The 142524-nt window shown below is 42.3% G+C and overlaps 8 protein-coding genes across 18 annotated transcripts; 7 read left to right on the top strand and 1 right to left on the bottom strand.

Moving 5' to 3' along the window:
- Positions 1 to 6853: 6853 nt before the first annotated feature.
- Positions 6854 to 15228, top strand: notum1a (notum, palmitoleoyl-protein carboxylesterase a). The gene is made up of 11 exons (XM_061700490.1): positions 6854 to 7270; positions 9963 to 10015; positions 10106 to 10201; positions 11551 to 11611; positions 11709 to 11767; positions 11853 to 11955; positions 12031 to 12222; positions 12858 to 12955; positions 13051 to 13198; positions 13290 to 13337; positions 13416 to 15228. Exons 1-11 carry the CDS (start codon positions 6918 to 6920, stop codon positions 13717 to 13719), a joined length of 1515 nt encoding a protein of 504 aa, XP_061556474.1. The 5' UTR covers positions 6854 to 6917; the 3' UTR covers positions 13720 to 15228.
- A 1814-nt stretch (positions 15229 to 17042) lies between these two features.
- LOC133415233 (myeloid-associated differentiation marker-like protein 2) lies at positions 17043 to 17954 on the top strand. The gene has a single exon (XM_061701141.1). It carries the CDS (start codon positions 17043 to 17045, stop codon positions 17952 to 17954), a length of 912 nt encoding a protein of 303 aa, XP_061557125.1.
- A 3505-nt stretch (positions 17955 to 21459) lies between these two features.
- On the top strand, positions 21460 to 24710 carry LOC133415088 (pyrroline-5-carboxylate reductase 1, mitochondrial-like). The gene is made up of 6 exons (XM_061700909.1): positions 21460 to 21526; positions 21647 to 21699; positions 21773 to 21942; positions 22077 to 22302; positions 23643 to 23806; positions 24433 to 24710. The coding sequence occupies exons 1-6, from the start codon at positions 21460 to 21462 to the stop codon at positions 24602 to 24604; spliced, it is 852 nt and encodes a 283-aa protein (XP_061556893.1). The 3' UTR covers positions 24605 to 24710.
- A 1142-nt stretch (positions 24711 to 25852) lies between these two features.
- On the top strand, positions 25853 to 47266 carry LOC133415169 (transcription factor MafG). Of its 3 annotated transcripts, XM_061701009.1 has the most exons (4): positions 26519 to 26541; positions 36232 to 36534; positions 39004 to 39076; positions 39423 to 47266. In XM_061701009.1, the coding sequence occupies exons 2-4, from the start codon at positions 36527 to 36529 to the stop codon at positions 39873 to 39875; spliced, it is 534 nt and encodes a 177-aa protein (XP_061556993.1). In that variant the 5' UTR covers positions 26519 to 26541; positions 36232 to 36526; the 3' UTR covers positions 39876 to 47266. The 3 variants fall into 3 exon arrangements, with proteins under 3 accessions (XP_061556994.1, XP_061556995.1, XP_061556993.1); XM_061701010.1 differs by lacking the exons at positions 26519 to 26541; positions 36232 to 36534 and adding an exon at positions 25853 to 25942; XM_061701011.1 differs by lacking the exon at positions 36232 to 36534 and having other exon boundaries at positions 26368 to 26541.
- Positions 47267 to 47588: 322 nt separating this feature from the next.
- Positions 47589 to 59709, top strand: LOC133415280 (ethanolamine-phosphate cytidylyltransferase-like). 6 transcript variants are annotated; one of them, XR_009770111.1, is made up of 14 exons: positions 50318 to 51222; positions 53570 to 53658; positions 54506 to 54667; positions 54745 to 54811; positions 54922 to 55006; positions 55078 to 55118; positions 56103 to 56251; positions 56328 to 56410; positions 56678 to 56755; positions 56830 to 56895; positions 56966 to 57031; positions 57839 to 57927; positions 58001 to 58190; positions 58290 to 59709. XR_009770111.1 is itself a non-coding variant. In XM_061701222.1 (13 exons), the coding sequence occupies exons 2-13, from the start codon at positions 53577 to 53579 to the stop codon at positions 58089 to 58091; spliced, it is 1059 nt and encodes a 352-aa protein (XP_061557206.1). In that variant the 5' UTR covers positions 47589 to 47861; positions 53570 to 53576; the 3' UTR covers positions 58092 to 59709. The 6 variants fall into 6 exon arrangements, 5 of the variants coding, with proteins under 5 accessions (XP_061557206.1, XP_061557205.1, XP_061557203.1 ...); XM_061701222.1 differs by lacking the exon at positions 50318 to 51222 and adding an exon at positions 47589 to 47861 and having other exon boundaries at positions 58001 to 59709; XM_061701221.1 differs by lacking the exon at positions 50318 to 51222 and adding an exon at positions 47868 to 47965 and having other exon boundaries at positions 58001 to 59709.
- A 684-nt stretch (positions 59710 to 60393) lies between these two features.
- Positions 60394 to 70119, top strand: LOC133415017 (guanine nucleotide-binding protein G(o) subunit alpha-like). Its single transcript, XM_061700800.1, has 11 exons — positions 60394 to 60432; positions 60920 to 61055; positions 61136 to 61227; positions 62022 to 62114; positions 62362 to 62522; positions 63470 to 63598; positions 65655 to 65784; positions 65851 to 65922; positions 67047 to 67134; positions 68209 to 68404; positions 70037 to 70119. The coding sequence occupies exons 1-10, from the start codon at positions 60394 to 60396 to the stop codon at positions 68394 to 68396; spliced, it is 1128 nt and encodes a 375-aa protein (XP_061556784.1). The 3' UTR covers positions 68397 to 68404; positions 70037 to 70119.
- Positions 68743 to 73231, bottom strand: LOC133415018 (neuropeptide B-like). 3 transcript variants are annotated; one of them, XM_061700803.1, is made up of 3 exons: positions 73146 to 73231; positions 69999 to 70234; positions 68743 to 69082 (listed from the first exon to the last, which is right to left on the bottom strand). In XM_061700803.1, the coding sequence occupies exons 2-3, from the start codon at positions 70230 to 70232 to the stop codon at positions 68954 to 68956; spliced, it is 363 nt and encodes a 120-aa protein (XP_061556787.1). In that variant the 5' UTR covers positions 70233 to 70234; positions 73146 to 73231; the 3' UTR covers positions 68743 to 68953. The 3 variants fall into 3 exon arrangements, with proteins under 3 accessions (XP_061556787.1, XP_061556786.1, XP_061556785.1); XM_061700802.1 differs by lacking the exon at positions 73146 to 73231 and adding an exon at positions 71953 to 72378; XM_061700801.1 differs by lacking the exon at positions 73146 to 73231 and adding an exon at positions 71512 to 71767.
- On the top strand, positions 72077 to 108503 carry rnf213a (ring finger protein 213a). 2 transcript variants are annotated; one of them, XM_061700798.1, is made up of 66 exons: positions 72077 to 72170; positions 73484 to 73590; positions 74048 to 74322; positions 74400 to 74521; positions 74614 to 74775; positions 75788 to 75990; positions 76071 to 76357; positions 76434 to 76693; positions 76917 to 77099; positions 77185 to 77377; positions 78150 to 78205; positions 78313 to 78475; positions 78565 to 78711; positions 78896 to 78994; positions 79081 to 79203; positions 79350 to 79533; positions 80739 to 80912; positions 80996 to 81148; positions 81223 to 81842; positions 82402 to 82561; positions 82639 to 82856; positions 82959 to 83096; positions 83550 to 83720; positions 83969 to 85157; positions 85745 to 85926; positions 86001 to 86156; positions 86231 to 89818; positions 89901 to 90025; positions 90369 to 90485; positions 90556 to 90680; positions 90762 to 90884; positions 90963 to 91030; positions 91555 to 91711; positions 91785 to 91920; positions 91998 to 92183; positions 93669 to 93799; positions 93876 to 94033; positions 94117 to 94323; positions 95444 to 95631; positions 95699 to 95807; positions 95883 to 95983; positions 96077 to 96265; positions 96795 to 96961; positions 97640 to 97742; positions 98191 to 98305; positions 99249 to 99450; positions 99519 to 99718; positions 100061 to 100183; positions 100256 to 100366; positions 100451 to 100693; positions 100787 to 100868; positions 100985 to 101019; positions 101106 to 101206; positions 102407 to 102563; positions 102651 to 102825; positions 103028 to 103110; positions 103202 to 103453; positions 103992 to 104121; positions 104812 to 104895; positions 104968 to 105148; positions 105470 to 105671; positions 106244 to 106321; positions 106399 to 106596; positions 106706 to 106795; positions 107289 to 107467; positions 107849 to 108503. In XM_061700798.1, the coding sequence occupies exons 2-66, from the start codon at positions 73491 to 73493 to the stop codon at positions 107985 to 107987; spliced, it is 14856 nt and encodes a 4951-aa protein (XP_061556782.1). In that variant the 5' UTR covers positions 72077 to 72170; positions 73484 to 73490; the 3' UTR covers positions 107988 to 108503. The 2 variants fall into 2 exon arrangements, with proteins under 2 accessions (XP_061556782.1, XP_061556783.1); XM_061700799.1 differs by having other exon boundaries at positions 74617 to 74775.
- The last annotated feature ends 34021 nt before the right edge of the window (positions 108504 to 142524 follow it).

The following is a 142524-nucleotide window of genomic DNA, read 5'->3' on the forward strand; positions in this document are numbered from 1 at the left end:
CCCACGGGTGGGGGCTTTTGTCTGATTTTGTAATTTCCAACTTCAGCTTTTTAAATATATCAATATATTGTTTACATCAAATTGTACCTTTCGGTGCTATCACGGCCACGTTCGTCCAATTGAAAACAATGAAAACTACATTTGGAAATTCCTTGTTATTAACTGGATTGATGTTTGTGAATGTTTTACCCGTACCTACACAAGCACGGGTAAAACATACACAGAGCGAAGATTCAAACCGTGGACCTCAGAACTAGGAGGCAGACGAACGAACCACTAGGCAACTGTGCTGCCCCAGAAGTTAACCAATCTAATATTATTTCCTTAAAACCAATAAAACACTGACAAACTGTCACGCAAGTAAAATTACATCAACCACTCATGTAATGTAAAATGTTAAAGCGCAACACAAACATTCTAACTTTTGATCCAAACTGACAAGCATATGGCAGCCAGCCAGTTGGCAGCTAGCCAGTTAGCGTCAGAAGCTAACATACTCGTCAATTATTACAAACAGATGGACTCAAATGCACGACAGCAATCACAGATGATTTGAACTAAAGTCCTTTGTGATAAATGTGAAAAATGTATCAATACCAACTCTGGGTGGGAGTCCTATCAAGCTAATGGCATTGGAACAACAAACAGGATGTAGAAACCTACCCAAAAACACACTTTTGATTGTCTGCTCAATCATCCGCATGCCATAATCGCCGATGCACTTTTCAGCCATTTATTGAATGCTGGAAGGACAGTAACACACAAACACGGCGAGCACACTCAAAACAGGAGCGGCTGTCGACCACAACTCACGCCCAAGCACTCACACGCAGAATAGCTGATGTAACGCGCTACCCCATTAGGCCCCGCCTACTAAAGGCACATAACTAACACATATACTCTACAATAAGTACGGTAATTTATTTGCGTGTTCAAATATTTTTACAATGTGTTTAATAAGTGTTTTAATAGGTTTAAATGTGTTTCGAGCATGTGGGAGTTAGTTAAAATGTTTGTTCTTTTTTTTATGGTCTCTCTGTATCACATATTTTCCCCCTTTGCTGATGGGAGGGTTTACTGTAACCATTCATACTTTTGTACATCAGAATAACCGCTTTGTTTTCAATTCAATAGGCAGATTAGTAAATTTGTGAATAAATGGCGTGACACGGTGATATTTTTGCGATGAGATTTTTCGAATGTAAAATGTGCTCAATAAAGGTTGGGGAACGCTGCACTGATTCCAAAAGTGAATTTACCCTGAGAAATGCATCGTTCACGGGCCGGCAAATCCTAACATCGCGCGCAGCTCATTCACCGACTGTGACTGTAAATATTGTGTGTATTCAAAACATGCTAATGTGTTTGTCAGATGGTGAGGCGACGGCAGCGATGCTGATTTACGATTCCTGTGGCGAAAAAAAGAAAGAATAGAAAGAAATCAGAGGCCTGGAAGAGCCTGTGGAAAGTAATCAAGTAGCAGAGTGATGTCATGTTGATGAAAAGCCGCCTGTCAGACATTTGGCGACGACGGTTGCTCTTTGGCAAACGACGTCAGCTGCTGCGCACCCCCGCCCGAAAGAAATGACATCAAAGCAGGTAGGACGAAAGCTGGCACTGATCTTTGTCTTCTTTGATTACAGTAGCTTCATCCTTCGGCTGTCGGGATAAAAGAAAACGGCTGCTCCGTGTTAAGAAAGTGTCCAGGATAATGAGGCACAGCATGCAGTAATGGCGGCCACCGGGCCAGCTCAGTGCGTACAGCGATGACCTATTCTGACCAAAACTGTCACCAAATATTTCAATCCTGACTCTGCTTCCGTGGAGTCTTCCCAAGGCAACGCGTCAGACCATTAAACCGGAATTGCACTCGGCCTGCACGTAGCGACCCCGCAAAATTGCCGGAACGGAGCCGTAACAGAAGACAATTACGGGCATTTGAAAACTTTATTTGTAAGCGCTTTGCGTACAAATTCTTATCCCCTTTACCTTTTTACATGGAACCCAGCAAACTTTGTGCTTAACAACGTACGTACACTCTACTTAAGAAATACAGATACTTGCGTGGAAAAACAATCTGTGCCCCCCCCGGCAACGCCACCTCTGGTTCTGCTCGACATGTTTCTTTTCACAAAAGAGAAAATGTTTTTTGGTCAAAAACATTTTGGGCGGCGTGAAAGAAACCCATGTCTTACTGCTGATTACAAATGACGAGAAAAAGTTAGAAACAAATGTTTTTTTTCTGGTGAAAGAAAAGCGTATCTCTTTCTTTTAGGGGGTTCATTATTATAATATGGTGGGGGTCTTGAAAGATCATTCAAAATGCTCTAAAACAGCTGGCAGTACGGGTAACTCAGCTTTGAAAATGGCTGGCAGTGAGTGAAGTGATGATCCTTGAACACTGCTTGTGTTTCTAACTATTTAACAGAAAGCTGTGGCATCGCAGTTTTTCAAAATAACTAATTGCTTGATGGATTGATGTTGGTGAGTTTAATCAATTCAAGTTGAAGAATTTCAAAGTGGTCCTTGCATCCTTGCATTTTTCTGCATGCAGCCCTCGGAGGAAAACTCTGTTAAGAGGCAACAGCAGCTATTCGTCGTCCATGAACAACAAACAGCTGACCCTAATGCAAGCTGTCCGGTCTTGAAAGAGTTGGTTCCTATCAAGCGGAGGAGCCGGGGTGGGGTGGGGGGGGGTTGTGTGCATCATCTGCAACAAATAGATGGATCTTACGAAATGAGAGGCTGCTCGACAGATGTCTCCTGCCTCACTTATTCTCTCGTACTCCCCATTTGCATGCACATCTTAGATGGCACCTCTTGATTTAATATCGGGATCAAGGTCATCCAGAGACTCTCTGGCGAATGTCAGGGACATGTGGCGAGGGCACATGAAAGGGGTTCTACGGTGCGTTAACACCGGGAATCTCTGTACTTGTTTGTTTTGGGTGGCTTTTGACAACAGCTTCAACGTGAAATTAAGGGGACCCGCATCCGGAGTTCAGCCCCCAGGTGACGTCGAACAGAAGCTCAAAGTGTTCCCAAGAGCGGATGGCTTTTAAGTGCTGGAGCATTAGCAATAGATCAATGTCTTCCTAAAGGACAATATTAAGAAAACAAGCTCAGCGTTTCCAAAGCTGTGGGTGAGGGCCCAAAATGCTGTAAGCCATTTAATTTTATTATCAAGCTGGACTCATACTTTCTTGGCAAAGGGCTTTTTCCATTCATGTTTGTTGTAGTAAATTAATTTATTCTGTATTCTAAAAGGGGACACATTATGGAAAATGACTTTTTAATTGTTTGTATACAAATAGTTACATCTCCAGATGGCCTCCCTACCCATCAAATGTGAAATAAGACAACTCAGGAAATCTTTTCTGCCTATTTCTGAAAACGTGTCTGGTAATGAGCTGTTCTGAATTTGGACGACTTGTGATGCAACAGTGAGGCACATTGACGTAATCCCGTCGACGCAGAGTTCCTGCACCCGTGACTTGGCAGCTTTGCCGTGCGACAAGCTGCCATTTTCAAGCACCGGTCAGAGTCCAGTCGCTGGACTACAGCGAACCCGAGCATAGTCCCAGTTTGGCATTTGCAAATTCCTCTTTTCGCGACATGCACTGATCCGCACACTAACCGGCATGTACTAATTCACAGGAAGAAAAGATGACACCGCGGAAATGTCTGGTTTTCTTTTTTATCAGGGGCTCGCGTGCGTGTCACGGTTTGCACTCACTTTTTTTCGACTCGGGGCTCAGCTATCAACCACCCCATAGCACAGGTCCTGGTCGTACGTACATGTTCTTTAGATATATGATTGATGCGCTGCGGGGAAGGATTAATGTATTTATTTACTGCAAATAATATATCTTTGTTCACCTATTTATACCAGCAACATATAGTGACAGGCAGAACAATGAAATGCTCTTCCACTCGATGGGAGAAGGTACAGTGAACCCGTGTGTGCACCTGTTGCCATTCATACAACAGAATAATAGCCAGTGTTCAACTAAAGAGGCTCGGATTTGACGCAAACTACATTTGGGAATGAACTGAGATCGGATCATCATCATTATTTCAGTGTATGTCGTTTTTGTGACATTTTGTGTTTGGTGTTGCACTGTGAGATTTTTCTAATGCAAGATGTCCTTTAGCTCAATAAAGGTCGGGAAGCGCTGAAGAATCATCAGTTCAAACTTCCGAGACAATTTTTTGAATGACCGATGACATGAACTGATGATTTCTGAAGGACCTTCCAAGGACAATATTCATCATGCACTTATCATAACTACTTGCTTTCTACGGGCGTGATATTTTAGATCTCGGACTGAATAATTGTCTTGCATTGGGATTCTTCATTGCAGTTTCAGTGGTCAGCAATCCATGCAGAATCAACAGTTGAAATCTTGATGGTTTTTTTTGATTGACGGACTTCAGAAGTTATCGACTGAACCTTTTAAAGCTCAAATTCACCATGTGTCATATTTGCTTTTTATGACGTTATATCTTCCATCTTGGACTGAAAAATTGTTTTGCTTTGGGATGAACCAAAATGGCAGATTACCAGAATCCCCAAGCCGCTTTGTTCCATTCTTATTTTGCGTCGTTTGCGCTCTCAATTGAAACTCCTCCATGAACCATACATGCTTTATGGATGGTGATCTCCGTCCGCTTTGTTCTCCAATTGAGGACCTCCACCTGTTTCTGATGATTTGAGCCAGAGGCTGTCCCTTTCAAGAGGCTGATCCCTCCTGATCTCTTTGATGTAACCTGACCTAACAGTTCCAACTCGCCGCACTCGACGGCCCGCGCTGGACGGACCCTCGATGACAACAGCATGTGCGCATCAACGCTAACAGGCGTGCCGAGACGGATGATGGAGGTGTGCGAGCGGAACCGGCGGGCTACGGTGCGTCGGGGGCGGTGGGGGGTGGAGGCAACAGGCATTGGTCGCATGATCACCGCTGCCAGCGCGGTCTTAAGAAGTAAAACCTGCGGATCTGCGAGGGGCACATGCAACTGATCGGAGATGAAAGAGTCGTGGCTTTGATTTTCACAGGAGGCCTGGCGTTGGAGCCGGGGGCTCAGCGGGGGGGGGTTGGGCGGCGGTGGGAGAGGGCACGGGGGCACTTCTAAGGCACTGCAATCAGAACAGCTGGGTCATTTTCAAATGACCTAATTCCAGGATTAATCCCTGCCGACTTGTATGGTTACATTTGTGTCTGCGGTACAACCAGAAAACGGCGGGGGGGGGGGGGGGACTAAAAAGGAACAAGAGAATTACGGGAGCCAGAGAGGCCAAACGCAAGGACTTCCAATTAGGTGCACAGTCAAGAATTTTCTCAAGAATTGCAAATGTTCGTGTTTCAGCAGACAGCGTTTTGTTTTAGCCCGAAATCGGCAAATTTTCAAAACTGTTCCCCAAATGGCTACAGTGCATCTCCATGTAGACACCCAATATGCTAATTTGGGGAAACCGTGATATCATGCACCCACCTCTCTGTTCTCTGTAGTTGGGGTTTACTTGCCAACAAACACGGACGGTGGACTACAGGCGGGGGGGTTCTTCATATCGGAAACAGGGGCAGTCATCCAGGGTGGCGTTCACGTTTATGGACCTTTGTAGATTGCCGAAAATGACCATCAGCTGCTTCGGCAAGTTCTGCCTGAAAGGGACTTTTGAATAAATCCTGCTTCCACTGTTCTGACTGACTTTTTTCCCATCTCCATATCCATCATCACCAAAATATCAGCGCTAGCAATGCTAAACTAGCTTTAGGACTGTAAACAAGTCCCTGGGGCGGCCAGGGCTGGAAAAAGAGGTGGCCTCCCCCACCCCCACCCCAAAGTTTGTCAGGGATAATCATACAAAAAAACGTTGGGTCAAATTTCCATCAGTTTGCAAACGTTTGCATCCCGGTCGAAAAGTGTCCTCAAAACGAAAGGTCGCCTGGAGGTGCGCGACAACACATTCCCGCGTTTTCCTGCACTCGGGATGCTCTGGAATATACGTCACCCGGCGAGGTTTGGAGGGAGACAGAGCGGGAGAGACTGATGTGGGAGGGAGGAGGGGGAGAAAGAGTGATGGCTGCTTTGATCTTCGGAGGCCCTGTCTGGATCAAAAAAAGAAACAAACAAGTATCCAAGTCACTACCATCACAGTTCACCCCCTCTTTAAATTAGCAAATGAATCTTACTTTTATGTTGCTATGAATCTGCATTTGGCCAACAAGAGGAGAATTGTTGCTTCATAAATTCATGTTGTAAGGGGCACTTTGTCCGATTAAATAAATCCCAAAAAAGTATCCAAGATAGTTACCTCGCCCTTTAAATGACTAATCTTACTTTTTATGTGATACGAATGTGCTAAGACCAAGACGTGCATTTACTATTGTCACTTAAATAAATCGATGTTGCAACAGGGAAATCGTCATTTCTGTCTAGGTTAAAAGTCACAAACCATGAGATGGTGTGTGTGTGTGTGTGTGTCCGCGTCAAAATTAATCTTACTTCAGCGTAACGTGAATGTGCATATGACAAACAAGAAGTTTATTGTCACGTCATAATAAATTGGTGTTGCAATGGGGAAATGGACATTTCAAGACCAATAAAAGCCACCACATCAAATGAGAACATCGTGGATCAAAAGAAGCATGTGTTTCAAAAAAAAAAAAAAAAGACAGAGAGAAGGGTTGTGGTGGTATGGGTGGGTAGGTGGGTAGGTGGGTGGGTGTTGTTCTGCCACGCTTGATCGTGCCCCGAGTCCTGCCCCGCCGCTGCTGATTGGCTGGACGCGCACCCGAGGGGGGAAAGTTTGAATAAAATACAAGAGGATGGCACCAGTGTGGAGTGGAGCGTCTGTGATCGAACAGGACTTCAAAGTCAAATTGCCCAAAACTCGCGGTAACTCTCCGAGGATGAAGATGACAGCCTCATCGTTGCTGCCGCTGTTGGTTCCGCTCCTCCTGGTAGTGATGCAGTCCGGAGCCGGCCTGGGCGCGCGGAGGTTCCGCGGCGGCCGCAACCCGCAACCGCGACGCGCGCCGCCGCCTCCCACATACCGGGCGGCGAGCGGCAACCGGGGTGACGCCACCGAGAGCTTCCCACTGGATTTCACCGCCGTGGAGGAGAACATGGATAACTTCATGACGCAGGTGAAGAACCTGGCGCAGTCGCTGTACCCGTGCTCGGCGCAGAAGCTCGACCACGACATGAGGCTGCACTTTCTGGAGAACGCCTCGGTCACCTGCAACGACGGGAGCCACGCCGGGTACGTAAAAGTTCAAGTTTGCAAAACGCGCGTGTGGTCACTGCTCAAACCGCCGACAGAAGCTGCAGGCAACGACCCCCGCTTACAGGACAGGATTTCCAGACTGCGGCTCCCAAAATGGCCTTTTTTTCTTAGAAATGATGTTACGTGGTTTTTGTCACTCAGCATGATTTTTCCAGTGTTTTGCGCCTTATACCCTACTATAGAACAAGCCTTTCCCAAACTGTGGACTGCGGCCAAAAATGGGTCCTGTTTCACTTTATCGAGTCACATTGTCAAAGTCAAATGTATTTGAGTGATTGGCAACTGCCTTCTTTTACATTTGATGTCTGCTATTATAAATTCGGAAACACCTTTTGTGTTGCCTCGCGTTACGTTTATGACCCTTAAATACCAAAATTGGGCCGCTTCAATTTTTATTCGGTTGCATTGTAAAATGTTGCAAGCTAGTTTAGTCATTGGCAAAGATCTTTTCTTTATCCACGTCTGTTATACATTCTGTAACATCCTGTATGTTGCTCACCATTAGGCTTGTTTATTGACTGGCAAAGGCCTTTTTGAGCAACATCTGTTGTTCTTCATTCTGGATGTAATGTCTGCCGTGTTCTTTATCATTAGTGCGTGTAAATTCTAGTGTCGGGAACGATAAACCGATGCGACCGGACATCCGTCCGTAAAGGCGAGAGATACGACTGTATCGGTAGCGGACTCCATAATCGATACAAAATCCGCCAGGAATCCTTCGATACTTTGGTTGTAGGCCTGTGGACCAGATATCGCGAGTCTCGGGATCGGTTGCCTGTGGCTTTAGAGTTTTCATCTCTTAAAACAAGCGCGAGAGCTCTCGCACGGTGTGCCGCTGACGTAATGTTATGCTTACAACCCAAACGTGGTGGGCACTACCGACACGACTGGTTTAACGGCATTTCTCTTTAGCGTCACTATTTCAACATCAAATAGCTTTTTCATTAGGGGTAGTTAGTGGTCACAGCGATAGCAAAATAGCGTTTCACAGGCGCTACATTTCCCCCCCGGCAGTTGTAAACATTGAATGCGACTTAACGTTACGCAGTGGCGCTCTCGCTCGCATGGTTTTCGCGGTGCTGGACCACCCCCGTCTCCTTGTTTATGCAGACTATTTTCTTCACAAAATACATTGTTGGGATCTATTGAAATAATTCATTTGATGTTTGAAAATTGAGATATATATTTTGTTGTTTATTCATTTAACAGTGCCATACAGCAACAATTCTCAGAAACAAGTTGTATTTTACATGTTTGAAAAAAGGGTCAGACAAATGTGATTTTATACAATTGGGTTAAGTCAAGTCAAATCAAAGTCCTTTATGATTAACGTCAACATCAGCAAATGTTAACTATCGCATTGTTTCCGCACCAAATCGAATCATATCGAATCATCGTATCGCTCCCATACTGAACCGTATTGTATCGTTCCGCCCTTTTTGAAACCTTTGTGTCGAGATATGTATCGAATCAGGCTCATGCCAGAGATTCACGACTTGTCTGTTTCATGCTGCTTTTGCACAGAAATGCATGCGGCAATAGTAAATCCAGGAAATAGTCCATTTCAATGCTAAAAACGGTTAAGCCACAGAACTCAATGCACGATGATGTCACACGTAAAAAGCTTTTTAAAGTTATTGCGTTCTGTCTTGAGCAAGAGTGGGGAACCTTTTGTCCTATCAGGGGCCACTTGGTTTTTATAAAACATTTGAAGTGCCATACAAAATGTAGGAAAATGATTATATACGATGAGCATTGGTGGGTTAAATGTCTTTAGAGACACAGCGGGAGTAACAGTGCAGGGAGACAGTTCACTGGCAGATGGTCTTTTTTTGCATTCAGCACTGCGGTGGTTCTCAGTTAAGATGCTAAATCCATCAGCTCACATTTGCTGACAAATAAAATCATTTAGTATGTGTGAGAATGTAGGATTCGACTTAAGTTTGATCTTCCACTTGTTTAGTGGCATAAAGTGCTTGGAAGTCAACAGCGCTGACTGCGGCTTACTATAATAGTGTAAAGTCATTAAACACAGCCAAAGTATGACTCAGCATCCGAGCAAACAGATTTGTATGCAGTCACTGAAACGTGTTTGGCTGTCGCTGGAGTTTAGTCACGAGTGGTTGCCTGCCGCTGCCTCATTGACACACCCGTGATTATCCGTCTGCTTGGCCCTGGAATTTGTCGCGACGTGCAATGTGAGCTATCGTGCGATTAACGCAATCTAAAATACCAATCGATTTGGTCATTGGCGTTGTCGTGAGATCACTACCGAAGAATGATGAGCTCAAAGAAACATCCCAGTTCGCGGACTGCTATTTGTACTCTAAGCAGCATAGGGGAGCTTGAGATAAGCAACATCAGTGATCTTCCAATGCAGTTACCTTTTTGCCATTGCTGCAGCCTGTTGTCACCTTTTTTGGGAAGATCGCAATCAACAAAGCAGCAGGATGCTAACATTCGGGATAAGAGTCTGACTGCCTGACAACAGAAACGGTGAAGGTATTACCGCAGTTAGTTATCTCCCCCGAAGATTTGGAAAGTCCACCATATCAACCTTGGAATGTGTCTGTTTAAAATATATTGTCACGCTGGTCGAAAACTAAAAGGTATCGTGTAAACTGGAGATTGTACATGACGCAATGGCGTATTCTTGGATGTCCCTTAGGTATTACCTGAAAGAATCCAGAGGAAGCAGACGCTGGTTGATATTCCTGGAAGGTAAGTACAAAGAATGTACAGTATATCGCTCTTCCAAATGTTTTTCATTTGAATAACTCTAAACGGACTCTTTGTGCGCGCTCTGTGCAGGCGGCTGGTACTGCTTCAACAAAGAGAACTGCGACAGCCGATACGAGACCATGAGGAGGCTGATGAGCTCGTCCAAGTGGCCTCAAACAAAAACAGGTCGGCGTCACCTCACATGTCTGCTGTGTATAAGATCATCGGCCTGGAATCACTGCGAAACTAATACCACTTGATCTCAAAGTCTCACAAAATGAACAACACTTCATCTCGATGGCCGCAATGGTTTCTACAAGAGCTCGTCCGATCCTGAATCCCTCGGGTTCAAGACTCAAATGCTCGCAATGACTCAGGAATCACAAGTCCAAGGTCTCCGGCGTCTATAAGTCCTCTGGCTGGCTGCTGCCAAGTAGCTACATAAGGCGAGTTAGCAAACTGACAGAAACACGGAAGACTCGCTGGAAACACTGCAGACTCCGAAGAGTCGCTTGTATTGGTTCACTGATTTGAGGTGGCAGACCCATCTGAAACATGGCTGACTTAAGTCTATCAGTTCATGGACTCGAGTTGGCAAACTCACCAGAAGCACAGTGGATTCAGATGATTCGGTCGTATCGGGCCATTGACTCCAGTTACAGGCCAACAACACTAACCCAAGTGACCTGGATCCCTTTGGTCACGCAAGCGTAGTCCACTTTTACCACCACTAGTTCCCAGATGGTATGCCCCAAAGGAACGACAAAACAATACGGATCCAGCCCAAATTAAACTGTCTGTTGAACGGCGTTAAATCTATGCTGAAGACAGAGATATAAATTTGTCGGGCCCGTGTTGCCATCTCAAGTGCTCCTACGACAAATGTGACCCAAGAGTACCATGAGCTGTGCTCTGCGCACAAAAAAGAATCAGACCATGAATCCTATGTATCCCCTGAAAGCCCCATTGGCATACAAGAGCCTTCACATACAGCCCTAACTGCAATAACCAGAATTATACCAGAATTAAGATTCAGGCATTATTTATGTAGAATTTGGCGAAGAAAGCGCTATGATGCGGATCTGCCTCTTTAACTTCACTTTCCTTTTGGTATAGTTAGGGTATGGTTTGAGTATTTATTTATTTTTTGCATGACCATTCGTCTCCCAGACCAACGTCCAGGTCAAATAGGTTTTGTGTAAACCTGCTCACTGTCGATGTAAACATTGGCCTCGCTCTGCTGTCGTGACTGCGAGCCAATCGCTTGCGTCTGCGGCGTAAGTCGACCTGGCGCCCGCTGCTCCAAGAACATGGATGTTTCCGTCTTTCGTTGCGGTGTAATAACTATAATCCATGTGGTAATGATGATGAGGAGGAAGAGGATGTGTCTGGGAGTGCCGGAATGGCTAATGATACATGAAGAAGAAGAAGAATCACCTTTTATTGTCATGAACATGCATGCATGCACACGAAATTTGTTCTCTGCATTTAACCCATCACAGTGAACACATACACACGGTGATCTGTCTGCACAGGCACTGGGATTCTGTCTCCGCTGCCGGAGGAAAACCCTCACTGGTGGAATGCCAACATGGTGTAGGTTGACTCGTGTTTGTTGTTTTGTTTTGTACAATTCTTTCTAATGACAGTGTTTGACTTGAACATCCAATGACTTGAATATTGTTCGTAACAGGTACGTCCCGTACTGTTCCAGTGATGCTTGGAGCGGCGCCACCGCCAAAACAGAGCACAGTAAGTCATTGCTGGATCGTCGAAATCATAGCATGGAAGGGAAGCAAACTCCAAATTCCACGTGTTCCCTCTGTGTGGTGAGCAGATGGCTATGCATTTATGGGCTCGCTGATCATTCAAGAGGTTGCGAAAGCCTTGCTTAAAAAGGGTCTGGACAACGCCAAGGTTCTGCTGCTGGCTGGGAGCAGGTATGTTCACAAGTAAAAAAAAAAAACATTCAAATCGGTGCTGCAATTGCCAATCTATGTCACATTTGCGTGCAGTGCTGGTGGGACGGGGGTGCTGCTGAATGTGGACCGTGTGTCAGAGCTGCTGGAGGGTCTGGGACACACTGGGATACAAGTGCGCGGCCTGGCGGACTCCGGTTGGTTCCTGGACAACAAGCAATATGATTTTACAGACTGCTTGGACGCGGTCAGCTGTGCCCCCACCGAGACCATCAAGAGAGGCATCAAGTAGGCAACTTGGCACTCAGAATCCAGAGGCTATACACGGCTGTCATCTTACAGCAACTAGATCCGATACAAAGTGGCACGCAGCAGTGCTCATTTGAGTCATCAATTTTCTGGAACGTAACAGTATCCCTCACAATATACGTGTAGTTGCACTTGAAGTGCTCATGTTTTGGCCTTATCCGTTCTCCAGCTATTGTGAACCGAGCAGGAAGCCACCCGGATACTAATTTGCCAATCACTGGCGAGATTGCAAGCGCTTGCTTCTGGGGCTTGGCGCATGTGCTCCATAGCCAGGGGCTAAACCAAAGTGAGGGAAAAGGCTGTTTCCTGGTCACGTCACACATTAGGAGCCAGGCTTCCAAAGGGACAATCATTGACACCCCAAAGCAAGATTGACATGATCAATGTAGTTAAAAAAAAACTTGTCAACATCAATATGTAGCTTCCTTGACAACCGCATAACTTAGCAGAAAATACTGAAGGACCTGGTAGCTATACTGTCCCTGTTCAGGGTGTAAACTTGTCACCAGCTTTTTTTCTTATGCTAGTCCGCCACCTGCTGGGTCAAGTGGGGCACTGCCACACTTGGCCCCCGTAAAATGGCACTGATCATTTGATTTGACCTTATCAAACAGGTACTGGGGAGGAGTGGTACCAGAGAAATGCAAACAAGCCCATGAAGGAGAGGAGTGGAATTGTTTCTTTGGCTACCGAGTCTTCCCCTCCATAAAAAGTATGCTTTGGCACCACAGAAACCGCATTCTCTTACCGACAGAAGCATAAATGATCCGTTTGGTTTAAATCTGCCCCTATTATACCGACTCGTAGGCCCAGTCTTTGTCGTCCAGTGGCTGTTCGACGAGGCCCAGTTGACAGTGGACAATATTCAGTTGACAGGCCAGCCAGTGCAGGAAGGCCAGTGGCGTTACATCCAAAATCTGGGCATTGAGCTAAGGAACACCCTAAAAGATGTACCGTAAGTTAACCTCATGTATTTACGAGGGAAAGGAGAACAAAGTGGTTGGATTTTTAACACGGCGCCTGACTGAAAATGCCTTCCATTTTAGGGCTATGTTCGCCCCAGCATGCCTCTCTCATGAAGTCATCACAAGAAAGTGAGTTTGAAGCGCCGCTGTCTATCATTTGGTGGGCATACTTTTGAGTTAACAGCGCCCTCTTGTGTCCTCTTACAGCTACTGGACGGACGTGCAGGTCAAAGGTACTTCCTTGCCCCGGGCACTGCACTGCTGGGACCGCAGTCTCAACGACAACAGGAACAACAAAGCCCCGCCCAAAGGCTGCCCCGTGCATTTGATCGACAGCTGCCCGTGGCCGCACTGCAACCCCACCTGCCCCACCATCCGAGACCAGTTTACGGGCCAAGAGATGAACGTCATCCAGTTCCTCATGCACATGGGCTTCGACGTGCAGAAGATGGCTCAGCAGCAGGGAATGGACCCCAGCAAGCTACTGGGCATGCTTAGCAGTGGCAGCTAAGGGGACTCGTACAAACAAACAAACCAAAAAAAAAACCACACTTAACAGTATCTTCAAGCTAAAGCCCAAGTAGGGTTGTGGCTGGTCTCTCTGGCCAGTGTCAATACCTGATACCTCCAACCAATCTCTCCACGTTACTCTCCCCCCTTGTGACACCCTGCTTAATGTTGCACCTCAAAACAAAAAACAAAACAAAAAACAACAACAACAAAACGCTCACCGTATTTCCGCATATAGTGGCGGGGGAGGTTTATTTACTCAAACGCTATTATGCATTTATTTGTACAAATGCATTTTTGGAATAATATTAAACCATATTATTTGTATATTGCGCTTAAAAACAAAAGGACTATTATCGAGAAATGCAGCGAAAGGCAAATAACCAAGGCAGGAGGTAATAAGTCGAGTAGCTCCCCAGATGGACGCACATAATATTGTGGAGCAACCACATGTCAGAGTTTCCTGGAGTCAACTGCTAATCAATGTCTCCAGATAACGGAAGATAATCATTAATACTGCGCGGGGGAACTCATTTAAATGTGATAATGTTCTCTGTGCTTCAGTGCTGCTATTTTGGTGAACTCCTGCATTAGTTGAGTTTAAAGCATTTATGAACTGGGAATCTTCACTGGCGTCTTATTGGACTTTATTTGAGGTGGATAATGCCATCTAAGTGGGGTGAGGCGTCAATTACAGGGATGGCCACTAGTTGAGGAAATACAGTATACTTACTTGTCCCATAGTCCCTCCCGAACGACTCACTACTGCTCACAACTGATGGGGGCCACATGCTGTAAAGACAACTACTCAAAACTGGTAATCCAGTCACTGATGGTTTGTTTCACATCAGCAGCCTTCCTCATAGATTGAATTGAAATCGAAGCTCTGCTAGTTAGTGGACCCGGAGGCGTTTTACAGTCATTATGTTGAGCCGCATACACACACACACACACACACACACACACACACACACACACACCATAGTGCCATTGAATCTAAAGTGGACCTCTTGCAAGTGGATCATTCAAGATCCAAAGAACATACTGTAAATTAGGCTCCTCGCTAGTTTTCCCAATCCTCAGATCAATGCAATGAGCATCTAAAAGGAGACAAATATTGTCTATTGTATATGTTTAGAGTATTTGTATAGGTTCTTTCAAGTGTTCACAATGTCAACTCCATGCTTATATTTCATATTCGAGATCACCTTTTAATCTAATGGCAATGCTGTATGGACTGGTGTCTTTCTAAGGACCTCTTTCCTCACACCAACCACAGAAGGAACTGTATTACTAATTGTAATTTTATTCTGTAACATATTTTTAACAGGAGAAACTCGAACTACATCGGTTATTTACATATTTATTTTGTTATGTAAATCATATTTATAAGTGCTGTTTTTTTCGCAGAGAAGTGATTCTTTGAAAAATTGTAAATACATGGATGTTTTTTTTCCCTCTTTGTGTTGACTGCATGTCTTTGTATCAGACCTGAAAGAAAAGACACATTACATACGTACAAAGGGAAAAAGAAAATGTTCTCTTCGTTATTTTTTGGATGATCACCCTCACCTTCCACTTCATTACATGCATTATAGCATTTTTTTTTACAGGTCTGACAAACTTAAAATAAGTAAATGACAAGGTAGGTAGGTGCATCTGATTGACATGAAATCCAGCATGGATTTTTCACCTATTGCTTTAAGCTATAATCCACAACAAGACCTACATCAAGACCGGGCGAACGGAAATCACCAAAGGACCGCCACTCTAAATGCAGTTGGTGAGTCATTTTGGTTTGAAGGTTCCATTTTTTGTCGGGATTTGGCCCATGTTCTAAGGTCCTAATTGAATAAGCTACTTTCGAGTTCCCAATTTTTGAGCTGTTAGCTTATTAGCCTGAATGTTTTGAGGATCATATATTAGTTTCTGCAGTTGCTAATGAGCTGTTAGAGATATAGTGCTGGTATGCTAGCTTGTACCAAATTGTTTCTTTTAAACTGTTAGCGTAGCCCAAGTGTGAAGCCGTTGGTGTGTGTGTTTTTTTTTTTTTTTAAAGAATGGCTATCAGGTAGCACACTAGCTAACAAGCTGTTAGTGATATAGTGCTGGTGCCGTGTGTTAGCAGTTAACATGCTAGTAAAACACATATTAAGTTAATTCCAAAATATAAAGTGTTTTCTCAGAACTAGAGAGAGGTACGTTAATAAATGAAATGTATTCTCTTAAGTGCACGTTTGGAACTTTGTTTTATTAACACATTTCTGTCAATATTTTCTATGCAGGGAAATACAGTATGCACATCTCCAAGTTTCTCATCCTCACATATTTACAAAAGCCGTAGCTAGGCCAAAATATCATCATCAGGAATCTCAGGTACAATATCTATTCAACATCCTAGCATACAAGTATCAGTACGGTAAGTATTTTCGGTAACTACTAATTCATGTTCACTTCCTAGCTCAAATCTACCATTGCTTCTGTATAATTTTCCTGTTGGATCGTGTATAATTGCTGTCTCTAATGGGCGTGTCAGCATTCCGCCCTGTCATTACACGGTGTATAAATGCCGGTTTCTTATGGCAGGAGCTCTGACTCAGCCTCCCAAGAAAGACGACTCCTCTACTGCCCACCACATGTAGCCTCCCACACTGCTGTGGAATATAGAGACCCTATTTATAGCGCTAGCCAGGGGCCTGTAACCCTGTGCATGGCAAACTTTCATTTAAACAGCCGTCTCGAACAATCCACCACGACACCCGGTCAGACACAAGAGACACGGGGACAAGGGAGGACGACCAAATTTTGACAGTTTTTTCGATGGAGGGCTACAATGAAGACGCCAAAGAACTTGACTGACAGGAGCACAAACAAGCGCACCGGTTGGCCACTGAGGGCTATTGTTGGATGACCGATCCCTGGATATGACCTGAGGAAGGCCTATGGAACAGGACCGACCTTGTAATACACTGGAGAACTTTTTAAGAGCACAAGCAAAGAAAGATTTCATTGACAGGCTGCCACGATTCTCAACGGTATTTGACTGCTTTTTTGTAACAGGACTGATACGTCTATTTTATTGCTTACAGACATGTACAGCAAAGACTAATACTAATCGAGAGTAACTTATTGTCATGTCTTACTCTGCTTGCTTTAAGTAGTAGAATCTACTGTAAAGGGTTTATAAGAGAGAAGCTGTAATGCCAGCTCTGGAGGAAACGAAGTACAGACCCTTGTAATTAAGGACTCCCTTTAAAAAGCAACCAAGAAAGAATTTCGATAAGAATTTCAACAGTTGTTACGAGTGGTTAACATTTATACATGATGGATGCTCGCGGTGGACACTACCTCAACAAGGAAGCCGTGTTGTCACCTTTAGGTGCAGCCCGAATGTGCCAGCTGCTCTTCGGCTCCACCATCATCGCCTTAGTGTCGCACAGTGCAGGCTACAGCGCCACCTATGGGTACTTCTGCATGTTCACGTGGTGTTTCTGCTTTGCTGTGACGCTGGTGGTGTTCAGCCTGGACATAACACGACTCCACGTCTGCATACCCATCTCGTGGGACAACCTAACGGTGGCTTTCGCCATGCTGGCGACACTCATGTACATCACCGCCTCCGTGGTGTACCCCGTCTACTTCCTGGAAATGGACTGCCCCAACGAGGGCTGCGATGAGCAAGCCTACCGCATCGCTGTGACTGTGATCTCCAGTGTCTGCGTCTTCCCTTACGCCACCGAAGTGTTCATAACTCGGGCCAAACCGGGCGCTGTGGTTGGGTACATGGCAACCGTGTCTGGTCTACTCAAGGTGGTCCAAGGATTTGTGGCCTGCATTATTTTTGGAGCTCTGGACAATTACAGCGAGTATGACAACTACATAGCCACTGAGTACTGCGTGGTAGTGTACAGCCTTTGCTTCACTATCACTGTGCTGGTGGTCATACTGACAATATCTGGGAGGACATCTTCCCTGGGCTTCCCTTTTGACCGGTTCGTGGTCATCTACACCTTTATGTCTGTGATCCTCTACCTCAGCACCGCACTGGTGTGGCCCATCTTCAGCTTTGACAAGAAGTACAGCTCGACGACTCGGCCGGAGAACTGTCCACGCGGAGAATGCCCGTGGGAAAGCAAGCTGGTGGTGGCCGTGTTCACCAACGTCAACCTGATTCTTTACTTTGTTGACCTGATCTACTCACAGAGGATTCGCTTTGTCACAAATGCTGCTGTCTGAATTTCCATGTTAGACCTTTGCTAGGATCATTCTTTGAATAAAGACTGGGCTCCGCAGAACTAAGCATTACATCAACCTCAAAAACTTCAGCTAAAACTGCAAGAGATTTACAAGACTGAGTCATCGGCTGACTATAGCCAGCACCAAAGACAGGGACGTGACTAAAGCCGGGCAAATACATACTGACAATTGGACCTAATTTGAAAAAATGTTCCGCCCTCGCTAGCAAAGGCCAGATTCTCAGATGTCTCTGAAAAATGATCCTGAGTTATTATCCAGTGGTGCGGGGTGTGTTAAGAGTGATTTTTCCTCCCCGATATGCTCAGAAAACAGTGAGGGCCGATCATTGTCAATGATAAACCTGTTTAATATTTAGGGTGGCAAATCCTCGTGTGTGGTCAACACGGAGTTGGGGCGAGGCAAAGACTCTCCGATTGTGACATGAAACAGAATGCTGTACTCAAATGGAGGGGCAACTGGTTATGTTGAGTGTTTGTAAAATGTCTCACACGTCACAGTTAGCCTAGCTTTTTTCTACTTTAACTTGGTGTTGGCCATCTTGTGTACACCACACACTATAGGAGCGGTAAGCACACACCAGGTGGCCACTTGGGGTCTCTACCATTCTAAAAATTGGTTAATATTAAAAATCAGTCCGTGTGTACCCCACTTATTTTTTTCTTGGTAATGATTACAATATCAGTATTATGCCATATCCTAAACAAATTGATCTATGCACTATGTATCTAACTGTTGAGCGCATATGTCATACGGATACACATATATTAAATTGACAGTTTGCACTGAGCATAGCCTTTGACTTTTAGCTCCCCGGTTATTTTTCTGTTGTCCTCCTGCCAAATGTTCATATTAGCATAATTGTTCTATTATCCACTGAATGTTATGTATTTTTGAATGCAATAGTTTGTCTCCAGTATTAATTTGTTTACTTATATAACCATATTTATATAACAATTTCCTTCTCTGTTGGACATTTTCAATACCGATAAATTACTAAAGTAGATTTTCACACTTTTTAGAGGGCAGGTCGGCAACATTGATAAACAGCCTAAATATATCTGATTTTGAAGAAGTTGTCAGAGTCTGTCTTAAAACCTATATGAACTCTGCTGTGTGTGAAAGGAAGTTACCTGCTGTAAAAGTAAACACAACCAAAAAAAAAAGTAAAACTACTCACTTTTTGAAGAGGCCATACAAAACATGGAGAGGTGTTTGTAAATAAAGATGGTTCTCTAAGTATTTCTGGAATCACTCATTGTTTGGTTAGTGTATATTAAGTGTATTTATATTATTTAAACTAATACGTTGGTGCAATTTATAATTCTCAGATTGTACTAACAAGCCAGACCCTGTATTATGTTGCAATAAATTCTACTTTGGGTTCTATAGTTATTAACATAACATCAGGAAGCCACTTCAGAAGGGACAGACTGGGAACCAAACCTCCATAATCGGGTTTGTGGAAAACATTTTCTCTCAGGCGTGTATAAAATGTTTTGTTGAAGTGTCTTTGAGTAATTTAGTCACACATAATGGCTAGCCTGCAAGCTAAGGTCAGCCTTAAAGCATGCTACATACATGTGTGCCATTAATCCAACCAACAGAAAAGTAAACTCATTGGCCAGTCACTCAGTGATCATGTTAACTTTGTCTAAATTTCCACCACGTCTATTTTTAAATCAACTTACCTGTTGAAATGTAAATTACAGCCGGCATTCCGTCGTCCTTTCAAGCAGCTGACCTCATGTAACATCTTTACCAACTGACGCTTCACACATTTAAACTACGGCGGCAGGGAAGAAGGCTAAAATAATAATTCAAGCCAGTTAAAGTGTTTTCTCAATCACTCCGCCTTGGTCAAATGACGGAATGATTTGTTTACTAATCGTGCCATCACAGTTTTTGCCACCAGGAAGTATGTGAGGTCAGGTGAAAAGGTCAATGGTCAGACCCAAAACAATTGAAAAACAAAACGTCGATCAGAGCGTGTTCAGATCATGTCAGGGGTGATTCAAAAGCATAAAACGACAAAAATGCCAAATTTGGATACTTTCTGGACATTTTGAATAGTTCCTTGCCATTAAAATACAACAATAAGCACTTAATAAGAGGATTGTTAGCGACACTGAACTTTGCTAACACTAATTATCGCCCAATTTGTTAGCCCATTCTGACGTGCCTATAACGAATTCAATATAGGCTCATAATTATTACTTCATTTAAAATTATTACTATTTATTAACTTTAATATTTGCTTTGTAGAGCAGAATTTCCACAATACAGCTGCCTTTTACACAAACTTGCACATTTGCACAAACTGATGCAATCGGTTGTGCCTTCAAAATAGCCCGCCCTCAAGTTGTCATTTGCGACGACGTCGTTGGTCGTTTACGTTTACGTTAAAGAAGCGTGCGCGGGCATTGGCTCTCGTACCCGTTCGTCAAAAGTTTCGCCCTCGGGTACATTTCACAAGGCGAGAACGACGTTGAAACTAGTATTTCGTGAAACATTTCGTCTTTATATCGGTACGTTTCTGTCTCTTTTATGAGTGTCTTTCGGTATTCGGTAATATGGCTGCTACAGACATGTTTAAGAAAGATTAGCTTAGATAACATTGTTATTATTTAGAAAAAAGCTAACCAGTACAGTATTAAGTATTATTATGTATACTTATAACTGATAAGAGATCTATAATTCTATATGATACTTATGTAGTTTATGGCCTACTTGGAACTTTTTTTTTTTTTAAATACTTTTTAATATTTTGTGTATGACTATTTATTGCCTTTAATATAGAAATATCATATACTTTCCATTATATTTGTAAAATACGATCATATTTACATCTATGTTCTTGTAAGTTTACTTTTATAAACTATAATTGAGCCAATTGTTGTTTGGAGAGGCATTAGAATATTATACTGACAAGGACGTGACATTTAGTACAATTTAAAAAAAAACAAAAAACATTTCCCTCAATTTGAACACCACTTGCCCACTCCACCTGTAAAGCTGCTCAGAATTCAACGATGCGGGTGGCCGAGACACGTCAAGTGGAACGCTACAATGCACACGGTTGGTCTGCATTCATTCAGTTTAGCTGCAGTGGATAAAATAAGCATACATTAATACCGTATTGGATAGCAAGTGTTGGTGAATATAATCTAATAATAGATTGAATTTTGATCTTTCGAAAAATGCAGTGCCAGGACGCCGTTGTACAGTATATGTCATTGCTTCGTAACCTGTAAAATGGCTGATTACTACTTTCCTATTTGCCATTTTAAATACATGTATTGCAAACGACTCTTTGTTTACTTTGGCACTCGGTGCTTTACGTTGAGCAGCGAGCCAGGTGATAAGCCTTTAACTTCCACCACTCCCAATAGGGGTCCACTGTAGTGGTTCATTTGCAATCGTTGGCCACATTTTTCACATCTCAAGTGGACTTGCTAATTTCAAATGGTGTCCATTGGCAGGTAGGATGACCCTGGGCTTCATAGGAGCGGGCCAGGTGGCTCACGCACTGGTGCGAGGCTTCACGGCGGCGGGTATGTGTGGCTTCCGACGCTCACTCATTCGTGTTGTTGATCGCACCGTGAACGTGGCTTCCGACGCGCACTCATTCGTGTTGTTGATCGCACCGTGAACTGATCTGTGTACATGTCCAGGTGTAATTGCAGCTCAAAGAATCACAGCCAGCTCCCCAGACACAGATCTCAAGGTACAAGTTTGAAAAAGATGCATTTTTTTGTGTGTGCGGCTTGTGAGCTAATGACAATATACTGTATGTCCAGAAATTAAGGGTTTCACGACGAGCAACAGAGACAGTGAACAAGAGTGACGTCCTCTTCCTAGCTGTTAAGCCCCACATCATTGCCTTTGTGCTGGACGAGATTGGACCGAACATCGAAGAGCGCCATCTTATCGTGTCCTGTGCTGCAGGTGTCACCGTCAGCTCCAATAGACAAGGCGAGCCATCCATTTTCTATCACGCTTGTCCTCATTAGGGTCACGGGTGAGCTGCAGCCTATCTCGGCTGACTTAGGGTGACAGCCAATTGCACAACACATAATGAAATCGTAACCAGTCTCTGCCTTTGCAGAATCTGCTCCAGTATCGCGCTGCCCCCAAGGTAATACGTTGCATGACCAACACTCCCGTGGTTGTGCGTGAAGGGGCTACTGTGTACGTCACGGGCACCCATGCCGAGGTGGAGGACGGAAAGCTACTGGAGCAGCTGATAGCCAGCGTGGCATACTGCACTGAGGTGGAGGAGGACCTCATTGATGCCGTTACAGGCCTGTGTGGAAGCGGACCTGCTTACGTGAGTCACTTTACTCGTGCTGAAGACTGATGTTTACATTGTGTGTGTGTGTGTGTGTGTGTGTGTGTGTGTGTGTGTGTGTGTGTGTGTGTGGGCTGACAGATGTTCGCATTATGTGCAGGGTCATTTTCATGTAATTTGATCAATAATGGTAAAGAATTGAATTTCCATGTGAAAATCATTTGATTTTACTGACATGAGTATTTGAATTATTAGCATGTTTTCATTCAAACTGTAATAATTGTTTCGAATGAAAACTAAATATTTTAAACTAATATTTTTAAAACTCTTAATGCCAAAATGTCCGTACCGTTCTGTGTGCCAAATCAAGTTTCATGATTAGCAACATGTTTTCTGAAGATGCTCATGACATTTTGGGATATAGAGGATTTTTCACCTATCGCTTTAAGCTATAATCCACAACAATTTTTTGTTAAAATAAGTCATTTTCACCCAAGCCACTACAAGAGCAGATGACAGAATGCTGATTAAGCCTATCAGCTTCTGACACATCGTGCTATATTTTTCAATATTTATTTTTTAATATTCAGTGACTATCCTATACATTCCCACGCTGGATCACTTGGTGGTGCGCTAAAATGGCGTAGCGGAAATGACGAATTTTACCTACAAACGGGCAGGCCCAGAAATGGACAGCGCGCAGCTCGACTGAGCCATATAGAAAGGAGAAAGCATGAGGGCTTGGAAGGAGGAGGAGGAGGAGGAGGAGGCCGGACAAGCATTTAGCCTACTTCATGTCGAAGCGATGAAGGCTTTGTTGTAATGTTGAATTTTGCAGCATTCGTGGGCGCCAGAAATCGCGGATTATAGCTTTAATATGCCTTTTTCTTCCAAACGAACGCAAATGCGTCATTGTAGTACTTTTTGGGGTTCTTTTACAAAGTCTGTCTTTGTGACTCAAGCTGTCTTTCCAGTTAATTTCACTGGTGAGAGCCTCATTATGTTGTTGCAATACACCCGAGGGATCTGTGAGCTGAACTCCCAGGATGAGGGAGTGATTTTGCATTCACACAATAGCAGACAGCAAAATTAATGGCCTTACATCTGAGATACGAATGCGTCTGTGAACGGGAAACAATTACTGCGTTTACTCTATCCTTTCATAATGTGGCTTGTGGGCAGACATGTTTACGTTAGCTATACACCGTGACACCGTGCCTCACTTTGTCATCTTCCACTTGAACAAATAGACATCTTTCCTTGAATAGATACTTCTTTGTCCGGGCGCTGTCCCGGAATCCAGCAGAGAAGAGTCAGCGGTCATCAATGACACAATTAGCGCTTGGCCGATAACATCTTAATCTTCTTGTTCTTGAAAGGACGCCGCTCGGATGGTATTAGACTCGGAGCAACACCCCGGGCAGCTCAAGGACAACCTTTGCTGGCCGGTGGGCGCCATCATCCATGCCTTCCACGTCATGAAGCGCGGCGGCTTCCGCAGCCTCCTCATCAACGCCTTCGAGGCCTCTTGCGTTTGGACAAGGTAACCGCGACAAAATGGCTGTACGTTGTCAATACAGGACATCCATCTGATTGTGACGTTCGACAAGAAGACGTTAGCGTAACGTGATCGCTGCTAGCTTGCCTAATCAATGTCATTATTTAAAGTCATGTTTAGCGCAGTTATGGGGTAATTTTCCAGTTTTTGTTCCCATTCCTGTTGGCTTAGTCACTCTCTCGGGTAGCTTTTTGTGAACCAAGGACTTTGATTTGCTAAGTTAGTGTGTCACACTAGGCACTAGCTTCCCTATTGTTTCAGTGTCATGGTAGTTGAGCAGAAGCATTGCTTCTGTTCAGCCATGTTTAGCGCAGTTTTAGATTGGTAGGTTTCTACTTCTGTTTTTTCCCCCCTCACTATTCCCGTTAGCTTGGCCGGATTCTCAGACAGATTTTTGTGAACAAAGGTATTTGATTTAGAACTGTGTTGTCCACTTGTTTATGTTGTTTGACAAGGAGGAGCACTGAGTAAAACTGAAGAATGCTACATAAGCTTCTCACACTAGTTGCTAGCTTCCATATTCTTCATTGTAGTTGAGCATAAGTGTTTAGCGCTGTTATTATGCTCGATAGTTAGCAGCCATATGTCTATAACTTTTTTTTTTTTTTAAGGGAACTTCAATCGTTGGCAGGCCAGGAGAGGATCTCCCCGGCTGCCATCAAGAAGACGACCCTGGACAAAGTGACGCAGCAGCCATGGGGGACCGTGAAGGCCGTGGGCGTACGATCACACGGGATCAGCATCTTCAACAACTGCAACAATCGGAAAACAAAGAATAATTGATCAAGAACTAAGACACTATTATTTAGCTAACCAATTACAATACCTCATCAAATGGTTACACCACAGTGAGGAGTGTGATTCTTGGCTAGAATAGGAACAAACAGACTGCAACAACATCAAACTACCAAGACTCCCATTTATTTCTACAAGTCTTAAACGCCAAAAATGTTTCAAGAATCCAATAATCGCATCCACCTTAACGCCTTGGTGGCCAAGTTCAGTATCGACAGGATCACAATTAGCTCCCAGTATGCTCTCCCCAATCTGGCATAATTCAGATTTCGAAATTAATAATATACCCTTTCATTTTAGTACATGGGAACAACATGTAATTAACCACCTACAACAACTATTTAACAATAATGTTTTTAGGACACGCGATGAACTGTTCCAATAATTCCCAATAACAGCCTGAAACTTTCTTCAATACAATAAATTAAAAGCAGCAATACCAACAATACCAAAAAGAATACCAACACTCCAAAGCACCCTCGAACTGCCGGAGTTTGTCAAGCAAATAATGAAGCTTCTTCCGCAAAGTAAATGAAATCTCTCAAAAGTTTATAAATTAATTTCATGTACTAAATCAATGCACTTACCAATCACCAAATGGGAAGAAGATCTCTCCATGTCTGCTGACCGTAGCGACTGGATACATATTTGTAACAATAGGTTTAGAATGACAAAAAACACAAATCTACAGTTTATACAATATAAAGGGAGGGAGGCGTGGTTGGTGCTGTGGGTCTGGGCGGGATGGCCCTCTTCTTCAGTGGTTGTCCGGCCTAAATGGCCCGACCTGCAGGAGCCATGCCTCTTAATCACTCACTTAGCACACACTCGCCCCCCCATATTTTGATGGGTTTATTCATTTTCATCTCACTAAATAATTAGTTAATTTATCGTGTCTTGTGATTTATTGTAAAAAAAAAACATTTAAAATTGTTTTAAATAGTTTAATAATTTCATTTATTAAATAATTGGTTAGTTATAAATTAATTTGAAATAATACAATTACGATGCCTGAATTATTTACACAGATTGAATTTGTTTACATATGACAATCAAATGTGACCGTTGAGCACAAACGTTGGACTACTCTATGTATTATTTTTTATTAATAGAAGAGCGTTTCTTTTTGGGGGCAGGCTCCATGAATGAAGTCACGTGACAAAACACGATGACGTCCACCCGGGTACAACAAGCAATCAACAAGCGTGTCTTTTTTTTTTCCCCTTCCAAACACGAACGACGGACCTCTCAAATGTGAAGTCTACCCGCTTCGAGAAGAAGCTACTGACGGCTTACATCTCGAAGGAAACGTCTCTCGCAAGTCAAGTGGGTGTGCCGTTGTTTGTGCTGAGTGTGCGTGTGTTATTTATTTATTTATTTGGGGGGCGGGCAGCCTGCAATCGGTTCGCCTCGCGCATTAGCCACCTAGCTCAGCAACATCAAGGTAACACTGCGATTATACAGCGGGGGTTGACTTTCAAAGTAAAAGCGTCAGTTTCCCTGGGCAGGAGGCACACGTTTCCCCTGACCTGTTTTATTATATTATAAAGCGGAAGTGTTTTGTGTTGTGCCTTGTGAAAGCGCAAAAAGGAGCGCAAATTTCATGTAGAAAAATGTCAGATTATTTATTTATTTTTTTAAGGTTGAGGCTCGTCGGCACCGGGAGGGACGCGACAGTGGGAAGCGTTGGTTACCTTCCGAATGTAAGCCGGGGGGGGGGGGGGGGGGGGGGGGGGTCTCCTTCTCTCGTGCCCCGCTTGTTTATTTGAAGGCAAGGGAGTTGTTTGACACTTTGACGCGCGGCGGGGGTCGTGGAATGTCCAAAGTGTTCGGCTAGCATCAACTCATGCGAACCTGCTGCTGCTTCATCACCTCACCGTCAAAGGGGGAGCAGCCGAAGCAGAACAGTCACAAAGCGAAGCCAGGTTGGTCGACTTTATCCCTCTCCTCCACAACGCTGTGTTACATCTAAACCGTTATCACGTCTTACTGTAATTTGATTTTATTTTGTTTCTAATCATCTTTTTTGTGTGTGCGTGTGACGAATCTGCCGTCGCGTACCGCCAAATTGGAACGACGGCGAAGCAAAAAGCAAACGTCTTTTGTTTTGTGTGGAACATCGTTATTGTTATTTCAATATGTCGAATCATCACAAAGGAGCGTTTGGAGACAGGATAAAGGGGGTCTTTCGGCCGAGGTGGGTCGAGATGAGCACCAAGGGATGAGCATCCTATGGGAATGTGTCTTTGTCTTGAAAGGCTTCAGACTGCAAGTGCCAAATAGGTGTCAAGCTGTCACATCCATTTAGAAAACGCATGCGAAGCAATTTACACGCTGGGCCAAAAGTGGGTATACACTTTTTTAAAATTTTATTTTATTTTATTACATTTCCAGGTTTTTCTGCCGGGCATGTTTTCTTTCCTGACCTCCTTCCTTTCCTTGGAGTTGCTTTTCATTTTTGCATCCTTACTTTTATCCGTCCTTTACAGAAACCTACCTTCCTGTTTTCCTACCTTCCTTCCTACCAAACTGTTTTCATCCATGTCTCCTTACGTCCTTCCTTCCTTCAGCGAAATCCGCTTTTCTCCCTTCATTCCTTTGTTCCTAACTAACCTCCTTCCCTCATTCCTATATGAACTCCTCCTTCCTTTCTTACCTCTTTCCTTCCTGACCTCCTTGCTTCCATCAGTTGCTTTTTATTCTTGCATTCTTACCTCCATCATTCCTCCATTGAAACACCTTTCTGCATTCCTTCCTTCATTCCTACTTCCCTCCTGCCTTCCTTTTACCCTTCCATCCTTCCTTCCTTCCTAGCTACCATCACACTTGTTTTTATTTATTCATCCTTACATGCTTTCTTCTTTTGCATAAACCTACTTTTCTGACTGCCTTCATGTCACACCTGTTTTTTTTGTTGCACTGCAAAAAAGTGCCATCCGTCCATCCATCCATTTTCCGTACCGCTTCTCGCCACTAGGGTTGCGGGCGTGCTGGAGCCTATCCCAGCTATCTTCGGGCGAGAGGCGGGGTACACCCCGAACCGGTCGCCAGCCAATCGCAGGGCACAGAGAAACAAACGAACATTCGCACTCACATTCACCCCTACGGGCAATTTAGAGTATTCAATCATCCGAGCATGCATGTTTTTGGGATGTGGGAGGAAACCGGAGAACCCGGAGAAAAGCCACCCAGGCACGGGGAGAACATGCAAACTGCACACAGGCGGGGCCGGGATTTGAACCCGGGTCCTCAGAACTATGAGGCAGATGTGCTAACCAGTCGTCAGCCTTGTAAAAAGCAAAACAAATATTAATAAAAAAATAAATTAAAAAGGTGTGTCTTGTAATACTAGTTTACTGTGATAAATCTTGGGGTTAAATGCTTTACTCATATAGTATTATACCTTTCTTAATATAGCAATTTTCTCCTTGCAACATGAATATTTGTTTTAAAACTTGGAATAGTATTACAACTTAATTACCCCTTTTATTTTTATTTTTTAACCCACTAACGTTCCTTTGTGTGTTGCATTATTTTGTTTGTATTCCGATCCAGGTAAGCGCTAGCTCTCTGGTGACAGCATTTGACACAATTTAACTGTTCATTTCTCTTATTTTGATGGGGCAGATGCTCTTGTTTCCCCCTCGCGAGTGGCGGGATGACATTTTCAGCCCATTAGCCTGCATGGAGGCTCGGTAATGAATTATCTGCCGCTGTTTCTCTTAAAGTCACCTTGGAAACTGTTGAGCATTTATGGGCAGATTGAAGTTTCCCTCCTCGTTCTTGCTCGCCAAGCCGACTTATTTCATCATCGTGTGTGTTTGTGTGTGCGTGTGTGCGTGTGTGTGTGTGTGTGTGTGTGTGTGTGTCCACGCGTGTGCGATGCATTTAAATGCGTTTTAGAAGGCAGGTGTTCGGCTTTGCAATAAAGGTCCCAGTCGCCGCCTTCCAGGTAACGAGAATAAATGAGGGCCCGTGTAGGAGCCTGGTGGTTCCGAAACGATGTGGAGATCGGCTCAGAAATATGTTAGCTCTTAAACTGAGTAAATCAAGTAAGGTTTTGATATTATCATTTAATTCAAATTTATTCATCAGCATATTTTATTTTTTTAATTATTTTTTTTTAAGCGCCTTGTGTAGTTCAAAGCAGGTCTTCGCTAATGTGCAGATTTTTGTGATTTTTCGTTCTTCCCTCAAGAGTTTAATTTGTAGGCCATATTGCTCAGCCCCTGGTGGAGTCTTTTATTTTTGGATGACAGTGGTTAACTTATTTTTACACTGACATTCTAGAAAGTTAAGAACACTTCTAAAGTCGTAGAAAACTTTGAATTTCGAGCCACCCTTCACTTTTGCATTTAGCGCTAGACCTCAGTTTCGCGAGTGTCGAGCTTTTTAGGCTTATTTTTTGTTGTTGTTGTTGTTGTTGTAAATTGTCAAGAGAAGAAGAATACGGTTAGCCTAACAGCATAATTGCTGAAGTAATTTTTCCAAGTGTTCAAAAACTAGAAAGAACCCAACAAATTAAAAAAGAGTCCTTTTTTTTTTATATATTGTGACAGTAAGTTAAAGTCACTTGGAGAATAACTGGCTAGGCAAACAATAAGCAGGAAGATTTGTCACTAACTTATGTGTTTTCACATAATATATGATTACCGTATTTTTAGTTTCCATGCTTGTTGGTTATCAGGAGGACTAAAGCAAATCCTACAAAGGAAATAAATTCAAAAAGCGATCTTGCATTGTCATTCGCATTTTCTGTAAGCAAAGAGAATAAAAATCGATTAGGATTGTATTTTTGTTAACATATCTTTTGTTTATTTTAAGGCCAAACTGCCCTGCCCTGCTGTATACTTGCTGAAGGAGAGAATTGGATGGAAGATTTGATGAAACCCCGAACAAGACTTGGCACCATAATGCCTCTTGTATGGCCGACACGCAGCTGTGCCTCGGGAGCGGTTACGCCTATTCAGGACAATTAATAGCCTCTAGGAAGGAACACAAACGTGGGATTTATCCACAAAAGTGCTGCTTAAGCTGCAGAGGGAAAATGGGAACGCATGGAAACACGATCAATACATTATTATATATATATATATATATATATATATATATATATATTTTATTTTTTTTCCATCCCTTGCAAAGGGGCGGTGATGCAACCTCTTGCAAGGGTGATTGCTAAGCGTTGCGATATGCCCGCCGCAGATTCTCTCAACTGCAGCGTCTTTGACGACTTTGCGCGAACGAGACTGCGTGCTCTTCAGTGTCGGGGCACGTAGAACTTGCGACGATGGTTTGACCGCAGACGAGTATGTGTATAATATCTATATAATTTATCAATTTGGGGTTCAGGGTCTTGCCCAAGGACACTTCGACAGCAGACAGTCGGGTCCGGGATTCGAACCGTCGACCCTTCAGTCACTAGACGACCGGCTCTACGAACTGAACCACATCTGTATTGTCATAACGATGTGACTTTTTTTTTTTTCTAGAAAAATGCGACTGTTCATGTAAAATAAAAAAAATGACAAAAATACTACTTTATCATAAAATCACAACTGTTTTCTCGTAATATTATGAATTTTGCCTCGTAGCTTTATATTCTTATTTAATTTCCCCCCCCCCAAAAATTTGACTTTATACTCTCAACATTACAACTTTTTTCTCGTAACCTTACAACTTGATTGTCGTCTCATTCACGTTTTCAACTACTGCTAATGTGTATAACCCAAGTGGAAAAGGAGTTCAATTTTTTTGCCTCTCGATTTAAAATATGCAGAAAATGATCAGTTGAGATACATGAAAGAAAAGCGCAGCGTGACAAAAATAAGTGGCAACCTTTTTTTACATTTTATTTGTAGTTTACTTTTGCATTTTAGACTGCAGGGGGCTTCTGTGTCTCGCTGCGGAAAAGAATCATGACGAGTCCTCTGTGGGGGGGGGGAATGGCTCCTGTGGGACACCCTTTACACCGCCTCTTTGAGATTATATACGCTTTTGTCATTTACTTCTTTTTGTATTTATTCAGCGGGTTGTCACAAAGAGTAATCTCCCGTAGCCTGTAGGCAGACCTTATCCCTCGTGGTTGCAATAATATATTTGAAGTTTTTAACACTTCGTGAAAAAAAATAGGCACTGTGATTGGATGCTTTGATAATACATGAGCGTTTGAAGTCCACGATCTTGCCTTTGATATGTCTTTGCGCTCCAATAATATAGGAGCTGCACACACAGTCCGAAGTTTAGGGGAATAAATACCCCCCAAAAAGCCAATACATACAAGCTCAATGCATCTTATTAAGAAAAATATTTGCTTTAGCGCACAATAGCAATGGATGCTTTTGGTTGGTTAGTACATATCCAATTAATTCACTTTGATTGACATGAAAACGGCTGTAAACAGCTGTAGTGGGGCTTTAGGTCACCACACCTGGCGCTGCTTCATACGTACGCAAGCACCACTACTGTGGAGCTTGTGGCTGTTTTTTTTTTTTTTTTTTGTTTTTTTTTTTGGGCCAGTGACCCCCTTTCCTCTGGCAGTGCAAAGGCCCAGAGTATCCCGAGCATTACTCTTGTTGTTTAATCGAGTCCTCCAGGCCCGTACGGAGGTGGGCCGATGAAGTCTCTCCGCCTGCTTACACTAACAGAGCATCTCCGGCTGGCAAACAGAAACAGCAGCTGCTGAGCTACAGGGCGAAGAACATCATCATTTTGCGGCGAAACATCAGCGGATGCGAATCTGTCGTACCTGAGTCCCTTTAAATAAGACTCACATTATCACTGACTGGTGTCGTCTCTCGAGGGCGATGAGTCACTTTTTTTTTTTTTTAGTTCAAAAACCAAATGAACCTGATACATATTCCAGACATAAATGTTCCACATGAGCAGTCACATGCTTGCAGGAATACTGAATCGGCAATCCGCTACTTAAAACCAGCAATATGTCGGTATAAGATTATATTTCCACGGCCGGTCCAAGTGGCCAATTTGGATTTAATGCTTATTTTGGAAATGTATTTTCTTTTTTTTGTCTAATTCCAGTGACATACAGTACAGTCGATACGACTGTGTTTACATTGAGGCAACCTGTGAAGAAATTCAAATTCCACGTAAATAACTCCGTAAGTGTCAATGCTGGGCAGCAACAACATGGAAGTGAACCTTCATACATAAATAGTACGAATAGTGATTGAATTTTCTTTTTTCTTTTTGTACCGAAGTCTAAATGACTTGATTTTGGAGTATCTGCTGATACTGAGTCCTGATCCAATACCTCAACAATAAACTCACTCTTTTTTACGCTTACCATTAAGCGTGGGTTGATTGGTCCCGCTTGACGAGTGAGTCACAAGAACGAGGTCTTAGAAAAGTGACTGCTGTCATCTTACTCTCTCGGACGCTATGTTAGTGTAGCACTAGAGCTAACAATATCCCACATATCAAACTAATGATATGAATGTAAATAGCAATTATTTGGCAGAGGCTGACTCTTCCCCTCCTGTTTATTTAAATGATGGCATTGTTGTCATGAGAGTATTTGACTTATTTGGTGATCCACAAACCTCTAATTTAGCATATTTAGACTCTATTTACCTTTGCTTTCGCTTTAGTTTAGATTTATATAGGTGTTTTAATCTGTTTATTTGTATTGGCTGGGCAGACGCAGCAGGTGTGTATGCGTCACCAATCGGCGTACTGTATTTTGATGACGTCAAGCTGGCATTGACGGGGTATATCTGATGTACGTAGTTACCCTGTATTGGCGCATACCCAACTCGTAACTGTTATTTTTAATCCATGTTTGGAAGAGGCCTGCTGATTCCTCTCTGAAGATACCTGATAATTCCATGTTTTGAATAAGTGCCACCGTTAACCGGTGTCATGTCCGTTCTCTTTTGGTAGCAAACTACAGAATTCTCAAAGGAAGTTCCATTTCTCAAACCAAAAAAAACTTTACACCTTACCCTTCACCCTTATCAGAAGCCAGTCTGTGCATCCAACAAGACTCAATGCAGCACTGCTTAGCTTTGACATGATTGTGTTACAGAAAGGGTACTTTGACGGTTGCTTGACAATGGCAAATCGTCCCCAGACTAGCTTCGAAGTCACGGCCTTGGAAACTCTGTTGTGTTGGCAGTATTGCATTACGTAAATTAGCCCCACTGTTATGTCACAAATCGGCAAAATCTGAACGGCTTGCCCACAGACTTTTTTTTTTTTCAGAAATAGGCAGATGGCAAAAGCTTTTCTTGGGTGTTTTAATTTCACACTTGAAGGGGTGGGCAGGCACTCCAGAGAGCCAACTATTTGAATACACACAAATTAAAAAAATATTTCCGTAATCTGTCCCCGTTAAGAAACTACTGTATCTCTGCAGACTATGGTCTCTAGAAATCGAAACCCTGTGACACAGGTAACACTACAATTAATAGAGTAATCTGCTACGGAGAGTTTAGTTGCAGCCCTCTTTGGCAAACCAAATGTAGGCTACAGATGCCAGTGGCCCAGTCTCAGCACTGATAAATGAGTCTAATCACAAGTGTTTCCCCCTGTGTGACATTATGCAGCATGTGGCAATAACTCCCCGATTCCAGCTTTCATTTCGGAGGATAAATGGCACACATCAAGAGTCACTGAGGAGCAGATTGCTCATTGCTTGTTTCTGAAGAGTCCAGTCGATGGAGTTGTAATCAAAATTGCTCTGAAAAATACGTATGAATATGAATCACACAAGCTGTCTGAGCACATCACTACATCTCATGTCAGCGAGCATAAAAGAGTTAACACGATCTTCTGTGACTGGTGTCGCCCATTCGAGTCCCTCTGTTTGACTCGAAGGAACACTGAGTGACTGTTGACTGCTACGTTAGCTTCTCACGCTGGCTGGCGGTTGGTTAACTGCCATATGCTTGTCGCTAGTGACAAGCCACTTTTATTTTATTTGGTTTCTATTTCGTATTTTTTGTTCCATTCCTGTTGGCCTGATAGCACTCTCAGCTTTTCACTTAGATTCTTTGACTGATGTGTTGCAAGCCCTTTTTTGCACTTAACTGCTTTTATTTTGGTGAGTTTTGACTTGGTTTTTGTTCCATTCATTTTGGCTTAATTGAACTCTCAGACGGCGCAGGTATCGATCAGCTTTTTGTGAGCTGAGGACTTTAATCGGGAGCTTCTTTGGTGGGCGTCATGTGTTCGAGTGTGTGAGCGAGCACCGTTTGTGCTTTTTGACATTATAGAGCACTGAGTGAAAATGTAGACTGTATAATTTAGCTTCTCACGCAAGCCGCCAACAGGGTAGCTGGCTAACTGCCTTATCGTCGTTACTTGTGATCAAAAGTTCGAGTCTTACTTGAGTGTGTTATGTTTGTACATTTCATATTACGTAACTGGTAGATGTTATAAATACAGGTTTTGTGTTGGCGACAGTTTGGACTCCGGATCGAACCATTTCGTATTTCCAGTCCAATACAATTTGGGCCGGTCAAAGGTGTTTCCCATGCTGAAAGTTGAATGATTTCCCCTTTGCCTCTTTCTGTCACCCTTATTTCACGCTCTGAATAGTTAGTAGTTAATAGCTTCCCTCCCCCTTTGCAAAGCCCTTCTCTCTCTCGTTTTGCTCTCCCGCTCTGTTGTCTGCAACTTTATCCCAGTCCTTCCTCTTCCGGAGCTATCGTAGGCATCTCGTTTTTAATTTGCTGCTAAACGCCCTGCGACATGCCTGATAATTGACTGCACTCTGCGGAAACGATGGATGATAAGGATCTGAATAGCCAGATCTGTTATTTTAGACCGCATATGAAGAGAAGTAGTATTTGTGAGGTACTGTCTAGTTATGATATTTAAGGCATAAAACAATATTCTACAGTAAATACCTTAACCTTTATCCATAAACCTAGCCCTAAATCTAATCCTTAACCTAACACCTTACCCTTAAGCCGCAAACTTAACCCTCCCTACGAATCCACGTCCAATCCAATTCCACGTTTCAATTGCTTTATCATAGTGTGCTTTTTGGCCAGAGCTGGCATGTGGCAGTTTTGTAGCTGTCAGGCCGAGCGGCTGTCCAAACACGTTTTTGATCAGCGTGCCCTGCTGTTGTTTGCTATTCATTCGCGCCGTTAGCCGGCCGAGCGAGCGCTCGGGACTCGTGCTTTTCAGGGATCGTTGGCGACGTGCCCAATTCCTTAACGTGCGAGGTCCGCTCGCCTCTGCTCCGAATTATGATGATATGCAAGCCCCCTTTGCATCTCACGCTGAGCATTCAGAAGAGGGCTGCGTCGTAATCTAGATGTGAGATGTAGTTTTTTTGTTTTGTTTTGTTCTTTTGGCCCCGAATAATCCTGTTAAGACGGCTGTCAAAGTGGTGATAGCTCCCCCTGCAGCCCCCTGAGTGGCCATGCGTGACACCTTCAGAAATCCACCGCCACCCTCTCACAACATCCCACCACTACTGCCATTTTGAGACAGCTGTTGATGGAAGATTCCCCTTGCTTGTATCCTTGAAGAATCACCTCCTGAGCGTTTCTACCACCCCCCCCCCCCCCCCCCCCCCCCACACACACACTTGAAGAAAGAATTGAAGGTGATAAATATTCATCATGCGGTGCGACTCGTGGCAACAAAGTGTCCCTCAGCTAATGGCGGCCATCCTTGGAGAGGTCCCGCGGCTGGGGTGAGATCATTAAAGCATGACATAGGGCTCAAGACCGGACTTGGCATTTGCCATCAGAGCCCCTCCTGCCCCCATTGAGCTTCAACCTTCCTCCATGAGCTCTCCATGCATTTCGAAGGTTGTCTCGTCCCGTCACTTCAAAACAATTTCCTAATTGGCACTTCTGATTTTAGGGTTAGGGCTTTTTTGATTTAAAAAATAAAAAAATTGTGTGTGTGATCATTGCTGAGATCAGTGCTTTTTCTTCCTTCTGCCCGTTCCTCCCAAGTTCCTCCAAAATGTGTTGAGTGTGCGCTTTCCCCTCCGCCATGCACGCCTTCTTCTCCATCACATCCCCTTCTTCCTTTTTTACCTGGGTGGCCACACTCAGCATTTTTTCATCTCCTGTGGGTGTGATACGTCTCTCCCCTACCAGCAATCAGCGCTGATTTGTCAGCATTCTTCCGGGCGATTCATAAAAATTCAGCAAGTGCCTACAAAAAAAAAGCCTTCCGCGTCCCTTTCGCCACAACCCCTGGGCTCTACGGTGGGCTCCGTGTCCTCAATTATGAATGTACTAGTTGCATTCTTTCTGTCTTCAGTCTTTGTCAACCTTGCAGTTTTCTGATTTGGAGGTAGTCTCAGAGCAGTATCAGAGGCGGGAGAGCAGAAGTACTCACTCTGTACTCTATACAGTCAGGTCCATAAATATTGGGACATTGACACAGTTCTCGTCTTTTTGGCTCTAAACACCACCACAATGGGGTTTGAAATGAAATGAACAAGATGTACTTTAACTGCATACTTTCAGCTTTAATTTGAGAGTATTTACAACCGCATCAGGTGAACGGTGTAGGAACTGTATGCCTCCCACTTTTAAGGTGCCAAAAGTAATCAGACAAAATAACGATCCTAAATCAAACTTTCGCTTTTTAATACTTTGTTAAAAATGGATTTTTTTCAGGCAATTAGAGCCCGAAGTCTGGAATGCATCAGTGACATCAGCAGATGCTGGATTTCATCGCTGGTGATGCTCTGCCAGGCCTCTACTGCAACTGCTGTCAGAACCTGCTTGTTCTTGGGGGATTTTCCATTCAGTTGTGTCTTCAGCGAGTGAAATGCATGCTCATTTGGATTCGGGTCAGGTGATTCCCTTGGCCGTTGCCTAACATTCCACTTCTTCGGCTTACAAAACTCTGGTCATTATCCAGCTATACTGTGAAGCGCCGTCCGATGACTTCTCAAGCCTTTGGCTGAATATGAGCAGGTAACATTGCCCGAAACACTTCAGAATACATCCTGATGCTTTTGTCAGCAGTCACATCCTCAATAAATACAAGGGAACCAGTTCCATTGGCAGCCATAAATGCCCACGCCGTGACACTTAACCACCACACCCTGCTTCACTCAAAAGCGGCAAGGCCAGATCACACTTTGCCAGACAACATCTAAAAAAGCCTTTCGAGTTCTGGAACAGCAGGACAGATCTAGAATTGGGATCGATTTGTGCCAGAGTTTTGGAAAGAGAAGAGTATGGAGAATGAAAGGCGCTGCTCATGATCCAAAACATATTGCCTCATCAGTGAAGCATGGTGGAGACTTTGATGTGCCTGGCGCTGGTGATGTGGCATTGTAATAAATGTATGCTTTTTTCGTGTATTGAATTAGCGATCCCGCGACCCCAGTCAGGATAAGCGGGACGGAAGATGAATGAATGAATTCACGATTGAACAGGATTTTGGGGTGATGTCGTGTTGATGTTAGTGCACAACGGTATATAATAGCAACATATAAGGTATGCAATGCCAACTTGAACTATGCGGCGTTTGGTAGCTCGAGCCTGATTTTTGTTATTTTAGAGACGTGAGGCTTCCGCCCGACGATATCCGAATGAGACCCCGCTTGTCTGCCGGTGGAAGGGAGCAGCTGGGCTTGGGCTGTGCTGCCACACTCTTGTCATCGTGCTGGAGGCTCGCAGCCTGGCTGGCCGCTATCCTTGTATACACGGACGGTCACTTTGCCTTCCCACCCTCAGTGTTGTGCTGCACAGTTGCTCTAATACAAAACTCCTCCCTGGCACGGCATTCCAAGAACGGGACCGATTTTGTTCCCCGTTGTTTCCAATGGGGATTAGCGGAGTACTTTTCAATCTATTGTTCCGTTATCTGTGCCTCATCAGGCAGCCCATTATCCCATTGTATTTTGCGTCTGCGGTCCAAATGCTTACTGGAAATGAGTCACCGCAAGACCACTGAGAGATAGGTGCAGCTAACCCCCTGCAGAATGTGAAAGGCTTTTTATACGGGCAACATTGCACTTTTATGAGGCAAAGCCAGAGGACTTTTTTTCCCTCAGTAGACGGCATCAGGAATGCAAGTCACAACGCGACCTCCTGTTATGTCCCCAGCCTGTGTGATGGTGTCGTATTCGGGTCAGTTTTAACAAGCGTCTGTCTCTCTCTGTGTTTGGCTCATCCGAGCAGCCCACCTGTAGCACCCTTTCTTTTGTTGCCATGGAAATAGGCAGGCAGTCTTTTCTCTGTGTGTCCTTCACTTGTTGAGGTGCATGTCTGCGCATGACTAATCCACCAGCACGTGCCTCCTGTCTTTGGGGGTTCCTTTTGTTGTTTTTAGATTCTTAAATAAAACATCGAGACCCGCCCCCCAACATGCATTTGTTCGTGTGCTTAGTTGCAAACATGCCACCAGGCGTAAATCAGCTTACTGAGGCAATGTGCTAGCTGGGCTCACAGCGATAGGCGTCCGTGTCGCTGACGCAGCATTTAGCGGGGTGCAGTGGAGCACCTACGGCCACACGGCTGTAAATGTGTGCGCGTGTGGATCAGCGCGAACACACCCAGCTTCCTATCTGTCTTAAATTTGTTATCCTGAGCCCCACTGACGACCTGGCAATTTCCCATCTTCGGCACTCACCTTTCCCGCCCTGTTATTGGAAGCTATTGTCGCAACATGGAATTTGGACGGAATCGACCCGGCAATTTTCCACCTTCTGAGGTTGTTTCAAAGCCGTAAAGGAGACAGCATAACGTCAGTATGGGGTGTTAAGTTTAATATCTGACACTTCTCCCACCCTGTTGTGTTGAAAGCAACTGATGTGACACAGAATGGGGCAGGTGGTGAAAATTGACCCAGCATTTTCCCACCTTTTGAGGTAGTAACAAAGCTGTAACTTTGACAAGGACAATGCCAGTTTGAAAGAATTCTGCAATTTCACAAATGGGGGTGTGACGTTGAATACCTGACGCTTGCTTCTCCTGTCCTGTTGTGTTGAAAGCAATTGTCACAACATGGAATGAGGCGAGGGGTCGAACCTGACGCAGCATTTTTTTTGAGGTAGTATGAAAGGAGGCAGGACAACGCCAGGACGGGAGAATTAGGCAATGTCAGAAATGGGGCGTGAAGTTTAATACCTGACGCTCAATTGAGCCAGCGTTTTCCCGTCCAGTTTTGCTGCTTTGTATAAACCATCACGGATTGGAGTGGGCAGGAAGCCAAATCGACCCAGACGTTTTCCACCTTTCGAGGAAGTGTCCGAGCCGTAACAGAGGCAAGACTAGTCCTGTGTGTGAGAATTCCGCAAAAAAAGCTTGAACACGATTAACTATTCCTTCTCCACAACCATTTGCATTCATCTGTATGTTGTGCGTAATCATCACATTTTGATTTGAGCTTTTCTGACACAGTTTTAATCACTTGGGTTTGATATCTTTGCACAGACGAGCCAGCAGCACAGGTGGACGTGATTCTCGGGGCATGACGACTCCAAACAAGGGAAACAAGGCCTTAAAGGTAACAGGCAGCGTTTTAACAAGCGACATTTACAATCCTCTTCTCCTGGACCCAGCAGGTTCTTGAGGTGCTTCCACTGTTATGAAGTAACTTTTGTTTGCGTGTATGCCAACTCTGGGCGTGGTGAAGTACAGGGAACCTCCCCTATTCGCAGGGGATAGGGACCGGGCCGGATCGCGAATAGTGAAAATCGGTGGATAATTGATGCGCATTATAATTGCATTGAGGAAAAAAAACAAACAAACACCATTTTCCAAAGCGACAAACCTGTTTTTAGCCAGTTGTCGCCGTTGCACAAGAACTCCCCACTCACTCCTCCTGCACTGACAAATCTCCTATCCCCCAGGTGAAGCGGGAGCCGGGAGAAAATGGCACCAGCCTGACTGACGACGAGCTGGTGAGCATGTCGGTGCGCGAGCTGAACCAGCACCTACGCGGCCTGACCAAGGAGGAGATCCTGCAGCTGAAGCAGCGGCGGCGCACGCTAAAGAACCGGGGCTACGCCGCCAGCTGCCGGGTGAAGCGTGTCACTCAGAAGGAGGAGCTGGAGAAGCAGAAGGCTCAGCTGCAGCAGGAAGTGGACAAGCTGGCCACGGAGAACGCCAGCATGAAGGTAGAGCTGGACGCGCTGCGCTCCAAGTACGAGGCGCTGCAGAGCTTCGCCAGGACTGTGGCGCGCAATCCTGTCGCCTCGGCCCGCGGGCCCGTGGCCTCGGTCATCGGGCCCTTCATCCCCGGTAAAGTGGCCGCCACCAGCGTCATCACCATCGTCAAATCCAAAACGGAGGCTAGGTCGTAGTAGCGGAAAGACCCAAAAATAGTCAGTGCATTGTAACACGGCATTCCAATGGCAATATTGTTTTTCGACAACTGGTGCAGCTATCGTTGTTTGCGAAGACCTGATCGCTCTTTTTGTCTCTCAACACTTCACAGCCAGTACAATCCTATCCTGATCATGGTGAAAGGTTGATTTACATCTAGACATGAAGCATTCAAAGCCCTGCGATTGTTATCATGCACTGACTGACTCGAGTAGATTAAGAGAGACATATTATGCATTTCTTTTCACAATTTCAAACATTTCCCAGGTGTCTTAATAACATGTCTGTGACATGCTTTAGTCGAAATACCCCAAGGATCAAGAATCGTAGCACACTTTACACTGCACACACTATTTCCGAAAATAGCCTGTTGTGAGGGGGGGGAGACTGTAAACCCGGCCCCATTTACTGCTGGACCAATGGCAAGTCCGAAAGGGGGTGGAGGTAGGGCGTTGCGACTAAGTGAGCAACTTGTGCTTGCCCAAGATGAGAGCCCAGAGTGTGAGGAACTCATAAAGACAACGAAGCATTTACACTCATCCGCTTATCAATTCGTGTGCGGATCCGACTGACCAATCGAGTAGGTGCCGCTTATCGGAGGCTTACTCAATCAAGTTCGGAAACCCGTGGATGCGTAGGTGGTTATGTAAATTATCCGCTATTACATAACTGGGGTGGAAATTTAGAACAGCTTGCTCAGAGACACATTTTCCGAAATAGGCAGTTAACAAAAACACACTCGGTTAAATTGTACCTTTTGATGGATGGGGTAAGCACTCTCTTTGTATACAATCAAAAAGTCAATTTTCCGTAATATGTACGTTCCCTTTTAAAGAAACAACTAAAAAATCACAAGCATGAATTATCGCACCTCAAATTTTAGCATTCTTTTCCGCTCCTCGCCCTGCGACAGCATTTCACAGAACTTGTCATGGCCGATACGACCGGTAGATGCAATAATACGTGTATGCACTGAAAATACAAAGAAAAAAAAGAGGGGGGAAAAATATGAGAGGCAACCTTTGAATGTTCTTAACGTTTAATCTACTAGGAGAATATATGGTGGAGTTTTGGTTGTTTTTGTTCACACGGCCATCAGATGTTTTTTTTTTTTTTAAAACAAAACAGAAATCTCACACAAGCTTTACTGTTTTAATAGTTGTGTCATTATTTTGTCTTAATGTGACTTACAGCACGGGTGGGGGAACCTAAAACCCCCAAAACACCAAAAGCATTGAACCCATGAATCATTAGCCTAATAGCTTGGTTGCCTAAGTCGGAAAAACAAAAAAGCACGACAAATTCAACAGAGTCTCCTCGATTTAACATTTGTGGATTCCCGTGACCTGGGTGACTGAGAATCTACACATCCATAAAGAAAAAACACTATTTTTAGCAAGTGTATTAGTGTTTTTGTATTGATATTGTGACATTAAGTTAAAAAAGTAAAAAAACAAAACAAAACAAAAAAACAAGCAATTATGGTATTAGGTTAACAAAATGCTGTTAATGTATAATAATAGCTTTTGGAAGCTCCCCCACTGTCTTAATGTGTTTTTTTTATTACCAGGTAAAATACCTTATGTTGTTTATAGAAATACAAGGTGGGGGGAAAAAATAATGCGTAGGAGAAAAAAAATCTGTGACTTGACTTTTTTCATTTTCTTTTGCAATCGTACCAAAAGTGGCTTACTATTGAAGTCTGATAGCTTTGTTTTCTAGTGACTCTAGGCGCGTACTGTGAGGTAGCGCGTGACGTGACGTGTTCTTTAAGTGACAAGTTTTTGGCAGTGTCGTTCACTGTATAGATGTCAATGCCGTGCTATTTTTGAAGCCAGTCTGTAGAGCTAAACTTAGGTGGTGTAAACAAGGTCAGCTTGTCGTCGTGGCATCTGTGCTATCCTCCTCTTGCTTCTTCTTCTTCTTCTTCTTCCTCCTCCTCTGTGGTGTTTAGTTCCAAAGCCGGGTCATGATTTTTGCTCCCAGAAGTTCAGAGCGATGCTTCTGTTTGTCGCTGTCCAATGAAAAATGTATGGGATTTAAAAAAAAAAAAAAAAAAGAAAAGATAATTACTTCTGAACACAATCAAGTTTAGCCAAATGCCAATCCCGCTTTTCACCGGACAGCACAGATTAAGGGCACCTATTGTTTTCTTTTTGAATAACCGCACTTCTTGATTGGAGACTTACTACTATTCCGGACTCGGGTTGCAAAGGGACGGACGATTTCCGTATCAGTTCTGGAACTTTTCCATGGGACTTAATGCGACTGAATTGGAAAGACCTAGAAATAGTAGTTTTCACCTACAAGCATATTCATTGAAATATGAAATGACTAAAATATGCAAACTGTTTCCAACATTGGCTCCAGTGTTACTTTGTGTCTGTAATCCGCTATTGAAATAAATTTGCTTTGCTTTGCTTTGCAATGATCATAAGCACTGTAGAAAATGGATGGATGGATGGATAGTCGCAATCTTGCGATAGAAATATAATAATATACTACTTCTTCTATTACACTCCTTTCTCCCAAAAATGACCAGACTAATCTGCAATATCATATTTTCTAACAATATTTTAGTCACATTTACTAAACTACAAATTTCATTCCTCTCAATATCCAGCTTCCGATTCACAGGAAGCCGCATTATTTATGGTACTCATCTGGCGTATCCAATAAAAGGTCTCGTAATCATAATACAGAATTTTTTTTTTCTTCTTCCGAAAATGATCTGATTTTTATGCAGTATTTTACTTTCAACCATGATTTGAAAAAGCCCTGTCAGAGATTCCTTTTAATATACAATTTCCCCCAAAATTGCATAATTTTTAATTTCCTAATTTGACCATAGACCATTATACAACTTATTGCTCCTAAAAATGGCATTATTTTGCAATATCAAATTTTCGACCAATTTGTTTTGGGAAAAAAAAAAAAAAAAAAAGATATTGACTAACCCAGTGTTTCTCTAACTTTTTACACCAAGTACCACCTCAAAGAAATACTTGCCACTCTAAGTACCACCATCATGACCAAAATTAAAATACGGTAGCATATCAAAATGGTCAAAAACGAGGCAGAGGTTTTACAGTGAACCCTCGCTACTTCGCGGTTCGACTATCGCGGATTCACGACTTTGCGGATTTTTTTTACAGTACAATTCTGCATGCTGTTTTTTACAGCGTGCAAACCCGCATTGTATTCTGCGTCCTGATTGGCTACGGTACCGTCGGCCAATTTGAATCAATCTCCTCCGTGCCATGTCTCCTGTACAGCACAGAATGCGTTCGGCTTGCTAAATTGAAATTAGTGTTCGATTGCTAGCAGTGTGACTCTGAAGTGCCTCCTGTCTGCGAGTTTTCTCCCAGACATAACCAACAATGTCGACGAAACGTGCCAAAGGGCACCTGCGGTCGCACCCAAAAGGCAAAGGAAGGTGCTAACTATCGAAGGTGGCACGTCTGCTTATAAGAATCTTCTCGCCCTGAAGAATAAAAAGCGGCAACAACTACCTATAACTATGTTCTTCTCTCGGGAAAGACAGCGGAGCGGCGTCAGAGGAAGCGTGAAATACGCGCGAGTCACAATTAATAATTTCTTATGTTTCCAACCTCATACGTTGTTCATTAAAATTCTATTCGTTATTTCTACAAAATTGGTGGTGGCATTTTTAATAATATTGTAAGCCACTGTAACGTAATGCACAGTTTGAACATTTAATTCAGTCATTCTTTTCTGTACCTCTAGAGGGAGCCGGGGTACCACACTAATAACCACTGGACCCAACCTGCAAATTTACAGTTTGGGAAACTTTCTGTAATTTTGCAACCCTACTCCAGACACGTGAGGGGCCTACATTAAGGAGCGATAGACCTTCCGAATAGCGTTTTATTACGACACAACGAAGACTGTAGCCAGTCAATTAAAAAAAGGGTGTATATAAACTTTTCAGGGTTTATTTTATTTTATTTATTTATTTATTCATTCATTCAGGGCTAACTGTTTGTGTGCACTACGCTTGTTTTGCTCAGGACAAAACAGATCACGATAAAGTAGAACACAGGAAAATCTGGAGAGAAGCAACGAGGCAGCTCTTGTTCCCTATTTTATTGAGTATTTATTTTTCATAAGAATAATCTTATCATAAAGGGCTCCAATCCACAGCGTGACCACGTCTTTACAATCGGTTCCTCTTAATAATTTGCACGCCTCGTCTCATGCTGGTCAAGCGAGGTGTTGCTTGGCGTATGTTGAGTGGGGAAACTAACAATAACGATACACACGTGTGTATTGGATGTAGCCCGCTGTTGTTGTTGATGCGTCTGTATTACTGTGGCTGTGTTGTGGAGTCTGCATCTTTTGATTTGTGTGTACGCGTGTGTGTCAAGTGTCTTCAAACTGTGTTCACAATCTTCGCAATCTTCTATACAGACGTTGCCTCGCTTTATCACTCTCACACAAACGTGTGTGTGTGTGTGTGTGTGTGTATATGTGTATATATGTAGAGATAAATATATTGTGTATGTATACTCACCAGACACAACATAAGGTACACCTGCACAAGCAAAACGAGCTGTATGATGGGAAATATCTATAACATATTTGCAGCTACCACCTGGAGGATGGAGTCGTAATTATGATTGGAATTGATACAAATTTACCGGTTCCGATTCCTTTATCGATGCTGCTTATCGACCCGATATGTGATGATTCTCTCAAATAAGGGGGACAAGTTTATTCTTGTAATGTTACGGCTTTTGCCCGGTTATTTGATGGCTTTTCTTGAGCCAGTACCACCGCCTAACGTCCACAAAGGGATAAATCGGCAGTCTCCCCCATCTTTCGGGATTATTCAACTGTGTAGGTGTACCTAATGAAGCGACTGTGTGGGTGTACACAGGTGAACAGTATGTAGCTACAGTAGGCGTTGATAATGTGGAGTGAGGGGGAGGGGGGGGAAAAAAAGTGACCCTTAATCAGCAACTCAGTGGAAATGTGTGAATGGTGTAGTAAGTCAATGTTGTTGGTGTGACCACATTGTGGTGGTGTGTTGTCTTTTGGTGTGTCTTTTTAGTTTGCATAATTTGCTGTTATTCACATGGTTGCCGTAAGATTTGGCAAGTGTACTAAAGTGACACCAAAGTCCAAAAGCTACCAAAACATCAGTACTGTAGTGGCTTTTTGTTATCAGTACAGTGATGCCTTGACATACAAGTTGAATTTGTTGTCGTTGTGACCACATATCGTATCTTAAAAACACTCTGTTTAAATTAGTGGACGTGCAATTAATCTGTTACAGCCCGCCTTAAAAAAAAAAATGTTAAAAAATGTTTTTAACGTGTTCTTAATATTTATATAAAAATTGATTTTCAGGTCAAATAAAATATTGACAAAAAATATGTATTGCTATAATAACTTAAAAATATATAATTTATGTGAAAAAGTACAAAATATATATATATATATATATTTTTTTTTTTAAATTTTTTTTTTATACAATATCTTTGTAAGGTCATGGGGAAGGAATTTTGCAGGAAGAAAAACAATTGTAATATTATGGGAAAAAATGCTGAAAAACTAATTTACCAAGAAAACGTTTCTGAAATTCTATATTCCAAGAAAAATGTTTTTAACTTTGAGGAAAACAATTCTATCGCTCTGATAAAGGCAAGAATTATGTTTCATGTGGAAAATTTCATTTTTTGTTGCTTTTTCCCCCCATAATGCTGCATCAGCGCCACCAACTCATTTTGTCCTTTCACTGCAGGCAAACCAATGTGAATTGATGATGTGAAATTTGCTGGCGCTATCTTGTGGTGGGGGCCTGAAGCGCACTTGTATCTCAAATGTTTGCTCCTATTTCAAGACAAAAAAAGAATCGGCCAAGCTTCGTATCTCAAAACACCCGTATCTCAAGGCACCACTGTATTTGTATTATTTCATGTCTCGGGGACTTTGATATGAAAGAGTATTACGGACACATTGGAGGGGAAAAAAATTTTGAGGAAAAAAGGTCGTACAAATTTTACTCCTAAAATTACACCTTTATCTTGTATTACCACTTTATTTCTGTGGTATTACAAATTCGATTATATAAAAAAAAAAAAAAAAAAAAAAAACTTAATTCTCATAACATTACAAATTGGCCCCCTAATATTGCAACTCTATCTCATAAATATGACTTTTTATTCAAAAAATTCAACTTCATTCTCATGATATTAAGACTTAATGATGTTTTTTTTCCCCTCAAAATACAACTTTCTTCATTACAATGCTCGTCTTTTGTTTTTTTGTTAGTTTTTTTTTTTTTGTTTCCCTTGTGCTCCTATTCCTCTGGCATACAGTAAAGTAGTTGTTGTCAAACGTTTTTACACCAAGTACCACCTGAAAAAATGACTTGGGTCAAAGAACCGGTACCACCATAATGACAACATGAAAATACTCTACAGTCGTGTTGTATACCCAAAACGGATGTTTTATTCCTCATAAAAAGTACATTTAATATTATTGTAAGCCACTGTAACCTTATGCACAGGTTGAACATTAACACTGCACTTGAATATAGTGAAATAAAACACAGTACTTAATGATTCAATTAAAATGTATGGCATTTAAAGGTTAAGGAAATACCTAAATGTTTAAAATCAAACCATTTTTAAAGATTGAATGCCAATGTTTTGAACATTAAAGTTAAATACAACTGAACTGTGCTTAGGCAATGATTCTTTTGCACACCACTAGAGGGAGTAGCCACAATTGGGAATCTCTGTTACAGTATGCCTAAAATATCTCACGGGCCACTTGCAATATTTTGTTGTTGTGCATTTATGTGTTGTGTGATTTTGTATGAGCAAGGTTCCATTGCTGCGACACCGCGTCGGTAAGACCCGCCACAATATTTTCTACTTTTGTTTTTATGTTGCAGCATGTTTTAACACTGTCTGATGAGCTTTTATTTTGATTTTGCAGTTTCAAAAAATATTAATCATCATCAGAGAGCATATATAGAAGCACTTGTGCAACTTTTTTTTTTGTAAACTTTTCACACAATCGACTGCAATTATTTATTTTTTACTTCATGCAACCCGTCTGTGTTTTAAAGCTTCACGAAAGCAAGTAATACAAAGGTAATAAATCCTTTTTTTTCTGTATGGGTTGTAATAAAATGCCGCAGTACTTTGTATGAGAACAGTGAATTGTAACTATTTATAAATTAAATTATTATTGTACGTTTTTGCAATCTGTAGATAAGTCCTGTATGTACTGATATATACAGTGTGGATTAAAATGTGAGGTGTCTTAAGTTATTGATGTATATATTGTATGTTTGTTGATACAGCTTCCTTTATTTTCTATAAGATCAATAAAATGTTTAAGGAAAAAGAAAATAGCTTCTCATGCAGCTTTTGTCATACTCGGTGACCCACTTGGATTGCGGTTGGGGAGATTTTTAGGATGGCGCCATCATTTTCCATGGCATCATTTTAAATGTGTGTGTTTTTTTTTTTTTTTTTTTTTTTTTTTTAATTCCGTGATCCAAAAAAAGCCACCGGGCGACCCACTTCAGCTAACCTCCGCGGACGTGTTTCTGGCGACGAAAACGCGAGTCATGAAGGATGTCTAGGTGTGCTTGCCCTAGATTAGGTGTGCTGGTGAGTTAGTCATTCCTGCGTGTGCCCCCTTGAGGCTCGTACAAGCGTGCACCCGCGTGGACGTCGTGTCCTCCGGGCGGGTACGTGTGTGTGTGTGTGTGTGTATATATATATATATATATATATATATATATATATATATATATATGAATAAAATAAAAAAAAAAAGAGTTAAAGGCAAAATACTGCAGGAAAGAAATGGTCCTGGCTGATCTGACCTGCGTCGCGAAAAGAGGCCTGGGGGGCACCCCCGCGAAGAGGTTGGGCAGATGGCCTGCGACGAGTTGATCGATGCGTTCACGCTGAGTCAAGGTGACAGCTGCGGGCCACATAGGAGCGCATTGTTCATCTTCACCCGCTTTCTGCCGCCAGGTGTCTGGCTGCCTGGCCCGCTTCTCTGAAAAATACGACATCGGGTAGGACGCGCTTGCTTTTTGTTCGTCGTTCGGGTCGCTTCTTGACTGGCTAAATCCCGTTTCGCGTCATAATTCACAAAGTCATCACTCTGGAGGAATCTGTTTGCCCCACACGTGAAGATTATTGGTCAAGTTCAATATTTAAGATTGTTGGCCCTGACCTGTTTCTGACCCTCAACGCAGCTCAGACCACAGAATAATCTTATTGGATAATCTTATTAAACACAGTTGGGAAGGGGGCAAAAACAGCCTGAGTACACTGGGGAACAATTTAAAAAAAAAAATTCTGTTGTTCGATTTTTATGCTGATTAAAACTAAAATTGGATCGCTGATTCCAATATTAGTTTTTTTTCTAGCACGTTAAGTTTTTTTCTCCACGGTTTACCCTCCGCATAAGCAGAATGCCAGCTGATTACTATTGGACTCATCTCCAGCTACGTGGCAACTTGTTTGTGCAGTCACAATTGAGACCGCAGCTCCTAATAGGTCAGTACTATCAATATCGGCAAACAGAAAGCTAGCATAGTAGGCATTAAGAGGATTTGTGCCATATCCTTTGTAAAACATAATTGTGTTAAATAAACATTGCAGTCATGCCTGTTTTTTTTTTTTTATATTTCATTGTATGTCAATATTTGAAAAGTTTTATAAAACAAGCACATATCTATTAAGTGCATTATTTTTCAAATTTTTTTTTAAGAAACTGGGATCTATTGTTAAAAAACGTGACGTGATAGAGGAAAAAGTGAGATCAGTTTTGGATTGTGTACCCAAAAATAAGTTATAAACAGCTGTAAGACCTAACTCAATAAAAATTGTGTTCCCCAGTTGTATCTTTGTGTGTACTGGGCCTAATAATAAATGGATAGATTTTGAAGGCCAGAAGCTGCTGGTTTTTAGGCTGTCATGATAATTTAGCAAACCCCCCAAAAATAAAATGGTCCTAAATAAGTCCATGAATGGGCCACTGGTTAGCACGTCTGCCTCACAGTTCTGGGGACCGGGGTTCAAATCCCGGCCCCGCCTGTGTGGAGTTTGCATGTTCTCGCCGTGCCTGGGTGGTTTTTCTCCAGGCACTCCGGTTTCCTCCCACATCCCAAAAACACTCTGGAGACTCTAAATTGCCCGTAGGTGTGAATGTGAGTGCAAATGGTTGTTTGTTTCTATGTGCCCTGCGATTGGCTGGAGACCGATTCAGGGTGTACCCCGCCCCGCATTGTAGTGTTAATACTTAGATTTACTTATAATGGGAACAGTGTTGTTTTGTTGATCACCTTTTTTTTTTTGCCAGTGTATCAAAGTCTGGTGTTGCTTGTAGTTTTGTTGTGGCAATTCTCAGAACACATTTGATGTGTTCTGGGATCTGTAGGATGTTTTGTTGGTGACTAAAAGTCTGTTCACACACACATGTAGAGCCCAACACCACCAGCGTCCTTCTGTGCCATCTTCTGGATTTTTGTAAATGTGTCTGCGCTTAATGAAGCATAAAACCAAAAACCAGTTTGAGAGTTGAACTTCTCTTTTAAGACAGTATCACATTGGAGATCAATCAGTTCCATCTGCAGCTCCCGTGGCGCTGTTTCAGAGTCTTGTGTGACTGAATCTTGGATGGCAGTTTGTCAGATAAAGGTGTTTGGCTGAGCCGTAGCTATCAGTTCCTGCGTTGATTGGCTGTTAACATAATTAGCATGCTTGGTAGAGAAGTGACGGCTGATGTTATATTCTTCTAAAACCGCAACGGTTTCTTTACAAATTAGACATACAGCCTTTGACCGGACTTCAGTGTAAAAGTATTAAGTCATCCATTCTATATTAAACACTCGGCACTCACTGTCCAATTTTCTTTTCTTTGGCCCACTCATGGTTGAAGAAGGGTTCAGAGCAATAGCAGAGTAAAAACAGAATAGCCAGTCAAGTTAATGTATCACTGTACCTACAGCTCAACCTGGTGGAACCACTCAGCATTACAGGACAATGTCAAATGAATGTAGTCATGAATTTGATGTGATTTGGGCGATTCTGTAGCAATCTTTGGATTGAAATGATCAACGGGCCGGATGTGGCCCGCGAGGCCGTAGTTTTGTCCACCCCTAGACACTGGTTCATTTGCGATAGACTGAGATTAGCTTTAACACCAGTGCTGTAGCTAGCTAGCTAGCTGCCAACAAATCTGGAAAAAAAACAAGCAAACAAAATTATGGCTGCTACAACCACATTATAATACAGTATAATAAAAAGCATAGCACGTTTAATGAATATCCAACTCAATGCAAAAATGTTCGTCTGTGTAGGTAATGTCATAAAAATTGTTTGTTTTTTAATTGATTTGTTAATAAGGGTTCAGTGATTCAATTCAAACTGCTCGCTGAAAGACGGCATTATGAGTCTTTTCTGCCATCTGCTGGCAATAAAGTGCAAATACTACGTTATAAGTTTTTTCGTTTACAGACCTTAAAGCAGTTTCAAATGCTTATATTGTATCCGTTCTATTTTTGGTAGACCTGCGAGGTCCCTATCGTTTCTGTAGAAATTATTATTATCATTTTAGTCAACACAATCGAAGCCATTTTTGAGGGACTCATTATTGTCTTGTTATTATCCCACATATGACTCATTACTTACGGTATCGAATGCAGCTCCTCTATTATCTCATTTTCAAAATTATAAATATAAATATTCATACCGTTAATATCACGGTATAATGTTTAATTAGTTTTCAATTTTGTTTAAAACGAAGGTTGTGTCACGTGACCGGCGCAAAGCACGCGTCATTACGTAACGCGTACTCGTCGCGTGATTCCGACCGACGTCAAGTTGACTGCTTAAAACCTTGCACCTCCGGTCAACGCGCTTTCAAAACAAAAGCACCGACGTAGGAGAACCCAGATGCGATCTTTATTGCCAGTGCGCTATTTCCTGTCCATTGTCGGACGCCAATTGACCCAAAGCGGGCGCAGCTATCGGGGTGGTGGTTGGAAGGAGGCGGTGTTGACGCAGCGGAACCTCTCGCCAGTCCACCGTCACGACCACCCCCCCCCGCTTCGGCCGAACTGGAGGTAGCAGTCGCGGGTAACGTGGAAAACACTCCCCGCCCGGGGCATTCAAACATGCTCAAAAACGGACACCACCACCACCATCACCACCGGCTCCCCCCACACCAGGTGGGCAAGGACGCGGGCCCCGACTCGATACCCGGAGCTCCGACGGGCAGCCCCGAGAAGAGGAGGCGAAGGGTCCGCGTATGGTGCGATGGATGGTAAGTATTGTGCGGGTGGGGGGGTCTCGGGTCTTGCTGCAGTCTACTAATTGGGCCACTCCATTAGGTACACCTGCAGAGTTCAGTACGAGAGTCGTATCAATAATCAGCCAAACTTATTTGAGTACAAATGTGTGTGTGTTGTGCTTGTGTGGGATGGCTGTTCCTAATGTTCTGTCCCTGCCCTGGAGCTAAAAGTCAGGCGGACAGAATATTAGGGACACCTCTCAGTCTTGCCAATGCAAACTACAGGACAGTGCCCGACACCCCCGCCCGTTTGCGGTTCGATAATCGCGAATTCACCTATTTTAACCGCACTAATTTGGAAAAACTCACCAATTTTATGGTCTTCTGAAATGCCTTAAAATTCCGCAAAATGGTTGCCAAATCCCTGTGTAAGAGAAAGGTAGTACGAAAAAATAATAATACAGTAATTCCTCGTTTATTGTGCAGGGGTTAAGTTCCATACCACCCCTCGGTGAAATCCACAAAGTCGCAACCACATATTTTTAGGATTATTTAAATATATTTTAAAGATGTATGAACCTCTGCTGAGATTAATCTTATCCACACTCCTATAAGTATATCTTATAAGCACTTTATAGACACTTAAATACATTTTAAACTCTGCAATATAAAGTAATGCGCAGTAGTACTGTATAATTCCTTTTAATGTGTCTTTAAATGAATTTTTCTTTTGGTGTTTTTTTTTTTAAACACTTGTATTGGTTTAGGCTGAGAAGCGTTTTATTTTAACACACACACAAAAATTACAGCCTAGGCTGAAAATCTCGCAATATGGCGAATTGTACACAATATGAATATGGAAAAAATATCTGCAATGTACCGAATCCGCAATAGGTGAACCGTGATATAGCGAGGGAAAACTGTAATACGTTTAAAGAGACATTAACTGCTGGGAAGGGGGGGGGGGAAATACAGAAAAATCTGACTGACGTAATGTAAATTGTGCTTGTCCTCATTAGGGTGGTAGGTGACTTGGAGCCTAGCTCAGCTGGCTTTGGGCGACGACAACCTAGACTGTTGGCCAGTCAATTGCGGGGCACATTTAGACAAACAAGCATCCACACTGACATTCACACCGATGGAGAATTTCTTCAATGAGCCTGGGATGGGTTCCAGCTCACCTGCAACTCTGTGGATCTCGTCACACTCGTCCTGACTTTTCCTGCGCTGTGGTGCAGCAACAAAAAGGATGGTTTTCATGTTCGGGCCCCGGATTACGCCGCCTTTCTCCCCGTAGAATTCGGGTTATGCGCACGCGGCTTTGGACTGTGTGCTCGCCTCCCCCAGGAATGTTTCCGAATGTTTGGGATGCCATAACTGTTACAACCGGCGGACTGAGAGCGCTAAAGAGTGCCAACGTCAACACGAGCTCTCGGCCCACGCGCAGTCGGCGAGCCACGTTGCGGGAATCTCCGGTGCAGTCGGGAGCGTTCCGAGGAGAGCGCAGCACAATCGTGTGTCATGTGTTGTCGGCGTTGCGGACGCTGGACCCTCGACTCGCTCCGCTCTCATTGGTCGGCTGTGTCACCGAAGCATCGGCAAGGACGACTAAATTCCGCCTCCACGTTGTCATCTGCAGAGGCGGACAGAAAGTCATGAATTGCTTGCTATTGCGCTAATTAAATCTACTGTTTCCAATCCATGTTGATATAGTGGATATAAACGTCGACACACCCCTGTTCAAATACTAGGTAGAAAAAAAAAAAAAAAAACCGAGATAGATCATTTCAAAACTTTTTCCACCAGCAGCGTTTCCTATCCAGTTTGATATACACGAGTGGATATAAAAAGTCTACACACTCCTGTTCAAACGGCAGGTTTAAAAAAAACAACAACGAAGGTGAATCATTTCATACCTTTTCCCACCGACAATGTGACATAAACTACAAAACTCAATTGGAAAAATAAAAAAATTAAAGAGGGGAATGAAAAGTAAAGTTCTGATGTTCTCGTCGGCTTTTCCTGACATCTTTATAGTCACATCTCACAGCACAAGCCTTGGTCCGCACGCAGTGAGGTTCCACAAGCATCAGAGGGATTTCATTGTTCGACGGTATCGGTCAGGAGGAGGGTTGTTTGTTTATTTGTTTACTTTATTTATTTGTTGTTAAGCAGAGGCACTTTAAATGGTGGCAGCCTGGCAGGTGTGTGTGCTGACTCCCATTTGACATGCTTGAATGTGATTGGTTCATGCTAAACATAGCCACGTCACTGGTTCCAGGTTAGATTAAATTAAATTGAACATAAACTGATACGAAGGTATCAAAGCACAATCCACACGAGGAAAACCCACTTATGTTTCTCTTCTGTTGTCTTTCAGCTACGACATGGTCCACTACGGCCACTCCAACCAGCTGCGGCAGGCCAAGGCCATGGGCGACTACCTCATTGTGGGCGTGCACACGGACAGTAAGGCTCAGTCGTCGCTTGGTTTCGCACACTCATTGAATCGTAACCCGATTTCTGCCATTCACCAGATCATTTTGTTAGCTTGGCTGAAAACAGCCATTTGTTAGTTTGCAGGTTTATAAAAAAGAAAACAAAAAAAAAAAGGTATAAAATGGAAGAACTGCACAGATGCCGCTGTCTAATGAAAGCTAACATTGTTAAGGAGACCTCCCACCCCTTTACTTCCTCTTTGAACCTGATATAGGGCCATTAAAACTCGGGCAAATAGCTTAAACACTGGAAAAAAGCCTTACTGTTAACGGCTGCTATTGCACCATACTACTTTAAGGCTCCATGGAATTTCATTACAGACAAATGTATGGTTTTGTGCCTTTTGGGTTCTTTAGGCACTATTTGTTCTTTGTTTTTGTTTAGTTTAGCCTTTTTATGCTCTCTTTTTCACAGACGGGTGGGCACTTTAAATTTGGTATAATAATATATATAATATATATATATATATATAATAAATCAAAATCATGCTCCCAGCAAACAGTGAGTTGAAGCCGGAGTTGTCCTCATAAAAACTATGTACATTGCACAAGTTTTCACACCCTCATAGCTGAAGATGTGGCTGTGTTCAGAATGAACCAATCACATTCAGGTTCATGTTAAATTGGAGTCAGCACACATCCGACAACATTGAAAGTGCCTCTGATTGACCCCATTTAAAATTCAGATGTTCTAGTAGGCTTTTCCCATCATCTTTGTAGTCACATCGTATAGCACAAGCCTATTATCCACAGAGCGCATCGGAGGAATCTCTTTGTTCGGAGGTTATTTTTTTTCCCCTCTTGTTTAATATTTCCAGGCGAGATCTCAAAGCACAAGGGCCCGCCGGTTTTCACTCAGGAAGAGCGCTATAAGATGGTGCGGGCCATCAAATGGGTGGACGAGGTGGTGGAGGGCGCACCTTACGTCACCGCCCTGGAGACCCTCGACAAGTACAACTGCGACTTCTGCGTGCACGGCGGTACGCGTCCCTCTCATTTGGTATCTCTAAACAAAACTAAAACATTCCGGAGCGTCATTTGCCGTTTGTTTTTACAGACGACTTAACGCTGACGGTCGACGGCAAGGACACGTACGAGGAAGTGAAGAAGTCGGGACGCTACAGGTATGACTCGCCCCTCTCGACTGTTATTAATGATAACCGCCACCCTTTCGAAACAGAAACATGAATAAACATTCTATTTCCATCTGAATTGGTCCCTTGGCTTCTTCCAGAGAATGTAAGAGAACGCAGGGAGTTTCAACCACCGACCTGGTTGGTAGAATGCTTCTCATGACCAAAGCGCATCACAGCAACATAGTGAGTCCATTTCTCATTGACTCCGTTCAAGCCGGAGTACGGATGTGACTATCTCCTCTTACCTCTCACAGGACGCTTCAGACTACCAGCAGCACACGGACAACTTTGGAAAGGTCGGTACCGAATCGCGGTGTTGATGTTAGCTAGAAGATGTTTTCTTCAAAAGATAACTTCTCCTTAACTTGATTTTATAACCAAGGCCTTTTTCCAGCAAACACTAAATACCCCTTCTGTTCCTGTGCCTGTAGCAACTGTTTGTTGATTTGTGCGCAATTAGTTTTTGACGCCCAAAAAGGGTTAAGAAGAATCTCAGCATTTTGGGGTGACTAGACAGCAATTTGTTAGCATTTTAGTTTACTTGGTTAGTTAGCGTCACATTAACCAACTTCCATAACATTTAGGTACACGTTTGGATCATTTTGTTAGCATTGCCAGCTAGGGCACTTGTTTGTTAGCTACTTAATTAGCGAGTTAGCAGGTTTACACACACACACACACACACACACACACACACACAAAGAAACCGATATCCGCCAAACTTAGTAAAGTGTAAAAAAGAACCTCTTCCATTTTGTGGTGGACAAGGATCATGTTATTATTATTACAAGCTAGGGTGTTTGTTTGTTAGCCGGTTAGTTAGCATATTTACACAAAAAAAGTAAAGATTTTTATGAAACTGTTTTCTCAACTGCTCTGAATACGTTTGGTGGCATTGCGATGTAGGGCATTTGTTTGTTAGCCAGTTTATGAAAAAAAAAAACATGAACCATTTCTGCAAATTTTCCAAATCCGGGTGCATTACGGCGTTAACCAGTTAGCAGCTTTATTCTTAAAAAAACCCAAAAAGAATAACACATTTCTTGCAAATTTTGGGTCAGATCAAATGTTTTCGCATTGCGAGCTCGCCTATTTGTTAGTCAACCCTTTAGTCAGCAGGTTCACACCCTCCTAAAAAAATCCTAAATGATTTTTTGCAAAACAGAAGAAAAAGCCTTTGTTTTGGGCCGTATTTATTTTTAATAAAACAATTTTCTTGTTGTGGTGGTCGGAGTTGCTTATGTCTTATGTGCGTGTTTATGTGTGTATTTGGATTACGGGACTCCAATGGTCAGAACAACCACAGTCCCTGGACGGGAGTGTCCCAGTTCCTGCAGACTTCCCAGAAGATCATCCAGTTCGCTTCGGGCCAGGAGCCGCAGCCCGGCGACACAATTATCTATGTGGCCGGGGCCTTCGACCTCTTCCGTATCTTTTTCTCGAGGGGGCGCCCATCACCCAGCGCTAGAACCTTGGAGGAGGTAATATCCTTGACCCCTGTCAGACATTGGCCACGTGGACTTCCTGCGGGTGGCGCATAAGATGGCGGACAAGCCATACATCATTGTGGGGCTGCACTTTGACCAAGTGAGTGTTTATGATGGGCCAGCACAAATGAGGTAAAATCGTTATCCATCTGCCCTAGCGTCTTTTGCTCCCGGGTCGCTATCTTGCTCGATGTTAACATACCAACTCTCAAGCCATATCAGTAGGCTTGAACACATTAACATTTGTCTATTAAGCCACTAAATGTACCCAAAACTGCACAACTTGTCCACACGTGTTTTTAGCGTTATTTTTTTGTATTATTTTATTATTATTATTATTATTATACTTTTTTGTTATTTGTTACAGGAAGTGAACCGCTACAAAGGGAAAAACTACCCCATCATGAATGTCCACGAGAGAACGCTCAGCGTCCTGGCTTGCCGGGTGGGTTCCCATTTCCGCTCCCCGCCCTTTCCCAGCTCATTCCCACGATAAAAGTGCTCTCATTTCGGTTGCAGTACGTGTCGGAGGTGGTGATTGGCGCGCCGTTTGCAGTCACCAAAGATCTGCTGGATCATTTGAAGGTAAGATCCACATTCAGTGATGTTCTACACACCTCAAATGATTTAAGCCACCTTGCGGCGTCCTCTGCAGGTGGACCTCGTATGCCACGGAAAGACACAAATATACCCGAAGAAGGACGGATCCGACCCATATGCTGTAAGTCTCCTCTGGAATTTTCATCGGTGTGAATGCCGGAGACACTATGCAACATGACATGATATTATTATTATTATTTTTTAAAAAACTAACATTTGCATAAATCTTCTTTTTTTTCTTATTTTTATAAAGAAATAATAAAATAATATTTTTTAATTACAAAAAAAGAACACAACCTAAAATAAAAACAACTGGATTCATCTGACTTTTTCTTTCATTTAAAAAAAAGCTCTGCGATCTGAAAATCCAATCTACAATACACAATCTGAGAATTAATTCCTCCTTTTTTTTTTAAATGTAAAAATTATTAACCATATTTTTTTATTTAAATAAATCCTCTTTTTTATATAAAAATAACAAACCCCTGGGAAGGCAAAGAGAAAATGTGCAAAAACATCATCACTATATTATTATTATTATTCCATGAATCAGATTTATTTTTCATTAAGGAAAAACAGAACACAATCCAAAAATGAGAAGAAAATGATTTAACCGTTTTTACAAATTAAAAGAACTGAGATCCACAATACACAATCCAAAAATGTACTAATCATTTTTTTCCCCTTGTGATCGTTGCATCTAATTGTTTACTGTTAGAGCCACAGAATGTACAAAAATAATCTCTGACAATGAGTCACATGCTGCTTCATTAAGTCTAAAGACAAGCAGCTGGTATTGTTCCCGGGCATTTTATTTTATTTATTTTTTTTTTTGTGTGGGGGGCAGAAGACCTGACATTTCTAATGTTCACTATGATGCTACTTCCCCCCTTGCCCCTCTCCTGGCCCGTCCCCTTTTACATGTCAGGTGTCCAGGAAGCAAGGAATCCTGCGCACCGTCGACAGCGAGAACAACCTCACCACAGACGCCATCGTGCAGAGGATAACCAAAAACAGGTGGTCTACCGGCCGCCATTCACACGTTCAATTTAAGCTGAAAACATAACCATTTTTCATTTTTGGGATTCAGGCTGCTTTTTCAAGACAGGAACCAGAAGAAAGAGGCGACGGAGATCGCCATAATCCAGGCCATGCAGCCACACCAAGTAGCGGACCAGTGATGGAACGCCAGGCGGCGCCGGTGGACACTGAATCAAGCCAAAGTCATGAATCCTCGCACAACATGTCGGCCACGTTTCCAACCAGGATGCCTGCTTTCGGTTGGTCGTGTCTGTAGCTCATTCATGGACAAGCAAAACAAATATGATAACTTATACTTACTTACCTGAAAAACCTGGATTTTATTTGGACTCGCACAGGGCAAGTGAGAAGCTTTATCGTGGATACAGGGGCCAAGTAACCAACCGCGCGGGATGTGGGTGTTCCAACACTCACGCATCCTGGTGGAAGGTTTTCATTCCCACGCTTCACCGGGTGAAAGATGTGAACGACTTCACTTTTCGTCAAATCCACGAGGGGTGCGAATGTTTCAACACCCACACTTTTCCCACTGTTTTTTTCACAACAAGATAGGAGCACTTGCTTTGCCATCAAAAATAAACCCTTGAACCTCATTGGAATGGTCAGCAAGTGGGAAATTTCCACTCCACCTTTTGCACAGGATGCTCGGCCTCTGGGCGGATGTGTGTGTGTTCTTTTCAGGGCGCTCGGATCCTCCTGTGTACCGGACTGCGCTGACTTTTCACCACGTCGCATCCTTCGAAAACCAGCACGAACTGCGACCCCCACTGTGGAGACTTTTGACTGTCTTTGGTTAATATTGCACGTTGATAGCTCACGAGGACTCGGACATTTCCTGCAACTGACTCGCCAGATGCTCGCTGTTGTCAACCTCAGCAGTGCACAGTTTAACCCTCCTGTTATGTTGCGGGTCAAAGTGACCCATTTCAAGTTAAAACTACGGAATAAAATAGTGGTTTTCTTTTCTGTATTAAATGCATTAAATTGAGTAACTAATGAAAGATAAACAATGTTTATTGGGATTTTTCTTTTTGTTTTGGACACATTTGGTTAATGAAACATGCATGGGTCAAATTGGCCCAGGTGCATTATTGCTGTTCGTGAGAAACTAACATAGCAGGAGAGTTCACCTCAACATCAATTGGGAGTGCACATTATATTTTTGGTAGTATATTTGAACTCTTTATCTTGCAATGCTTCATGTGTGTGTATGTGCAGTGAGCAGCCACAGCATAATGGCCACTCAGACAAGCAAAATGTGATCATAATGATATTTATTTGACAATGTCTATCACTGGGGATGAAGTTTGCTGTTTTTTATATTTTGGTTAACTCATTTATGGTTACTTCACAGTCATAGGATATATTTTTCTATATATTTAATTATATTCAAAAGAAAAAAATAGACTAGTTATCATATACTTAATTAAAAAAAAAAAAATCAAAACATAATTTAATACAATACAAAATAGTAAAACAGCTCTCAGTATGAGCCGGTGCAATTCTACACCGTTGTAAACTGCAAGCACAATATTAAGCATACTGTTAAATTACACTGCAGTATTGTTTAGTTGAGTGTTCATAATGTTGTGGCCAGCCATTGCATGTATGTATACAGTATATAGAGTTATTATTTATTTAAATATAGGTTCATATGTGCTTAATAATAATAAAATGCCTGTATGTCGATTTGGGACGTGTAGCCCACGAGGTGTTATGCAAATACTGTGCAAACTTGACCTCAATATAAGATGTACTGTTGACAATTATAACATGATTTCATCAAAAAAAAAAAAAAAAACGGTGTGAAGATTTTTTTAATGTAATAATGTTGCTACTATTGAAAGGTTTTATTTGGGGGGGGGAGTGCCCGCAGGAGACGTGGATGTTTCAGCACCCACACTTTTCCTGGTGAAAGGAAACACCTTTGCTTTTTTTTTTTCCTGGTGAAAGGTACACCCTCGCTTATTTAATTTGATTATTTCATAATGTTGGTACAATACAATTACTCCTAAAACACCTTTAAAAATATATATATATTTTTGCAGCACAACACACACAGAAGTTGAAACATTTTATGACCTTTTGGAAGATTTAAAAACCAAAAAATTAGTTAGAGTAAAAACATTTGAAGCATTGCATATATTATCCACAACAGTTCAATAATAACAATAATAATGAGAACATCTCTCTATATATTTTTGTTATTTTTGTTTTGCAACATAACATTCAGCTTTACGGCAATTACGGTCCCGCGCACAGCTGTGCCTCCATTTATACCAAATTAGCTGGTACGTCATCGTTTTAGTTTATTATTTTTTTTTTTTTTATTTTTTTTTTTACAAGGGTGGAAAAAACAAAACACTTTGTTTCAGGTTTGCGGTTTTTGGACCGTAAATTCAAGATTCAAGAACACGACGGAACGCCCGGAGCCCTTAAGCCATGTTTTGTTGTTTGAATATTCTGCCAGCCCCGCTGCAGGTACTCCAAAAAAATTCAAGTATGTGCTTTCTTTTGATGTAAATCTCCCGAAATGTATCTGAATGGAGTATGCCGCTTTCGGGTAAGCAGCCCCTCCACACAAACAAATACGTCTGCAACAAATTGTTTGGGTTAGTTGGCAAAAACTTTTTTTTTTTGGTAGACAAACTCGTACAGAAGCCAAATGAATCAAACAACTGAGGCAAAAAAACAACAACCTAAATGTGTCATGTGGAGCAACAAAATGGCTGCCAAGAACATTCGACGTAAAACTCTAAAAGTGAATCAAATAGGATGGTGATTCAACGCAACTCCAGTGTGACAAATTATTAAAAGTAGCTGCAGGTTGATATTTAATAATTCGTGGTAACTGAAATCTGACCTGGCTATTCACAGTCTTTTACCCCTGAGAACTACAATTGAGTTTTTTTTTAGTCTAGCAGTCCTCTGTGTTTGATGCATGAAAACATGATAAATATCTCCTGAGATGTGCATGGGAGTATGCCTTCGCCAAGATGTCACCGAAGAAAGCAAAAAGGCCAAACTGCAGAACTCCAAAATAGAGCAAGACCTGTCCGAGCAGACCCGGAATGAGATCAACGTGGTCAAGGTCCTCATGCTTGGTAAGATCGTGGTGTGATGTTTGTGGAAATATGACATGATGTGGTGGTGGACAGTTTTTCAGTACTTTCTTGTGTTTTAGGACCTGCGGAGAGTGGAAAGAGCACTTTGATCAAGCAGATCAAGATCATCCACAGTCATGGCTTCTCCAAACAAGAGCTCACCAGCTTCAAGGTGCCAGCAAATCCTATTGTAATCCTGTTGGCAGTACACGGGGTGTCAGACTCCTTGTAGTTCAGGTGTCACATGAATCCGAATTTGATCTTGAGTAGAATTCTGTGCATCATTCATATCAATAACAAGAAGTTGGTGTTTCCCTCCATTGTTTCAGTGTATAAACATGCAATTTGCTTCAGTTTATTGATTAGCATTATTGATTACAGCTGATCGCAGTGATCGTATGTGAAGGCACAAAACCTTAAGTTGCAGATATTTGGAACTAAATGATATAAGTTGAGCTTTATTAGTCCCATTTCGCTTTAAAATTAAATCAATTTACGAAGCCTCTAGGAATTATTTTGGTTTTATATGCATAGTAATTCTCAAAACATAACGTACCTGACTATTTTAAATGTTGAAGAACGTGAGCTTTATAACAAACTTGCATTTAAAAAAATATCTACAGTACGTTTTTATTATGTCCTACATATTTTTTCACCTTCAAATTCATCCTGCAGGCTGGGTAGAACACCCTAGCGCGTCGTTTTTGACACAGTTTCATTAGTTGGATTTAGTCTATTATAACAGGGCGCACTCAAAAGTCTCAGGGACGCATGCCTTAAATTGAACAGGGAGTTGGCCATTTTGGTTTGAAGCAGCCTTTTCAGGAATTCCAGGGTCGTACTTTGACGAACTCCTACTTTTCAATTCGGCCAAATGAGCCCCGGTCGGAAGCTGGCGTATGAAGGGGCCCTGTTCATTGCTGCTTTTTCTTCTTTGAATCATGATGTCGTTGTGTGCCGTTGAAGCCTGCAGTCCTCGACAACCTCCTCACTTCCATGAAGTTTGTCCTCCGAGGAATGGGGATGCTGAGGATAAACCTGGCCAACAAGAAGAACAAGGTGTGTATTTTGATCTTACTTTGTCAAATGAAACCAAATAGACCCTCCCAAAGTTGAACGCCCTCAAAAAGTCAAGCAACTTGGAGTTCACAAAAGGTATTCTGGAACAAGTATGTGTCAAAGGTCAAACAAAGGTGCTGTTTGCTTGCATTCCTTTCATTTAACATTAGATGCCAGAGTTTATCTGGCGTAGCTTTCGATCATCTCACGGATCATAAACAAGTCTGAAGTGGGTCATCTGATTTAGATTCACGCCCGCGCCATCCTGTCGTGCGGCCGCTGTTTGGGGGACGACCAGGAGCTGCTTCCCTTTGTGGCTCATGCTTTCTGTGCGCTGTGGGCCGACCAGGGGGTGCGAGCTGCCGCAGCCAGAGGTTACGAGTTTGAGCTCAACGACTCTGCCCTCTAGTGAGTACAGTGGCGTGGTTTATTGATTAAAAACAAAAAAAGCACACGTTACTTAACGCTACTGGGTGAGGTGATTGACCAAAGAGGAACTATTTTAAATGGCTCCACCAGATGTGCTCATTGCTTGTAGGTGACACGCAGTAAGAGAACTACATCGCCCAAACGACTGTTAACAACAACCTGGTTAATTGTCTCAAGTGGAGTTTAGGTCTCTAGTTTTACTTCTACAATCATCCACAGCGGGACCCTCATCCTAATGATATGGCTGTTTAATGTGGTTTGTACAAAGCAACTTATTTCTTACCTGCTTTGCACTCAAGACCTTGTACGTTGGGACCTTCATTAACTGGGGACCCATGAGGTTCTAAAAAAAACAGATGCAGTGATATTTTTTGTTCTACTTGAATTACAGCACACACGTTGACATGCCATTTTGCCACAAATTCAAACAGTTCCTGTGCGTCTTCAGTCACAAATCCCAGGCACACTTGATCAGTCTCTCTGGGCAGCCGCTTTTAGGGATTGTTCTTTTTTGCCCATGCAAATGAGCCGCTGCTCACTCTGTCCGCTTCCACTGCAGGGTCTGCCAATACGTGTAAGGCTTTGGAAGCCAGCGCCGATAACGCTGATAATCTGTGACTCAAACAACACTTAACCTCTGCTTTGACATGACAGTGGTTTCTGTGTATGAAAAAAAGGAAATGGCGAATCTTTGCCCAGGTAGCTACCAAGTCATTGTACGGTATATTCAAATTACCCCGACTGTGACTTAACAATAGGGCCAAAAAAGGGACCCCAAAAAAATCATTCACAAAAACTTGACTTGGGTGGACAATTTCACAACTGGGTTAGGCAGGCACTGTGAACAAGCAATGAAAATGTCACCTATGACCTTCTTGAACATGACATAAATCACAAAATGTGATCATGATGCTTTCCCGCTTCAGTTTCTTCGAGAACATGGGTCGAATCATCGCCCCCAATTACACCCCCACTGAGCGAGATGTTCTCCGAGTGAGAGTGAGGACTTGCGGAATCATCGAGACGCAGTTCCAACTGGATGACATGATGTTCCGGTAAGACCTCTGCAATGTACAATATACCGCTCCATTGTTGGTTTGAAGACGACGTGCAAACAACAACCGCTGGCAATTTCAACATGACTCACGATTGGAATTATTCCTTATTACACACGATGGTATTGAAAACTTTATGCACATTCAAGCCACAGTGGAAATATTTGCCTCTTATTTCATCCCTTCATCTATTTTTCTTGAGTGGCGATGTACACCCTGGACCTCTACTGAAACAGTATGCGTCTGTTGGCAGGGAATAGGGACCAAGCCCTGCGGAGTAGTTGACTCAGCCCCCAAATATTTATAATAAATATTAACACGTAACCATAAATATACTACTATCACCCAAAACACTTAAGTATAATTTCAAACTCATCTTAATGGCTTACCGAAAAGAAAAGAAAAATGCTTCTGATGTGTGCGTGTACATCCACGTGGTGAAGACTCTCCTTAACCTCCACTAACACTAAGATAAACTGAACCAACATTATTGTTCAGGTTCTCACTTTAATACACCTTTCACTCTCAATTTGCCCCATGTACTTTGTGGTGCATTGACAACAATGAACATTGCGTTCTTCTGACCGACTGATCTCTCTCACGAGTGGTCCTCCTCTGTTCCGCTGCTGTCACATGTCATCGTCGAGACTCATCATTTGTCTCTACGCTTATCGGAGCTGACGCTCGACCGCGTCGGATAAACGCGTCGGCGCAATCACAAACACGCTCTGACCCCGACGGAGACTCATTACCTGTGTCACCAAGGCCCTCGGTGCCGCTAAGTGCTACATCATATTTGAAATGATTTTCCTTTTGGCCGCACGTCGATATCGATTACACAGCCACATTGGCAGAGAAGAGCAAGTCCTGCCTCAAACGTGGGTGACACAAGCAAGACAAATGGAAGTTTCATGAACTCCTACGAAAGTCTCTTTGTGGAATTTGTACAGAGTGAGTTTTTCAGGGCTGGTAAAGTTGAGGCGTAACATGACAGAGTGAGGGTCCAGCTTGAATCAGTCCCGCTCTGCCCCAATCACCAACATCTTAGCACGAGACTTTCAGCCCAATTAAAAATAGGCCAAGTTTTCTGGTGCCAGAAAATTGTATGTCTTCCAGTACCAGGAGTTTTCAAAGTTTTCTCGTACAGAAAAGTTCTCCAGTCTCATAGTCCTTTGGTGTTGGGGGGGGGGGAATGGCTAAGATGAACCTGAGTGAGAAAGCATGAGTTTATGTCCACAGTATGATGTCTTTTATGGACAGTCCCCTTTCCCTTATTTGACTATTCAGTCGAAGTCATTTTCTCAATTGTGTCATCATTATGACCAGTTATCTAAGTGAAGTTTATGTACACTGCTGGTGTCATGTTGTGTGTTCAAAACACATCCTCTTAAAACCACTTGTTTAGGCGAGTCCTCTGACTGGCCCCTTCAGTTTCCTGTACAATTGTTGCCCTGTAACTATTGATAACCACACAGGCTGATTTGACTCTTATCTAATGCGGCAACCTGCTATGCAAGTCCGCCCGAATTCCTTTCCGTTGCGGAGCCCACCCAAAAGGAGTCGGACTTGGCCTAGTTTGAGAGACCTTGAAGTTTTACGGTGAGGTCTGCGTTATAATGAGTTAAATGATTCTTGGGACATGTTTTTTTTTTTTTTTTAGCACAACAGTTTACAGTAATTCTCAATACAGGCATAGTACACGTCTGAGTTCAAATATTTAATAGACAGGTTTATGAAAAAGAATACAAGACAAGACGCCACTCTTTACTCTTAACATATTGACAATAATATGTAGGCTGGACTTCTTGTTTTTGACTTTGGAGCTTCTGCTGTAATTTTTACATTTTTTTATTTCAAATGTTCACGATCGTTAACCAAGCGAACTTCTTCGACTGGAAATCCAAAGTTTCAGTGTATTATTGGAACATTTTATGTCAGTCCATTGTCGTGTTTTTAATTTCTGTAACTTCAGAAATTGTGGTCTGTCATTCAGGACTCCTAATGAATTCCGTGCAATTGCCATTTCTGCGGTATAATCACGTTTGCCTGTCGACAGGTTGTTCGATGTCGGCGGCCAGCGGAGCGAGCGAAGGAAATGGCTGCGCTGTTTTGACGGCATCCAAGCCTTGTTGTTCGTTGTGGCTCTGAGCAGTTACGATATGTCGCTCCCCGAAGACCCAAAAGTGGTATGTTACGATGTGAGCTGAATGTTGACCAGCGCTAACTGACTTCCATGTCTGGAAACTCTCTAGAATCGGCTGCAGGAAAGTCGTGAACTTTTCGCGTCGATCTGCACCAACTCGATCTTCAAGAGCACCTCAGTGGTAGGTTGGCTTTTAAGCGTACAGTGCCTTGACTGACGAGTTGAATTAGTTCCATGACCACACTCGCATCTCAAATCATCTTTCCCCATTAAAATGTATGCAAATGACTAATCTGTTCTAGGCCTCTCAAAATGCAACACAAAATGTACGATTTTTAGGGAAAATAGCACTCTATAGTATTGTGCATTATAAATTTGTGTTATAAATGATATACGTTTCCCTTTTCTGTAGAAATGTAGTGTCAAAGTTTATCGTATGACAAAAACCATAAATTTTGCTTAAACACTGAATCTGGAATAAACAAACTTTAATATTATAAACATGAGAAATCAAATTTGCGATAAGAGACATCAGTGGTATTTGTTTGTTGTTTTTGTAGTGAAATAGATAACATGAATTCTTCTGTTTCTATCTTGTATTTATCCATCTCTAACTACCTTTCTTTTTTATGTAAATCTTTTTTCAAAGGCCAACAACAAAACAACCCAACAAATAAGAATGTCCTTCAATAAAAATTCAAATCTAAAACTATTAACAGTCCCTGCCTAGGAATTGGTAAAGGGCATTAAAAAAAACACTAATTCAATTGTTATATTCTTTGTTGCAGCCGTGTTGCTCCGCACACGACAAACAGGTCTGTCTTTTACTTTCGTGAACAGATAATCTGCCTCCCACCTGTCTTGGAAGTTAACCGGTTTCCAGCTTTCGTTTGGCCATTTTTGGGAAGGGGAAGTGCAAATTTGCTCGAGGAGACCGGTAGCATAGTTGCTAACGACTGCAACAGAAAGGGAAGGGGCGGTCTAGACTGATGGGCCAACACACTAGCAAAGCATTCAGGGATTTGTAATATTAGTGGCGCATGTGCTATATACTGGCGGGCCAGATCTATTACACATTTGATATGGTCTTACGGGCCAAATAGAATTACATCGTGGGCCAAATTTGGGAAAGTTTGACATATATGTTCTGGAGAGTGCCACTTTTGGGGTGTTCCACTTTAGAGGTTCCATTGTACACCTTTGACCGTTACGCTCAAGCGTGGCTAATATGTTTGCATTCTGGAGACTCCAGTGAATATATACCATTGTGTTTAAGTTGAACCCTTTCCACCTTTCATCTTACAGATTCTGTTCATGAACAAAACTGACCTTTTCCAGGAGAAGATCCTCCACTCCGGAAGACATCTGAGATTGTACGTTTCCACTTTTAAAGGTATGCTTCAAGAGGCTGTCTGATCTATTCCCAGGAGGGAATTCAATAATTGTCCCATTTTGTAAACCATTGTCGTGCTGTTTTAATCCATCCCAAAAAACGTGTAAGTCACAGCCGGTGGAATACAACGTGGGCGTCTACAATCATGCGTTTCTTTTTGATTCTTGGGCTTCTGCTGACATTTAGTTTAATCTGGGGCTGGATGTTGGTTGACCTACGAATTACAGTAAGTCCTCGATTTACGAACGAGTTCCGTTCCTACGCTGGCGACATAACCCGAATTTCCGCGTAAGTCGAATTTCACCGTTAAAGTCGAAATTTACGTCGAAATACTTCGTATAAAGAAACTAAAATACATTAAAATCAAAAGATAAGATGCTGTACTTACCATTACTGCTGAGAGGTGGGTGGAGAAGAAGGAGGGGAGGCTGTGAGAGCTATTGCTGAGGAAGCATGAGCAGGTTCTACTGGCCACTATGGTGCTGGGGACAAAATGGCGGACGAGGCACGGGCGTCGTAAAGTCGCGACGTCGTAACTCGAGGACTTCCTGTACTTGGATTTTTGATACCGTCCCCCCCCAATTCGATTTAATTGAAATGGGAAATGATCTGTTCAAGGGTCCGACTGACACCTTAAAACCTTTTCAACTGTACACGCAAAGTTGGAAGTAAGATTTTCACATTCTTAACTGACATTGCAGCACTGTGTACCTTTTTGTTTTTGACATGAAAGTGTTTCACCCATCAGAGCCCAGAGGGGAAATTAATGGCACTTGATTAATTTAACCATATTCCCCTTCTTCTTCTCATGTTCTTCTTGCCACTGTTGATGAGTCTGCTCTTTCTTTTGCAATAAGTGTTGCAAAAAGCCATGTGCAGAAGCTGGCTAAACTGAGCTCTTGGGATGTACAGTGGATAGAAAAACTCAAGACACCCCTGTTTAAAGGCCAGGTTTTTGAGATGATAAAAAAATATGACCATGATTAATAGACTTTTTGTTTATTTGATGTCTTACCCTATTTGTTGAGTTGTGCAATTCCACTGCTTCTTTCTTCCGTCTTCGCCTCCCTCCAGGAGCGGACGCCGACGTGGACGCCGCAGCTCGCCACGTCACCGCCATGTTCTCGACGTGCGGCGGGGGCGATCGGCCCTTATTTCACCACTTCACCACAGCCACGGACACCGCCAACGTCCGGGTGGTCTTTCAGGTTGCCATGGAGCAGATTATGAAGCAGAACCTCACAAACGCTCGGCTCCTCTAACCGCTGAAGTATTTTAAATCACACTTGTTTGTATATCATTTTAAATAAAATATTTGTTAAGACCTTTTCCCCCCATTCGCTGAAAGTTGAATACATACCTTAAAAGTCAAACCCCTTCATGTGTATAACATTAGCAAATCTCGAACCTTAACCTCAGTGTGCATCTAAAGCAGGGATCCCCCCGAAATTGTCTATTTTTATTGGGGCAAAGGTTGAATGAATTTTGTGAATCATCACGCTGTTCACAGGCAATGATTTTCGCTTACCACTAGCGGTACGAGTACGACACTTGGCTGCTCTAGCCCATTGACGCCTATAAAATACCACGAGGTGAAAGGAGGAGAGGAGTTTTACTTTATTTTACTTTGGCTGTAATTTAGGAACATAAGGTTTTATAGTGGCAACAGTTTAAGATGGTAAACCAAATTTCTGCTTGGGGGAATTTCGTTTTTAAGACAGAACATAGATTATACAGTTTACTGATTAAAACAAATATGTACACACAGAAATACATTTCTACAGCATAAAATTGAGCCAGAAAATCTGAGCTCAGCAGCTCAGTCCTCCACACAGTCTGCCAAGTCCAGAGAGAGGAAAATGTCCGCTTTGCACTTGAACGTCGTCTTGTCTCCGGGGAAGAGTTGACAACTTAATGGGTTTGCTGCAATGTGTCTTATACAGGTGGGCTGTAGAACAGAATAATAATGCATTTTAGTGTATACAGTAAAGATCTGTTGCATGGATAGTGTACTACATTGTATCTCAGCGCTATGGTTTTACCAAATCATTCCTACAAACTTTAAAAATGCAATCACCATAAAAGATGCCGTGTAAATGTGATAAATCCCGACTGACTTTGGGTGAGAGGCGGGGTACGCCCTGGATTGGTCGTTGGTCAATCATAAAACACCTATGGAGAATTTAGTCTTCAATTAGAAACATAATCCTCTTTATTTGCCAAGCATATCGATGAGCTTAATGTTATTTTTGCAATGCGGCAGGAAGCTGAAGTCAGCCAGGGGAGAATGTGCAAACTTGAGTTGAGCACAGAACTTTAATTCATAAATGAGATTATCTCACAAAACGCTAGTTTTATTATCAAAGGCTTTGTTAAACACCAAGTTCATCATTAGTGTCTGTGCTGAACAAAATATATCACTATTATGTGTGTGTGTATAAATATATATATATATTAGAGGTGCTTAATTAATCAACAACTAATCTATCAATTTATTTCACATTTGGATAATCGTTTAGAGACATGAACTTTAAATTGTCCAAATCCTCAGAATGTCAGTTTCTCAAAACCAAATATTCTCACATTTTCTGTCGTCCTCCATGAACGAAGACTGATGATAGTTGTATTTAGTCAAATTGAGACATTTGTAAACATCTGCTTTTACTTTGTGAAAACAATGCTCAACACTTTTGCCCGTTTTGTGACACATTACGGCCCAAAGCTGAATCATCAATTTGTGCATTTCCTGCACTGTCGATCTGAAAGAATGTCCTGCTTTTTAATCAGACTGATCGATTAATTGAACGATTGTACACACACACACACCATTTTCTTTGTTTCATAAAAGTCAATAAAACACTGACCATTGTCTTCAGGCTAAAACGCAGCGCTTCCGTTGCAGGAAACAAACTTTGTGACGGCTCCGCGTCAACTCCTCTGCGGACGTATGGTGACCCCCGGATACCCGACAGCAAGCCGGACGCCCTGCCCACCGAGTGGTAGCTTGGACCGGCCGCCTGCTTGTACCACGCCTCGGTGGGGATGCAGAGCACCAGAGCGGAGAGCACCGCGATGGGCAGCAGCAGTTTAGCCGGCATGTCTGTGTTGAACGTGGAGGTTTAAAACAATGGAGTGGACCTCGTCGTCAGCGATTGTGTGCACCTTTCACCAGTTTTCTCAGTTCTTATAGACACTCTATAATCGTTCTCATGTGACGTAAGTGCATTTATTTAGACCCCCCCCCCCCACAAACCCCAACCAATCTTAACTGGCGGTGACCGGACGACGACGACTGCTACCAGTCCGTGAATGCACTACGTTGACACCGCTGTCGCACCCCGCCTGTTTTCCAGTTGTGTTGTCACTCGGTGTACAATAATTTGTCACATTCAAGTTTTAATATACAGAAACCGGTAATGTAATGACAGTAAAAATCCAGAGTACATGATGAGGTGTTGTTGTTTCTTAAATTGTCATAAATATTAGGTCGTACTAATTAGCCAGGAGGCTAATGTTAGCTTTCTGGGCGCTAGCTAGCGCATTATTAGCATTAGCTGTGTGAGCAGAGGAGCAGGCAAAGGGAGGGTTTGTGTTAAATCTTTTTTTTAAACCGTTTGCTTCTCGCACAGGCGTAAACTTTGATATATTTAATATGAAAATGTGTTTTTTTTAACTTTAAGCCAAACTATTGTAATATATGCCAAAAGGTGAAAAAGGTTAGATATAAAATCTGTTATTCAAATTCTCATGATGTATGCAGTGTGTGTGTAAAATGTCTATTATTTTAAAGGAGACCAGTTTTATCAGAGAGGTTTAAAGACTACTCCAGTAATATAATTACCAGTTTCCTGCAATAACATTTAGAAAGTTGGGGGGAAAAAAACAAAAAAGTTTAAAACCGGTGAAAATGCATCGGCCAACGTTTAAGACAATGGGGATCAAGATTTTAGTTGTGACCTTTTTTTTTTTTTGTTAAATCTGAGTTTCAAACGCCCATAAATGAATCTTTATCATGTAATCAAAACGTTGGTATCATTTGAAAGGTTGCTAAACACAAACAGGCGCCATAAAAAAATATATAGTTTTAATTAGATTTTTCCAAAGTTAGAAAATCTGGCACAAGAAACACATGCATAGAAAAAAAAAAAAAGAAATTAGGAAATTATGAGTTGTTAAAATACATGTAAGGAATAATTATATCACAGTGCTGAGGATTTGTAGTTGATAAAATTCATAAAATAAGCGTTAACGCTTGGAAGCACAACACATGCAAAGGGCAGCACAATGTGTGTGAATCAATCAATTTACATCACGTTTGGCCGCATCACACAGAAAAAAAAAAATTACATTCTTATACCTGTAAATTGGAATAATTACCTTTGTTTTAGAGGAGCGTTTGAGATTTGTAACGCGGGTTTTTGGTCGATAGGGAAATTTCAAAGTCGTTGGCTACAACTAGGAAATGTGTTTGCGTCATCAGTAGTGGTCAATAAGAGTAAGGTGAAAAAAGTGATTACATTTGTTATTATTGGTTCTGAGCCCCCCCCCCCCCTATTACACAACTTAGGAACATTACAGAGCATGCATTGTTAAAAAATAGCCGTTGAAAACACGAATATATTTTTCAACATCACGACTTTTGATGAGAAACTGAGGATGAACATAACTGCATGTACAAGATGTTATATCTTGGGACTGATCTTTTCTTTTTTTATAAAAGTGAAGAAACAATGTTTCTTTTTCGGAAATGAAGGCTGCAGACCAAAGTAACTGTAATAGCTCTTTACAGTCTGAATTATGCTAAACATTTTAAAGTACCTGTCCTTTAATTCGGTATTTGGTGACACGGTGCTTGCCTTTTCACTACAGCATTTCTTGTTAAACGAAAAACCCCAAGGTGAGTTATAAGCAATCAGCCCATTTCTGAGATAATGAAAGTGAAACGATAAACAAAATTGCCAAGTCGTCCTCGGGCGCGGCTTATTCCACTGCAAGCGGCGGAGGGCAGAGGACGTCTCAGTCCTTTGCCTGACTGGGTAGGAACTCCACACTACGACAGAATTTCAACTTCATTTTGCAATGAATGTCGGCTTGTCATTTTCGCTGCGTTCCCCAAAACGAGTACGTCGTCGAGCAAATTGTGCCGCGTGGCGAAACTTGTAACGGGACTCTTAAGAGATGTTTGCTGTTCGGTGCTATTACGTAGAGTGACCGTTATTTTTGTTGTTGTTACGTTTTGAAATGAGCAACAATGGCTGGCAAGCAGTTCAGGGTGTAACCCGCCTCCTGCCAGACGATAGCTGGGATAGGCACGCCAGCAACCCGCGTGAGGAGAAGCGGCTCAGAAAACTGATGGAAGGTTGGATTTCCATTTCCTGGCTGTTCGTCGCCGCTGCTAATGATCGTATTCTTCGAAGCGATGTAGCACTACGGTGCTTGAAATCTGGTCTCCGATTTTGGCCACTTTGGCCTGACTGGAGTTTGAGCTGCGGATGTTCTGATAATGTTTATTACGAGTCAAATGTATTGATTGTGGCCTCCATGTTTTAAGCTCTTTTCAATACGATTTTGTTTTTTTGTGGACTCATTTTCCGTTGTTCAAAACGAAAGTGAAAACAAGAAATGCCCGTGTTGCATTTCTGATGATTTTTCCGAAAGAATTAATCTCCTTTTTCATGGTCCTGATACTCACCAATTTTGGCAGGTGTGTGTAGTCTTTACCACCCAAAGCCCCCAAAATCCTATTTTTTAATAGATTCCCCCCCCCCCCCCCCCCCCTTCGCTTATACAAAAAGCATATGACAATGACTTTAGTCTTTAGTTCTCCTGCTACAAAAAAAAGCTTTGAAACAGCCACCCCATCTTTAACTTGCATCAACTTTCACAAATAATAGAAGTAAATATTTTCTTCTTGACGGGTGACGTAAATATAGATAGACACTCGCTCTTGGCAAAACGTGCCTTCTGTCAAAACGTATGCAAACTTGAGCCGTAATAAATTGAAATTTTACCTAATAAAATAAGCGTCAAATTGCATGCCTCGGCGGGTCCAGATGTCAGTCATCGAAGATTAAGGCCACACCCTAACTCGGCCTGTTACGTTCCTTTCTAGTTTGCATTTGTGTTTAATTCAGTGAATCTTTTGCATACCACAAGAGCGAGCCTGTTTGCCACACTTCTCTAAATTGCCAAGCTGCTGATGTGGGCTGACGGTGGTGGTGGTGTCAATGATCGATAAACATTTTGAATATTCGCTGTGAAAACGGGGGTGCGAGGACCTTTTCGTCCCCGCTTGCAACGTCAATTAATTAATGTTTTTTTGTCTCCCCCTGCGGATAACCCTGAACAGTGTGACGATGCAGTGCTCCGACTGTGGCTACGTTTGTTTGAACAAGAAAGCCAAGTTCTGCAGCGAGTGTGGCGTCAAGTTGCCGGTCCAGTCTGCCAACAGCCAAGGTGAAGGAGATTTGCTCATCGGACAGCATATGCACAATTTGAGAACGATGGCCATCATGTCAATGCACCTACCATGCTTGGAATATTCATATGAAAATAAAATGCTGGCCTGAATTAATGCCAGAAAAGCTTCATACTTGCCAACCTTACAATTCCAAAATAGTATTTAAACAAACAAAAAAAATAATTATGGGGAGAATATTTGTGTTTGTGTTCGCTGCATACGCCGCATACGAGGATTTGCACACCAGTGTAACTCAGTGACTTGTTGATGAATGTTGTTGTTGAATGTTCTTGTTCTGTCACTTGGCAGAAAAAGGGTTGGCAAATGTGAAGAGGTTTTTATAATGTAACTAATGTATTGGTCACCCATTCAAAAATCCTGTCATTATTTTTGCTGCATTGATTATTTCCATGTATTTTCATGTAAAAGCTGTCTTCTTTAACCTGCATGAAGGAAATCAACCAAACTCCTTGGTACCAGATTTGACAGACTCTACCGCTACAACACAGAAGCGCATTATTTCCGCCGATGACAAAAACAGCAACACAGAGTCTAAAAAGTCAAATAGTGAGGATGAACAAGCCACTTGTGAGCACCCTCTACGGGACCAGAACGCCAATGTGGATCAGGAACAGCAAGAGAAACATGAGAAGGAACAGGAACAGAAACAGAAGCAGTCTGGCACTGCAGACCAAGGAAGAATCTTTTGGTCTCAAACACCATCTGAGGTAACACTTTATGCAAATGAACAGCTTGGATGAAACATTGCATTCCTGTTGCTAGAGGAGTATTTGTATCCTTGCAGATGCTTGTTCCAGATTCAGGCTCCAGTGTGGACTCCGATGCAGTGGAAGACATGCAGACACAAAAGTCGGATGCAGACTATCATGCGCAATACGATACTCCACCCCAACCAACACCCATAAGGTTTATCTCTTTCAGATGGTTTTCTGTTGAGAACATTAATAATAGTAATGTGTTTAATGATCTGCTTTTAATTTTTGGCTTTGCATTTCAAGCAGGAGCAGGAACATAGCTTCCCGAAACAGACTCACTGTTTACTTCCACGCCATCCTCTCAAACGATTTCAAATTTGACCTCGATGAAGATTCCATCTTCATCAGAGGTGGACCTCCTCTATCAGAATGGAATGTCAATGCATTGCAGCTAAATGTGACCAGGTACTTCTGGATGTAGCATGATCTTGAATATTATTGATCCTTTCAAAATGATTTGATCAGGTTTCGCGCTGCCCGTCCGCCACATCGCCAATGCCTCTTTGAAAGAGGATGTGGTGAAGCAAATTTTGCCCACATCCTCCACCATGGCAAATCCAAGTTGCCTGCGTCAAAACTTCCACTCACTGATTAAAGTTAAAGTCTGTTCGGTTAATTGAAGACTGAGAATGTGAGCGTGAACGGTTGCTTGTCTTTGCCATGAGATTGACTGCCGACCACTCAAGGATGTACCCAACCTCTCGCACGGAAGTTAGCTCCAGTTACAACCCTAGTGAGGACAAGCGGTCTTGAAAATTGATGGATAATTAATTACTACTTCTTAATTGTCATTCAAGCATAAGCAGAAGTTAACCAGTCGGTATTACAGTAATCTCCCATTTTACGCGGGTTTCTAAAAACTGCAGCGGGTTTGTGAAATCGGACTCCCATATTCTTTAAACACCTTGTAGATACAGACACCCAGTAACTAATTTCAAAGTCTGTGTACTTGCCAGTGAAGATTCAAAAAGAGAGTGACGGCAATAATGACATGTCTGAAAGCGCTCCGTGGGGAGGCATCCTAACCAGATGCCCGAGCCACCTCATCTGGCTCCTGTATGTAGCCCGTTTTCCACAACAGGGCACCCCATGGGGCAGCACGGTGGATTCAATTCTGAGCTGGCGAGTTCAACTACGGCCTCGTCTGTGTGGAGTTTGCATGTTCTACCCGTGCCTGCGTGGGTTTTTCTCCAGGTGCTCTGATTTCCTCCCACTTCCCAAAAACATGCATGGTAGGTTAATTGGAAACTCTACATTGCCCGTAGGTGTGAATGTGAGTGCGGATGTTTGTTTGTTTATTTGTACCTTGCGATTGGCTGGCGACCAGTTCAGGTTGTACCCCGCCTCTTGCCCAGAGTCAGCTGGGATAGGCTCCAGCTCGCCCGGATGTATTGACATTTGTCTCCTTTTTGTGCAGGAATCTCAAAGAGCATGGGTTTTTGGTCGAAGGCAGTCTGGAGACAAACAAAGAGGTTATGTCTGTGCCAATACCTTACAAATATGTTGTATACAAGAAGGCGAACAAAAAATACAAGTTTGAGTACATCTACAAACAGGATTGTGATCAGTCCAAAACCAACAGATGCTTGTTTGTCGAACCTCGCCTCCTCATTGAAGACGGTATGAACAGCCCTAACTAACCCTAGCCTGTTATGTAGACTGCTGTGCTCATCAATAATATGTTGTTGTTTTTATTAAAGGGGACTGGCATCAATATGATGACATCGTGTGTGTTAAGCCAACAAAGACCATTTTAGGACGCATCACAAGCTTTTGGACTGACCAGGGGAAACAAATGATTAAAGGCCGAGATATTGCAGGGAAAATAATGATGGACACAATATTTGATCTTCTCAGGACCTGGACTGACACCAATTTGAGAAGTTTTCTAAAACAGCTGAATCAGTTCTTTCAGATCTATGCAAACCCATCTATTTACGAAGGAACACGTAAGAAATGGGACTCCTTTAGCTACAACGAGAACAATGTAAGTTCTCAGTTTTGTCGTAAATCAGTCCGGTTGTAGCCAAATCCTCCTAAATCCACCACTTTGCATTTCCCAGATACGGACTTGGATGAAGGACTTCATGTTGACAAACGTGTCTCCTCGAGTAAATGGGAATGAAAATGCAGAGAGTTTGTATATTCAAGATCCTCTTCGAGCGGCTGTGCTCATGCTCCACCTGTGCGAACAGTACGGTATCAACCTGGATCCTGTCCACCGCCTCCGCCTGTGCACTCAGCTGTCGTTGCCCAAACTAGACAGAAGCGCCTTCCTCCAGTACTGGCAAGATTTTTCACGGGATGTTCGTCTTCTTCCAAGGTAAGTACAGTGGCATCTTGAGGGGTGACCATAATGCGAATCGTCGCGCTTTGATTTGCTTGACCTTCAAAACAACTTTTGTGGAAAAAGTATCCCGAAAAGCAAAATAAACATTGGCGCGAATCCTTTGGTTGCTTGGCCGTTTTAAGGCACACATCGAAAGGCACATTGTTTCTACTACATTCATTTTGTTTGTAATGAATTTTACTGGTCTGTATTGTAGCGTGCCAAGCTGCTTGTTATCTCTCATCAAAACTGTGAAACAACGTGGGAACCCCCACTGGATTGTGGCATTACCGCTCTTTCACCTCCTTGAAGGCTTTGCTGCAGAGCCCTTTCAGGTGGTGACATCTGGATATGGTTTGCAAGATCTTGAAGTGGGTGAATTGAACAGTGATCAAAGGAAGTAAGAACACTCCAACTATATGAACACATCTAACCTTGGATCTATTCCCAAATTCATAAATGTCTCATCATCTTCCGCTTGCCAGGGCCCTGCTCAACATGATAAAAAAACATCATCACTTGATGAAGGTGGATCCACTTTCAGCTCGATCTGGTTTTTACATGATGTCTCTCTGTGAAATGAAGGATTACAGTATCAGCATGAACATCCAGCTTTTGGACATTCTTCGTGTTCTCACCTTAAAGGCACCAAGGGACATCAACCTCAATAACGTCCAGGTATGTCACGATAAAAAAAAAAAAACTAAACTAAACTGTAGCAGAAGAGTGTGGACTCCTTGACAAGCAATCACTTATTACCAGTGATTAAGGGGTCACATATGAAACCAATAGAACACGGACTGAAGCCATTTATAGTGTGCATAAAAAGTCTACACGTTCCTGTTCAAATGCCAGGTTTTTATCTAACAAAAAAATGAGACCAAGAAAAAGTATTAAAACCAACACACACAACAACTCTGGAGAGAGGCGTCGATGTTTTAAGCGAGTTCGCCGCGGTAGAGTGAGCAGTTCAGTTCCTTAACTCGGAAGCTCATTTGCTCGCGCGCTAGCTCTTTAGCTCGTTGGCTAGCGAACACAATAAACCGTTAACTTTCCCTGAAGTGTCTCTGTTGCGTGAATCTAAGTGCTGCACATGGAGCAAGGCTACGAAGTATCGGACGGCGCAAACACCGGCAGTCTACCGTTCTTTGAGGCCTCGAGTGGTGAATGACACGGCCATTCAACTCACTGTGTGACGCACACGCTGGCTCAAAACAACAATAACAATTTATCAAGTCCGGAAAAAAACTATCGTGTCCATTTTAGTTATCAAATGATAAGTCGATATAGTAATTATCGTGACAGGCCTACCTGTCAACACATTTTGGGAATCCCTGCTCTAAACCATTGAGAATTAAGCCTATTGCAAAATTCTAAGTAGTTATTCGGGACAAAGACCGAGTATATTCTGGAGTAAAAAATTAATTGTTGATCCTGGTTTTCATTTCAGGATCTATCTGACATTCTCTCACACATCCAAAATAATCTCCTTGAGAGAAAATACAGGTAAATTAGATTTTTATTTAAACATGGCAATATTTTATCCCTCCCATTGTTTTCTTGTGTTCTTCAATTTGCATGTTAAACTATTATCGCAACTGAATCCTTGCTAGTTGGATCTCCAAGGATTATGGAAGATTGTGCCTGATTGCGGTGGGAAACCTCTTTGAGAAGATTTGCAACGGAGCCAAGTCATTATACTGCAAACATATTCCTCTCGCATGCATGAGCGTGGTTGCGTCCGTGTTTGACTTGGTCATTCCACACATGCAACAGGTATGCAAAGTGAACTCTTACGAAGCCAGTGGTGCACCCTTCAACAGAGGTGGGTTGCCAATCGAAACTGAAAAATGATTCCCTTTTAGGAGGCTCGTGGAGACGGACAGCAGCCACAAGCAGGAGAGATTGCAAAGGCGATTCGCATCATGAGAGGCTGGATGAGTTCGCATTTCAAGGAAGATTTGCTATCCAGGAGGCAACCTCACAAGGTTGTCGCTACGGAGGCGATGGAAGTGAGCATTGTGATGTTTTGTAATGAAATTGCTTGAACAAAATCTTGATATGTAAATGGTTATAACATTATTATCACTCATGGTACAAAAGCATCAGATATTGATACTGTCGCTGTCTGATGTCAAAGGGTAATGTGATGTGAAAGAACCATATATATAAGCTTCCTTTTCTTGGTTTTTGCAGGTGTGGAACCGTATACTTGGCATCCACTTCATTGATAATGAGTGTCAGGAATTGTGGAGACTGAAATTATCTTTGGATTTTGAGGGCAAGTACAAAAAGGTAGAGTATATACAGCCTAGTTGTACATCATTCAGATACTTTCTTGACTACATATTCAGTGGAATGTCTGATATGTTTGGTTTAAGGCAAATCCAGTGGATCAAATTCATTTTTATTGCTCAAAAATAGTGGAGCTCGATGAGTCTTTTCGACATGTCGCGCCTACTATTGAGATGTGTGCGCTCGAAGCTGTTCCATCTGTATGCCAGGTATTTGTATGCTCTCTTCACGATTTATTCATGTTCAAAGTGTTTGCTCCAACCCCAAGCCGCCAATATGAGAACGTAGCCTGGAGGTGAAAATGCTAAATTCCTCTTAACTCACTGTATGTCGACACAATGTCCTCCTTATCCAGACCAATTCAGAGGGCCAACTGTTGAAGAATTTCAAGATGAACGGCAAGTTCGTGAAACTTGTCTCAGCCATTGTCACAAATTCCTGGCCAAGGGACCACCAAGGAAATTATGAAGAAAAAAAAGAGACGGTCCTTCAGTACCTTCTCTCCTGGACTGCTGCCGGACAAATTTTTCAGCTATATGGTAATCCATCATTTTTTCATTGATCAGGTTTGAGGAAAATCTACTGTTATATATGTGAGATGGGTTGATTTATTCTTTATTCTTTTTTTTCATTGACTCCAGTTTTGAAAGAAGTAGGGGACTCCATTTTACTTTAGTTGCACACACAAATTCTAACAAATTGCAAATTCGTGTTAATCGATGAATCAAATCTCTAGGGGAGGAGCGTTCAAACTACAGCCCAACTGATTAATAAGCTTAAATCGGGCCGATGATAGCGCATCAGCAATAAATAGACATTGGCCAATATTTAACTGATGCGTTAACCTTTTTGTGCGCGGAGATTGTTTCTTGCTACTCGGCTGAGAGAAAAGGGAAGAAAGGGAGAAAAGGGAAGAGAAACTGCATTTTGTTTCAAAACAATATAACTGCACTTCAGTACCACATGACAAGTTTTATAGTTGTTTACGTAGCATCTTTGTGAAATATGCAACTATTAATTCCCATGTCCACCATTATGTAATAAAAAACTATTACAAAGCATTTTAAAAATGCGTAAATTGTCAAATATCTGTGTGAATAAACATCAAGGTGGATACTGGTCAGCAGAACCGCTTCACAGTTCACACAGTTCAAAAGGGTTCAAATCTGGGCTCTGCGTTCCTGTGTGGAGTTTGCATGTTCTCCCCGTGCCTGTGTGCGTTTTCTCTGGGTACTCTGGTTTTTTTCCGACATTTAAAAAAACATGCATGTTAGGATTATTAAAGACTCTTAACTCAGGGGTGTCAAACTCATTTCTGTCGCGGGCCACGCTGTAGTTCTCCTCAGAGGGCCCTTATGACTGTGAAACTATATAAATGGTAAATCGCCTCATGTTATCGCATATACACAACAAAATCATGGATAACCAAGTTTTAAATCAGAAGTCAAGGATAACACTGTAGGTTTTTCAGTTCCTGTAAAAAGAAAAGAAAATGGAGGATCGGTAACAAAATGCTTTCAATATTTTAACATTATTTATTACATACGACAATTTGAAAATTTGGTACAAATTTGAGCAAGAATCATGGAAGTTGATGGACATGATTTGCTTTCGTGGGCCACATAAAATGACTTGGTGGCGTCGGATCACGTCTCGCTGGCCCTTGAGTTTGACGTGCTAAAACTTGTCAGGTGGAGAGGCGGTTTTAAAGGGGCTACTAATGTTCAATTTCTCGCCTTTTCAGGTGCAGAGGAAAACCTTTTTGACAAACTCACTGATGATGCCAGCGACAGAATCACTTTTGCCGTGTCAACATTGAGAAACATCAAAAATCAGCTTATTAAGGGTAACATTACAGTGAAGCTGCTCAGAATCCTTTTGGCAAGTCAAGAGGCCCTCTTAGAACTGCTGAAGATCGGTAATAGTCGTCTGCTTTTCATGAAAGACTGCTGGAGACATGATAAAAGACATAACGTGTTTCGTGAACCCTGTCATCGCTAGATTGTCTGTCCGAGAATGAGCAACACAGGGACACTGGCAAAATGACAAGGCTTCTGAAGTGCAGAGAAAGTGAAGTTCAAGCGGTATATACTCAGAAGGAGCAAATGGACTCCTTGCTCACAATGATCCGTCACCTTGACGAGCACATGGCGGGTACGAAGACCAAGTTGAACGTGATCAAACATTTGCAGTGAATGTAATGTTTGTTTTATCCCTTTTTATTTCAGTTGACGTCCGTGACATGGATGAGAGATGCCGTGTCAACATAAAGATGATGGCCCTAGACCTTTTCATGGAGGTTCACCCGTTTGACCAACTTCCCTCTGCTACGGCCGGTGTTGTCACTTACTTCAAAATAAATGACGAAATCAGACAAATGTCAGATGTCTTGTACAAGTTAAACAATAGCCACATATTTATATTGTGCTGGAAGGAACAAGGCAAACTCCTGGGCAGTGAAGAGGTCATGCAGGACAATCCCGTTGAGGAAGTCGTACCGCGCGCAACACTGACACTTGATGAGCTTTATGCCGATATTTTTAAGCCTTGCGTTGCCGCTTACACAGATATTTACACACATTTGAAGAATGGCAGTATAAAGCTGAAGGAGGTGCAGCGGCTTTTCAGCAATTACAGGGGCAAGTACGCAGAGCTCGCACAAGACTTGGACATCATGTGTAGAATTGACACGTCGGCAGATAACCAGTGGATCCACACCAGGCTTCAACAGATTGAGCAATATCACGAGCTCCATCTTGCCGTGGATTCAGCTGAGGTCATTATGGCGGTCAAAGGGACCCTCTGTCTTGAAGGAGATTTCAGCGTGCTGGAGACATTGTTGAAAGTTGTAAGTGTTATATCTATTTGCTATTACAGTGGAACCTTCAAGGTCAAACACAATCCGACTAGAATTAGAATTTTCCATTGCAATTAATGGCTATGGAATTACCAATACATTGAGCAATTTCCTTGTTTAGTAACACGGGATGTTTATTTCCTCAACTGTAGATCTTTTAAGCAGGTTGTGGGTCAGTTTTTGTGTTTTTAGAAGATATTAAACAATATATAAAGAGCTCTTTCACCAAACTGCTATTAACTGTTTTCATGTGTTTTAAAAGCCCAATAACGAATTCAAATTCAGTTAATTAATTGTTATTTTCAAAACGCTATTTATCTAGAAATATATTTAATTTATCCCAATAACGCTTCCCTTTGAAAATATTTCTTGGACTGAGCAGCCAATGTGTGTTCCGCTTTCTCACTTGGCAGTTAGTTCCAGTTCTAATTCTCCACTCGTTATAACTTTTCCAGTCACACCTGAGGTTCCAGTGTATTCTCAACAACTCAATGAAGGTTTTCCTCAAGCTTTCCTGAACATTGTTTGCTTCATGGTGTTCTTCTTTCAGAGTCATGCAAACTTTGAAGTGGAGGAGCTTCAGTGCATTGACAATGACTTGATAGGGGCCAAGAGGGATCTGGTGGACATCACTGAGCCTCGTAGACTTTGTTTAAATGAGCTGACACACAGAGGCCATTTTACAAAATGGGTAAAAGATGCACTGAAAGGTAACAACCATGAGTTCCAGGAAATATCTCAAAGCTCATCAAGGCCAGGCCGTTTGAAAAATGCTAACTACTTTCAGATCTCAAAGAGTTGAAGGTGTTTGTCGAACTGGCTTCCATCTCTGCGGGAGAGAACGACATGGAGGTGGATCGCGTGGCTTGCTTTCATGACGCCATTCTCGGCTACTCTCCTATCCTGTATGAGCTTCATCCAGACTCAGGTTTTCTGGCCTTCAAAAACGTTTTGAAGAAACTCTGGAGAGCATTAGACAAAGACAACAACCTTCCCAAAAAAATGGTAAAAGGGAAAAAAAAAGAAGAGAGATTTACTATTACGCAATAAGATATAGCCAAGTGGTTATTCAATGAGACAATAATAATAAAACAAGTTATTTTTCAGCGTGACAGTGGCCGCCATTTGGAATGGCTGAAGACCGTAAAGGATAGTCATGGCTCAGTGGAGCTGTCTTCTATGTCTCTGGCGTCAGCCATCAACAGTAAGGGCATCTACTGGATCAGTGCACAGAGTGGAAAAAAGGTAAATTAACAAACTCCATTGCTGATTCCACCGCATGGCTGTACAGTGTTCCACCGCTATTTAGCCTATCGCTGGAATTCCCACTATATCGCATTATTCCACAGTTTATAGCAATTGTTTTGATTTGTATTTACTTCCTCACTGTAATACCCATGCATGTTAGAAAGTCACAGTTGCCCATGCACTCGTCAGCCGTTTAATGTTGGGAGAACAATGAAAAACATAAACACAATGAGCACACTAAGCAAGAGTTCGGTCGAGCACAGAAACTCGTGAAATGCACGCTTTGCAATGCATCGTGTTTAAAAAGTGTGTTTTAAGTTTAAATGTGTTTAAAGCCTGTGACATAAATATATTTTTAACACGGTATGGTCTTTAAATTGCAGATATTCACCTATTGCGGGTGGGTCTGGAATGTATGTATGTATGAAATGTGCTTTTTGTAACTCACAGGTGAGTCTCGACACCACTTTGAAACTTGAGATTCTGGAGGACAAGGAGGATAAGGAAGAGCGCGTGACGCGCTACTATTCTCTGGAAGATGTGCGGGAGCTGCAGAACAAACTGATGCTCATGTCTGGGAAAGGCGATCAGGGACAGAAGGAAATGAATTACTTCACAGAGGTACGACTGTATTTCTAACTGGGGGCACATGAACACGATGGTAGGGCACCAACAACTTAAATAAGCTCCATAAAATGAAAACTGCTGTAGTCTCTCAAAGCCCAAAGTGCTTTTGATTTGCATTTTTTCTTACAACTGACATTTTATGTGATTCAGTAAAAAAAGAACAATTCTTCACTCAAATAAAATGTTGACTTTCTAGTAGCTGTGTCAATCTAAGCTTTACCTGTTCAAATGTTTCATTTCAGGTCTTTGCTGGTGTTCAAAGACTAGCGGAGGCTTTCATTGCTCTCTATGCTGCTGGAAACCCTCTGTTCAGACACTGGGAAGCTCAAATCCAGTGTTGCTTCAGTGAGAAACTCAGCATTGTGATGGACTTCAACCTGGGGGAGAATTTTAATCTTGTCACCATTGAGGAGCGCCTTCCTGACCTTTGCATGAAAATGGAGAACATCCTGCACTTTTGGTTGGATTATTTGGACGAACAGAGATCCCAGCATCACTTTTTGAACTACTTCACAACAGAACAGATTTTCTACCTATGCAACAATCTGTCAGAAGAACACGTTAAACATGTAGCTGATCAAGTTCTCATGATGCTGTCCTTTATTAAGCCACACTGCACTGCCTCAGATGTATCGGGTGTCTTGCATGAACTTCAAAATGAAATCCTCACCAAACCACAAGAAGAAGAAGAAGAACTTGAGTTCCAGTTGATGTCAGACCCAAGTATGGAACTGGATCCTGAGGAACAAGCAAATGGATTTCAAAGGTTTGATCTGATATGGAATAAGTACATGAAAGACCCGGAGGATGTTGTTCCCCACATTCTTGACATACAAAGTCTCGGAAGACTGCTTGAAATGCTGGTTGAGAAGGACGATGTTTCTGAAGAGAAGGTTGAAAGAGAGCTCCCGAAAAGCATAAAAGCTGGAAATCCAAACCTCATTGTTTGCCCTCACACGGCAGTCTTAACTTCTTGCATCTCCATTTATATGACCAGCAAAGATCAGCCGCTGCCAACTTACGACGAGGTCCTGCTGTGCAACTCCTCCACAACTTACGAGCAGGTGGAGCTCTTCCTCAGACGTTGTCTCAGGCCAGGTTGCAAAGAGAAGAAGATATACTGCCTCCTGTACGGGGAGCTGCTTATGTATGATGTTAGCTGTAAAGTTGTGAATTTTTTTCAGCGCATGAAAGTACAGAGTTCGACAGATTACAGGCTTGTTATTCTCTGTAGCTCAGAAAGAGAAGAAACCTATCTTCCATCAGCTTTCAGTCAGTACCGGTTGCAAATTGTTCCTCAAACGTCACTGGCCGACATCCAAAGGTTCCTCCACCAGCATTATGTTGTCCCACCAGATCAATACAGTGCAGCAGCTGTATTCAAAGATCGCCTCTGCGTTGGCACTGTCTCATCTGAAAGGGCTGGTGTTGGTGAGTGTAAGCCTGTGTTCACACTTCATGTTTGATTCTGTTTAAACTAACTTTTGCATGTGAATACTATCATTCGAACCCAAACAAGCTGACTGAGACCACTAAAAGAGGTGGGTCTCCATCCACATGGGGCGAACTCTGGTGATTGCAGCGTTGAAATGACAGCTAAAAGTCGAGAGAAATTGCTAATATTTAATAGTACGAAGTATGATCAGGGCTGTCTCGCTGCCGCTTGCCATAGTCTGTGAGGCTGAATGTTGCGGAAGCTTTTCCCTGAGTTCCGCTGGTTAGAGTAGAAACATTTAAATAAAATAAGAGTGTTATTCAACCCAGCAGAAATGCAAATACTTTCATGACACCATCTTTTTTTTTTTTAACTACGCTGCCTTTCATCTCATTGATTAAAACGCCAGTGTGGCCACTAAGTGAACCACACCAAATGTGCTCAGCGTATCTTTAAAAATGGTCCAGAGAAGAGCACCACACTGCATGTGTGAACAAAATACAATACCTTGATATTTCTTTGTATGGAATTGCCACATGGTGAAACAGTATCCTTCTGATCATGATGGTTTTCAAAATTTCAGGTAAATCACTTTATATCCAGAGGCTTTACAAAAAACTGAACCACTCAGTCGAGGAACGACCAAGGATGCAATGCATTCGCTTGATTGAATCCAGTGTCGACGAGGATGCCATCCTTCAGACTCTTTTGAACGGCACAAAAGAGAAAAAAATCACTGTGTTCCATTTCGACATTACTTCATCGGTAATTATGCATTTTGTTAAATTTTATGCATGCTGATAGTATTGTGTTAATGGATATTTCTGCTGTTTTAAAAGGTAAAGAAAGGCATCCACGAATTTCTATTCAAGTTGTTGATTCTACGTTACCTAATGGACTCTGAGGGTAACACCTGGAAGTGCAATGATAAGGATCTGTATGTCATGGAGTTTTTAGAAGAAACTGTCAAGCCAAGCAAAAATGTTTCAGCGCAGGTAAGAGGTTTGACAATTTGCACGGTCATCTGACTGTAAAACGTTGCTTACCTTAGGCTCTTCTGTTGTCTTAGACTAATACCTCAATCAGCTCAATCACAGACGGGTTCCCAAATATTATTTGCCGGGCACCGAAAGACGTGCTGATGCTCACAATGAAGAAAGAAGATCCCAATGACAACCCACTGATGGATGACAAAGTGTTCAAGAGTGCAGCCTTCCAGCGACCATACCAGTATCTCAAAAGATTCCATAACAACATTAGTCTTGATCGGTTCAGTTATACGGACAAGGTTGCCGAAGGGTCGCATGTGGAATGTCTTCAGATTCTTCTCATTTACTGTGGCATTCAGGACCCATCCTGGGCGGAACTTAGAAACTTTACTAGGTTTCTAAACCTGCAGCTAAAAGACTGCGAGACATCTGTTTTCTGTAATTCTGATTTAACGGGAGACATCCTCAATGGATTTAAAACATTTGTGGTGGGTTTTATGATTATCATGGCGAGGGACTTTGCAACACAATCGCTAGGTATCTCTGACCAGAGCCCCAGCAGTCTACAAACAGTCCAGGCTGTCCAAGGCAAGGACTTAGCTCCTTTTTTTATCAGAAAGAGATGGGAAACGGAACCACATCCCTATATCTTCTTTAATGAGGACCACTCTTCCATGACCTTCATTGGGTTTAATATTCGGCTCAATTCACAGAATGCATTTGATGCAGTTGATTCGAGATCTGGAATGGTTATTAAAACAAATGTTATGTCAAAGGCATTGTTTAATGGCCTGCAACGTCAGGGCGTTCCTTTTAACATTGACTTCGATAGCCTACCCAGAAGTGAGAAACTACAGCAACTGTGCAATGTTCTTGGAATCAAAAAGCCTCTTGACCCAGATGAAACATATGAGCTTACGACTGACAACATACTGAAGATGCTGGCAATTCACATGCGTTTCAGGTGTGGCATCCCTATCATCATCATGGGAGAGACGGGATGCGGGAAGACAAGACTCATCAAATATCTTTGTGAGTTGCGCAGGAGCGGCGTTGATGCTGAAAACATGAAACTGGTCAAAGTGCATGGAGGAACATCGTCAGAAATGATTTACATCAAAGTAAGAGAAGCAGAAGCTATTGCTTCCATGAACAAACGAGACCACGGATTCGACTCTATTCTCTTCTTAGATGAGGCGAACACCACAGAGGACATAAGTAGTATCAAAGAGGTCCTATGTGACAAGACAGTGAAGGGGGAAAGTTTGTTAGCTGACACTGGACTGCAGATCATTGCAGCATGTAACCCTTATCGAAAGCACACCAATAAGATGATCAAAAGGCTGGAATCTGCCGGTCTTGGGTACAGAGTCCGGGCTGAGGAAACGGATGAAAAACTAGGCTCAATTCCTCTCCGTCAGCTTGTGTACAGAGTTCAAGCGTTGCCACCAAGCATGATCCCTTTGGTGTGGGACTTTGGCCAGTTAAATGATAAGACAGAGGAAATATACATTGACCAGATCGTAAAGAGACTTGTGGAAAACCAAAACATTCCCCAGAACTACTTCAAATGGATTACTCAGGCTCTTTCTGCTTCACAGAAGTACATGCGGGGAAGGACTGATGAATGTAGCTTTGTCAGCCTGAGAGATGTCGAACGTTGTATGCAAGCTTTTGTTTGGTTTTACGACAACCGCTCTCGTTTCTTGGCAGATCTTGAGGAATTTGATAGTGTTCAAAACAGAAAAAAACAATGCGCTCAAAACGGCCCAAAGGAGCGAGATCCTGTAATGTGGTCTCTAATCATGGCCTTAGGTGTGTGCTACCATGCTTCCCTTGAACAAAAGGTTAATTACAGACAGTGTGTCAGCCAAAGTCTACCACCAGAGTACAATCCAACAAAAATAAGGGAGGAAATTACAGTTATGCAGGATTTACTCCTAAGTGGTGTACCAATGGCCGATACAATTGCAAGAAATGCCGCCCTCAAAGAGAACGTTTTTATGATGGTTCTTTGCATTGAGCTGAGGATCCCTCTCTTCTTAGTTGGAAAACCTGGTACTTCAAAATCTCTGTCTAAAACCCTGGTGGCCGATGCAATGCAAGGCCAGGCCGCACACTCTGACCTCTACAAGCTGTTCAAGCAGATTCATTTGGTGTCCTTCCAGTGTAGCCCCCACTCTACACCAGAAGGCATCATTAATATATTCAGGCAATGCGGACGCTTTCAGGAAGGAAAAGATCTTGATGAGTACATTTCAGTCGTTGTCCTTGATGAGATTGGGCTGGCTGAAGACTCCCCAAAGATGCCACTTAAAACCCTTCACCCATTGTTGGAAGACGGTTGCATTGATGATGAGCCACTACAACATAAAAAAGTTGGATTCATTGGCATTTCCAACTGGGCGTTAGACCCCGCAAAGATGAACAGAGGCATATTTGTTTCTCGAGGCGACCCTAATAAAGAAGAACTGATTAAAAGTGCAGAAGGTATATGCTCATCTGATGTGATGGTTTTGGAGAAGGTGAGGGAATTCTTCCCCTATTTTGCAGTAGCCTACATAAAAATTGTCCAGAACCAAGGCAAAGGATTTTTCGGCCTGCGTGACTATTACAGCTTGATTAAGATGGTTTATGCAGTGGCCAAAACATTCCAACGAAAGCCCACCAATGAGGAGGTCACAAAAGCCATTTTGAGGAATTTCAGCGGCAAAAATGATGTGGATGCAATGTCTATTTTTAATGAAGATTTTCGCATTGCATTTGACCCGGAGAACATCAGTGCCGTTGAGTTTGTGAGAGAAAACATTCAGACAGTTGGACAGGAGGAAGAATGTCGCTACTTGCTGGTACTAACCGGAAATTATGCCGCGCTCCAGATTTTGCAGCAAACTTTTTTTTCAGAGGTTGGTCAGCCCGAAATCATCTTTGGATCCAGCTTTCCAAAAGACCAGGAGTACACTCAAATCTGCCGGAGCATCAACAGAGTCAAGATCTGCATGGAGACAGGTCAAACTGTTGTGCTTCTGAACTTACATAACCTCTATGAAAGTCTCTATGATGCCCTCAACCAATATTACGTCTACTTGGGAGGACAGAAATATGTGGACCTTGGCCTCGGAACCCATCGTGTCAAGTGTAGGGTGCACAACGACTTCCGACTTATTGTCATCGAGGAAAGTGGGGTGGTTTACAAACAGTTCCCAATACCTCTCATCAATAGACTGGAGAAACACTACCTGGACTTCAATACTGTCCTGACAACTGCGCAGAAGAGGATGGTCGAGAAATTGACGGAATGGGTCAAGCGCTTTGTTTCAGTCAGCAATCTTGTCATGATTCAGAGGTACAAGTACCGTCCTTCAGACGTCTTCATTGGCTACCATGCAGACGCTTGTGCTTCTGTGATCCATCGAGTGATCGAGAAGAGTAAGGATGGTATTGAAATCTCAGATGCCGAGCAACGAGTTCTCCACAAAGCTAAACTTGTACTGCTCAAGTGTGCCACACCAGATTCAGTGGTGCGGTTGGACTTCACAGACCTTCCCAGTGGGGATAGTGAAGATCTTGCAAATGTCTATTTTGAAGATCAGAACAACAGCTGCCTGGCTGACTTCATAGTTGCTCATACAAGACAGGAAGTCCATAGCGTTTCCTCCTTCACAGAGGTAATGTTACCATCCCAGCTCCTGATAACTCACACAGCTTTTAATCTTCATAAGTCTAACCGACTTGCTTTCTAAACCACAGGTTACAACATTCTCCAGACTTCTCACTGCACCAGACTTAGAGCCATTGGAGCAAATGTTGCAAAGTGTCGAGCTTCTCTCACTCCAGCAGTTTGACATGGAACAGTTCTTCTTGAAGGAAATTAGGTTTGTGGATAAAATGGCTAACAATCTAATATGAACACAGTTTAGCGATATTTGATGCACACCGTAACCACAAATACATACTGCTGTGTTAAATTCTATGTAGACATTTGAATAGACAAGATTTTTCAAAGCGTTTGTTCACAAAGGTGATTACATACATGCGTCATTTCCTAAATAATTGAAGTGAGTTATACAACTCTTGATTTTTGACAATACAACATAATTGCAACACAATTATAGTATTGTATGTTGTGAGGATAAGTTGCAGCCTCTGGATCAGTTTATTCTATTTGTACCGTGCTGTTGAAGTGATGAAGGCAGTCCAAATGCTGTTTTCTCGTAGAAACTACCTCACTGCTGAAAAACAACTCATCCGTGACGGACCCTACAACAAGGTCCTGATCATTCAGAGTGAATTCAAAGAGGGCACTCATAGTGCCCATCTCATTGCATCAGCAAAGTAAGCAAGCACCATTTTTTGCCATGCTTTTTGTGGTTGTGCAATACTGAGCTTTGCTACCCAATCGTAGGTATTCAGCCATAAATGAAATCACCAAGATCACTCAAGAGGGCTTGGACTGCAGGGTGTTTGTCTACTTTATCACCAGGCTTCCAAGGATTCAAGGAGGGACTTGCTATGTTGGATTTCATGGCGGTATGATCACTTCAACTTGGACATTAGTGCTTTTGACGTAAATAGCCCAAGAGTCATTTCAGGACATCTTAACATTGGCAGGCCCCTGGACTTCAGTGCATATAGATGACCTCAGACAGCCAACGGACATCGTTACAAGCATTAGAACCTTGCGAAACACAGCAATTTGCCAGCTGTTTGAAACAGAGAGAAGCCAACCTCAAGGTCAGGGGGTATTTATTTGTAATCCTTTTATTGACTTCAAATATTTAGCGCCGCTAAACAAATGAAATCTTTTAACAGCTCTGGAGGCAGGTGAGGAGAGTGATTCATGTGGCGCGAACAAGGAGGAAGCAGAGACAAGAGAAGATGTGAGTATACAGAGCTAGTAATACAAACCTCTCATTAACTGACTCTTATCCTTCGCTTTAACGTTAAATAAGGTGTGCTGTGCAATTTTCGAAGTGTTGTTTTGTATCTTGTTAAGTCAATCAAAAGCCAAAGCACCACTGAGGTCAGTGATTCCCAGCAATTGTGTCACTGCACATCAGTGTGAGAGATCACAAGGTATCCCATCAGAAATGATCGAATCAAGTCAATTTATTTATTTGACTTACTCCTCCCTCATTTGGAGCTCAACTGAACCCTACATTAGCAAACAGACCCGAGACTCGGTGTGAGGCGTCCGTCTGCCCTGACCAGTTGGGTTGAGATACAGTAAGTGGTAGTGGAGAGGGACAAAAGCCAGGAAGAGAGGAAAACACCTTTGTGCACAGCGCAGAGAGGTTTGTCTCAGTCAATGCCGTCAACTCAAAATCGGGCTGGAAGAAATGGGCTCGCTATGCACAGTTTGTATGCTTTTCTTTTTCTTGACCACAATGTTGTCACTATGCAGTACCAAGATGACACGGCCCTAGACACGACAGCACTGGTGCGAAGCTGTGTGCAGAGTGCGGTCGGCATGCTCAGGGACCAGCAAGGCTGCAGAAACCGCAGCACTCGAAGACTTGAGACGCTTCTGAAGCTTCTCAGTGACAGTGACCAGGTCGCAGGTATTATCTACTTACTTTCTTGTGGTCTCCCTGGTTGCCATCAGTGTCCTTTACACTTCCTTATTCTTGGCAGATGACTTCCTGCAAATTGTGAAGAAGCGTCTTTACTTAACTCTAGCGAGTGAAAGCAACTTTTCATCTTCCACAAAGGATTGGGTCATCAAGGTGGCTTCTAATGTTGATGCCTTACAAGAAGGGGGTACGTTTTGGTGAGTGGCACCCCTTCACAATGCAATATTTGTGTTTGTTTCTAGAGGGTTTGACCTTGTCTTTTGGGCCATTTCAGCCACTCTTTATGGAAGCGCATTCAAGCTGTGGTGACCCCTGTCTTGGCTCAAATGGTTTCAGTCATTGATGCTGACCGAAACCTGGACATCTTAATTAGAGACGACAGTAGTGCCTCTGTGAAGAGGCTGTGGTTACACATCTTCGCCGATGAAAGGTTCCTGGAAATTCCACAGCCATCGCTTGAGTAGGTGGAAGCAATAATGGACACCATAACCTCCAAAATAGGACACAACAGTGCTTGAACTTTGGTGAAACAAAATTTCCCCTTAAGATCAATTGTATTTTCAATAATTCAAATGATAAGCAGAAGCTTTTTCTGTTGTAAATCGAAAATGTGTAGAAAATTTAAAGGAGACTGTTTTCACAATTTGAAACCGTTTAAAAGTGTTTTCGTCATGTTTACCTCAAAATACGCCAGACTCGTGTGAATGAAAAAGGTGAGCGCCCATGAAGGCAGTACAGTGAACCCCCGGTTATCACAGTGGACACATTTCAGACCTACATAAAATGCGTGCAAATCTAAGATTTAGAAAGACCATAGAATTTTTCTTTTAGTATAGTTTCACCTCTCCTACAGACGTTAAACACATTAAAAGTATTCAAACGCACTTTTCAATTTAAATTGTAATCATACAGTATTTTACCCACACCCAAAAAATTGCCAGCACAAAATGAAACGAAAATGCAGTAATTGATAAGTGCTATGTGTTGTAAATACTCCTAGATGGCAGTATAGAGGACCCCCAGATATTTATGATTCAGTATTCACACATTCACCTATATGTGGAATTTTTTGGGGGGGACCGTTCCCGTTATTTGCGGAAACCCCCACTTATTAGTGTTTTTTAAAATTTTATTTATTTATTTTTTACCTGATACCCGCTTATTCACTTTATAATTATATAATTATTATAATCAATTATTTGCTGATTTTTTTCTATTCATGGACAGGCACCGTTCCTATCCACTGTAATGCAAAAGGTATGACTGCGTAACACCATCCTCCCTGAAGCGTATCCATCAGTTTTGTTTTTTCCTAAATGGTCAGGATCTTCGTCTGAGGACACTAGGGCTCACTACCAGAAGCCATCAAAGAGGCAAGATGCTTAAGGGGGCATTGTAGAGCTTAAAACAAAACCGTGTTCAATCCAAGCGTGAAGTTACCAGTAGCCAATCAGCCTAAAAGAATGAAAATATCGCAAGACCAACTCAATTCATTACTCCTTATACTCTATCTTAATCAGTATGTATGATTTTTTTACATAACCCTCCCCCCCCCCACACACACACACACACAGACACACAGACATCTTCTAGCAGGGTTTCTGTGATAGACAAGCACATAATGTTCCGCAAAACAATTTGTGATATAGTGGGACTGTGATACATAAACCGCAATTTAATGGAGGAACCACTGTAAAAGCCTTTTTAGTCGCGGACACAGCACTTCATACACTACAGCGAGGGTATATGTGGCACATCACCAAAAACAAATACTACCCCAGCAACATCGAGTAATCAGATGATCATTGGTTATTGAAATATCAAATTTGCAAGAATGGAATGTTCCGCTGTCCTTACTGCATACAGGTGACTGCATTTCATTTTGAACGTGTGACCCATTTTGGAACATTCAAATCAAGTCTTAGTGACTTTCTCTCTCAAACAGCTTAGAGACCCGAACAATTCTCCTACGAAACTACTTGGCCCAAGGCAGGGCCTTTACCTTCAGCATGCCTTTCAGTGGGAGGATCAAGGACTACTTAGAGGAGCTCTGGGTTCATGTGCTTCAAAATGAAGGTAATGAATGACCCACGACAGAAAGATTATGTTTCTTGGTCATTTTACTTAATTAACCTAGGATTTGTCTTGTTAGGTCATACTCAACAGAGATTCTTTGAATACTTTTCCAAAACATCACTGGGACAGTACATCGCGAAAGACACCCCAGAGATACAGTCTGAGTTCTTTCAGCTCTACCTACAGGATTTTCTCTTCTTGACTATGAATGTCACCCGTCAGGAGGACGTGCAGGTTGATGTCTTTACGATACTGGTCACATCTGTTAGTACAACTGTGCGCATGCATGCATTCATTCATTCATTCATACGTTTTAGCTCCTGGATATGGCTTTGAACAACTGCGTCAATGAACTGCGCTCGCAGTTCGGTGCCATGGATGCAGTTGCGTCGCTTCCGTGGGTCCATGCTGCCTATCACGAGTCCAAGGACCGACTGCAGAACCTCTACATAATGGTCAGCCTTGAACCGCAGGTGACCGCCGACCTCTTAAGGAGTCATCAGTTCAGCGAGGGAGATGAGCTGGTGAGTTTATATTTATTGCTGTGTAGCGTGAACCCTTGCTTGTAAAAATTGTTGAATAGAAATTGGACACCCTACCCTAATGTTCAGTTACTAATAAGTGGTTAATAGGTTTATCACATTAACAATGTCTTGACCAGTGTTTCCCAACGTTGACTGAGCCCAGGCACATATTTTAAATTACCAAACAAAAGTTTGACAAAATGTATAATCGCTGGCACTGGGTCCAAATTTGGTCAATTTTATATTTTTTCACAAATCTATAGGACTGGTCAATCCCCCTGTGTGTGTGTGTGTGTGTGTGTGTGTGTGTGTGTGAGCGTGTGTTATTTTTACAAATTAGTGACCAATCTAAAGTCTTGAAATCAAGGTTGAACTTTTTGTCCTTAATTCCAAAATGTATGTTTGGGGCAAGCACAATACTGCATACCACCAAACGAACGCTATACAGTAAAGCACAGTGATGGCAGCATTTTGCATTGGGGTAGTGTTGAGACATAGTTTATCCAACGTGTCCTGGGTCTTCGGTGGGGCCTCCTCGCGGTAGGATGTACTGGAAGACCTCACCAGGGAGGTGTCCACAAACAGTCCTAAACTGATGCCTGAGCCACCTTATCTAGCTCCTCTCAATGCGGAGGAGCACTCACATTCTCACACACACACACACACACACACACACACACACACACACACACTCATACTCACTAGGCGACCCGCTCAACCAACTGATCTACAGCCGCCCTTCTAATCCCAACAGCTTCGCACAATGCTGCGAACCACTTTAGCGAGAGGTGAAGATTGCGGCTTGATGAAGCAAAGCAGAGCTGCTGAGGCCACCATACCGGACCATTCAATGCCTCGGCTGGGCCTAGTCATTATATCCATAAAAGTTATGAATAGAATCAGTGGCAAAGGGAAGCCTTGGTTGAGTCCAACCCTCAGGAGCAGGACATTTGGGGGGCATCTTACAGTGATAGAGAGAATGCACAAAAATACAAGGATAAGTGTGTTTTTAAGGGAAAAGTTGTAGGAATGTTTTAATGAAAGATTTGCGTGTAGATGAGTTTGCGAATGGTGATTAAAAAATCTGCAGGGTTTTACATCAATTGCTGTGATCTTCCAGGTGCTTGACGTGTATGCTGCTCTTGCTTGCCTGGAGTATCTTGAGCCCAGATGCTGGGAGATGGATGCCCAAAGACAAGCCTGGGTCAGGCGGGTGAACAAACTCAAGTTTCCAATTGAGCTGGTCTGCTCGGAGGACAGTGTGAGACACTACCAAGACAGGAGCAAGACGATTGTCAACAGGGTCCGGTAAGTCAAGGTGAAAAGAAAGGAGTTCATGAGCAAACACATTCATTTCTTTACTCCTACTTCTCAGAGATCGGTGGAATCGGATATTTCCTTTGTCCTTATTTGTGGAGCACTTTGAGACACAACAGAGGGAGATAACACCTTTAATTATGAAGCACGTGCAACTACTCAACCAGGTTGGTGAAGGATTTGTCTCCATTTAATGGATAAAGTCAGGCGCCATAAAAAAGGAATTACCTTTTGTTTCTCAGGTTCTCGAGAACAATTCTGACCTTAAATGTCAGCAGCCATTCGAAGCGATGATTCGCTTGCTAAAAACCTGCAAAGATGAAGCTCTCCAAGGAATCTTCAGGTACATTTTAACGATGTTGGTTCATATTTAGAGTGTCTCCCACTGTCTCTGCGCTCTACTCTACGACTGCTCTGTCATTTTTACTCCATCCAGGTTCAGTTCGGTCCCTTGGTGCTTGCTGTGTCAGGGAGACCCACAAGATCCCATCAGTCTGCCCTGCGAGCACATTTTCTGTGCTTCGTGTATTAAAAGGTGCTTGGTTCCCTGTCAGATGCATGTCTGTCCAGACTGTAAGCAGGCAGTTCCTGACGATTTTAACCCAGTTCCCTCTGAGGACTTAAGGTTGGTGATGGCAAAGCTTTTCTTAAAACAAAAATGAATTAATTTCACTTAGCAGTGTGAATTGGAATTTAAAGTTCTACATGCAGGCATGTGAAGTCTTACTTAAAAAAAAAAATATATATATTAATTAAACAAAATTCCATACTCCTCGCTCTGTCACCTTTATCTGCATGATGTGCAGACACTCACGGCCAACAACAAGGTGCTCTAAAGTGGCCACACCAGCGGACTATCCAGAGGGAAGATGCATTTTCGGGGTTTAGGCATAGGTGGTTAGCGAGCAACTACGCTTCGCAATTGCGCTGGACAACTGCTGATGTGAATGGAGGCGCTGGAAGAAAAAGTCAGGAAAACTGACGTGAAAAAATAGTACAGAGTACTACATAGTTCCCAGGCTTTGTACATGTTTTCAGCAATAATATTCAAACATGTACAGTATGTATGTTTATAAACAAATCTCTGAAAGTTTTTTAAACACTTGTACAGGGCCTGCCGTGCTTTCATTGTCACCCTTGTACAATCTGTGCAGGATTCGAGTTGAACAGCACGCTTTGTTCAGGAATCAGTGCAATGCTTTCTTCATCGACTTGGTGTCTAGTGTGTGCTTCAAGGACAACGCTCCTCCATGCCCAGCTGTCATTCACCACTTGCTTTCCTTTCTATTGGTGGAAGCCAGCGCCGCTCCTATTCTCAGGGGTAGGACATATACTTGCTTGTACTGTTTGCATCCATTTTAGGGGTTTCCTAGATCCAATACCGTATTTCCTTAAACTGTGGATCCTACTCTGTTAGCCGCTGTGACTACGGTTTATATATGAAAATGAACAGTTGATTGAACAGTGTGGGTGACCTGATTATTATTATCTGAAGCATTGTGAGTTACGTTGGTTGGTTTGTTTGTTGATTAGTTTGGCTGATTGTCAAACACTGATTACCAGGAAAGTTTGAGTGATGCAAGAATACATTCAGTTTTGGTGGACATCAGAATAAATGTTTGTCCTGAATAGAACCGTCAACCACAATAGGAAGAATTGCTCTCTGAATGTTCTGAACCCCTGTTTCCATGCCAATGTGGTATGGAGCAGATGAATGCTGCCTGGAGGAGCCACAAGGGAGGTCTGCGTGTCTGTTGGCCTTCTCCACATAACATCAGGTTGTTCTTTCAGCGACAACAAATCAGTTGAGACTGACTCACCAGCGCTTGTGCTGCCAACCAGCACAATCCACATGGTTGTGTTTGGTTCAACGTACAATTAATCAACAATCTCAAGTATTAATAAACTGACCCATCATTTATAATGCCCATCCCTAATACACACATCCGTCTTTTTCACTGCTACGTTAGTTCTTAAGACAATGTTCATATCTTAACAGCGGATGGACAAATCAGGACAAAGGTGCTCTCTCCGTTTGATGACTCAGCGGATAAAAACCCAGTGGTTAGATCGGTTGTGCTCAAACTCTTGCTGAAGTACAGGTGAGGTGCCAGGATGGCAAAACATAATTTATTTCTTATCTGTCATTATAATAGTGTTCCTAAAGCGGGGTACACGCATAACAATGATCAAAGCTAACTGTTAGCTGGTTTGGTAAATACATTGCAGCTGCAAACTCTTCTCCTTGCCATTTTCCCCTGTGGTGAATGACTTGTGAGACATGTTACATAAACACTTAACCCAACCAATTGCTCCTCATATGTATTTCAAGCTTGAGGTCATTTCCTAATTGGCTATCGTTCCATTTCACTCACGGAGTCCGTAGCGCGGCCCAACTCTGTGGTTGCCACAGACATAAGGAGTTGTGATCAGAAATATTGAACAGGTTTAATGTTTGGGATTGTCGACCATGACTGTTTTCTGAGCAGAAGGGGGAGTTTGTATGCGTTTACCCCACTGAACCATGCCGTAAATTTCAATTCCTCACAGTTTCGACGATGTGAAAGATTACCTGCAGCAGCACCTGCTGGCTGTGGAGCACTGCCACATTTTAGAGGAAAGGGACAAAACCAAACTCTACTGCCTCTACCTAAAGTGCCTCCAGGTATACATTTTATTTGTAGCAATTCTAACTTCCTGTCGACAGAGATGAAATGATTATCATTATGGTCTGATATGATAATTAACACAACATTTTAATTAAATTTTATTTTACCCCACAAAATAAAAACGTACAAAGGAGTATAGGGCCACACTAAAAGGAAAGAATTATCCGCTGGGAGATTATTATTATTATAAAAGGAGTGGAGCTATTTGCGTCTATAGTTTGTGAGCTAATTTCATTGTCCCAGGAAATAAGGTTCACGACTTCACATACAGTTTTTGCATTTTTTTCCTGTGGAAACTATCCCCAGCTATTCTTTAAAAACTCACTTATTCACAGTTTGGCTGCTTCTTCGAAATGCCCTAAGAGGCCGCTAAAGCCATGTCCAAATACGAAAGTGGTACAGTAGTTGGTGTTAAAGAAGTCTGTTGAAGTGATGCATCTCAACTGATAAACAAGCTCCGTATGTAAGGGAGGATCTAAGTTTTGCCTGGGTTGTTAGTGGAAGTTATGGAGAGTCTTCGCTGCATGTACATGATGTGCACTTCCAGCAGTTCCGTTGCATTTTTAAAAGATGAAATCTGTAAGCCATTAATTGTAATTTTTTTAATTATAAGATGAGTTTGAAGTGATATTAAGCATTGTTACAATCAAAGTTTATTGTATTAATGTGGGAAATTATAAACATTTTACGCTACTGTTCAAGGCAGGGCTCACTATCCCCTGCGAATCTCGGTCATTCACAGGGCACATAAAGACAAACAAGCATTCGCACCTATGAGCAAATTCTCTTTCAATAACCTAACGTGCATGTTTTTGGGATAACAGAGGATGCCAGAGTACTTGCAGAAAACCCATGGTTTCCTTGTTTGATATGTATATGCAAATTCCGCAACACACTGCCAAATAGCTAATTTCTTATCAATCCTGATCTCGCACGGAGGACTCCATGTTTGAGAGTTTCCAGTTCAGGTCGGACACGGACAAGCAGGCGTGCATGCGCCGCGAAACGGCCTTCCTAATGGAGGTGCTGCGTTCGCTCAGTCCGTCGGCGGCGGAGGAAGCGGTGGTCACAGTGGAGCATCTCCAGCAGGTGGCAAGATTGCGTATGAACCTGGATTTAGCAGCGACCATCATTGCCCCTGGTGAGCCATTCTCGTCGATGAGAGGCTGCGGCATGCTGTGTCATGTTTGACCAATGCCATTATGACAGAAATGCCGCAAGGAGAAGGTCCGAGTCAAAGCGACGACTTCTTGGAGAGTGTGGTGAACTTGTGTAGCCGCAGTGGCAACAACTGGTATCGCGTCTACTTGGTTCGTAAAATAATCAGCCAACGTGGAGTGGCGTTTGCCTTTGACCTTCTCAAAATGGATGACAAGCACTGGCTGTTTCCCGAGGAGGTTCTGAAAAAGGTCTGGTTTGCCGAGATGACAACTTTTTACGACAAAACAAAAAAGGCTTTAAATCAATGGTGGGCAAAGTATGGCCTGGGGGCCACATATGGCCCGCTCTGTTCTGAAATCCGGCACACTGAGTATTTGCATTATCAAGCGTTCTGTAATATTTGTTAATAAAATTAATTAATTAATTAAACCATTTTACTTACCCTCATCTACAAATGGCCTGCTCCAGCTGTACCTTTTAAAAATCAAATGTAGCCCCTGAGCACAAACATTTGCCCACCCTTGCTCTAAGTATGTGTTGTTTTTTGTCTTTTTCCAAGCATTCTTCTTTTTAATTTGAATTGCACCCAGAGTGGAGAACCCATCACAGTTGACCAGTATCTTGTGTATGGGGAGAGCTACAAGAAAATCAGAGATGCATTCGCTAAAGCAATCGCAGAGGGCCGAATGGACTGCCTTGATGAGATTTGTCAGGTAATGTTGTTTCTCTTTCGTTTCGTGTTCCCACTTGAATCTTTTCAATTTGCTTTTACTTTCACCTTATAGGACTGCACAACTTCACCACAAAGGGCAACGGTTTACCTGCTTTTGGCACTGCACAGAGAAGTAACCACCCTCTTCAGAAACGGCAGTTTACTTTTGCATCAAAATACAGAGGTAGATTCCCACACAAGGAGCAAAGCAAGTATTGGCGAGGTCAGGTGTGAGTTTTTTTTGTCTTTCCATGTTTGCCGCTTCCAGCAATTCAATGCCCTGCTGAATTTCATCAACACTTCCAAAGTGCTTGATAACCCGAAGGTCAAGGCCTTTGCCTGTGGTCTGGTAACCAACCAACCCGGGCCTTTGGCGGTCACTCCCGAAACATCCGGGGACTGTTGTGCATCCGTGGCGTTGGCCGTTCACCTGGCTGCCGTCTTGCTTTGCGCAGACCAAAAGATTGTAGCACCTCTGCAACATCTAGCGATGGAACCTGCAACCATGCAGGTACAGTGAAACCTATTACTAAAGGTTTACGTGTTCAAAAACTGACTAAGTGTTTTGGGAAAGGAAATTAATAGCTTCCTCTGTTCACATTAGGCTACCTTCTTGCCTACCATGCCACAAGATAGGTTAGCAGAGGCTCAGCAAGCGCTGGGCAATTCACAACTGACGTGGTACAGTAAGTACAATAAAAAGAACAACATTATGATTGAAAACAAAACAAAACCTGTTTCTCTAGTTTGAATAGATGGAATACATGAAAACATACTAGTCTTCACAACTTTCTTTTCTTAGCATGTCCAAATGGTCACCCCTGCTTGGTTGGAGAGGTTTGTTGTTTTTATTCTCTTCCAAATATGTATCTGCATCTCTATTTGTATTTACATTAAACATTGTTTTTCCCTCTTCTGACTAGTGTGGCAGACCCACAGAAACAAAGCGTTGCCTTGACTGTAACGTCCCCATCGGTGGGGAACGTCATGTCCCTGTGCTGGGTTTTAATCAACTTGGGAGGCAGTAAGTGGCTGACTCTTCAACAATGAGGCCACCCCTCTCGAATTTTGACTGATAGTGCTGTGATTATGCCTTAATTTGTGGCGCCATTTTTTGCAATGCAACGTGTTCAAAGTTACTGGTCTTTTGAACTCATGAGAACAAAGGATTGGTTCACATAATTAAAAACACATTGGAAGACGCATAAACCATATTTGTACACAATGTGTTTTATACATTTCAAAACAGTTTTTCCCCATAGGTTAAATGACAGTGAACTTTACTTTTTTTCTTTCTTAGCTGCAGTGGATCCCCCTATTCGCGAGAGATAGGGATTGGGCCGGACAGCGAATATTAGAGAAAATCCATGGATAATTGACATCCATTTTTTTAAACCCCAAAGATTCTTGATTAAGCTTATTCAAAATTGTTATTATTTTTATTTTTTTTATTTTTTTGCAAATAAGCTTTTTCGTGATTTGTCCCCCCCAAGAAAAAACTAAAAGAAATAAAAATTGAATAATATAAAACATTGAAAAAAAAAAAAGAAAAACATTTTGAACAAAAAAGTACCCGAAGAGGTGAATCCACGGTTGCCAAATGCGGGGGTTCACTGTATACAGGTGTTTTTAGTGCTGCTTTATTTGTTAGTATTGTTTATATTGTACTGAGCATCCAGACCATTTCCTCTGTCACAATGTTCTGTTTCTTGGTCTGTAGCTGAATGATTAATTGATTTTACCAATTCATTCATTTTTATTTTTATTTTTTATTTTTTGCGACTTCCATCGTTCAAAGCGTGTCCCTGCTGATGTGCTCTGCTTACACGAACAACATGGCTGTAAACAGTGTGCAACTATTTTACAAAACCAGAGTCATTGTTGACAAATTAGTGGCTCTTTTGCAATATTTATTTATATTTAGTGACCTTTGCAACCCCAACTTTTCCAAATTGATTAAGTCAGAAATAAGATATTTGATGGTAAAAAAAAGTCACCCTTATCGCCCAGCCCTAAGTTATCATCATATTTTTCCTCTCTGTTTTAAAAAAAAAATTGTTTTTTTACTTTGAGTTTCATTGGCAGTATATAATAATTTGTGACAATGGTGTTTTACTGAATTGGGACTCTCAAAAATCCTGGAAGGTGTGACAGAAGAAACATGACAACCAGAAGTCATGTACGGTGCAGTTATCCTTCATCATTGCGCTCGGTTTGTTTTCAGGACTGATCGCACTCAGACAGGCCACATCTTGGGCGACCCCAGTCGAAGGGACAATGCAGACATGCTGGACACCAAGCACCTTTCCCCTGTTCCCTTCACACTCATCCGCATGTTTACACACTTGGCCATGCTGATCGGCGCCTCCGACCACTCACAGGTGTCGTCCCACGAGCTTTGCAGCATGACCGCATCTGTTTCGGGGAAGATGACATTGTGATGTTCTCTGTGTTGCTTGCATTGACAGAATATCTCTTCGATCATCAACTCTCCAGTCACTGAGCCAGGTCCATTTCTACTGGCTCATCTGAAAAAAGACAAGGAGCATTTCGGTAGATGTCTGGGCAAAGGGACAGATGACACAGTCGGAGCTGTTCACCTGCTCATCAGAGGCCTCCTTGAACCCCAGCACCCACGAAGCTGTAAGACAAAACTCATTGCTGAGTCTTTCCACTGTCCACTGCTGAATAATGGTCGCGCTATGTGGGGTGTGTTATGATAATTTCAACACAGAACACCACACGCATAAAGATTCTGTTCCACCACCGATCTAGAATCCAGTCCTCCAAGACAGAAAGGTTGCATGGCCAAATGTGATTTAATTCTGTCTGACCATGCTTTCAGCTGACTCATGGGTGCTTTCCACCAATATGAGGAGAAATGAATGGGAGATCCAAATGAGCCTCTCCATCACACCCAAACTGAAGGTAGAGTGCGTGTAGATGACTAAGTGAGGTGTAATCAGTGTGAGCAGCGGCGGTGTGAAATTCTGCCACCTCCCCGCTCTCTACCCCGCAGCACTTGGACAACCAGCTGAAGGAAATGAACGCATCCATCCAGATAGACTCTCAAAACTCTGACAATCCCATCATGTGGCTGCTGAGTGACAATGCTGGCTTCTTAATGGCTTCTCTTCGCGCCAATTCCCACCTCCATAATTCTGCGGTGTGGAGCTGCAGGGAGCAAGTGTCTCTGCTGCACCTTACCCACATGGTGGAGTTGAATGATGGCAAAGACACGCTCCCTGTACTGTGGAGATTTCTAAACAAGGTCAGTAAACGGAATCCTGGCCTATTGTTCTTGGCTAAAAACAGGGTTACCCGTTTGTCTAAATTGGAAGGGCCGATGCGTGTCCAATGTAGTCCAATAATATAATTTTTGATTGGGAGGATGAATTCACTAATAAATGGCTGGCATGCGGTTTTAGGCTGCTTGTCAGCTAGTGTTCGCGGATGCCTGTGCTTTTGATATATTTGATGATAGACTTGCATATTTTACCGGTTTTATTTTTTGTAAAATATTTCCACAAACTTGAGACTGTTAGTATGCTGCGCGGACCCAGCACCTGTCGATTTAAGCGTCGCACCCATATTGTGAAAGCCAAAACAAGTAGTGATGAATCGATTTCAAGCTAACTGTCGTCATTGCGGAGTGGTAAAGTCAACTTGTCGGGCTAACCACTATTACATATCCATATCTCATGCTATTGAATGAGAAACTGTCTCCAAATTTTTGACAATGAATACGAATGATATGAACATGTTTTAGAAGGATTTGACGGTGAGCACTTTATCATTTCCACTGTCAGGAAGCAGAGCTGCGACTGGTGAGGCACCTCCCTGCCATTGTCAACCTCCAGAAAGGCCTGCTCAAGAAGTTTTTAAACGTCACCGAAGATTCATGCGGCACCATCGCCGAGTTCCTCAGCAGCCTGACTGGTACTAAAACAGCGGCTCCACTCACAGCGATGAAGCGCTCCTGCCGCACTGCGCTGCGCTCATCCCAGTTGTGACTTTACTCATCTTGTGGCTCATTTGGCTCCTTTTGGTTGTTTTTATTTGTTAGTTATGCCAATGATATTATTCATACCTTGGCTATATTTTGGGTTTTAGTGATTCATTATAATTTTTAAAAATTTGTATTTGTGGAATGGTTGTATTGTTTTAGCGGGAAATGACACAAGGCAAAATGGGGGGGGGGAAAAAAAAATATTTGCTGCATGCTGTCTTATGTATTTATTTATTTTATTTTTTTTACATTTTTGCCCGCCAATTATTACAGATTTAGACCAGTCTTTCCCAAACTTTGTTGAGCATATTTGATATTAGGAAAAAAATCTCAGAGTACACCACCGACCAAAAAATGTCAAAAAGTGAAAATTCAGGTTCATAATGTACCTTCTGCGACCTAGTGGAAGATCATATCAAGTCATTGTTAAGCATGTCACTATACATTGCTTGCCTAGGCAGTTGTACAAAGACACATTTGTAGCAAATGAATAATCTTCAGAACAATAAAGTGAAACTGGATAATTCCCTGTGGCACATCTGCCCAGAAGCTCTCTCACAATACAGTAATTGGGAGTCACTGACGTAGACGACACTTTTATCTTTGACCTCTCTGTGCAGGTTCGTCGAGAACCTGGTATGGGAAACACATCAACACGTTCTTGATGACCTGGAATCAACTCAGATCATCTTTGGCAACCTACGGTAAATCCTAAACCCTCGTTGTAACCGCAAAAATTGCGACTGTGAGCTGACCCTCGCTGAATTGTCGCTCAGATGAAATCAAAGTGCCGGCCGAGTTCTGCCAACGGGACCTCGATAGCGACAGTCACCTAAAGGTTCTGTTACCGCGGCGGCACGGACCCGGTTTGTGCTCGACCGTCCTGGTCAGCTACCTCATCGGCCTGCACAATAACATGGTCAAATGTGTGGACGATCACATGGGAGAGAAAACCAGGTGAGGGCGCTCTTTACTCACTTTTGCACGTGTGTATGTTCTTACTAGTTTCTGCAAAACAGTATGTTTAAAAGTGTATATTTTGTTTGATATCAGATCAGCTAAGAGGGTAATGTGAAATTTCAGCACTTTATTTTCCTTTAATTACTTAACTAACTCTGGAAGCTGGGGGGTGAGTGTACTGACAATTTTCTTTTGTTATTTAAAAAAAAAAAAAAAGTTTGTCTACCCCGCTGTATGTGAATTAACTCTGTATGCAGCGAAGAAAATAATCCCACCAGGACAGGAGTGAAGACTGATTTTCTTCATCCCCTCTCTCAGCCACATAGTTAGTCCTGTAGATTTGACTGACATCCACGTGATCCACTACGAGCTGCAGAGGGATCTGATGCCCCTGGTCCTCGCCAACACCCAGTACAGCATCCAGAGGGGCCAGGAGACCCTTCACAAATACGATTTGCCCAGGATCCAGAAGCAGATTTACTCTCGCTTCATCCTGGGAAAGCCAATCATCCACCTCAATGTGAGAACAGAGCCTCTTTTTTTTTTTTTAATGCCGAGATCCTACAAAATGCCTGCATCAAAGCCGTATCAGTCGGTATAGCATTTATCCGCCTGTGCCTTTTACGCAAAACCAGTGTATGTGTTTAGTAAATGCTACTGAAATTGCTCTCTAAAATGGATTCACCTATTCGCAGATTTTTTGGGGAGGAATCTATCCCCCATATGCACATACATTTGCGGCATTTCCCCCCAAATCCCCCGTTTATTCACATAGGTTTTTTTTTTTTTTTGAGAAAAGGAAATTGAAAAAGAAAAATTTTAATGGCAATTATAATGAGCATCAATTATTTGTGGATTTTCGCTCTTTGCGATCTGGCCCGGTGCCTTTTCCCCACGAATAGCAGCGGTCCACTGTCTCACATACTCAAACAATGATGATCTAGTAGAAGAGCATTTCATTGTTCTGCCTGTCACTGTACGTTGCTGACATCGACTCAAGCGAAATTGGATACTTTAATCGCAAAAAGCGGTCAGTCGTGCTATTGCACTGACATGTATTGTTTCCATCATGTCTCTATCCCGTCACTCCAGGGCATCCCGACACTTGTGAACAGAGCCGACCGCAACTATGACATCATCCTGAAGGACGTCAATGAAAAAGTCAAACAAGTGAGTTGCGCTGCCATCTTGAAGGCATGACGCAGACGTCTTAACGGTGCCCGAGCGTTGACAACCTATGCCGACAGGAGCCTCTGGTGACCCAGACCATGCTGGCGGTGGCCGTGGCGCTGCCCGACTACAGCGAAGCGTGTGAGGCCCTGTCCGCTTTGGAGGTGGCCCTGGGGTTCCTGGCCATGGATGGGGAAGACCCCCACATGCGGCTGTCCAGCTACCTGAAGGACATGCTGCAGATGGGAAGCCAGATATCAGACTCTGTCCTCAAGGTCGCCGCTACTTTTGATTGTTTCTCGGCTGTTTGCTCACTTCCTTTCTGGACTTATTTGCACCAGCTCGGTATTACTTTCAATAATGTCTTCATTTTGTGTGCCACAGGTTCTGAGTTTGTGCTGTTTGAAGCATTGTGTGGTCCTGTGGAAGCTGCTGACCGCTCTGAAATCAGAAATTATGATGATGCTTAATAGGGTAATGCTTGATACAAGTTTTTATATATTCATGAAGCAAAAGCGTGCAGTGATCTCCCGCTGTTTGCAGGGGATAGGGACAGAGCCCAGCTGTGTATACCAAAAAACCGAGAGGAATTATATTTGTAATTGTAATTGCCCATATAAATAGTTTAAACCTGTGTTTCATAGACACTCACGAAGCTAGGTCGCACCGTGGTATAGTGGTTTTGGATTCATGACGGGGGTCATACTTTGTTTTAAGTAACGATTTATTTAAGTCTATGTCAAAATACAAATGACATTTTATTTCAGTTTTTGTTGTTATGCATGAAAAGAACATTTGGTTTTGAATATTACCGTATTATAGCATGTGGCCTGATAGACCTCGATAAGTGGACCTTTGCTCACAAAAAAGATTCTTTGCGGCCCTTTAATAACTGCACTTGTTTGGTTTCCAAATATGGCTGTATCAAGACAACACTTGGATTTGATCCTCTCCGCTTCCCCCACAGGATCCTTTTGAAAAAGTCTGCGAGGAGTACAAGCAGCTCCTGGGTGAGAAAGAGCGCCAACTGCTGACGTCTTTCTGCTCCGGGCGCAACACGGACATGTTCCTGCTGGAGCTGCACAAGTTGCTGGTGTTGGAGCTTAAGAATCCCACGGCACCAGATGACCTCAAGCCAGACTGGAGGTACTTCGGTCACCTATGCCAAAGCAGGAGGTTGCGCTTTCATTTGTGTTTGTGTGCACAGTGTTGCGCAACCTTTATTGAGCCAAGGCAAATATTTTGTATTAGGAAAATCTCACCACACAACACCAAACAAAAATGTCACCCAAAAAATTGTTTAGAATTCCCTATATCAATAATGAAAACCGTAAATGTAAAACCAACTATAATCCTTAAACTTTGATCACTTCCCGCGGCACATGACTCACTCATGTGCTGAGTCAAGACTAGTTGGGAATCACTGGTGTAAACGTTGTATTTTGGTTACAACAACTAGCACAAAGTTGTTGTTTTGTACGTGAGTGGTGTCCAACTTCATCACTTGATGTTTTTGTCTCTTCAAAGCCTGATTTGGAAACTGGACCCTTCCAAGGAGGACAAGTACCCAGGCCTCACGGTTGACATCCACCTTTCTCACTGTGTCGAAACCTGGAAGTTCATCAACGGCATCAGGCGAGATCGTATTCGCAGGCAAACTGTATAACGGGGGAGCCTTTTGTGCCATTAAAAAAAAAAAAAAATCCTATGTTGCCTTGTTGTAATCAGAGGTAGCCTACAACCCTCAACAAAGTCCCCCCAAAAATTTAAAAAGCAAAACAACACAGATTTGATGACGTAACACACAATGGTGGTTTTATTGGTGTGGATTTTTTTGGGTTGAACTCAAATTGTAACACTTTTCACTCTGGAGAGCAGCATTTTTTAATGTGTTCCTCCCACATTAAAAAAAACCATACTTGTTAGGTTCATTGAAGACTCTAAATTGTCCTTCGGTGGGAATGTGTGCGTGAATGGTTGTTTGTCTATATGTGCCTCGGCTGGCAAGGTTGTAACCTGCCTCTCATCCAGAGTCAGCTCGGGTAGGTTCCAGCTCACCCGCACACCTCAGATGGAGAAATGTTGAAGGATGACCCCGTTGGTTCCACTGTAGACTGCACAATCACTATTGCCTTGTGGGAACATAATCAATATTACACAAATAAAATGTATTTTCAATGTTCACGTGATTGTGTTTTATCATTTGTTAAAGTTGCACTCGTCCAGGCCTCTAGCAGGCTGCTGTATTTTTTTTCACAGACCTTACCTGACCAGTCTGGGCCAATCTTTACTTTAACACTTCGGGTTGTTGTTGTTATTACTTTATTATCAAATTAGTGTATTTTCTGTAAATGACCCCCTCAAACGTTTTACACCAAATACTTTATTAATGACTAATTTAATTGTTCTTCAAAAATGAGACGGGGTTTTATCCCAAAAAAGTGTATTTAATATTATTGTAAGCCACTGTAACATTATTCACAGTTGAAACATCAACACTGCAATTTAAACATAAGAGTATAAATTACGTAAATAGCGATTCAATTGAAATGTATTACACGTAGGTTAAATAAAAATGGCACCTTTTTAAATATTTTAAAAACAAGAAGTTCTTAAATGTAAACGTGTTGAACTTGAAAGTTAAATACAACTGAGCTATATTGAGAGAGTGATTCTTTCGCATACCTCTAGAGGGAGCCCACTGACCACTAGAAAAATTTTACAGCGAACCCTTCATTTTCTCGAGAGCTATGTTTGCAATGATTTTTCTGCATTTTTATTTGTTAACGTGGAAATTATTCCATCAAGTGGACAACATGGATGGGAGCAGAAGTTCAGTAGCGTCATTAACCTTGTGGAGCCGAGAACTTCCCGTGTTGTGGTCATGAAAGTCGTCAAACGTCACCGACGTGGATTGTTTGGAACAAATTAGCATCACCCATCGGTCCGGTATACAAGGTTCAGGTTTTGGTAGCAATCGTACAAAATCTTCAGGTCCCCTAGGAATTGCCAAAAATGGCCACTTCGTTCCCAAAATAATGTGATGCCTTGAGCAAACTAGCAGAATTGCACATTGTGTATGTCAAACACATTGCTTTAAGTACACTAGTTTAATGCTAATGCTAACACATAATGGGAAACGTATTTAAACCTTGAAGCAATTTATATTATGATTTGTAAAACATTTGACCACAAACGCTGCAGCAACACCCACACTTTTCCACAGTTTTTTTTTTTTTTTATATATATATAAATAGCGTCATAGAATGTTATAGAAAACATTAAAAATAGTGACATTTTTCATTCGTATGACTTAGCGGTACACATAGTAGTAATGTTTAATTGACCCTTGGAAAAATGTCTCCCTCCCACATTAGGCTTTCTTCGATTCAAAGTTTGAAAACTGCAGCTTTAAGGTGGTGTATAAAGTAAATAAGTAATTAAAGTTCCCCCCCCCCCCCCCGAATAACAGGTGACTTTTTTTTCAAGACGGTAGTTTTTTTATTTTTATTTTTTTAAAAGAATAAAGGTGTTTTCTCCAGAATGAAGTACATACTAATACAAGAACAACATATATTTTTGAAATTCACTTATTGAAATATGACTTTCTTCCCTTGTCAAAAAAAAAAAAAAGAAAGTTTCAAAATGATATCCCATCACATAATTTTTTTCCCCTCTCGAAAATATGAGTTTTTCATCATTGGATAACTTTTTACCCTTAAAAATGGGTAACCTTTTGATTCCTATGCTGTGTAGGAGTACACATGGTAGTTGTGTTTAATTGATGTTAAGAGTAATGTGGTGGGGGTGGGTCCTTGGAAAAATGTCTCCCCTGTAAGCGGTCCTTGGACCCCCAACACTTGAGAACCCCTGTTATAAAATGGCGATGTCACTCTCCACCTTGACATTTGACCCCGCTATTCCCTGAGCCTCTCTTCCTACCTCCCCCCTCAGCGCAAATACACAACACCCTCTCCGGTTGCACTTGATAATATTTATCCTCCATTTTAATTCCACAGATTGCGCCGTGGATTTGGGGGAGAGAGCGGCAGGAAGACCTTGAGCCCCCTCGCCTCCGCTTGGGCTGAGGTGTGTTCCTGTGCGAACTCGAGACAATTCATATTCTCTTCGAGCGGTGCGGGACAAAAATAAGCAACGTGGGCCATTAAGAGCTCCGATGCAACCGAGAAACATACGCTTGTATATTTATCCTTGCGGTGAAATGTGAAACGGGCCACAGTACACCTCTGTGTGGGATATATGAGGGTCGGCTCACTGTTGAAATGTTGAATACAGCCACGATTATTATTATTATTATTATTTATTTATTTATTTTTGACCACCATAACATGTCACCAAAAATTGGAATGTATCAAGACCGCATTGCATTTCATCTTTGAGAACAGTTTGATTTTTAAACATTTATGTAGGCCACTTATTTGACTTTTATATGCAATACATTTTAATTGAAGGCTACGGTTGTTTACTGCCCCTTTTTCCCCCCACAGAAGTGCCGAGCTATCTCCATAAGTAGACAGTCGACTTGCGTGCACTGATGAACGTCAAGGGTTTTAGAGATACTTTTGCGACGATTTCCAGCTTCATGCAGGTGAACAACTCTTTATTGTGCGTCAACAATGCTTCTTTAGCATCGTAAACTCAAAACTGGTGAGTTTATTTTTTTGGATTATTATATTAAGCAGCTCCTCCAATTTCATCGCATTGACTGGACTCCAGGTTGGCTGACTCATGACTTTGCTTAGCTCCAAGAGAAGTCATTAGTCTAGCGGTTTACATCCTTTTTCCACCCTGTGCTGTGAATGTTTATTATGTCGTGTCCAATAAAAACGGGAAAACATATAGTTGTGTTTAGACTGTTTTTGACTATTATTGTGACTTCAGATCACATTTTATGACCAATTTATGGAGCAATTTGTTCAAACGTTAAAAGCGTCTCCACTGCTCAATTTACATGCTCGTGTATATTTTCTTTTGCAAGACAGCAGCAATATTTCCAGGCTAGCATCCATTTTTCGTCCGGCTCGTTTGTGATGGCGTGTGTGAAATGGCTGCGCGTTTATAAATATGCTCAAGTGATGCCCCTGGCTTTGAAAAATAGCCTGTTTACGCTAGCTCGCAACTCCTGTCGTAACGAGTTTCCAAACTGTATACGTAAAGCTGGCGCAATCAACTAAAGGCTCATTAGCATGTATCTAGAATTACACGATATTTAGCCGGCGATAACAGGAGTTTCGCGTGTAATTAACGGTTATTAATGGGCCTAACGACTAAAATTGATGATGTTGCTTTCCAGTCCAACTTTTCCACAGATGACGTGGGACACGGTGGAAGTGAAACGCTCTAAAAGTGGGTATGATTTGGAGTTCAACCAAGATGTGGGTGAAAAGTACCCACTCAAAACCCATACAAAAACCCCACAGTTCAAACTGCCATCTTGGACATCCGCGAGACTTCAGAAACCTTCGTGGCTGACCGTGTCCTTCTACTAAAATGTATCTAACCCAACTATTTTCATTTCTTGTTGTCTTATAAAACATTCCGACTTTCAATCTTGAGGCGACGCAATGCCGCACGGCTCCCGCAGAGTGAACGAAGAGGCGGAGTTTTACGACACTTCTAAGACAGTTCAAGAGAGTTAATAGATTTGTTGTCAAGGTATTTTCAACTCTTTGAAGTGGTTCATAACGTGTAAACATAGCAGACAGTGTGGGGACAGAACTATAGTATCCATTTGCGAAAAATATGCCAATGACCATATTTGGATATACGAGGTTTCTGCCCAGCAGCGAAGATATGTAAAATATTTTTTTTAGTCATAAAATAATAATTCATTGATTTTTATGCTATTATTTATAATGAATTTACTGTTATTAGTTCGCCAATTATTTTATAAGAAATAAACAAATATATGTAAAACTTTCTTTTACTATGTTTTGACATTTCTAATGAATTTGTTTGATAAAATACATTTTTTTTTTTAAATCAACCAAGTATTTAATGAGGTAATTAACAAATAAAAGAGGCATAAATAAAATTGCACTCAGCTATTTTACTATGATTATACTCGATGACACATTTTGAGTGTTAAAATGTTAATTCAAAGAAAAGAGCTTTGCAAGGCCCTTGCAAGTTTTGACTCGTACGGGGGTGACATACAACTGAGCATCAATCTTGTACTGTTTGTTATTCTGTATTATTTGCATTTTTTTTGTGTTAAATGTGGTGCCTGCTTTACGTCATGCGATGGCCTCTTTGGCTCATCCATCTCCGGCCGGGTCTTCTGTCACGATAAACACATTGACTTCATGCCAAGGTGAGCGCTAAATCTTTTTTTTTTTTTTTCCCCCCCTTCTTATGCTGCTCTAGTCAAACACGGACTGTAGGGAATCTCGCGGCAAATATGTAACTCCATGGTTTAAGCCTCAAGTGGACACTGATGAAGCATCTGATAGCGCTTCCATGTTCCCAGGGCGTATCAGTGATTGATAGCCGCGCGCTCACAGTAAAGAACTCCCTCATTCTCAACGCTCAAGGCAACCGATCGACGTTTTGAGCCATTCGGTTTTGTTGTTGTTGTTGTTGTCTGTGTTGAATAAAAGTCGGTGGAATTTGCTCGAGAATATTCCTTTAAAAAAAAATCGAAAATTGTCATCTCTATTTTTAAGTTAGCCTAAATAGTAGTGTTACACACACACACACACAAAGAAGACATTAGTTCCTAGCAAGATGTTCCATTGAAAATAGATTTTTTTTTATTTTTTTTATAAATGTTAACCTTAAGGCCATATTTCTATTGAAAACCATACTTTGATGCCTCGCTCTCAGCGCCGCGCATCTAATTATCACAATGCGGGAAGCCACAAAGTGATGATGTCCTGCGAGTTCTGTTGAAAAGCGACGGGCGAGCGAATCGACCGAACGCTCCACTGCGCCGCCAATTCGAAAGAATTGAAAGGGGGCTATTGAGAACGCCGCGTGCGCCGGTCACGTCGTCGTCACCCTCCCGTCGATCGGGCGCGTCCGACAGCGCGTTCGCTCCAGTGGCTCATATTCCAGTAAGCGAGCTTCTATTAACAAACAGCAGAACGAGCGGCGGTGGAAAGAGACGTGGAAGAGGTTGTCGACACCAACGCGGTCCGTCGACGGACTATTGGCTTGCCCGTTGAGAGGCGACGACGGCTTGACGAGAAGTCGTCCGAGTTAGCGTATTTAGCCGAGCCGCTTGGAAGTGCTCGTGGGCGGCGTGTCCGCATCCGGATGGCGACGGTATAAGTCTCAGAGGGAGGAAGCTGCGTACGAGTCTGTCAACGCCGCGGCTCGTCGGGTCCTCTGCGCCCTCGTATGAGGAACGGATACGTCGGCCCAATTCTGCCAGGGAGTGACTGCCACTGGCCCCATCGCTGAGCGGCAAAGCATCAACACCGTGCATCTAGCGTGTCCACCATCTTGAACCCGTGTTGCGGAATCCACTGTGTTCGGTGGTCGCGTAATTCGACACAAACAAGCATTCGCGTGAAGCTCGTCAATAGTATTCGCTCACGTACTAGACGAAATAACAAGCTAGCGCAAACTCGGCAAACGAAAATGGCCACTCGCACGTTACACGAATGGTATCGAGTCATTCAAATCGATTTTGGGAATTTGCCCACAATAAATGTTAAGGAATACAGGCAAATTGTAACGGCAAGGTAAACCGCACGGCACATTAGTAGCTGCATTGAGAGAAAAGCAGCTGTGTGTTCAAGGGAAGAGCCAAGTTTAGCCTGGGTTGTTAGTGGGCATTAGGGAGAGTCTTTGCAATATGTGCATGTACTTCCGGTGCATTTTTATTTTTATTTTTTATAGCAAATCATCTGTATGCCATTTATTTTTAAGGGCAGTGTTGCAAGATGAGTTGAAAAGGGATCATATTTTGCGGCATATGTACAGTTCAAGCTATTAATAGAGGCAACGATAAACATTTTTTCATCAATGACTTGCTGTTGGGACGATTTCAGCTGCCTTCCTGCATTGCCTCTCCTGCGGTACCCCAACTGGTCTGTTGGTGGCGGTCTTGCTCCATCCACCTCAAACGGTCCCAGGCTTGAGTCTGGTGGCCTTGCAGACAGTCAGGCATTAAGATGTAACAGCCGATGGAAGCACACCTCTTCTCCGGGGTGGGTGGGTTAGACACTCAATGCCGTAATTAACATCTGACCGGGCCTGCATGGGACCGGGCCTGCTACGGCCAACATATGCACGTGTCAGCATTTATTCCATTTCCTTCATAGGCAGCTTCTGGTCCACGTGCTGGTTAGTGTATGCGCGTTGTCCTCACTTTGCCAAGACAATTTTAGCTCACTAATAAGACAACTGCATGTTACTAGTAAGGCAAAATTGTGCACTAGTTGAAAACGGTGCGGTACTAGTACTATTAGTGACATTATAAAAGTCGACTAGTTAACATCGACTGCTTCACGAAGTACAGTAATCCCCCCCCCCCAAACAATAAGAAAAGATAAATACATTTGACATATATTACACAAATCATAAAAGTCTTAGTCACTGATGGTGTAGTGGTACACTCGTCTGACTTTGGTGCAGGCAGCGTGGGTTCAGTTCCCACTCAGTGACGTTGTGAATGTGAGTGCGAATGGTTGTCCGTGTCTATATGTGCCCTGCGACTGACTGGCGACCGGTTCAGGGTGGAGTCCGCCTTTCGCCCGAAGTCAGCCGGGATAGGCTCCGGCGTCCCGCGACCCTAACCAGGATAAGCGCTGTTGAAAATGGATGGAAATGGATACAAGTCTTAAATGAATAATAATTATTATTATGAATAATCATTTTGAAAAAGAGTTCTCGTATTTTACATTTCCACATTTGCACTTAAATGTGGGCTTATTAAGTAAAATGAATAAAAATCATTTGTATTTTTTCACACAAATTGACTTTTCGATACAAATCGATCCAGTTTACCATTAACTTATCAGGTTAAAAAAAAAAAAAACATTTCTCAAGCTGCTGCAATCAAGGACAACACCGGGAGTTTAACCTGCGTGGGTTTTTTTTTTTTTTTTTGCTCGCTGAGCACCCCCTTTTTAATTCACCCACCCAGCCCCCCCCCCAAAAAAAATTTGTCCCCATGTGTGGTTTTGCAACGTTAAAGAAGAAACGCTCTTATTGAACCTTTTTTATGTAAAAGTATAATCATGACACTGGAGGACACTCACGCACCCTGTTTACGATTACATTTTCCCCCACACATGATTCCACCATGGAATACTCCCCCGGACACACACACACACACACACACACACACACACACACACACACACACACACTCTCTCTTGACTATTTGTATGACTGACCCCAGTGAGGGTTGAAAGGTTATCAGGTGGCACTCCCGTTCTTCGAGATTTCACCGATAGCCTCGAAAAAGACTGACCGAGGTTCTTAAATGTTGACGTGAGTCCAGAAGAAATTGCCCCGCCATGACACAAGTCTCCCCCCCCGTCTGTGTAGTTTATGAAGATTTTTTTGTGTATTTATGTTTGTCATTGAGGTGTCGTCAAGTTCATATATTTACCGAGTAAAGAATAATGCACAGAGTTGATGCATACGAGGCAACCAATAAACAAGCAGTCCTTTAATTAGCATCACATTTGTAACTGTCATTGGAGGCTAAGCAGTGACATACACACCACCGTCCTTGTACTTCCGGTACAATTTTTCAGAAGTTTGCGTCGTCCACAACTACATTCAAGGGATGTTTTCCCCCGGGTAATATCTGCAGAATTCCAATTTTTACAAGCTTCAGACATTTGCCAAGCTCCTCTTGTGTACATGAACACAAGATTGAGGACAGCCAGCGGGTTGTCCGTTTCATTGCTCATAATACGAGCAAAGATCATTTGTGTAACAGTAGTTGAAAACCTCCTTAAGCGTGTGCGGTGGAGGCTAAAAGTTGGCCAGCGTTAAAACAGCACTGCGGGCCCGAGGTGCCATTAGCGGCCGTGCAGCAGCTGGAAGCGATTCTGAAAACATGGCGTTGGAGGAAGAGGAGGAGGAGGAGGTCCCTTTCAAAAACCACACAGGCGGTTTCGACGGGGTTTTGACACCGTTCTCGTCAATTTACGACTAAAAAGCTTCACGTGGCCCCGGTGTGACTCGGGATCCAGCAGCGGGGGGGACACACGGGGGGGGGGGGGGGGGCGAAATCAGAGGCGTGCTGCTACTGTAGCGTACTGTAGGTGTTTACGGCCTCGTAGGATCCCAGAAGGAGAGCAAAAGGAAGGACATCTGCTTCCTGCATCCAACGAAAGTCGGATCCTCGATTTCGTCAAGGCACGCTCGGTTACTGCCAAACTTATAGTTCATTATATTTATGGAGTACTCGTGTTTTTCATACAAAATATTTACTGTCATCCCGACCTTACTGTACTAGAGTAGGTGAGCGGACTGTACGGATTAGAGTTTAAATTAAAGTTAAACACTCACGAAATAAATATTTAAAACCAAACAGTTCTTACAGATTAAATACAAATGTACTTAAAGGTTACTTACAGTACTTGTGACTTAAATGTTAAAGACAACTGAACTCCACGTAATAAATGTGCTGTATTGGCTAAAAAATTAATTCAGTGATTTTTGATGATTGACTCGAAGAAGGTGTTCCACATTTTGGGAATCCGAACAAACAAGTAAAAAGCACGTTTGTACACCAGCTGCACACAACCGACTCCCGGATGCGCTCAACACGCAGACTGGCGAACGGTTAGCTACTTAACAGCCTGCTGCTGTCCTGAGCCGACAACAACTAACGTTACACTCTCGTTCGCTGCTCCCCATGTCACTCAACAGGCCAGGCCCCGCCTTTTAAAGCCACACGCAATCAACGCCACAGATGCTACGGTGTAGAATGTGAAGATGGCGACCCCAAGTGTGCAAAAATAATACCTGCACCCCACATACATGTTTTGCATTGCTATCGTGTATGAATATAGAAAAGATATATAGATCATACAAATAATAGGGTTGCTACTTTTCAGATTTTTGTCTTATCGCGAGGTTCTGCGATGTAACCCCCGCAATAAGCAAAGGACTGCTCTATACACAGATGTGTCTTTCTGTACAATCAAACAAAAACAAGTACAGTACATAAAAACTGTTGTGAACACAGTGACGCTTGTGAAATCCAAACTAAATGGCCTGCTCCAAACTAAGTGGCCATTATTTAGTGTTAAATTCAGCACATCAAATAGGCTAAGAGTGAGATTTCATACATCACGTGCCACCTTATTATCCAATTCTACAATCGGGTCCACAAGCCGTGGACTGAAATGAGGGCGGCTGCATCCAGTTTGTTGTTTCCATCTCTTGGCGTGATTAAATGGCCCTAATGGCACTTAAGTGCACCTCGTTCCCCTAATAGTCCGGCCGGCTATCCCGTCCGCGGCCTCGGAAAATGTCTTGAGTATCTCGGCGATATTCATCTCCAGCGCTTTGCAGTCCATTTGCGCGAGGCTGAGGTGGTTAAGAAAGCTGCAATCTTCTAGACTTTGTTCCCCGTAGTTCAAGTTGCTCAGACCTTGCCGCGCAAGCGTGTCACTAACTACTACCGGGGTCACCGTCTTGATTTGGCACCACGCGTGAATTACGACAAGGCCCACGCCGACGCTATCAAAAACTGTTTTCGTCAATAGGCGTTGAGTCTTGAGGTCAAAGTTGCGCATCAGCCACTACAGTGGACAGCGATACAGAAGATGCGGATGACACACTTGCGTCCACTCTCGGGACTAATGTGCAACTTGATCTAACTCACGCATATAGCAGACGACAACTTTTCAACCGCTTTCTACTGTAGTCACTAATGCACAACTGTTGACATCAAGACGTAGTATCGAGGAAAGCAGCTTAGTGTGAGTGTTGAAATTCCATCCTGCAGAATTTCGGTGGAAAAGAAACAAACAAACGCATAAAACCTGTTGGACAAACAGTCAGTGTCATGTTGTTGTTGTTGTTGCTGCTTCCGATTGAGTTGCAGCACCAGTAGCTATGATACATCACTTCTCATAACCGAAACTATTGGAACAGTTTTTTTTTTTTTTTTTTTTTTTTTTCCCTCTCTTGAAATCCAATAGCCACAGAATCACATTATAATGTACGGCCCACCCTCAGCGTCTGACCACTGACCCGTTGCGTCATCCTGACAGATGCTGCCGGAGCAAAATCCCCCGCGGGGGCCTGTGCTCACACCAGACCATATTTCATATTTCAAGACCATATTTGTGTGTCGGGGAAGCCCCGCTGATTTGCATTTATGGACCGTGGCGGCCTCATTGTATGCGGCCCCTTTGCATCGGTAAAAAGCAGACTTCCGCCTCCTCTGTTCGTGTGCAAATCATGCAAATCTGCAAACCTTGTTTTTTATTGCCTTCACATTTGTGCAAAAGAAACAACGTTCCTGTAGTTAGTGGGAAAAATACAACACGCGTGAGATTTTGCTTTCTTTTTACAGGCGGGTGGCTCCGTGTCATCCTTTCAGCTCGCTAAACGTGGTGCTCTTTAGCATGCGTTACTCAAGGAACTTTGACAACAGCGTGACTAACAGTGAATTGCAAATTTGACAAATACTGTCTGTGTAAGATCCCTTCAAAAGCTCGCCCCACCAAACTAAAGGTTTCGTACATTCAAGTCCTGCACCGTCTGTGAAACACGGACGGGGGCTCGGATATCACCTGGGGCTACTTTAAAACATTCCGGCAAATTGTGTCTTGAGCCCGGGCAGGGTGCAGTGAAATCTCAAGACTATCGAGACATTCCGGAGTAAAACGGTTTTGACTCGAACTAAGACAAATATTCTTGGTAAGATGTTGAAATTGAGCGGTGTACAGTGGACAGTTCATTTAAACGTGACTTTCTTCTATATCCAGTACATACTCTATGTCTGAACGTAAAAGTGGCGCATCAGTCACTACAGTGGACAGCTCTTTAAAAGCTGTTTTCTTCTCTGGACGTGAGCCTCGGTGACAAAGTTGCGCATCGGAACCCTTATGAGTCCCGTCACAATGAAATCTCCAGACTATCAAGGCATGTCCGCGCTTCTCTACCCGCTTAAACCGGGCTCTGTTTTTGCTTTCAAGGGTGGCGCAAGTGAGGGGGAACTAGTGTAAGTCGTCTGTCGTGCCGAAGGCTTCCCGGTGTTGACGAGCGTCTCCGCCGCCCGCGGTTGTTGGGGGTATTTGCGGAGAAAACGGCGAAGGGACGGCCCGCGTGCCTCGCACGCATGTGCGGGAGACATTTGCTGTATTTTGGAGGGGGCGAGCATATGAAAGTCCAAATATTTTCCGAGCTGATTTTCTGTCAGCAACATTCTCCAAATTGCGCATTTGATTCATTCTGTCATGAATGAAAAGGTCCTTTCTTTGGAAGCTAGTCCAAGCGAGACCAAAGTGGACACCGGCGAGAAACACTAAAGACTTTCATGCTTGTTATGTATTCATATATAGAGTTACTCATTTGTTGATTTTTCTATTTCACTACGATTATTTTTCAGTTGATTTATTTATTCTTTCAATTATTCATTTATTCATACATTTATTTGTTGTGGTTCCCCTGATTTGTTGTAAAGGTTATTACTATTATTTCATTTTGTTCGTTCGCTGATTTTTATTCAATTTGATTATTTTGTCATTGTATATATAAATTCCACAGATTCTCTTTTCTTTTCTGTTTTATTTTTCACAGATGTTTTTTTTGTCATAGATTTTTTAAAAATGTGTCATCTTTTAATTTCTCAGATTTTGTTTACACAAGGTTACCTGATTAATTTCATGTTGTCATTTTATTTTATGAGGTTTGCTTATTTTTTATTTGGTCATATTTCTCCCTCGGCTTTTAAATCTGGTTCATTAACTTTGGTGTAATTTATTTGATTGATTCTTCTTTTTTTTCATACTACTGATGTTTTAAAGATTTTTTTGGTCAGTCTTTTTTACTGATTATTATTATTATTGATTTTTTTGTATTCTCTCTATTTTTCACATATTTTATTTTCATAAGGTCACTGATTATGTACGGCGTATGTATAAAAGCAAAAGTTTGTTATCGTTCCTTGTTTTTCCATGTGGTGGCACTGTACCAATACTTGATACTATACATTATAATTTCTTAATTGAAATGTCAAATTTGAATTATTTCCTTGCATTCCTAAGGAGAAAAAAAAAATTATGTAATGGTTGAATATTATGCTTGCTTTATGAAATTTGGGTATAAAAAGGAAAATGTAGTTTGAAAATGTTCATAATAGTAAAACACTGAGAGCTCATTGAGTTTGAAAGAGTCCGCATTGAAGCCCTTCACGATTTATTTATTTTTATTTTTTTTTTATGCGGGGGAGTCTAATAACTTTCCTAAGCACTGTATGTGGAAAAAAATAGAAAATTGCACAGTTTGCACAGTTACTATTTGTTTAAAAGTAGTTTCTTGACATGTTATTTTGACGATTAGAATAGCTGCTAGCCGCTTGTGTTTAGCGTGCCGCTCAGATCTGTTTAGAATCAACGACTACTTCCACACCGGAGAACAGAAGCGGTTGTTTTCTGTAGCGCTCCAAGAATAGTCTCAAAAACGTAATCGCTGCATTTCGTAGATTTATTTGGTGTTGTGTCCTGGTCTTGCGCACGGATTTGACCTTTCGTTTATTCTCATGATGGGGGTACAATGACCGCATTGATTTCCTCCTTCTCAATTTCCCACCGAGTTGTCCTCGAGCCTTTGCAAACAAACAATTTATTGTGTTCGCGCGGTGATCCCGCAACCTGGCCTGGTTTGGGGAATATGGCATAAGTTAGCCTGGGAAAATGAGCTGTTATTAACTTTGACACAGAGACGTACGTACGGAGCAGGCCCGCGTTGCCAGTCGCCCGGGATTATTAGCCAGGACACCGAGCGGGTGAATGCGGTAATTTACACCCGTTGCGGCAGTGTTGTCAGCGTTACGAGGTGAGTGACACGAGGCAGGCCGTGTGACCAAAACAGGTGGAAGTGGTGGTCAGGAGGGAGCAGGCTTCTGGGAGAGGCTATTATCCAACATGTAAAGCGCCACAGGAAATTGAATTTCCTGCAGTGCTACTGTTCAATTCCAGGTAGGCAAAAAAAAACAAAAAAAAAGAAAAATGACCGGACGACGTTGGTGGTGTGTAAATGTCTCTAAAAGATGGTTTTCAACTACGATAATATCTTCGTTCATTTGTCTTTAACCACAAAAGTGGTCACCTTCCCAAAAATTACTTTGAAAATATGATCTACGTGTCCGAATTTGGAACAAAACAAACCATTTCATCTCAATTCATCTTTCACCACTGAAATGCCTTTAATCCATTTCAGCTCCCCCACCCCCAAAAAAAAAACCCCACAATTTTTTGTCATGTTTTTAATAAGAAAAATAGTTTTTCTCCATTCAAAGCATGCAGCACATCTTTTTATTGATTTGTGCCATCGTGCCTTGCTACTGAAACGATGCGTTTGTGTCGCATTCGTTCATTCATTTTCTTGTTTTTCCATCAGATGGCGCCACTTTTCCCCATTCAAAGCATGCAGCAAAATGCCACATCTTTTCACTGATTCTTGCCTTTCTACTGAAATGATGATCACATTAATTCTTTAAAAAAAAAACAATCAGATACTTGCTAATCAGCATACAACATTATGTCACACATTTTACTGTTGTCCACAAGGGTGTTGGGCGACTGAAATGATAAGTGTGTGTTGCTGTATTTGAAAAGAAAGTGTGTGTGTGTGTGTGTGTGTGTGGGGGGGGGGGGGGGTGTATGTGTGTGCGTGCGTGTGTGTGTATGCGTGTGTGTGTGTGTGTGTGACATAAATTTCATCACAACGATCTTTGAAAAACCGGCCAATGACTGAACAGTCGGACGGAGCAGCTAGGCAGGACTGAATCAGAAACTCAAGTCACAGCAATTGGAGTAGTGCGTGCCGACTGAGTGAATGATGGATGAGGAGTCCTCTCGACCAAAAATGAAGAAACACAAATATTGGCTGATTCATTAAATTAACGCAGAAGTGAAGTGATTGGACTATTTCAGTGTTTTCCTTACCTTATTTCTACTTAACTGGGATCACTGATCCGTGGTTTCGCCGAGGCGTCGGGAATGGCAGCGGAGTAAAAAAAAAAAAAAAATAAACAGCCTGAGATTATGATAATTGGCCAGCGGGGGCACAGCTCCGCAAACCACGCTCAATTAATCAACTGTTCTGGTGAAACCGTTTTTATAACAAGCACAACAATAACCTTTTAACAGATGGGAATCATTTTGCCAAATTAAAAACAGAAATAAACAGGGCCCTTGTGACAACAGAAGCCCCTCCGCTTGTAAAACACACTTTGGACATAGCCTCAAGAATTTTCTCGCCAAGACGCGAGCAATCAAGTCGGTTGGTAAAAGTGTATTATTATGACTGCAATCATAATTTTACATAGGATCTCATATTGCAATTTGTTTAAAAAAGTGTGTTTTTTTTTTTTTTTTTTTTTTTTAAATAACAGTCACAACATTGGTGGACTTGTTAATAATAACGTAAGAACAACTGTCTCGTGTCAACATGTTAATATTGAAAAAAGTAACATATTTAATCACACATTTCTATTTTTCAAACAAAGACTTAGTTTCGCACGTAAGCGTTGACGTAGCAGCGAGCACAAGACACCGTAGCTAACGTTAGCGTCAGCCGCCTTTCTTTAAGCTTTCTTCACCGACGAAGGCGCACACTGTAAAGCAAAACTTTGTTTTTAATGTTACTCTGACCATTTTCATTTGTATATGGCGAAAATGCTGCCTTCGTCTTGATTAGTTTTGACAATTGGTGACAGCTCGAAAGCGCTCATGATACCTACAGGGCTCAAGCTGAACCACTGCTGTTTATGTCCACGTGTTTATTAGTTGTCTCAAAGGTGAAATACCGGATAGACATTTTCTCAATATAATGTATTTTTGTAACTAACAAATTAATAATAAAAAAAATAATGACACAACAAAGACTTTGAAAGGCTAAGCTATCGCCTTACAACTGTGCTAACGTTAGCGTTAACAGCTTTCTTTGATTTTTCTCGAGTTTTTGGTTTTTAAGCATGAGCATAACCCTTTTAAGTTCAGTACATTTGCATTTAATCTTGAGGAACTGTTTGTTTTTAAACATTTATTGAGGTATAACATGAAACATTTATTTAGGTACAATTATTTGGCTGATCTAATGCGACTAGCCCATTGTTGCAACTTTACCTAATAGTAAACAGAGTTTGAGCTAGCTTTACAGGAAGTCTATCTAGGTATCGATCCATCTAGCCATCTAATGTGTCAATCAAAAGCACACAGCACACCCTTCTGGCCGTTTTTTAAATTGACCTTTTCCCCAAAAAATCAGCTGATATACTAATATTAAATTCCTGCTATATCAGATTCTTTTCGATGAAATATATTTTTTTAAATGTCTGCAATCCATTTACAAAGTGTGTTTAAATACGCTTCAGTGTGATTGCAGTATGCGGGAGGCGTATTCGAAGGCTTCAAATTGTGGATTTTCACCTATGGATCTCAAATGCTGCTCCAGAAATGAACTTGGATCGCTCCATTTCTCAAAGGAGTGCGACAGGGTTAGTTACAAAACGTTGGCAGACTTGTAATAAAGGGGTCGAGTTTTCCCCGATGGTGTTTAGTTCTCAGTTTGAGCGGGACTACTGGCAGTAGCTGAGTTTAAACTGGACTTTGCGAGGAGCCAGTGCGTAATCTCACCCTTAATCCATTTTAATCAACGATAACACACCGCGCTCAGTCGCAGAGGTGAGTCTGCGCTGAATTTCTGAGCCTCAGATTTACACTGAAATATGGCTTTGATTTATTTAGGTTTCATCTATCACACACTGAGACAGTAAACAAACATTTGGCTCAGTTCTTTCCCCCCTCCAGTCCTTACTAGAAAGCACTTTTTCCATCTATTTTAAAGATATATATTTTTTAATAGTGCTTATCCGCATATTGGTCGCGGTCCAACGAGATGATCAAAATATTGCATATTGTATATACCGCATACAGTTTTAATTTGATAAAAATCTCATCAACAAATGACCTGGCCCATCGGCCTGTTTTAAAAATCGAAATGCGGCCCTTCAGCACACAATTTGGAACACAAAAGCTTTTCTGTCCTGCTGCTATTCAGGTGACGGCATGCGTTGACATCACTCGCTTGATTGGATGTGATACGTTTTTGCGCGCTGTCGATTGTTTTTCGCTGTTGTTTTTGTTTTTTTTTCCCATCCAAACTCTGCCGACCATCCAAATCCACGTCTCTGAATCGGCCTCTTTGTCTTCTCCAATCATCGATCCACTGCCCCCGTTTGCAGTTGCCATGGGAACCGGGACTGTGGCAGATCCCCGCCGTTGAACTGTTTGCTTTGGCCGCGAATCAAAGTTCTTGCGGAGGTGGGGATGGATGGAGGGCGGGGGTGGCAGTGGGAGGAGATACGGGCCTGACACGGGGATGGTCGGGGTGATACACGGTGGCTTTGTCCTCCCAAACAGGAAGCCCCCTGGGCACGCCGGGGGCCTCAGGCTTTCAGTTTTTCTGACCACCCCTCCCTTGTCATCGACCCAATGATCTCTTCCTGAGCCTGACAAGACGTGCGTGTGTCGCGGCTTCAATGAACCGCGCCGCAGCCCACCAGTGACGCACCGCCAACATTGCAGTGCTCTCGCTCGCCACCAATTGTTGCCGCGTGTCGTCGGAACCCTTGAAAACGGATTACCATCCTGGCGATAGTGCCGGTGACGGTGCAAGGTCGAACGTCGAAACCACTTATCCCGTCGAGATGAGTTAAAAAGTGGTGCCTTGACGTATGAGCTGAAGTCGTTGTGTATCTCAAATCCTTTCCCCATTGAAATAAAAGGAAATGCAATTAATCTGTTTCACTCCCACAAAGCACTCCAAATTTGTTTTAAATTTATTTTTTATTTTTTTCATAAGACAAATTGCACTCAACAGTATTGTACTGTATAAAAACACGCAATGATAACGTTTACTCTCCACATAATCTGCAAAGACGGATAATGAGTGCACAAAACAAAACATAAAAAAAAGTAATTTGCTGTCATCTTGTGGTATCTATAGGCAATTATATCTGTTTATATACTTTTCGGGGTGCTTCAATTACTTTTGATTTTTGCTATTTGCAGCAGGGGTCAGTCCCTATCTACATGAATAGCGGCGACCTATAATAACAGGCAGAGCACTTAACTGCTCTTCCATTGGATTGCAGAAGTTACACTAAATCGGTGCATCCACCTGTTACCATTCATACAAATGATTAAGTTTATGGCTTGGTGTGAGCAAATCAAAAAATTGATTTAAATTGAACATGCCCACATGTCATCCTGAGTAAGTCAATTTGTGAGAAAATCGAGACGAGATCATTAGTATTTCAGTATTCAAACGTTTTGTGACACTTTTGTTTGGTAATGCGTTTGAGACTTTTCTAATGCAAAATGGGTGCCTCGGTTCATGAAGGATGGGAAAGGCTGCTCCGGTTGTCTTGATATGTTTTGATCACTGTAAAGTCTAATGACTGTCAAGGCAACGGAAAGCTAACAGTCCTCATCCCCCCAAAACAGACTGTTGGCATTTTATTCCCTTCAGGAGCACCAGGAGAATTCTTTCCTTGCAGTATGTTTTAGTGCATAAGGTTTGGGATTCTATATTGTCTAATCTGTGCCGCTGTACAAATAAAGTCACCACGGACTATAAGTCTTGTGGTTCCAAAATTCATGCTGGACGGACAAGGCCATTTATCACTGTCAGAGGCTCCACTCGCTCGAACAAGCTGGCTGTTTTGACAGGCGCACTGGCGGCAGGAACAGCTGAGACTCGGACAGGCGCTGTAGGGGGTCCTCTGGCGTACGAGACCCCGACGTCCCCGGGCCTTCTCGCATTCAGGTGTAAAAATTGAAAACGTTGCTCGGGACTGGCAGCGCCGCGCTGTCTGCCGCAAGCCCCCGAGCCTCCCCGCTCGCTACTAAAATAGAAATGGGGGAAAGGGTTAACCTCACACCAAGACGTGGCTGCACATCTCGCGTGTAACAATCTGAATATTCATTGGATTCTTTTGCGGCTCATTCGTCATTTTTTTGAATACGTTTTTTTTTTAAAAATGCAGTTGGGCTTTATTTGTTGTAGCTTTATCCATTTAATTTTACAAGGCATTCATCCTCAAATAAAAACTTTAGTTTTTTAGCATGAATCACAAGCGTCGCACAATTTTGAGTTCATCCACGGGTACTTACGGGTATTTTAAAAACTATGTCCCACTGCAAAATTTCGGGACTTAAAACCATCATCGCGTATGACGTCACACATAACGTATCGCAAATCTCACATGAGTTCTGCTAAATCACGTGAGACTTTTGCAAATTTTGCTGCTCTGTACTGTAACATGAGACTGTAAATAATACAGAACTGCAAAACCTTACAATATTTTCATTAACTCTCACAAGATCATTGCTAAATCACACAAGACTTCCAGTACATAATGCAAGACTGCCACTAAATCACACGAGAGCTACGCAAATTTCACCAGACTCCTACAAATCTCTCATGACTTCTAAATCACACGAGACTTATGCAAATCTTGCAAAAGACCTCAGCTAAATCACTTGAGACTCATGTACAGTAAATCCCGCAATACTTCAGAAACTCAACTAAATACTCCAACACTACGACTAAGCCACACCTGACTAATTCAAATCACGTAACATTCCACCAATTCGCTCATAACGTCTCGTGAATACCACGAGACTAATGTGAGACTAATGCAAATAGCACGAGACTTGGGCAACTCTCAAGACTTCCAATTAATCATGTGAGACTTCACTAAACAATGCAACACTACCAGTAAACCACGCAAGACTAATACCAATCACGCAAGACTTTGGCAAATCTTACATGACTTACCCTAAATCACGTTCTCCACAAATCTCACAAAACTTCCACTAAATCACACTAGACTTCAGCAAATCTCATGCGACTTATGCATATCTCGCAAGAGTTCCACACAAATCGCGAGACTTTAGCAACTCTCTCAACACTTCTGACAAATCTCTTAAGATTTCCACAAAATTTACACGAGGTTCCTAAAAATCTCATAAGAGCTCCAGAAAAGATTTCAGCAACTCTTTCAACCCTTTCGTTTAATCTCTTTAGGACTTTGTCAAAATCGCAGAAGACTGCCTCAAATCTCATGACTTCCGCTAAATCATGCAAGACTTCAGCAAATCTCTCAAAACGGCAGACTGCAGTTAAGAGAGAAGTTACTTATTCCTTTTCGTTAAGTTTCTGATTCCTGTATTGTTGGCATTCCTGTTGTCGTCCATGACGGGACTGGATGCGATATCGAACGTCCTTTCTGTAAAGGAGCTGGTTTTGATTGAGATCCCATGCCTGGTGTCGTAAACACGAGTCCATCGCTTTGTGACTGAGTCAAGTGGTAGACTGCTACGCTAACCTCACCCGCTAGCTGCCATACGCTTGTCGTTTTTATGCATTTTTGTTTTGTTTTGTTTTACATGACATTACGTTCTCTTCTTGTTTTACTTCTCCGAGCAAAACGTGTTCTTTGTAGCGCTTATTTGACGGATTAAGTACATTTATGAAATCCCTCGGCGTGTTGCGAATAACGAGAGCTTGACTTATATATATAGAAGGATATTGGAGCTTTTCCCCCCCTCCTCTGGCGTCATTAGTGTCACGACTCATTTCCCCGCTTCTATTGAGGACAGGTCTCCTTAAGGGACCCCCGCACCTTGGAAGCAGATCTGTCAAGCGGACTGATGATGATGGGAGCCTGTGGACACGTGAGCACTTGTACAGTGCCAGGACATGCATAATGCATGTGGCTTAAAACCAACATCCACTCGACTGCGGCGTTATCTGGTGCGCTTTTCTTCCTGAGTGGGATGGTGTATTAAATTCCCCCACACCCAACCTCGCGTCCACAGATACAACCAGATGTAAGCATGCGCACGCAACCATCCCTGTTGTTCGTAGCGCTACAACCCTGATTCGACATCATGTCGCAAGGAATATACTGTAGTCGAGAATGGTTCAGATTTGTAAGAAAGGTTTCCGCATGATTGAAATGGAAAACTGTACATGAATGAGTGTATTCTGTACATAAAGAATTGAATGTGAACGGCAACATCAGCGATATCTCAATAGATACTATGTGTGTATGAAGAAGTAAATGTGAACAGCGGCAAGACGAGTCACCAGCGTTGTATATCAAGCAACTGGAGGAGTGGGTGATGTGGAACCGACATCATCTTATCCCATCGAACAGGTCAGCTCTGGCCTCATAGGAAGCGACCTGATGGCTTTTGGGGGGGATTTAATGACATTGTACCGCCAGGGTGTCAAATGACACGGGCGACTTTCGGCTGCGGCTTAAAATGTGGCGCCCTGCGCACAGCGTGGGCTCCTTAGTTTTGAGAGGGCGACGTCGACCGCTGATTATTAATCACTTTTGTTAAGAGGTCTCAGAATGTACTGAAACAAAGTGCGACTTCAGGAGGTTACGAGTTGCAATCTCAAACATCCCAAATGAGGTACAATGAGGAGTTCATCACATCTGCCTCATAATTCTGAGGTTAAGGGTTTCAATCTTACCGTAGCGCTCTAGATTTCTGAACAAGCATGTTAGCTTTATTGAATACTCTTAAATAGTCCATAGGTTTTGAATGAGAATGTGAATTTTTGTTTACCTATGTAAGACCTGTCCAGGGTGCTCCCCTGTGCCGCTTGCCCAAAGTCAGCTGGGCTCCAGCTCAACCCTAATGAAGACAAAATCTATAGGAAATGGCCCAGGTCAAGTTCTGGACCAGAGTCCGCCTTTTGAGGACCTCTGCTCATTGAGAATTTTGAATGATGTAATGGTCCAAGCTGAGCTATTTATATGCGAGTGATATCAGTCTCATGGAGTAAGTCAGGGCTTCTTATCGCGCTGTACAGAGGATGTGCGTGTGGGCAGTTTCCAGAGCTTCATGCCCGCTGGACTAACTCAGACAGCGTGTCGACACCAACAACTTTACTTTCTGCTTTGAGCCAGTAGCCTCCACCCCCGCCGGCGTGCATCACTTCCGAACAAACAGAGGTTATCGCCCAGTGGACGGAGATCAAGAAAAAAAATGGACGGCTACTATCGGAAGAGCTTGAGCTGCAAAGATAGCCGCAGCCCCGTACAGTGGAAGGTCTCGAGCTTCTGATCTCATTAAAGGCGGAATATAGCCGACATTTCTTTTTAGGAAATATGCATTTAAAGTTGACATCAGCCTACCTCAATAAACCTCATTTTGAAGCCATCGTCAACGGATTAACTCGGGATGTCTGTTTTGCTTTTCATTTGGATTTTTGCAACACTATATATTATTATTAGTTATTATTATCATTAAAAGGAAGAAGAATATCCATCACCAATTGGTGTGCTGGCGGTCATCAAGTACTTTTGTCTAGGATTACTGGCTTCAGTTTGGTCGGTTCTTCCTGTTTTTTCCCATTCCAGACTCTCAACCAGTTTCGACTTTTCGGTGAATAAATGACCTCGGTTGGAATCTTCTGTGACGTGTGTCGTGCATTTGAAGCCGTCTGTTTGTTCTGTTTGACAAGACGCAGCACCGAGTGAAGCTTTAGACTGCGATGCTAGCGTCTCATGCCAGCTACGAGTCGACTAGCCTTCATTTCGCTGGCGTCGGGACGAATCCTCAAATCCCCAAAAGCCATCACTTTTCAGGAAACCAAGAAAACGGTGTTTGTTGAGCCTTTAACATTGCATCGTCAAAGAAATGAATCCTTTTTCAACACTTTCAATTGGTCAGTTATTTGTAAAAAAAAATAACAGACCCACGTGGGGACTGACCAGCACTATAGATTTGTTAAAAAATATTAAATTGAAGAAGTTTTTTTCTTGGTCAGACTCGCAGCCAACCTTTTTGTGAACTTTGATTTGAATCTTCTGTGACTGGTGTTGTGCATTTGAGTCCATCTGTTTGTGCTGTTTGACATGACATAGCACTGCTACATTAGCTCCTCACGCTAGCTGGCTAGCTTTTGATGGTCAAATATGATCTCCAGTAGAGAATGAGTGTTGTGTTGGGATGTTTTTGTGCTGGTTGGCAAGAAGGCACGCTTGAGTGAAGACGTAGACTTCTGTGGTGGCTTCGTGCGGTACTATTGCCCACTAGTCTGGTTCTTCTTGCGTGCTGACTGAGTGCTAGGAATTACAGTATGTAGTGGAATGTCGAGGCCACCCCTTCGCCCTCATCTGCCACTGTATGGGTTCACTTTTCAGAGAAAATACGAACATGAGCTTTTTGTTTGTGTTACACTTAATTAGTAGTGCCACGTCGAGAGCAGACCTCAAATCAGCCTGGACAAATTTAAGGAGATGGAGTTTGTGTGTGTGTGTGTGTGTGTGTGTGTGTGAGGCTAATGTGGCGGCGCTGTCACAGCTCTGTTTCAGAAACAAATTGAAGGGAGAGAAATAAGCTTTTTATGAAAACAGAATGAAACCGAGTCCTGCCCCACGTGCTAACATATTGTGGGGCTGGGCACTGATTCCATTTTATTGATTAATTTGAGTTTATTTCTGTGGAGGATTTTCTTTCAAAGACATATATATATATATATTGCCCCCTCCTCGCTCTTCTGCCTTTCTCTCTCTTCTGCGCACACTCACAACTGACAACGAGGCACTCTAAAACAGCCGCACCAGTGGGCTATACCAAGAGAAGATACATTTTTACAGTTGTGTCGGATAACAAGCGATGAAAATTAAGGCGCTGAAGTTCTGATATAACTGGGACGCGGCGACTCACGCCGGATGCCAAGTGCATCACTGGCCCCTGTTTTAGGCGCACCCCAAAAAAAAAATCAGGAAAACCGAAATGGTGAAAAACAAAATACTCAACGCTATTTCTACAGTCTCTCCTTGCACATTTTCAGCAATTATCTTCAAACATGTATATTGTATTTGGAAACAAATCTATGAATTCACTTTTCAGGTTCCTTACATTGTTAAATGTATTAAGCATTGTGTTTACATATACTACTGTTAAAACATTTGGGGCTCACTGAGAAATGTACTTTTTTTTGGAATGAAAAACTTTTTTTTTAACCAATTAATGTTTATGTCATCTTCATTGGAAAAAAAACAGTTTTTCTTGTGACCCCAAGTGACCCCAAACCTTTGAATGATAGTGTACATATCTTGACAAAACGGTCATGTTTTCCCAAGACATCTAATTAAATCATCATCATCATCATCAAATCTGTAAATTATAAAGTATTTTATTTCCATTTTTTCTGTGTTAGTTGATGTAAGCTAGCACTTGTTCTATAACTGAAGGAGGAAAAAATAGATGACAATCAGATATCGAATTTTTTAAAAAGACAGACTTTATTTTAAGGCTATATCGCCCAGCCCTACGCTAACATGACAAGACCACACGGTGTTTTCGTAGGGCCTCCAGTCTTAGCCCCCAGACTAAAATACATGTCATCGAGGCACTGATGTTTCCTCACAGCAGACGGCGTTGCTTGCCTCGTTTGCGGCCTTGTCTCGGTTATTATAGAAACCCAGTACGGATATCTGCAATTCACCTTGAAACGCAGGTTATAACCAAAGAAGGACAGTGTAAAATTTGGTAAACGTCAAGTCCGTAAATAACCTCCCGTGATCCACGTTGGCGTCTCGCTGCCACCTTCTCGCTTCCAGACACACGAAACCAGAAGTGGTCTCTGGGGCTGAATGAACACCGTATGAAGGCCGTCTTTGTCCTCTGTGGTTGCGCTGTTATCGTGGGCTCGTACCAACGGCGCGGCCCAAAGAGGTGTCGGGCCCAAAAAACGCGCGAGTGACCCTGACATCAGCGACGTCACCCCTTGCCGCCGCCCGTCCCTGTGGTTTTGCTTGCATTGATTGGCAATTTACAGGCAATGTTTTAAAGGGAACATATTGGGAACTTTGTTGACTTTTGATCACCTGTAAGTTGCTGATCTTGGTCTGTCTATATATAGTCTATGTATATTCGGGGGCATCGAGTAGGGGTGCTAAGAAGGGGCCAACTGTCTCAGGTCCCTGAGCATTACCAGAATATCAAGTGACCAATAACCTCCTATTAACAAAAGGGGGGAAGGAGGGACCTAGCTTACAATTATTGATGTCTGCTTATGTAACAGAAAGACGATTTTGCAGTCCAATACGTATCACTCAAACAATACCAAGATTTAAATGCCGTCGTTGTTCAATTTCCGATCAGAAACAAGCCACACAAACACAGAAGACATTTTTGGCAAGTGTGATCACTGAAACTTCTGTTCTCCAATATCGCGTGCAATCGGTCTCGCTAATGGCCGGCAGGCCGAAGCCCCCAAACACCTGACCTTCCCGTGACATTCAGCGGGAGAGTGGCTCGTAAGGATTTATGGGCAAAGGTGAGAGGCTCTGGCGTCCACTGATCGGGAGGCAGAGGCTCTCCCTGGTGCGTTGACAGTCTTACGGCGGACCGGCCAAAAAATTGGGTGTGATTTTTTTCCCCTCCCGATTGTTCTGACCCCTATAAAAAGCTTGGCCTGGCTACCAGTGGGCGTTTCCGCTCGGAATATCTCACCCTCATTGGGGCCTCCAGGAGCCCCTGTGACTGGCTTCATTAACTCTGCATTGATTGTTTCTGAGCTTTGGAAATGTTCAGCATTTGCAGGGCTAATGTGACTCTATGAAAAGGCATTGAGAGTCCCCTAAAGACTAATTATGGGCTGCAAAAGCTTTAGGTACCTTGCATAAAATGGAGTGAAATTGCTTCGTTTCTTCGTCCTTATTATTGTTAGGCCAAATAAACTATTTTGAGAGCTTTCCCATACTCGGTAACTCCCCTGGAATGTTTTGTAAAACTCAACCCTATCTGTCCACCATAGCGGTTAATGTTCAACTTTGACCTCAAGATGCATGCATGAAGACGAAAACAACTTATAATTAGCTGTGCGCTGTAGTGACATATGCGCAATATACAAGTAGAAGAAAGAAGAAGATAGAAGAAAACGGCCTTAAACTAGCTGTCTGCGACATCAAGGGTCCTGCATATTGCATCTCCAAAATCATCACCTTTCAGGAAAAAACTTTTGTTACCCCATAACCTTGCCTCGTCAAAGAGAGCAAGCCCTTTTCAACATTTTAGATTGGGCAATCATTTGTAAAAAAAAAAAAAAAAAAAAAAAAAAAAAAAAAACACTCGATGGATCAATTTGAACAAACTTGTTTTGTTAAAAACTAAGTTTATCAGTTTATTTTTGAAAGGGGACAATGCAATTTCATAAAACACATGAAGTACACATGGTTAAAAAAGCCAGAATTAGCCAGAAGGCTCGTTTTCATCTGTAGTCCCCTGGCCATGATGTAAAAAAACAGTAGAATACATCTACAAGACAATATAATACAGGATACATAATCAAACTATACTATTAAGAGAGAATAAAACCATATTTTTTTTTTATCATAACAAAAAAACAACATAACATACTTGTCTTTTAGTGTTAGCAGCTATAGGTGTTAACGAGCCACATTTTCAGCTGATCACTGTTGATCATCAACTGATCATTGTCATCCTTCGGCGCAGGCCAGCCACAAACGTACGACTCATTCATTCGGTCATCTATTAAATTCCCTTGTCAGCTCATTGTTGTATATATTGCATCATTCTTGACCCTAGGACCTGATAGCTATATTAGCTATAATATTGCTATCAGTTGTGGCTGATGTTCAACTTTGACACCAAGACGCTTGCGTTTACAAGAAAACTGCTTTGCAGTTGTCTAAATGAAAAGCGCTGTCGCCTGAAAATAAGGAAATCAAGTATTCATCGCGCACTTATCCTGAAACACCTTAGCGGAGTTCCAGTAAGGAAGAGGCAGGGTTTCCCGTGGAGAGAAAAACACACACACAAAAACCTCCTTGGTTTTTCTCCTTCTATTAAAAGAAATCTTAAGAATCAGCTCTTTTTATGAACTCCGGTTTGTTTCACTTAGGAATGCAATAACAGTAGAGTGAGCTAAAAAAAAAAAAAAAGAGAGACTAAAGTAAGAAAAGCGAGCTGCAAGTGAAATGTCATCATGCGTCATATCATTTTTTTTATGTTTTATATGACTGCTGTAGTAAAATGGTGGAGGCAAATACTGTTGTGTTGCCAGAGTCTACGTGAATCCTATTGGTTGGAAAAGATACCGCGCAGGGAACTCGTTTACGTCTCCACTGATACATTGTTTATGTTTTGATGCTGCTGTTTTGGTTAGCAACACTTAACTCTTTTTTTTTTTTTTTTTTGTGTGTGGGGGAATTCAGCCCCTGAAGCCAGCGTGACTTAGCAATTATGCGTTAACATCAAGCTAGCTGACTTTTCATGTACTTCTCTGTGTTTTATGTTTAGTTTGACAGAAACTTCAACAATATCCGCATCACGGTGAGAATAAAGCAATTTGGCTAAATACCTGCGCAAAAACATAACCGATACCTGGAGTTTACGACCTGGTGAAGTCAGTTGCTGCCATCTAGTGGTGGAGTGACTGAAGCTCACTCATATGTCAGATTTTTCTTCTCGTAACAACAAAAAACTCACCGAGCGATGGCTAGTCGCTCGAAGTACTTGTCAGTTGGGGCGCTCGTAAATCAAGGTGCCACTGTATCTTAATCTTTGCGGGGATTTGGATAAGTGGAACCCATCAGTCAATCAAACTGGTAAAAAGCCAGCGTGTGTGACCGCGCAGAGTTATAAAAGTGCTCTTGTGTCTGGACGTGACGGGAGGGACAATTTTCTGTTCCTCCTTGTGTAAATAGTACACATGCGGCGGCGGCAGGTATTAGGCTGGGTCACAATCCCTGGTTATTTGGCAGCCTGTCGCTAATGGAAGCGCGGTCTTGACTGGACGTCACGCGCGCCCCCGGCCGAACAAAGAGGCCCTTTCTGTCGACTCCGAGGTGCTGAAAGGCCGGCCGGACCGGGGTGGCAAGGGACTCTTCAGGGCCTTGCCAGTGAGATCGTAGACAAAAAGTGCTGCATACAAGTAGTAGAATACTGTACAGCGATATAGTATTCAGACGCCAACAACAGGTATTGATATTGCTGTCTGATGTCCAAGTTTGACCTTATATTTTATGCAAAGGCTCACAACAATGACAAGAAGGATGGCGATCTTATTTTTTCTGTTTTCCTGAACCAAGGGCAGACAACTTTCGCAAACAATTTCAACGCAAAAATATAAAAGCAATGTAGAATGACGACTCACAACAGTGTCAAGAATGATGCTTTACTGTTGTTCCTTTGTGTTCATGCGGACAACCTTGGAACATGAATGTGATGTTTTAAACAGACGATTCACAATAATGGTATTAAGCAATGCTGAATTCAACGCAAAATAAAAGCGAAGTGAAGGCGCGCAACAGCGCCAAGAATGGAGCTGACCAATGTTACTTTGCATTAGTAAACCAAGTGTGGATAACCTTGGAACATTAACATTTTCCAAAGCAAAATACAGAGCAAACACTTCAAAGTCTGTCATAAATGTTGCGGAAGTCGTCACTTTGTATGAATAAACTCGCTGCAACAATCGAGTTGTTGACTTATGCTCATTTTAATTGACGCGAAGGCTCAACGGTGTCAACAATGGTGCTGAAGTCGTTACTTAGTAATAATAAACCAAGTGACGGCAACCTTAGAAATTTTACTTTATATTTTGAGCGGATGACTGACGATAAAGGTATTTAACTGTATTATGCCGATTTCAATGCAAACTGTAAAGGCGACACAAAGCAAGGACTCGTAACAGTGTCAAGAATGAAGCCGACCTTCATTACTTTGTATTAACATCAACCTCGGAAAATGAACATTATATTTTGAACAAATAATTGACAATCAAAGTATTAAATAATGAATTATGCAGATTTCAATGAAAAATATGAAGGCAAAGCAGAGCAAAGACTCGCAACAGTATTAATAATTGGAGCTGACGGTGTTACCTTCTTTTAATAAAGCAAGTGCGGACTGCTTATATTTTAAGCAGGTGATTGACAATAAATGTATTAAACTATGCTTTTTATGATCCGACATTCATTACGGATTGGGGAAAATTATGATTTTTTTGGGATCACATAATTCAGACCACATGTTCCGACGCATACGAAGAACTGGACGTCCGAGACAATTACGGATTTAAAACATAGTCCGCTTCAAACACAAACAGTGGTTAAAGGAGGGTTGGGGGGGGGGAGCAAAATGCCCTTCTGTCACTTCTTTCACAGTTATGGAGGAATTAATTACCAGAATATCAAGTGAACCAAGCGCGATACAGTATGTTATGTTTCTTGTATAAATATGCAGTTTCCCGAGGTATCATTTGTGTTGTTTTAAGTAATTCATTTGAGTCGTGTGTCGAGCTTCCACATATGGTTCCAGTGCAAAGTGGTAGACAGAATTGCAAAAAAAAAAAAAAAAAAAAAAGACAAGCTTACATTATCACTTTTTCATAGGTATTATAGGAGCATGGAACTCATTTTACTGAAAAATAGTCCAGATGGAACTTCATTTAACAATATTTTGGAAGGAAAGATAAGTGTAAAATACTTGTAATAAATAAAAACAACAACAACAACTATATATATATATATATATATATATATATATATATATATATATATATATATATATATCGGGGGCAATTGTTTTAAATATCTTCTGTGTTTGTTGGTGTGCTTTTATTTCAGGGATTCTTTCAGTGAAGGTTTGTCAAGGCGCAGGGACATTAATTTTTATGGAAAAAAGTTCTGAGAGTAGAGGGAGGCCGATGTTTTTTTGTTTTTTTTCCCAGGGCCAATACCGATTATTAGTTGTCAATGAGACCACTAACCGATATTTGGAGCCGATATTCATTTGGACTAAGAGGGAAATAGTGGCATTAAAATTTTAAATAATGCAAACTGAAATACCTCGTTTAAATGTCTTTAAGCATGTTTATTAAACAGCATTTGACATTTGTAACATAAAAGTTTATGTTTTTTTTTTTTTTTTTTTTTTTTTTTTTTTTAAATCTTAGACAACAGACATCTTTGTTTTAAAATCCTAACATAAAGTGCTCCCAGGCTCAGGAGCATGTTTTATGAAGTTAAATGAAAATGTATACAAATAAATAGCTGCCTAAATAAAGTTTTCCAAAATGTCAATATAACTGAAATGTTAATTTTCCACTTATCTTTTGTTTTAAGTGAAAACAAAAAGTGTAAGGAGTTCCCAGGGTCAGCAGCATCGCTTATAACAGAAAATGTAAAGAAATAAATAGTTCCTGAAGTTTACCCAGGTATAGATTGATCTCTTATCGGCCATTAGATTAACCCCCCCCCCCCCCCCCCACCAAAAATAACCAACAACAAAAAAACGCAGATGCTGCTATTTGTTAAAATCCCGAATATTGCCACCGATCATCGGGGATCAAGTTTTCTCCCTACCAGAGAGTACTTGATTTAGTAAATGTGTATAAGTACTCTCTAATAACGATTAAAACTATATTCTTGGGGATACCTTTTTGGGGATTTATACCGCTGCCGGAAAACTCCTTTTGCTGGAAGATAGGCCGGATCTAATTTAAGTGTACCACACATTTTGGCGATTGTTTCTCATCATTTAAATTTGGCAGGATTCCTCCAGCACTTTTTTTTTCTTTCTGTGTTGTCAAATTGACATTACATTTACCTATTCATTTGGACTTTACAGGGACTTGAATCTCACTCGATGCGATTGTGTTCGTCGCATGCGTTTCCATGCCAAATAAAGGAGACACCTGTTCACCTCTATGGCGGTTTTTATCGTCACATTCCGACTTGCTTTCAACGTGTTTTTTGTTTGTTTGTTTGTTTTTTGTTTTTTTTAGGTTTCCCGTGGTGCTGTTTTGAAAACAGCAATATTTAGCGGAATGTGATCCGAGTTAAGCCGAGACTCATTGTGTAGTATTTCCACCGGGTTCCCTTTTTGCCTTAAGACTAGCATGTTGCTAAGGCCACACGCAGCGTAAATAAACTAGGGGGAACACATCCTTGACACCATGTGTGTGGCAGGCGGGTGGGAAAACAAAGCCGGGTCAAGTTGTGTCAGTGTGACATTTTTCTTTTATTTTTTTTAAACTGAGATTATAGCTTGACTTGACTTTTCACTACCAGGATTTTCGGACCCCCGTCAGCCCTACCCGAGTTTAGCCAAATAGTTGCTTGGTTTAAAAGTAAACTACTGTTAATTCCAATGTCAGTGTAACTATAACATTCAACGAACAACTATTATAATTTCAAATAGGTATACCTAACATGAAATAAAGAACTATTGTGACTTCAAATTTTAAGCGCATATACTGTAACTCGACATTTTGAGATGCTAACGTGAATTGCTAAGCTAGCAGTCTACGTGTTGGCTTAGCGGTCCTTCTTGTCAAACAGCACGAAAAGATGTGCTATAATCATGACACCAGTTACAGAAGATCTAAATTTGAAGTTCTTAGTTCACTAAAAGGCTGGAAGCTAACCTGCCGGCGGTGTAGCGTGATAAGATAACCAAGTAGTCTACATTTTGTTTCTTTACTCGGTGATCCTTCTTGTCAAACAGCACAGACAGATGGACTCAAATGCGCCACACCGGCCACACAAGATTCAAGACAGTCCTTTGTTCACAAAAAGCAGGCCGCTAACCTGTCGGCAGATAGCATGATACGCCAACGTCTAGCAATAAAGGCATTACGCCACGTTTAAATAACCATCTGCGGATACTCAAACAAGTGCCTATCAAGGCAGACTTTTCCCAGAAAGGACTTTAGTTCTGTGCCTTCTGACTGCACGTCACAAAGTAGCGAGGAAAATTGGCCTTACAGTATTCCAGAGCAACGCGAGCCACCGTCAGCGGGATTGAGAGTGACAACGCCGACACGCGTACTAGCATGTGAAACGCGCGTATGCCTAATCTCCATCCCTTAGTAGGGATTTGCCTCGGAACGACTCCCTGGCCAGCGCGCCTTTCTGTTTGTTGTCGTCGCGTAGACTTTAAATAAACACAGCTTTGATAAGTTAGGGGCCAGACAGTCACCTCTGACCCGTGGCAGTTCCGATCCAGGTCCACGGGACGTGAAGTTCAGCAGGTGAGCGCGGCTTTAAATTAGCAAAGGAGGGATTTGTAAACAGCGGCAATGGATGAGGGAGTGTAGCTCGGAAATGGACTTTGTCCAGAGTGTGTTGACCGAGTGGGCAGCAGGGGTCAAGGTCAAGAGGAGGGCGGACCCAGAGGAAGCTTGGAATGTTTGATTTATTGATTCATTTATTTTAATCACAAACAAGATTTATACACTCAGTTCCCCCCCCCCCCAAAAAAAATATATTTTTTTACCCCTACAGAAAAACCAAATGACAATATTATTCAAGACATGTTTCATCCTTTTTTTTTTTTTTTTAAATCTCTCTCTCTTCTGGGACTTTATTTCCCCTGATACCAAGCAATCTTTGAAACTATTCCCCCCCCCCTTTCACAGAAATGATACAAATATTTTTTGGGGGAGAAAATATCCATGTAAACAGTATCCCTAATAATAATAATAATAATTAATAATAATTCAACTTGCTAGTCACTATTTTTTTGGGGGGGGGGGGGGGGGGGGGGGGGGGGGGAATCATAAAAAAAGTAACTAGCGTGGTCGGCAAAGTTGCGAAATATAGCAACCAAATCATTAAGTTGGTAACGCTGACTTATAAACTAGACTTTGTAAACGAACACCTCTCTGACTGCTGTTAGCGTAAGCGCATGTCAAGGAAGACATGCTTGGAGCTGAAAACAAAATAAAATGATTAAAAGAAAATCGTCCTGAGCCATAAACTTAAAGTAATCATTAAAATCGATTAATCACCTGACCCTACTGACACGCATTCAGCACTAAAGTGGAAGCGCTAATGTCCAACATGAAGAAAAAAAAAAAAATCATTGGAAATAATGTAAAGCCCTCGGGGTCAAACTGTCAAAGCTTTTATTTAATTTCCACTCTGTGTACGTTATGTGATTTGTGGCCTTTCCCACGCGGAAAAAGACGCCTGAGGTGTTTCTTTGTATGACATTTTTAAAACTACACACTGGAACAAAAAGGGGAGATTACAGCATCATACCCGGACGGATGTTTATGTTATTTTACAGCTTTGCCTTGTGGAAAGACCGATTGCCATTAATAAGTACAGTACAGTGATGAATGGGAGTAATTACCTTTGTAGTGTAAGCACCACCAAAGCAAGGGTGGAGAACCAACGGCCCGCGGGCCATTGTCGGCCTGCCAGAGCATGTCATGCAGCACACAAACTAGTTGCTGTTGTATTTTAGTCTTGGTCACGATGGTGGTACTTAGAGGGCTAAGTCTTTTTGGAGGTAGGACTTGGTGTAAAAAGCTTGAGGAAAACTGCTCCGTTGGATACCTGCTTCCGATTGGGGCTCATTCCATCGTGGGAAGCCGTCAAAGTCCTGGAATTTCCCAGTATGGTTCCTTCAAATCAAATGACTTGACTTCCGTTTTCATTTGGTGCGCAAGTCATTGAGACGTTTTCGCGCATCCTGTGATGATATATATACATCGGCCACTGAATTCCGTGTCGATCGGCAGAACTGCTGTCAAAGGGCAAATGTTTTACTGAGGGAGTTTTGGGGGAATTCATCTCTTACCTAAAACGGTCCTGATGAAGATGGAAGTTTTTATGACGAGAAACCCCAAATGTAGATTCGTGTGTGTGGTTTATATGCCTTAAAAAAAAAGAAAAAAGACTGGCACCGAGGGACTCTGAGCCCTGACGGAAACCTGTTTTCCAGTCAGTGGTGACTTCTTTTTGTATATTTGTCCAGTGAGTGATTTGAAGAAAGACATCCTTGTAAAGGCCACCGGCATTGCTCTCCGAGGGCGCTCGGCCCGCTGACACGTCACGTCTATCATCTCCACTTGAAGGCTTTCCGTGAAGCACCGCTACTTTTTCGGATTGCACAGTATGAGTGGCGAGCCAGGGGACAGGACACGCACGAGAGGCAATCATGTCTCTTACCAGAAAGTTACTTTAAAAGCATGCAAGTGAAGGCTTTTCAAGGGATAAAGGTTCAATTTGGATCCTCCACATGCCTGGAAAGTCAGCAATTTCTGAAAGCGTGTGTATCCTGGGGAAAATGTATGTGTCTATTACTTTGACGACATCAATATCACAGCACATCGTTACACAAAAATGTCAAAAATGATATATAATGGACCCCATATACTTGCGGTTCGGCACCAACGCGTTCACCTATCTGCGCATTTTTTTTTTCAAATTCTTTTTTTCAAATTTTATTTTACCTTATTTTCATTTTTGTTTTTGTCTTTTCTTTCTTTCTTTTTTTTTTTTTTTTGGGGGGGGGGGGGCAACCCCCAAAACACTTACGAAGGAATTTTTTGTGTTTAAAAAAAATGATAATTCCGATACAATTATAATGGACATCATTTATCAGCTGATTTTCGCTTTTCACCGTCCGGCCCGGTGCCGATCCCCCCCACGATTAGCGGGGGTCCACTGTACAGTTTTGCGTTTGGATGCAAGTTTACTGTAATTCGTTCCTTGACCGAAATGCCATTAGTCCGTTCCAGTCTCCCAAAAAACAACCGAAGAGTTTTTTTTTTTATTTATTTATTTTTTTTTTTTTAAATGAGAAAAATACCAATCTGTAATATTATGCCTAATAACACTTTCCCTGACTTGGGGTGAGTGTGATGAAGGACCCAAATGCCAAGATGCAGAGTGAGCAGAGCAGGAAACCTCACAGTTCTACCAAATGTTTTTTTTATTCTTTATATACAATACATTTGAATTGAATCATTATTTAAGTACAGTTTTTTAAAATGTATTTGACTGCACAGGCTCCATCTCACGCGACCCTAGTGAAGATTGGACGGATTGATATTTAAGTGGAGTGTTAATGTTCAAACTGCAAAATGTTACAGGGGCTTACAATAATTGTAAATACTGCCTATATTTTTAGGAATAAAACAGCTGTCTCATCTTTGATGAACACTTAAGCCTA

This window comes from Phycodurus eques, chromosome 16 (genome assembly GCF_024500275.1).
Source record: "Phycodurus eques isolate BA_2022a chromosome 16, UOR_Pequ_1.1, whole genome shotgun sequence".
NCBI lineage: Eukaryota > Metazoa > Chordata > Actinopteri > Syngnathiformes > Syngnathidae > Phycodurus > Phycodurus eques.

Excerpts from the sequence above, each read along its gene's own strand:
- notum1a (XM_061700490.1), top strand. The coding sequence starts at position 6,918 with ATGAAGATGACAGCCTCATCGTTGCTGCCGCTGTTGGTTCCGCTCCTC. Across the intron at positions 10,202-11,550 it reads GTGGCCTCAAACAAAAACAG|GCACTGGGATTCTGTCTCCG; the intron begins GTCGGCGTCACC and ends CTGTCTGCACAG. Across the intron at positions 11,956-12,030 it reads CTGCTGCTGGCTGGGAGCAG|TGCTGGTGGGACGGGGGTGC; the intron begins GTATGTTCACAA and ends ATTTGCGTGCAG.
- LOC133415233 (XM_061701141.1), top strand. The coding sequence starts at position 17,043 with ATGGATGCTCGCGGTGGACACTACCTCAACAAGGAAGCCGTGTTGTCA.
- LOC133415088 (XM_061700909.1), top strand. The coding sequence starts at position 21,460 with ATGACCCTGGGCTTCATAGGAGCGGGCCAGGTGGCTCACGCACTGGTG. Across the intron at positions 21,700-21,772 it reads CCCCAGACACAGATCTCAAG|AAATTAAGGGTTTCACGACG; the intron begins GTACAAGTTTGA and ends CTGTATGTCCAG. Across the intron at positions 21,943-22,076 it reads GTCACCGTCAGCTCCAATAG|GCAGAATCTGCTCCAGTATC; the intron begins ACAAGGCGAGCC and ends GTCTCTGCCTTT.
- LOC133415169 (XM_061701009.1), top strand. Across the intron at positions 39,077-39,422 it reads AGGGAAACAAGGCCTTAAAG|GTGAAGCGGGAGCCGGGAGA; the intron begins GTAACAGGCAGC and ends CCTATCCCCCAG.
- LOC133415280 (XM_061701218.1), top strand. The coding sequence starts at position 51,074 with ATGCTCAAAAACGGACACCACCACCACCATCACCACCGGCTCCCCCCA. Across the intron at positions 51,223-53,569 it reads CGCGTATGGTGCGATGGATG|CTACGACATGGTCCACTACG; the intron begins GTAAGTATTGTG and ends GTTGTCTTTCAG. Across the intron at positions 56,252-56,327 it reads CGGGGCCTTCGACCTCTTCC|ACATTGGCCACGTGGACTTC; the intron begins GTATCTTTTTCT and ends GACCCCTGTCAG.
- LOC133415017 (XM_061700800.1), top strand. The coding sequence starts at position 60,394 with ATGTTTTGTTGTTTGAATATTCTGCCAGCCCCGCTGCAG. Across the intron at positions 62,115-62,361 it reads TGGCCAACAAGAAGAACAAG|ATTCACGCCCGCGCCATCCT; the intron begins GTGTGTATTTTG and ends CATCTGATTTAG. Across the intron at positions 65,923-67,046 it reads TCTTCAAGAGCACCTCAGTG|ATTCTGTTCATGAACAAAAC; the intron begins GTAGGTTGGCTT and ends TTCATCTTACAG.
- LOC133415018 (XM_061700803.1), bottom strand. The coding sequence starts at position 70,232 with ATGCCGGCTAAACTGCTGCTGCCCATCGCGGTGCTCTCCGCTCTGGTG. Across the intron at positions 69,083-69,998 it reads GTTTTAGCCTGAAGACAATG|CCCACCTGTATAAGACACAT; the intron begins GTCAGTGTTTTA and ends TCTGTTCTACAG.
- rnf213a (XM_061700798.1), top strand. The coding sequence starts at position 73,491 with ATGCAGTGCTCCGACTGTGGCTACGTTTGTTTGAACAAGAAAGCCAAG. Across the intron at positions 96,962-97,639 it reads CGCCGCTCCTATTCTCAGGG|CGGATGGACAAATCAGGACA; the intron begins GTAGGACATATA and ends ATATCTTAACAG. Across the intron at positions 106,796-107,288 it reads TTATGATGATGCTTAATAGG|GATCCTTTTGAAAAAGTCTG; the intron begins GTAATGCTTGAT and ends CTTCCCCCACAG.